The sequence below is a fragment of the Micrasema longulum genome, unplaced genomic scaffold (assembly GCF_059751315.1).
Source record: "Micrasema longulum isolate JH-2025_06_02 unplaced genomic scaffold, ASM5975131v1 h1tg001593l, whole genome shotgun sequence".
NCBI lineage: Eukaryota > Metazoa > Arthropoda > Insecta > Trichoptera > Brachycentridae > Micrasema > Micrasema longulum.
The window spans coordinates 2,413-146,591 of NW_028278775.1; the positions used below are offsets into that span (position 1 = coordinate 2,413).

The 144,179-nt window shown below is 31.3% G+C and overlaps 5 protein-coding genes and 1 long non-coding RNA gene across 11 annotated transcripts; 3 read left to right on the forward strand and 3 right to left on the reverse strand.

Moving 5' to 3' along the window:
* Positions 1-18,890: 18,890 nt before the first annotated feature.
* Positions 18,891-45,766, forward strand: LOC148274754 (dystrophin-like). Its single transcript, XM_088236638.1, has 16 exons — positions 18,891-19,034; positions 24,649-24,905; positions 27,595-27,753; positions 29,922-30,058; positions 31,645-31,933; positions 32,899-33,107; positions 33,729-33,945; positions 34,030-34,141; positions 34,611-34,781; positions 35,441-35,589; positions 36,465-36,629; positions 39,071-39,200; positions 40,462-40,590; positions 42,202-42,328; positions 43,823-43,921; positions 44,537-45,766. Exons 1-16 carry the CDS (start codon positions 18,891-18,893, stop codon positions 44,635-44,637), a joined length of 2,595 nt encoding a protein of 864 aa, XP_088092764.1. The 3' UTR covers positions 44,638-45,766.
* A 3,715-nt stretch (positions 45,767-49,481) lies between these two features.
* Positions 49,482-51,125, reverse strand: Cks85A (Cyclin-dependent kinase subunit 85A). Its single transcript, XM_088236637.1, has 2 exons — positions 50,934-51,125; positions 49,482-50,775 (listed from the first exon to the last, which is right to left on the reverse strand). Exons 1-2 carry the CDS (start codon positions 50,990-50,992, stop codon positions 50,559-50,561), a joined length of 276 nt encoding a protein of 91 aa, XP_088092763.1. The 5' UTR covers positions 50,993-51,125; the 3' UTR covers positions 49,482-50,558.
* Positions 51,126-52,201: 1,076 nt separating this feature from the next.
* LOC148274756 (uncharacterized) lies at positions 52,202-57,234 on the forward strand. 5 transcript variants are annotated; one of them, XR_015824207.1, is made up of 6 exons: positions 52,202-52,409; positions 52,501-52,616; positions 52,701-53,506; positions 54,001-54,090; positions 55,249-55,506; positions 56,994-57,234. XR_015824207.1 is itself a non-coding variant. In XM_088236641.1 (6 exons), the coding sequence occupies exons 1-6, from the start codon at positions 52,367-52,369 to the stop codon at positions 57,137-57,139; spliced, it is 1,338 nt and encodes a 445-aa protein (XP_088092767.1). In that variant the 5' UTR covers positions 52,206-52,366; the 3' UTR covers positions 57,140-57,234. The 5 variants fall into 5 exon arrangements, 3 of the variants coding, with proteins under 3 accessions (XP_088092767.1, XP_088092768.1, XP_088092769.1); XM_088236641.1 differs by having other exon boundaries at positions 52,206-52,409; positions 55,249-55,385; XM_088236642.1 differs by having other exon boundaries at positions 52,208-52,409; positions 55,255-55,385.
* Positions 57,235-57,884: 650 nt separating this feature from the next.
* On the reverse strand, positions 57,885-62,212 carry LOC148274757 (uncharacterized). Its single transcript, XM_088236644.1, has 6 exons — positions 61,999-62,212; positions 61,107-61,641; positions 60,347-60,618; positions 58,860-59,074; positions 58,572-58,683; positions 57,885-58,223 (listed from the first exon to the last, which is right to left on the reverse strand). Exons 1-6 carry the CDS (start codon positions 62,077-62,079, stop codon positions 58,107-58,109), a joined length of 1,332 nt encoding a protein of 443 aa, XP_088092770.1. The 5' UTR covers positions 62,080-62,212; the 3' UTR covers positions 57,885-58,106.
* A 1,047-nt stretch (positions 62,213-63,259) lies between these two features.
* Positions 63,260-66,891, forward strand: LOC148274758 (uncharacterized). 2 transcript variants are annotated; one of them, XR_015824210.1, is made up of 2 exons: positions 63,260-63,359; positions 66,731-66,891. It is a non-coding gene; the product is annotated as an uncharacterized LOC148274758 (long non-coding RNA). The 2 variants fall into 2 exon arrangements; XR_015824209.1 differs by lacking the exon at positions 63,260-63,359 and adding an exon at positions 63,419-63,556.
* Positions 66,892-67,264: 373 nt separating this feature from the next.
* On the reverse strand, positions 67,265-91,369 carry LOC148274759 (hexosaminidase D-like). Its single transcript, XM_088236640.1, has 8 exons — positions 90,452-91,369; positions 77,340-77,626; positions 75,597-75,809; positions 73,230-73,474; positions 71,482-71,568; positions 69,950-70,142; positions 68,618-68,799; positions 67,265-67,698 (listed from the first exon to the last, which is right to left on the reverse strand). Exons 1-7 carry the CDS (start codon positions 91,346-91,348, stop codon positions 68,670-68,672), a joined length of 2,052 nt encoding a protein of 683 aa, XP_088092766.1. The 5' UTR covers positions 91,349-91,369; the 3' UTR covers positions 67,265-67,698; positions 68,618-68,669.
* Between the last annotated feature and the right edge of the window lie 52,810 nt (positions 91,370-144,179).

Below are 144,179 nucleotides of genomic sequence, written 5' to 3' on the forward strand. Positions count from 1 at the left end.
CCTCTACACGTTTGCCAATTCTGGCCAATCTGAATTCTGGCCTGCGTATAGAGCGGCTTTTACCGTTTGACGATAAAATATTGCCTTAAAAGCCCCCCCCCCCCCCCTCTCAGTTACCAGGATCAGTTCTTCAGTTCGTCTTATGGTTTCTTTTCAAATCCGTGAATTGAAAAAAACGAATTTGACATTTTAATTTTAGTTAGTTCTTTTTATTGTTTTTTTTTTATTTGTTTATAAAATATTCGCGTTATTTACGATTAATATTTTTTTATATTCACAAGTAAATCAAACAAAAAGGGGTTCTTTTAATTTAACACTGATTTGAGGTTATGTATTTATTCATTTTTGTTCACAATATAATATATTTAAAAATACTCAAATTTCCGATCATTACCTTGCCTTACACATTACTATTGTATTTCATTTCATAATGATAATCTACTCGTATGTACACGCCAAGCATGGTGCGTTAAATTATTAGGGACTTGTAGCCTACTTAATTTTCACGTTTGTTTTAAAATGCTATAATTAGAGAAAAAACAATTGTCCGATTATGACAAAAATAGACTCATATCAGTGTTTGTTTCACAAAAATTTTATTATATAAAAAAACGCAAATTAATAAATAAATATTTAAAAACTGTGTTCGTTTAAAAATAAAACACTCTTCAGCGTAAATGCAGCTTTTATAATGCATTTGATTACTTAAATGACATACATAAATGAGTGTTTGTAATGCGTCGAATTGCGTCCATTAGCGGGTCAATGCATTTATAGAGTTCAAAAATAATTTTGAACATCAAATTACATAACATTTCCCACGATTTTAGCGTTCCTAGAATGTTTTTAGTGAATTATTTGAAGAGCTGTTAGTGGGAATGTTTTCATTGCTTTTCAATTGCGCATTTAATTAAATATTTCATTATTTACTGAACTTCAGTACTTCTGAATGGCACATAAAATCACTGGTTTTGATTTAATGTGGTGATATAATAATTAGCTTTGATTATTGCATTTCATTTTTATTTTTACCAATATATTAGATTTTAGGGGCATTTTTAAACAATAGATATGAATTAATTCGCCAGAAAATGACATTCAAATTGTGGAAGAACGAAGTTCAAGCCTTGTACCCCTGATGAGGAGTCCAAGGCATTACTACCGGACCACAACCGTCTCATTTATGACCTATTGCGATAGCGAAAAAACTGTGATGCTTAATTTTTATTCACAACTCCATCAAACCGAATTGTCACCACCGACGATTCCACCAATAAATAAAATTTATGCCACTACATAATTGCTTTGTAAAACTTTTTGTGTGAAAGCTTTTATTTAAAAATAATAAGCCTTCTTGAGATTGTTTTTGGTCCAATATTCAAATTTCACTCCGCCGCCATTTTGTTTACTATTTGGTTAGAACATGAATAGGTCTGTCTAAAAGGCGGGAATCGTGTTTCATTCAAAATTGACAGTTCAATTGAAAGACGGATGAGAGGAGAAACAATAGAGGGCGCTGTCAAATGTAGATCAGTTTCGGTAGGGGAGAAAATGTTCTAGAAACACTTTAATAAAATAGTAATCATTTTTTTTTAGGTTTATACATTTACATATTGATATTTTTGAGGTATTTATATTCTCGTATCCTATGTAGGTCGGCCTCGTGGTGTAGTGGTCAGCGCGTTTGCCTACAATGCGAAAGGTCTCTGGGTCGATTCCCGATATGCTTGACATGAAATATATATTTTTTTAAATATACCGTTTTTAGACTAGAATATTTAATGGTCCCTGGACTGGCACCTAAAGCTTAAGACTGATAATTTTACTTTCATTTAACCAAAATGATCCAGATACGCTGCGGTTGGTTTACCAATGCAGTGCCCTATGCACCATTAGGTAGGAATAATGATAATGAACGCCAATATGTATGTATAAATGTATACCGTATGTTCAAATATGACTCGGAATTAGTAAAACAAAATAACTTTGACTCAATTATTCATCAATTATTTATTTTATCCCCTTTAAAGTAATTACCATTAGAAGAAATACACATGCCAACGTTTTTTACAATTTTCGTAGCATTTTACGTAGGCCGATTTCGGAATGGCTTTCAGCTCCCTCTGCGATTTTTCTTTTATCACCTAAATCGAGTCAAAACGCTTTCCGCAAAGTAGTAATTTGAGTTTCAGGGATACGAAAAAGTCACACGAAGCCAAATCAGGTGAATACGGCGCACGGGGAGTGACTTTTACGTTGTTTTTGACCAAATAATCTTGTATAAGGAGAGATGATGTCGTTGCCTTATCGTGATGCAAAAACTAAGAGTTATCATTCCATAAATCTGGCGTTTTTCGACGAACCGTCTGCCTCAAACACTTCAACATGTCTAATAGTATTCCTTATTGACCGTCTGTTCTGTTGGAAGGAACTCCGAGAGTACAACACCATGATAATCGAAGAAAAATCAACATCCTTGATTTTTTAGCGACTTTGGCGTAGTTTTTTCGGAGTTTTGACTCAGTTAACGGTGTTAAGCGTCACTCCAAAAAATTTCGTCTTGTTTTTACGTTATATTCTTACACCCACGTCTTATCCCCCATAATGATGCGCTAAATGGCGATATTTCAATCTTCTTCTTCTTCTTCGGCCTTGTTCTCTCCACTGCTGGATAAAGGCCTCTTCCAAACGTCTCCATTTCTTCCTATCATCCGCTTTCATTGTCCACGTTTTACCGGCAATAGAGGCAATAGAAGCAATAGAAGCAATAGAAGCAATAGAAGCAATAGAAGCAATAGAAGCAATAGAAGCAATGTCGTCGACCAATCTTTTTTGTGGCCTTCCAACACTTATTTTGTTTGCCCATTCCATATTCAATCAGTTTGCTACAATTATGTACTGTACTTTTTTGTATTTAGCATGTCTTCAGCGACAGATTCGCGTTGACCTTTTTGAAGACAATTACAAGGCTTTAAATGAAATAAATAAAAATCTAAAATTTTCACTGGGCCATTAGCAATTAAATATAGCTTTTTTAATTGCGTAACATTTACCGCCTTGTACCATGATTTACTATTAGGTTCTGTTCACTGACGTCGACGTCGCGTCGGTATAATTTTCTATCCATATTATTATTATCTTATCTTTACTTCCTGTTTATCAACTTCTGCGTCTCTGTCGAGATATATAGGTATAACCTTTTGTATCGATGAATATATTATGAAGGATAAAGGACACTTACGAACTATCAGCTGAGTTTTTCTTTTATATTTCGAGACCGTATATCCGTAAGGGCACTTTTATTACGCGACCAAATGTGATGAAATATGACATAAAGCGTGCCATAATATTTTATTGTTTGCCCAGTTTCAAAATAGAACAATATAAATTATGTATCATTTTGATTGCAGGAGATTTTGTCTAAAAGATTGTCACTTTCCCAATATGATGCAAATTAATTATCATGTCTAAAAACAGACTATTACTACTTCTATACAGAAATTTATCAAACAAATTTTAGTAAATATTTGTATGTCATTTACCCGACACTAATTACACTAACATTTACACTTTCACCGTAGTGGTTGCACAAAAATATAAAACCATCTTGCCAATAGGACACATTTTATTAGAAGCTGACACTAACGTGCATTAATTATAATAAAAACACGTTCAATATTGTGAGAACAATAGTTGAAAAACAGGGAGGGGAGGAAGGGAAGGGGTATGGTGCATCTAAAGAAAAGTGGTTATGAATGCACAAAACATAAATACTGTACCATAAAGGATAAACCAAGGCAGTCATATTGAACGAAATTGTCAGGAAACAAGATTTTGTGATTGTGCGATTTCCAAAACATCATAACTTTTTAACCAAATGAAATAATTTCAATCTTTAAAGAACTTTTAATGTAATAATGATTATTTTAATAATAATAGTACATATTAAAATAGCGTATCTGGGACTTCTGATGTTTTTTGCATTAAAACAATGTGTACTTCAGATTTTTATTTCAACTTGAAAAAGGATTTTCATGACTAATATATCATATATTCATTATCATTATCAGCCTTCTCTTGTCGAATGGTGAACGTAGACCTCCCCCTTTAGTCTCCATATCTCCCTATCCTGAGCCAACCGCATCAAACCACTTCCTGCAACTCGCCTTATGTCATCAGACCACCTTGTGAGGCCTGCCGACACTTCTTCTACCCGTTCTGGGTCGCCATTCGAGGACCATCTAGAGTCTATATGACCAGCCCAGCTTCATTTCTGGTTGGCAGCCCTATGGACTACATCGGTGACCTTTGTTCTCGCTCTAATACATGTATTGGTTTTTCTGTCTCTCAACGAAATACCCAGCATTCTCCTTTCTAGGGCTCTCCGTGTCACTGATAATTTGTGTTTTTTTTTTCGTGAACACAAAAATTTCACAGCCATATGTCAGTACAGGGAGAACACAAGCATCAAAAAGTTTCTTCTTTAAGTAATGTGAATACTTCGGAGATTTCAGGATATATGAGAGCTTACCAAAGGCGGCCCATGCTAAACATCGCCTTCTTTCTATTTCTACCTTTTGATTATTTTTGCCGAGCTTTATTTCATGTCCTAAGTATATATAACTATCAATCTTTTCAATTATTTCTCCATTTACTAAGATGTTACATGATTAGTTTGCATCACTCATTACTTTAGTTTTTGAAACATTTATTTTGAAGCCTATTTTTATGGATGCTGTATTAACATTGTTTATCGTGTTTTCAAGTTCTTTCTCATCTTTAGCAAATATTACTATATTATCAGATTTGCAGATGACATTATATATTATGGTGTTTTATTCACTTATAAAATAGTTTATTGCCATAATTTCTGATGAAAAACTGGACTCCCGTGTTTTATCGTAAGCTTCAGAACTAGTTAGTTCAGCATGGAATAAAAATATAATTATTTTGTTCGAATTAAGGTGTGGTGTGTGTGCTCATTAGCTCTTATTTGAATTTGAGATAACTTCTTTCTTCGATAAATTGAAAGTTTAATATAAACCAATCAGGTACCTACGTACATTGCATTATGCTGAACGCGTCCCAAAAACTTTCATTATTATTTGCATTCTGAAAATTTAGTTCAAATCCGCGTTTCGCGCCTTTATTGGGCCAATGATGGCATTGCAAATCAAAATTTCGTATTCAGAACGTGACGAGAGTTTGTCATCTCCGCAATCCGGATTTAAATCGTGTCTATGGATTTCTATTGCAATATTCCACTGGGATTCATTCATTTAGAGCGTGTTTATGGTCGCATTTAGAATTTGAATATGTTCATACATTCGTATATATTGGGCGTTTATTCAATAATTATTATTAAATAATTCATAGTTTGTTTATTTATCAATCTAACGTATTTTCAGTCATGATAGATGTTGTGTTTGGTAATAGTCCCTTTTCAAACTGTTAATGAAAGTTTTTTTACGTTTATGCTCTGTTACAATCATAGAATTAAGAATAGTCCAGAAGGAGCGTAGAATCATATTTGAATACATCGGACTGTGTTGAAAAATCCCCCCACTTTCGCCGCGCTCATTCGTGAAGTCGCCGCGTAATGTTTCCAGATGGGAAAAAATATAATCACAACACAAATCTAAAGTTTTTTTTTTTTAATTTCTCTAAAATTTTATAGTGCACGCGGAAACATTGATTGACACGACAGAGTAGATTAGTAAAGGGTCATTTAATAAGAGCAATTAAAACAAAAGTTGTATTTTACATAAAACTGATATTTTTATATCATATTAAATAACATTTTATGTTTTAAAGATAATGTTGGTCAAATGTCCACCACGGCGTTGTTTAATCCGAGGTCCAGTTTTCATTGGTTTTTTCATTAGATGAGCAAAGTAGGGTAAAAAAATTACTACCCTGGCAACACTAACGAAATTTTCTATTTTGTTTCTTCGACAATCTGACAAATGGAAAAATAATTCAAATTTCAAGCAATGCATTTGCTACTTAAACATTCGTTTGCTAATTACATGAAATGTGATACCATCCTGTTTCTTTAAGATCCTAGCAGTATTTCTACTCTTTAAAGGGACACAACACGCCATAGTAGAATTCAAATCAGGAGTTGCGTACTGAGCGACGTCTACAAAGAAACTAATGGGTCAAAACGTAAACCTACTCATTTATGATTAGTTTAGTCGCCTTCTGTTTGGTGTGCGTATGCGGTTTCTGGGCTATTCTTAATTCTATGTATTTTACTATATTTTTTATTTTATTTATCCCCTTAATTATTTTTTTTAATTGCTACATTGGACATTGGAAACAAACCGACAACTCTTGAAGCATTTCGCGAACCAACGCAGAACTCATTTCTTGATTTTGTCGATAATGCTTATGTCAGCTTTACGTAATGCACAGATCTCGACATTTGGGCACCAATGAGAAAGTTCAGTGTCTTTTTAAAAATATATATTTGTTAATATACTATTAAACGAAGCCATTTAAAAAAAATACATTTCGTATTATCAGCGCTATGATTTTTTAAAGTTTTGTATTTCTGAAATAACTCCGTGTGTGACGTTAGAGGTTCTTCTTCGTGAGTTCTCCCGATTGGTTCGTTTACGGTAAGCAAACCGGATATCCTTCACAGCTCACATATCATTGGTTAGTTTTTTGTATTTCATTTCCCGTAGGGCTGTACGTAAGCCTCATTGTACTAGGCGTTAGTTAGCATGAGTTGTGCTCATTATTTTTTAAATTTAAAAATGATCACCAAGAGTTAAAAAAAATTGTAAAAATAGAAAAAAAAACATGTATCAATTATGTAATTATATTAATCGATAAAAAAAAATAGGTTCGTCTTTCAAAATATTTTTTTCTGCTCCACAAGATATTGCATTTGCTTTTACGTTACGTACATTGTTTTATTTGAAATCAAGTCTTCAAATTGGAATGTCAAGTAGACGCATGTGAGTATTTTGGACACCTCTTTCTGTTCGTTTTCAATCGAGGGAATAAAGCTGCTCGCAATATTTTCGCAGTGTCGCAATATCTTGTAGAGCACAAAAATTTCTTTCGAGTGACGTATTATTTTTACCGTTTTACTTTTGGTGCTCATTTATTAATTTGGAAAATCGGACACAACTAAAGTTAACACCATTGATTATAATTATCATTTATTCATGTTTTTAATAATCTTCAAAATAAGGCAACTGTTTTAAAATTATCCTTATTATTGTGTTAAAATATCAAAATAAATATTCAGGTGAGTTCCAGAACTAACCTTATATTACGTTATATAATAGTGATTTTGTTAAAGCCTCCCGGGCTGGTATTATGAATGCAATTTTAACGGGTTATAACGCGTAATTAGTATGTAAACACGCGTTAAAATTGCGTTCATAATACCCGCCCTCAGGTGCTATTCTGAACCGCTCTCGCGGCACGAGAAAACAGTTTTTCTCACGTATTTTATTTTTTATTTGAACCTTTTCTAGCCACCTTCAAGAAACACCTGAAACATTATTATACATCCCCAGAATCCTGAACTGCTTGAGTTTTTACTGTTTTTTTTTCTCCGATGCATTTTTTTATCCCTTTTTCTTTTCTTGTTTCCTCTTTCTCTTTCCTTCGAAACTCATTATCTGATCCCATATTCCTCATTATTCAATACGTATAACATAACGTATTTAAAAAAAATAAATATTCATGTTAATATGTGCAAGCCTTATCTCCCAATTAAAAAACTGCTGTTATTTTTAATTAATTGGGTTTTTTTTAATTCCATTTTATCATATGTATCTGATAAATATTTATGGTTTTTCAGTACAAAATTTTGACCAATCTCTTCTTTTAACCAGTCTGTTGGCTAGAAGATATTGATTTTGGCAATAATTCCGCCAAAGTACTTATTCTTTGTTCTTGAAGTTGTAAATAAATAAATATTTTGTATGTCAATACGCGAGATAATACGGCCGCAAGAGCGTTTGGAATACCACCCCAGGGGGGGTATTTTAACTCAGCTTACTACTTATCTAATTTTTTCGTATCGTCATAGTATTCTTTTCTCTTTTTTATAAGATCAATGATTTAATTTTGCACGGTACATTATTTGTGCCCGTGTATGAGAGAGAGAGACGTATTTGAAAATAGAACAGTGTTGCAATGGAGGGCGCAGTTCAGTTTAGCGGGAAATTACGTGCACAAAATGCCTTTGTACCATGATTGGGTTAGGACAGTAAAATGTTTCTTGAATTCGTATAAGCTTTGTAGCTGTCTGGGCAACATTCTAACGTAAAGGTTGGGAGGTCAATCACTATACGGTAGCTAGGATTAATGTTCTCGCACTAACACTACCTATTTTCACAGTTTGAAACGCTTCTAAGCGCTTTCTGTGCTCAAAACTTGCATCCAATTATGTAAACGTGATAATGGTATTTAATTTATATTTTTTAAATAGATGTAATTAATTTGCTTCAGGGGTGGTCTTCTGGATCGTCTCTACCCCCTAGAGAGTGATTAATTTGAAGATTTTTATTTTTTTAATGCGACGACATTTTGCTCCATATAATGGCCACACTGATGATTAAACGTCAAATGGTGAATAAAACTGCTTCGAAAACGGAAATAAAACCAATACGGTTCGGTCAATTTGACTTAATAAAGAGTTTTGAGTAATGTTTACGGTCGCAATAATGTTCTAAATTATAATCATCATGTTAGATTTCACGTATTCATATTTTTTGACGTTTAATCATAAGTGTGGCCATATATGAAGCAAAAATTAGTCGCGGAGAAAAATAAATATCCCCAAATTAATCACTTTTTAGGGAATAGAGAAGATTCATAATTGCATCCCAGGGCCTCGATTACAAACGGTTACATCGATACATATCGAGACTGTATAAAGTGAAATCGATATTTATGTATGAAAATGTGTATATTCGTATGAAAATGTGTATATTTGTGTGAAAATGTAAGATATCTTCGGCGGTAAATTGTAATGTATTTATTTATAACTTCAAGAACATGGGATAAGTACTAAGCAATATCTTTCAGACAACCAAAAATCAGACTGGTCAAAAGAAAAGCTAGCCAAATTTTTTTATTAAAAAACGAAAATATATATCAAAAGATACATTCAAGAAAAATAAAAGCGTAATTAAAAAAAAAAACGGCAAAATAACAGCAGTAACTGAACATATTTAGAAAAAAAAATGTAAACCTACGTATTCTATTTTTCATACGAAAACTTATTTTTACTTTATAGAAAGATAAATGTTAACTTTCCATTGTAGAAAGGGCTCAGGAATTTTAGTTTCTGAGTGCGAAACAGAACCAAAACCCTAGACGGACGTTTTTGACTTGATGGCTACTCTCAGGTAAAAATCTGGGAAAAGGTAATCATGTGGAGATAGGTCCTGAGTTCTATTCCTGGCAAAGTGGACGTGAAATGTTGGTTCCAAAGATGGTCGCGCTCTGCAATATTTCAATGTTTCTAGACCGGCGCGTAAAACGTAAGACTGATTACCTTACCTTATATGTAAGAAGAATTTGAGCCAATACAGTGCCCTGTGCACCACTCGGTTCTAATCGGGAAATTATAAAATATAGATATAAATGATATTTAATGAAATTGTACAAAAAGTACTATCAATATTAATTTATTTTGAAACGTCATTTGTATATGAATTTTTCATCAATATTTTGAATTTAATATGTTGCGTTGCGTCCAAACATTTTTCGAAAAGTCAAAATTATTTATTTTTCGATTCGGAAACATATTTTGAGCTGGACCCGCGTCCGTTTAAATTGTAAAATTTTGAATAATGTAAGGTTAGTGTTTGCCGGCTAGTTGAAATTTTAATTGTTTTAATTGAAACATGATTGTGTTGATACATGACTAATATTCTGGTTATCTAGTTAAGCTACTGCACGTTTTCGTCATCGCGTCATGTTCGGCTATCGTTTAGCGTCACCTCTCATACAAGTTGCACAGTCGTGCTGACCGGTGACAGATAAGACCAGAACTCGAGACACGAGTCTGCACGATTAGTTATTGTAACTAAACGCCACCTACCTAGCTGCGAGCTGCGATGCCAACGGCCCAGACAACTCGATACGATAGCTCTGCTGTAATGACCACCAGACAAAATGTCGAGCAAATTTATGTCATTACAAACCCAAGCTTTAGTGATACACTAGAAATATAATTCAAATCGAATAGAAATAGAAACATAGCTGAAATACATTATAAGATATGGTAAGGTACGCACGTTTTATATGAAAAACTTTCTGCTACCCACACATAAGCAAAGGATGTTAAAGATTTAAATGGACTGTAGATATTTGACAAATCCGAAATGTGGTGGAAACAGGTCATGAGTTTCAGATATCTGGAAGTTTTAATCTCAAGTCAAAGCGATTTATACACTGAAGTCAGAAGACAGGTCAATAAAGCGTCAACTATGTCGAGGTGTCTGAGGAACGTAGTATGGAGAAACTAGGATATGCGTTGGTACGCATATCCTAGTTTCATAGTAAGGTCCGAATATACAAGACATGAGTAAGACCCATCAGGACGTATGCTGTAGAAGCGCGGGCTGACACCGTTCGTACCAAAGGGCTACTCAGAACTGCTGAAATGAAGGTGTTAAGGTACTGAAAAAACGCTTCTAGACTGAATCCGTAATATTATTATTAAAGATACGTGTGAACTAGAGGATACCGTACGGTGGATCACATCGTATAAAAAATACTGTAGGGACCATGTGGACAGAATCAGCAGCAACAGACTTGTGTACACTGCAGCCAATGAAATCCTACCTGGACAACATCCGCCTGGGAGACCACCCAAGAGATGTAGGAACAGTTGGACCTCATTATCTCAGGAGAACAACCAGTTTTCTGTAACACAGATCTTAGGATCTTTTAAAAGATAAAGAAGGGAAGAGGAAGAAGAAAGAACTGAAAACGTAGACCAAAGCAGAACTAGTACCAGAATAGAAAAGAACCACAACAAAGATATCGGCCATAAGTTTATTATGTATGTAGGTATCCAATATTATAAAAATGTTGACCGTAAATTTTAAAAGTATTATTTAATATTACACATTTAGTCAAAGCATGAAATGGTCATCTGCAAGGTCTTTATTTACCAGATTCCTTTGTATTATTATAAGTGGTAATATCTAATCGGTGTGATAAACCGTATGTTACACTGGTATTGGCTTATTGATTTGGCGTACCCCAGGGGCCTATTTTTGGACCCATCTTGTTTTACTTGTGTAACCACAAAAAAGGGCTGTTTTATTAATGTTTTTTACGCGGTAAGAATAGGTAAATAGCATATATTCTAATAATAATATTTGTATAAATAAACAATGTAGAACAGTTTTTTCTTGAATTTCCATTCTGTAAATAAATTTTCTTACACGACGATGTGAATGCGTTTTTACAAAAAGTATTAGAAACATACAGTTAACGTAGTGTCAACTCCATATTTGTTTATTTATTTGTGGAAATAATGACCGTCAACTGAAAATACATACATTGATTACATTGCATATCTGACATGTTAATTCTATTTAGTATTTTATACGTATACATTGAACGTTAAATGTCTTTAACCTGATGATTCACCAGGTATGTAAAAAAATATATTTATTTCCAACTTATTTTATCTTGAAGGTATGTTAAGCTTAACATCGATCAATTAAGTGTGATGTTAAGCATAATTAAGTTAATTTAAAATTAATCCATTTTTCTGTCATTTATCAATAAATTTCAAACTTCAGACGAAATTTCGTATTAAATTAATGAAGACAGTAGTCAAAAAAAGCTTGGATGAATTTTTAAACGTCATTATTTTCACATTTCAACATTCCAAATCCTAATGCATTGCTTTAAGAACCTACGACTGAATGTCTTAATCTCAATGTAAATGCGTATTGTAATATATCGTTTTTACAATGCTTTTTCGATTACGAAAGGGGCGGACCCTTCAAAATATACATTCTTCATGACGATTCATATGAGATTTACGGTACTATCGAATGATTATTGTATTAAACCGTTACGATATTGTATGCTTTAATGAAATCTGTCCAAATGCAGTCTCATATCAGTAACCTCTGACTGGTTTTATTCAATCTCTTGTTTTTTGTACCTATGAACAATCTAGAAAGCAGAAACATAATTGATTCCTTTTTTAAATTTTAAAATTCAGTTTAATTAATTTGCAAAAGCCCTTCTCTTTACGTTAATTTTATATTATAATGAGCCTTTAAAGCTATATATTTCAATAAAATTAAAATCACTCTTAATTCTTTCAGGTCTAAATTGAATATATTTGTGAATATAAACAATATTTTATTATGTATTTTGTACTAAACGAATTATTTTATAAAATATGTATTTTTTATTGCTTTAGAAATTATTTGTTGTTTATTTTTAATAAACACTTGGTCTTAAATTCAGAATAAATCATAAAAATTAATTAGACAGGTTTTATTATCTTAAAATGTATATTTATTCCATCAAATAGGTTTAATTTAGGAATTGAAAGACAGAAATTCGCTCCAAAACAAACAAACCTTCCGAAGCCAGCTGTCAAACTAAAAAACGAACTTTTCTGTATTATGCTGACTTTACCGACTACCAACGTAAGCAGAAAAATAGGGACATACTTTGAGATACGTACCGGTAGTCAACAAATAAACTCGCTTCATTTTAACTTCGGTGGGCACATAAATAAATTAATCATAAATTTCGTGTATTTTTTTATATACAAATTAAATATTTAAAGCCATTCATTTGCAGTTAGTTATTTGTAAAAAAAAAACGGTAGTTTAAGCAAAGCAAAAAGCGAACATCGGACCTCTGATTTGGAGTAGATCACACATCTTCGGAACAACAGTGGCGTTTTAATTTATTTTTTGTTGTTTTTTTATTTATTTATTGGGGATATCAACAGTAATACTTGTGAAAAAATATAACAAACAAAATATACAGAGAACAAAACCAATGAAAGATACATGAAATACACATCAATCGTTTTCTTTGCGTGTGTAAAATATGTTTTAGTGGACATATGCGTGTATATTATTACACAAGTGTCAAAAAGATTTAAAATAAGATTTTATTAATATTCTTAAATATAAATCTAACAGACGCCGTGGCCTAGAGAAACCAACAAGCCAACTGTGAAATTGGGGTTTCGGGTTCTATTCCCGCCAGTTGCTAGAAAAAATCCGAGAAAGATTTTTTCACAATTGGTCTGGGTATTGTGTTGTATTTTTCATTACTTCCTTCCATATCCTATTTCCCACCTGCTGACAAGCCTCTAAAGTAGAGGCTTAGTGGGTTATTCTTTTTTTTAAAATTAAAAATGAAATAGGGAAACGACTAAGTATAAGAGAAAAATGAGGAAAAAAAACGTATCCTCTGTCAGAATTTTGGATAGTATTTATCTCTTGTTCAAAGAAATCCCTCAAATCACAAACACTTTACCTATTATTTGTCTTTTAAATAATATACATACTGAAAAGATTCGATTATTATTTCTGTTTGTGTGTGATATATAAAATAAATGGATTTTATTGTTGTATTATGTACGTTTATTTTATTTTTGCAAAATTCAAAGCGTTTAACATCTCGACAGGGGTAAACCTTACATTTCAACTGTCAAAAATATTCGATTGAGAATTAACATTTCTCTTTTACTTTTATTAACAAAATTCGTACATAAGTATGAAGGTTTTCCCTCAATAAACAACATGAATTGCATACGTAATCGTATTTACCATTTTCCTGAAATATGTAGGTGAGAAGAATTATTTTCCTTTTCATAATAACACCCTCATATTTTATGTAACTCCCACTGCGATATAATAACACGTCAGAATTTTTTCCTCCTCTGAATGTATGTTCACGCCACTCTTTGTATCGTTTATCGAGGAAATAATTTATGAACGATACAAATATGTTTTCGTCAAACACACGATGAATAGGATATAGAAAAGGGGATTATAAAACAAACATGTTTTCAAATAAATGAATTTTCGGATTCGGTAGATAACTTATTTAATGACGTAAGATGTTTTTTTTTAACTGTAAATTAATACTTTTTGCCATCTGAAAAGTAATTGATAAACATTACAGCTTTTGTACCAATGCAGTGCCTTATGCAACAATTTGTTCGGATAAATGTCATATGAAGTTCTACGCTTACATTTTCACATCTTGACATTATCGTATATTTTATTTAGTTAAACAAACTATTTAAAATTTCATTAATTTCAAACTTTAAAATTTTACCTTCTCTTAAAAAACATGCACTATCCTGGATTCAAACTAAAGATATGAAATCTTTTTTTCTATGATTTATTTTGTTGCCCTTTAATGATAAGGAATGTTTTTGTGTTTTTTTTATGTTTTTTTTTTACAGAATATTTTTTTTTTTCTTTCTTATGTTACACAAAAATATTATTACTGTCCATTATTTACTATAGGAGCAAAAATTCATTAAAATTTTCTTGTATACCCACGAACAGGCCATGCCTTTGTGGGATTTTTTTGTTTACTATTTTTCTATTAATATGTATTTTATTGCTATGTAATTATGCTTTAATTTTTTAATACTCTGTTTTATTATTATGTTTATTGTAAAAAAACAAAAAAAAAAAAACAAAATTTAAAAAATAGATTTTATTTTTTTATTTAAATACAGATTTCACGTCGACTCGAAAGAAATCCAGAAATCGAACCCGGGATCCCAATCATGGAAGGCAAACGCGTCGAGTATTACACTACAAGGCGGACTTATCTCCACTCGATTTCCTTTTTCAGTATCTTTACTATCGAGTCGAAAACAATCATCCAGGATTCTATTTCTATTTCACGCATATAATTTGGCTGTAATTCTTATTATCATTGTTGTTGATCAGTTTATTTATATTGATAAGCTTTATTTATTTTATGTTTATCAATTAGTATTCTTTTAAGTTCTACATACTGGGCCTTTTAGATATTAAGTATTCCTTACTTACACGAATCATATTGTGGTAGATCAGGATTCGATACTTACACGAATCATATTGTGGTAGATCAGGATTCGATCCTCGGACCTTTGATCTGTAAGTCCGCCTCACTACCACGGAACCGCAATACCCTTTATTTGCATGCGAATTACTACTGAATTTAACTGTTCAATCATTCGTGAAAAATAATTATTCATTTTATTTTAAACTCTTTTATTCCAGTTATTTTTCAATAAAATGTTGAACTTATTTAAAAAACATTTTCAAATATTCGAACATTCTCAAAATACTGCTGGTTTATTTCTCATTTTTAAGCAGGGTGAGTTCAGGGGATGTTTTCACCCTATTGTGTTGTCCATTTATTAGGAATTTACGGGCATCAGGCATCACCTACCCTTTCTTGGACACCGTTAAAGTGCTGTTGTGGATAAAGAAGGGTGGAAATTTTTATTCCAGCGTTAATTTTATTTGAAGGGTTACACGTCTAAATACTTTTCCAAACACATAAATCTTCATAAAAATATTTATTTTTCCATTTTAGCGGCATTCTTCGGACCTGCGTACGTACTAGTAGAATTAGCACCATGAAACTGTAGTAAAATAGCATTAGCAAAAACCTAGGGAAATTGGTAATTTAGCATAATCAAAAAGACCTACAAGCAACGTTGCTGACCCTACTGATTTTTCGTTTTGGGAGTAATTTACTGATCTACTGAGTTTGATTGAAATTCAACCAATTTTTAAACATTTCCTCATATAATAAAATCGTACGAGAAAATGTTGAAATTTTTTACAAGAGAGCGCCTATTTAATCAAATAGTAAATAGATGACGCTGCTGAATATTCACATTTAATTTTACTATTTATAAAAATCTCAAAAACATAGAAATACAGATATATGTTCAGTTCGGGTTGGACTTACTAAAAGTGCGTCAGGCTCTTGTGTTTGACTAACAATGGGGATAAATAAAATTTAACCAACAATGTCATACATATGAAACAATGGATAAAAAAAAGATAAGATTACCAATGAGGAGAAAAACAGAATCTTAAAACTCATTTTACAAGAGATTGAAGCTGTAAAATGAGTTACCTGAAGAAATAAAGGAGATAGAAAAGATTGAAATATTTAAAATCAATTTGAAAAAATATGTTATTGAGAAATTTTGATTAAAAAAATGTAATGTTATTAAAGGTTTATATTAGTTCTTAAGATGTTATGAACTAACTTAATAAAGCATAAATAAATTCGCTAACGTGAACAAATAAATTTATTATGAACAAATAATCAATTACAAAAAAGTATAAGTTAATTACAAGTTTAAGATTTTAAACAATGCAGCATTTTGTATATTGTATTGTATTGTAATATTTTATAATATGTGCTATATCAGGTGTGCATTATTTTTTATAATAATTACAATTCATTAATTACCAAGAATAACTATATTTTGAGTTAGTGGGATCCATATATTATTACCGTGATTTTGTCTTTTTTATTAATAAACACCACTGTGTTGTACCGAGACGAAAAAAAACCTGATTTAAGTTGCTAAGCCAATTTAAATGCTTCGTAATTTTAACTTAAAGATCATGAAACCATAGTTTTCTGATGGCACGATTGTAATGGTAATATGTTTGTATACTTAAAAAAAGTTAAGGTAATCTTTTGATTATAAAACATTAACAAATGAAAGATACATGACATATATTATTCATTTCTAAAACGATGTTTTGAGATAACATAACGTTTTTATGTTTTCAGACTTATAAATATAAAGAAACCTGCTTGATGTAAATACCCTCTACTGTTTTATATATTCTAAATTGGTTTCATAAAATAAAATAAATAAAACAACTTTTTTTTAACCACTAATTTTTTTTTTTTCTCCACCGACCGGTTTCAAAGCAAACAAGCTTCTTCGTCAAGGTTTACGTAACTAATAATTCCTATTTTATTTTTATCATGTTCACTAAATACTACACGTGGACCCAATAAATCAACTCTTTTTTTCCTTACAAGGTAATTTGATATCAATATTTTCGAAGCTAGAAAGGAGAGGACTAAAAGAAATTAGTTTATTTGGTTACTCATTATTTTTTCTTATTATGAATCGCTTTTTTAATTTCTGAATTTCTGAAACCGGTCGGTGGAGAAAAAAAAATTTTGGTTAAAAACAAAGTTGTTTAAAAGTTAGTGCTTCAAATATAAACTTTATAAAATGGTTTCTTTCATATTAAATAATTATCTCTTCATTTCCAGTGTTTACCATATTGACATTCACCCTTTATCCCCTATGCATTTTTTCTTGTTCAATTATCTATGGTAGGCCTTCATATCAAATTTTATTGAACAGATGTGTAGATCATGTGAACTGCCGTCAGAGGTCAAGATTATAACACATAAAAATTGACATCCATCCTTTTTATCCTGTACCCTTCTAATATATTTCGGTTTTAAGCTCTGGAGTTCAATTTTGGCAAGGGAATATTGAAGAAATCTTCCAAAGGAATGGAATTTGTATTTTTTAAGTCTGTATCTTGTGTCTGGTGATATGTAAATTGCGCAGCATGGCTACTCCAATCGCAGAGTACCTCGTTGATTTTTTATTACCTGAAAACATAATGATCCGGCTTATATATATTTCAGTTACAATCCAAGAACTATAAAAAAATTTGGTGTACACATGAATTACTAGCAGCTTTTTCAATAAATATTTTATAATAACCATCTTGGAAATCAAACCCAAGATCAAGCATGATAGGCAAACGTACTAACTAATAGACTACAAGGCGGACAAAATAAAAATGAGTAGAAATACAGAAATCTAGGAATCTTCAGGACTTATAAACTGTCATCGATTTTTATTACGTAAAAAGTACTTTTTAGCGTTAGCAAAAACCAGTTAGCAAATACCGTCAACAACAGTCATTTCGCGATAGCAGTTAGAACGCAACAACTACGACACAAAATCAGTTATGATTAACAAATATCATAAATAAATCTGATTATGATTATTGTGATTATTAAAAATTTGGTTTATGCCTGTAAATTTCGGAATTTTATTGAACATTTAACATGTTGTTCTATTTTGATTCGCATGCTATTGAAATGAAAAAAGAATAGCGTTCAATATCATCACTAGCACGTAGAGTGTTCATATTCCCGAACACCCATAATAATATTATACTAGTCATAAATATGTACTGCCTACGAAAAGCTCCACTTCAGTGGCTAGGCTTTTAAGAGCTTTTTGATGTTTAATCTAAAATCACGAGTAAACATACTCCATTTATAATCGTTTTATCACTTATCCCGTTTTTCGTTTTATAACACTCTTAATCCACTATTTCAGGTCGGCCATTACTCCGCTTAACTCATTTTTTCACATATCCTGCTGTCGGGTACAAATGAAATCACACGACCCTTCTTTTGCGCCCAATTAATTTGGGTTTGTAACTGAGTGACTTACAAATAGTATGTGTCATTTCCAGATCTTTCCACTTAAATATATTGAAAAAGTAAATGAATGTTATTTATTTAACGTTTCTTTACAACTAGCTCATAAAAGATTTTCATTACACAACAGTTAATATACTAAAGTCAGAAATCCACTAGTAGTTTATCGAATACCTACTGATTTGTCTTTAACTTTACCCCCTTCAATTAGTTCTCATTACTTTGTACCTAACTAAGGAAAAATGTACACTTAAAAGTCATCACCTTTTACTTTAAATAGACGAAATAATTCAATTATACATTCATAGAAATGCATGTTTGAAATTGCAGTATTATTGCCATTTTTAAAAGAACCGTCTTCTTCTTGCTTGCCTCTTCCCAGTTCACCTAATATGGCCCTTCCGGTGCGCAGTCTCCAAGTCCCTGTGTCTTGTGTCGTCTCGCTGGTCAGCTGCTCCTCCCTGTGTCTTGTGTCGTCTCGCCGGTCAGCTGCTCCTCCCTCGGGTCCCTCTCAACATTGGTCCACCAGGTGGCTTGTAGACGACCTCGAACTCTCACTTGTGTGGGGATATCTAGCGCAAATGTGACCACGTGATCGTCATTTCGTCTGTTCACGTGTCCGTACCGGAGTTTAGTCTCTTTTGGTTTCTCCGGAATAGGCGCGACCCCAAAGCTACCACGAATAAATTATAATCTTCTTAATCCTGATGATACCTGAATATCTTCATTTCTGCAGTATGTTACATATTTTTCTACTCCTCATGATTTTTATCCATTGTCCAGCATTCTGATACGTAGAGCACAGCTGAACGAACGGCCGTCTTACATATTTTGTCTTTGGTTCTTATTATTTTTGAGAGTAGCATAGTTATTTTTCATTTATTTACGCTTCATTAATAAAAAAACATTTCATAAACATGACACGCAGTATCAAAACTTCTCAATTACTTAATTATTTTGATTGATTTTAAATATTCTAAAGCTTTCTGTTTCTTGTATTTTTCGGTTCTTATTGTACAATTTTAAATCCATGTATAATGAGTTTGAATCGTATTTTTTATCTTCATTGGCAGTCCTTTTTTTATCTCTGGTTTCATAAATATGGCATTGCTGGTTATATTTTATATTTTTATTTACAGTACAAATGTGAAATTAATGATAACCATTGTTTGTGTATTTATTCAAACTTATTACAGTAATCCATTATGAAATGAATGAGCTAAAGCATAGTTTATTTTCTGTTTCAAAGTTTTCAGACACTTTAAGCGTGTCTCTATAAAGAAGAGTCTTTATCTTAAACCCTTAGTTCACTTTATAAACAGCTTGGTTTATGACGTCACCAATTTGTCCTCCCAAACCCCTCCGTCCCCTTTATCTGAGAGACATTCCTTTCAACTCATTAACTGCCGTAATTTTTCGACCGTTTAAACAGAGATTATTTATAAAATATGTGGCAGTTTATCGCCCGCTTCTATTAGAAAATCCGACACTTTCTTTCAGCGTTATTTGCGCATTTTATGATTTTCATCTGGTTGTATTAGACCTCTATTTCAAATATATTATGTTTGTTTTTACTTCTGTAATTTACAATAAATACGGGATTTTGTATATGTATTCTGATATTTTAACAGAGACGAAGGTTTATAAAGAATTGTGGAAGTCTTTGGCACCTATGAGAAATACTATGATTATCTAAAATCATCCATACTTTAACTCTATAGGTATTCACTAAACACCTACTCAAAATTGTGAAAATCACAAACATTAGGCAGAAAAGTGAATGTAATACAGTGTTAAAGCAATTCTTAAACTGACCATAAATACTCTGGATTGATCCAGTGAGTAATTTTGTAAATATTTCAAAGCTATTTGAGAACTTACGGATATTTGAGCACTTTATAGCTGCTATTTAAGAACTTTAAAACATTGATATGTATTAGAGAAGAGATGGAGAATATTTTTAATAAGGACTATGGAAGTCTAGGTATTTACAGAGCTATTTCTACATACAAAACGGTATTATCCATCCGCTCAGACACGGGAAAAATATTATAGGAATTTAAAATCCGTCCTGTTTACGTGAATATTACTGAGATAGAAATATGTATCTATAACAAACTTGCTTATATTTACTAAAACCTATTTATTAAAATATACGACTTTTCATACAAATAAATGTACAAATGTATTTGTTTAATTAGAATAAGACAAATAAATATTAAAAAATCAAATAAATATTTTTCAACGTTTTAAATGTTTGTGTTATAAAAAACATCGTTGAATGTTTGGTTTTTATTTGTATATTTATGTATCTCTATACACTTGTTGATGTTAAAATTATTTATGTAAATACTCGTAACCAAATTAATCCGGTACTATTCATCTACGATCTATATTTAATAAATATCTTATAACAACAGTCATGTTTAATATTTTGAATGAAGCAACACGTTTTATTTATGTTTGTGGGTCATTTTTTGTACTGGTATTTATACTTGTCTTTTGACAAGCGCTTAGAATCAATTTGGTCTGTCAGTTCTTAGGGTTTCATATTAATTTCAAGGAAACGTAGTCATTGAAATACGAAACTAATTTACTTATTTGGCACATATCGTTCCATTATAAATACGTACGATCAAATGCCATAACAGCCCACAAAAAATATTCATAAAATTATGATCACCACATAATATTATTACAATTATATTCACTCTAAGTGCGTGATATAGTGTGTGTGCCTTTTTACTACCTATTTATTGGCTTCCAAATTCTTTTATTGGAAGATTTGATTTTCTTGGAGCAGATTTTAATCTCATTTAGGAATAAAACATCACAAAATTTTATGCTAAAAATCGCAAAAATAGATTGCCATTTTTTTCCGAAATAAATCGTATTAATCTTCGTATTAAAAATGCTACCATTTTATTTTGAAAAAACAACAGCAGTCGCGTATGATAAATATTTTTTTTTTTAAACTATCACAAGAATAAATATTTTTTTTGTGTATTATACTTATGTTTTTTTTTTATTAAACCATTCAACAAAAAAATAAATGCAAATATATAAAATGTTTACAAAATTCACATAATTTTTTATTTATTTTATTTTGATTAACTATTTGTGGATGTAGTCACTTCAATGGTCCATAGTCACGTTCCGGAGTGTTAAGTGTATTATTTTTTATTGCTGTATTTTATAGCTTTCACATCAATTACAATGTGTGTTTAATGTGATATAATTTTAAAAAGAAATACGAAAATAAAATTATAAATATCCATGTAAAGAAAAGAGTTTTTTTTAATAAGAAACATTTCCAAAAAATCATTTTCAATGCCTAGATTTGTTTACATCAATTCGCTTTCCTGGAAAATGCTATTTTTATATTCCGTATAATATATTTTATTTGCGCATTACACGGCAGTCATTCGTACTTCTCCTTTTGTCTTTTTCAATATCAACGACAAACTAAACAACGCAACATTGTCAGATAAAGAAACATGTTTTCGTATTACGATATTTATTGACAAAGGTGTATCCGAAATTCCCGGCAGAACTATTGCGCTCAAATATGCATAAATCGTTGCGAAGAGCAGAATTCCCAAATCCCCGACCAGCGAAGGGTTGAAACATAAAAAAACCTTTTGAGTAATTACCCTTACTTTGCCTCGCTAGTCGGATTCCCGAGTACGTCGATTTGTACTTTAAGAAAATGACTGCTATTTTTCTCTACCATCCTTAAACTTTCCTTTACTTCCTTCTAAGTGGTGATATATTTACGTCACCTAAGACTCGCTACTCGCTACTCGCGCTGCCGAGTCCTGGATGTTGCCAGTTCTCCGGGTATTTTGTGAAGCTGGTCTTGAATATTTAACACGGAAAGTGAAAATGGTGGCATGCATTAATGTTTTACCTGAAAACGCGTGCAGGTATTCAACCGCACGAATCGAATTCATACCTACATATATAGAAGAGTTGAATTCTGAAATGTTTTTTTCTCAAATGTATTTTAAGTCATTTGACATAAAAAAATTCGTACGAAGCCTTGAAGTTACGAGTACCTATACATTATTTAGAAAGCTAAGCGCTAATTCTTACCTACTACCTACATATAATCTCATTTTCAAAATCACGTTTAATAAAACGCCAGGGTGTCTATTTTAATGTTACTAAATTATCAATTAGGTTCATTCAAAAATTTATAAATGATAGATGAAAACGTCAACAATGTTTTGAGTATGTCTGCAAACATTTGGAGATACTCAAAACATTGTTGAATTAACTAGCTGGTAAAAGAAGAAGTATAAATATTGGGAAATTGATTTCAGGCGTTGCGTTGCCTAGTAGGTGAATTGGTTCAGCCGGATAAACCTCACCCACATGATAGGAATATTTCAATTATAAAAATAATCATAAGAAAAAAACAGAAATAAACAATCCAATGAATGTGGGGATGATGATCATGTTAATCAATCATTGTTTTATCGACAATATTAGTTGTAAAATGGTCTTCATCTCTGTTGTTATATGTTAATATAAACAGCTCCCCAGGGAGTTAAATCCAGTCGCTGTCTACAAAAATTTGCATAAACTCAAAATATTGTTGATAAATCCACCTGGTCCATGAAGAAGTATAGAAATTGAAAAAATTAGATTTTCAGACGTTGCCTAGTATGTAGGTAAAATAATTCAATTAGATTAATCTCACCCGCATAAAAAAAGGTTTCAGCTCTTTTACTTCACAAACGTCAACAGAGCAAGAGTTGAGGAAATGTGGATGTTTAAACATAGGCAGAATGGTGAATGTTACAGTGTATCAAGTGGCCACTTAAACTAGCCAATGACAGGTCATAAGCCCTGTAAATGCCTAGACTTATATATTCCCTTCTCAAAAATATTCTCTTCTCTCTGTTGCAACAAATCTAGATTGTTACGTCCTTTCTCATTTCTTTCCGCTCAATTGAAATCATAATTTATCAAATTACAACATGCAACGCAACATATTTACACATTATTTATTTATTTATTTATTTATTAGTGTGTACATGGCAAAAATGCCTTTTATAAACATAAACATAACATTTAACAGGACAGTGTTCTATTACAAAATTATGAAATACTATATTAACAATATATCTATACATACTCGTATTACACAGTTGTTTTATACATTATTAAATATAATAACTTTGGGATTTTAATACTTGAAATACCTACTTAGGTAAAAATATATATATATATATAATAATAAAAATAAAAATGACGCAGTATATTCGAAATAGCAAAAATCATAAATCATTGATTTGATGGGATTGTTGCAATGTATATTCATACATAGATTCCTTGGAAATATTTATTATAAATATATAAATATTTCCAATGAATCTATGTACATTTATGAACTGCACTGCTTCGCTTGTTTGATCTCCTCAGTGCTTAAGTAGTCAATGGGCCTTTTCACACATACCGCGCAAATCCACCCGGCCCGGAAACTTTACAGCGTATATCCTACAAACGCATACACAATGTGTCACCTTTTGTTGGGTGCACCCGGGAAAAATTACCGGGCCGGGTGGATTGGCGTGGCATGTGTGAAAAGGGCCTATTGATTTGTAATTTTGCATACGTCATTTTTTTAATATATACATATACATTGAGCATTTAAACCTTAATAATGCCGTATACTCTGTTTAGGTTAGTCTCCATCTAACATGTCTCAACCTGCTCTAAGATGGAGATTATGTCCCATCTGAGCGATAATAATGGCACATGTCCAAAATTTGCGTTTTTGAGTTGAGTAGCACGAATGTTCCTGAATATTTTTTCTATCCCCACAATTAACGGCATAATTCTTAAAACGCGTTAATGTGGTCTTAAAGCAAAAATGTCAATGTAATTCTGTATAATTTTATTCAAAATCATCATGCCATTTTTATATCTGAAAACATTTCAAACAAGATTGTACTTTTGTTTTTGCCAATTAACGTTAGTTTACTGATCGCGCGGTTGTGCGTGTAACTGCTCTCCTTTCAAAGCGTTTTGTTTTTCAGTTCTGCCACTGTTATTTCCAGGTTGCGATGTTTTTAAAACTTATTTCTCGTGTTATTCAATCAGGTTTCTGTCCACTAATCTAATCATTCATTATCTCCCCAGAAAATCCGCGTGTTCCAGCAGTCCGTGGACGACGCTGCGGTGCGCGTGCAGGCCGCCGAGGCAGCGCGCGCGCGCTGGTCGCCGCCGGGCGACGCTGGCGCGGCGCGCGCGCAGGCCGCCGCGCTGCGGGCCGGCGCGCCCCGCGGCGCGGGCAGCGCGCTGCTGAGGGACGCGCCGCAGCAACTGGCGGCGCTACAGCGTGCTCGGGCGCACGTCGCGCCACACCTAGTGGCGGCAGTGGACGACCTAACATCCAGGTAAGAACATTATTAAAAAAAAAAAACAACAACAGACGTAGAAAGCTCTAGTGATCATCGTCAAGCGGGGGCGATTCGGTCGCTACAATGCAGTGTATATCTTCTTCTTCACGTGTCATGTCGGGTTCCCCCGACGTTGACGATCACTTGGGAGAAAGCTTCCCTATCCTGAGCAGTGCGAAACAGCTCCTCCACAGTTCTAATCCTGCCCCATGCACGGATGTTTCGAAGCCACGAAAGCTGTTTTCTTCCGACCCCTCTAAGTCCCTCGATCTTCCCCTTCGTGAGAAGCTGAAGTATGGCATATTTATCACCTCCAACTCATGGCCAAAATATGAAACCTTACGGAGCTTAACAGTGTTAAATAGTTCTCCATTAGTATTGGCTCTACGTTATACTTCATTGTTGGTTATCATATCGGTCCAAGATATTCTTAACATTCTACGGTGGATCCACATTTCAAATGCTAAAGGTGGTTTATAATATTAACTTTTAGAGTCCACGCCTCTACACCGCACAGTAAGACAGACCATATAAATATAACATTTGACCATTCGTTGTCTCAGCTTAAGGTTTATATTATCATCACAAAGAAGATTTTCATTTTGTTAAATCCTGTTCAAGCTGCTTCTATTCTGCATTTTATCTCAATGTCGGGTCTAGATTTTCTGTGATGATACTGCCTAAGTGCCTTAACTGTTTCATTCTCTCAATATTGACACCTTTAAGTTGGAGATTTACATTTAGATGACTCACTCGGCTAAAAACTATAAGTTTATATGTCGCTGCCAAATAGTACAATCAGCTACTCAACTGAGTGGCCGAGCCGGTTTATTAAATGCTGGTATTTAACTGAATGGCTAGGCCGTTCGTTAAATGCACTAAGTTGACCAAACGTTCAATGTATTGGCTAGTTGAAAGCTAGCCCTTTAGAAACGTCCTAACTAAAAGCCGCCGGGTTAGGTTCGAATATATAGGGTTAAGAATATTTTATTAAAATTAGTTTTTTTACTTAACTTATTAAGTTAAGAATAAATTATCATCTTCAATTAAGGATTAAATGAAGTTAAAAAACATTTTTTTATTAATAAACTTAACTCAACCTATTTTAACTTAACTTAACTTCATGCAACAAAATAAATTAAAAAATAAAACAATTATTATTGTTGTATTAAAATTAAAGAAGCTAAGCGACGTTCAACCCTTTCGTAAACGTTCATTCAACGTACGTACGGCCTAGCCATTCGGTTGAATGCCGGCATATAATAAACAACCTAGCCGCTCAGTTGAGTGGCTGATTTCACTATTTTATTATACACCCCAGTCCTTGAGAGTCGCACCACAAAAAGTTATGTTAAAAAATATTTCAATGTAAATAACTTGTTTTACCATTTCATTTTACTTTATTTTAATTATTTTATTATTTTATATTTAAGTCAGTACAGGTTACAATGCTTATTCTTAGAGAAATAAAATATTTTATAATATATTTTAAAATATATTTTTTTAAATAATACATAACTAGGCCGCCATCCAATTACACACGGATTTTTGGGGCCAAACCGCGAAACTTCAGAGGAACATTATTTTTTATGTACCTTTAAAGATATCATACTGAATTTTTTGGAAAATCGTATTCTTTATTAAAAAAATAAAGATTAAAAACGTATTTGACCAACAAAACGGTATGCACCGGACGCGGAATAGGGAAGGGGCTGGTAAGGGAGGAGTAGAGGTTTGTGGAAGGGATGCTAGACCGAGACATTAAACATTGTCTCCATTTTCAATTGTAAAAAAAACTTTAAAAAATGTTTTTTTGAAAAAAAAATGGATTTTAAAAAAAGTACGCCAAGAAGAATGTTTCTCTGAAGTTTCGCGATCTGGACCTGAAAGTCCGTGTATACTCGTATGTTTACTTAAAATTCACAAAATAAAGTGACAGTCTAAACAATAAAAAAAAAGTAAATAAAACAACATTCTTGGTAAAAATTAATAGAAAAACATATCGACAAAACAAGGAGACAGTGGGAAGGGAAAATAAGGAATGCGACGAAGGGTGGTAGAGGATGAATGAAGGAAAGCATTTGATTTGATGATGAGAAATAAAGAACAAAAAAAGACAAAACGTCTATTCTTTGTTATTCTGAATCGAATTTGTTAGTTATTTTCTGTGACCAGCATTTTTCAACCTTTTTAGCAACCCTTACGAGTAAAAAATCATGCCCTCCTCCCCTTGCCTTGCATGTGGCTGTGACCCATAGGGTCGCGACCCACAGGTTTAAAAAAAGTGATCTAGACTACTAAAATTCTTGTTAAATATTTCACAACTCCTGGGATAGTACAATGTTTCTGATGATTAGTTTTAATGTTAGAAATATAGAAAAGATCCGTCTAGTTGCTCTGGAGGGGACACTGTAAGCATGTAGACTATATAATTCCGACGAATCAAACTTATTGTTTACAATTTTTAAAATATTTTTTTTTCATGCGACTCGCCTTTAACCACTCTGCCTACTTTATAAATCATCCATTATCAAAGTCTGAAAGTTGCAGACAAAATCCCATCCACTCGCGATAGGACTGTGAATGATAGAAAGGAAAAATAAAAACATTGTGAATAATCATCAAACACCTAATTAAATATAGCGAAACTTAGTTTGGAGATTTTTCAATGTTATTTTAATTTCAGGGCGAAGGTATTACAAATCGCTACTGAAGAAAGAATCAAACAGTTGGAGGACTTTGGCAAGGATGGAGGCGCTTCAGCGGCTCAGGGCTTCCTTGCCGGGTCGGTGGAGCCCCCGTGGGAGAGGGCTGTTACCCCCAACAAAGTGCCTTACTATATCAAGTAAGATAATGTTATTTTATGAATCTGTTTATCTGTTATGTTGACACCAAAACAATTATACGCTAAAACAATACTCACTTACAGATTGAAAAACAACTCTTACTTGAATGAAATTACAATACAAATAATATAATCACTAGATCCTCAACACAAAGACAACTTAAACAAATACAAACTAATACCACTTTCGGACAAAGGGGTTTTGAGTATTACTCAATTAAAATCTATAACCTACTTCCACTATATATTAAAACAATTAGTAACGAGAAAATGTTCAAATAGGCCATAAATAAATGGATAGTGGAGCTAGGTAGAAGTAAAATGGATTGTCTCATTCGCCCAAACCAACATTGAATCAACTGCTCCATAAGTGTATAGCTTATGTTAGGTTTTTGTTCTTTCACTGTGCGTTTTGTAATATAAATAATATAGATGTACATAAATTAATTATAAACATAAATTCGTAGTGTTTAAAACTGTCTGAATATTTTGTTAATTATTTCTGTTTATTAAGTTAGTCTTCTTTGTTTATTCTCAAATGTAATTTTTTATTTTTTTTAATATATTGTTAAGTTTCTTCGACACGGGTAACCCCAGTGAGATCACATTATTTTTATTGTAAATTATAATTTGTAAGAGAAAAAATATGAATAAATAAATAAATATTACTTTTTTTAAATAAAAATATTCAGGCGGGGTATAAATTTATAATTGAAAGTATTTGTTTATTTATTCATGTGTATATTATATTGAAGAAACCAAATTGCACAAAAAGCACTCTGACAAAATCTATTTGTTCTAAGAATAGGTCCGGCCCAATATACAAAGGGTTTGGTAAGCCAGAATGATTATGATGCCTGAAGTTCCAATCGGTTCCATTATGGGCAAATACCTGTTATAAAGAACCGATTTGTTGCGGCAAAATACCTTTTAGTTAATCATCGAATATGTGTCGCAAAAAAATAATTTAATACTTTCAGAAAATGTTCAGATCGTTTAAAGCTTCTTTTGTTTAAATGAAATGATTTATTCTTTTGGTACTTTACCCATAAACCCATAAACCCATTTGGTATTTTATTTATACACATACCTTCCTGCAATAAAATCAACCCAATAAATAATTAATAATAAATGAAAATTACTTTTTTTTCCATGTTAGAAATCAAATATGCTTCTTTCAAGTGGATAAAATCATAATTTATTATTAAAATACCACTCGGAAATAATTTAAATCAAAAAGCTTTTACAAAATTACTTTATCAATGAATTCAGATAAATTACCAGTCGGAAATTGTATTGAACTAATATTATTTTATGATCGTATTTCAATTTCGTCCAGTTATTGAAATTAAATTTGTCAATGAATCAATTTTGTTACGCCTTTTTCATTATGAAATTCTTCTTAGCTATTAAATGTTTTATGTTAAAACTTGTAATTCAGATATTTGATAGGAATAAATAAAGACATATTTTACTTCATTGGTGCTAAAATTTAATCAATATGAATAAATATTAAGATAATAAATACAACTTCATTTATCATTTTTACCCTAAGGCCTATTTACACCAGAAAACTCGCCCATTTCTTTTGTCTTGTCTAATCTCATTTCTCGCTTTGAAACTTATTTTTGTGACTTATAAGTATTATTTATTTTATCAAAAGAGCAACATACATTATTGTGACTACATGTTTCCTCCTTAAAAATGTATTTTTTTACTATTAATATATTTATTTAGTTCTATTTTCACAGTCGCATCGTGGTGTAATGGTCAGCGCATTTGCCTACTATGTAAGAGGTCTCGGGTTCGATTCCCGACACTGTAGATATGAAATATTTATTTAAAAGGGTGTTTTTACACTAGCATATTTTATAGTCCCTGGACCGATATCTGAAGCGTAAGACTGATCATCTTGCCTTCATGTAACAAAAGTGATCAAGATAAGGTGCAGAAAGGGAATGAAGATAATGATTTTCATAGTATATTAAAAAAATATATTACTATCAACTCACAATTAATTTATTCTTATCCTAGCATTATTAAGTCTGCAACGTAATATTGTATCTTTTTTAACCTACATTTTTCCACGCGCTGTATAAATACATAACATTAAGTACCTACACTTATCTTAACTAAAATTCAATTCAATACATTATTGTTTTTCACAGCCATGAATTGGAAACCACTCACTGGGATCACCCGAAGATGATCGAGTTAATGAACTCTCTAGCTGATCTCAACGAAGTTAGATTCTCGGCCTACAGAACTGCCATGAAACTTCGAACAGTACAAAAGGCTCTGTGCAGTGAGTATTGCAAACTTAACACTGATCAATAGGATAATAATTATCAACTTAATTGCCTATTCAGTCTAGTTCATATGTTTTACTGTTCTATATTACTTGAATTATTAGACTGTTGAAAGCATTTTGTTTTGAGAGTGGATACTACTGAATTATTAATTAATTATTGATTATAAAGAATGTATATTTCTACTGACATTTCTTAGTGAAACAGCATTTTAATTATACCTAATAATAAAATTGCTGCACTTTAGTTTTATTCCACTTTTATTAATAATTTTCACCAGTGACCGAGTTTTGTTGCACCTGTATCGTCTGACGATGACTCGTGAAAATTATAAATAAAAATACAATAAAACTAATTACAGTATTTTTATTATCTATATTACATATTATATTAAAAATACAACTTCCTACGCTATGAAGCTGAGACATTTAGTGTTTAGTCCACCGCTTTACGAACTGAACTAAGATAGTCTCTTTTTAGCAAAAATTATTATGATCAACATGCTTATTACTTATGTACTTACAATACTGGTAGTTTTTTTTTTTATTCATCTTGAAATGAGATTTGTGGGAAATTCGCCATATAAATTCATTCTACAGCCTAAGTCATTTTTATGCCCTCTTTTTTATTTTGACAGTTATACCTAAACATGAAACACATCGCAGGGTAATTGCTACAACTATAGTCCTTAAAATATAGCTTGATTAGAATGACAGTTGTCAGCAAAAGTGTCGAAATAACTTTGTAGTAACGTCTAAGGAGTGATTTATATTGACATACGAAAAATCATTCGTATCTGGCATGTTAATTTTTTTTTTTTAATACAATGCTTGACATATAAATCAACATAAATATATAAAATCAGCTTTAAAACGAAAAAAAACTCCAAATAAAACTAATTATTAACGATGTTCTTACAAGGTTCCATCATTTTGCAAAAATGTGGAATTATGATGAAAGATGGGACAAATTGATCAATGCAAATTGATCGAATAAGAAAACAATTCATTTGATGTTCATGAAAAAAGTATAAATATCTTATTTTTTGGTGATTCATTGTCTTAAACGCACCATAATAGGCTTGTTTTTGCGTTCCTTTATCAATTTTCGGAAACAGAGTTTCATGTTTGCATGAAAAAACTGATAAAATCGATTTGATCAGTACATGATCAGTGATCAGTAATTTCCCATCACTGTTGACATTAGTTTGGCAGCTATCATTTTAATCAAGCTATATTTTAAGGACTATAGATGACTTCAAAATTAGCATTTGTGAGTTACTCACTAAAAATACATTTTTTTATCCTCATTACAAATAGACAATTCATGCATTCGAATCAACATAAAATGATTTTAATGAATCGCGACTTGCCTATATGTATTGTAGCATTCATGGAGGAAGATACAAATATGTGATTTTAGTGGATAACTCAAAAATGCTGATTTTGAAGTTACCTACTAATTATATCATGTTTTTTTTCTTCTCTTCAGTACATATCACATGTATTCCATATCACCTTATAAAATTACAATAAATGAAATATCCAATGTTATGTCTAAATGTCAATGTTTCTGTTTACAGTGCATATGCTTCAACTTCCGGCTGCTTTAGAAGCCTTCGACGCCCACGGTCTCCGAGCCCAGAACGACAAACTTATTGACATTCCTGACATGATCACCGTACTGACTTCCCTTTACGAAGTTATCGCAGCTGAGAACCCGAGCCTTGTGAACGTTCCCTTGTGTCTGGATCTCGCCATCAACTGGCTTCTGAATGTTTATGACAGTCAACGCACAGGACAAATCAGAGTGCTAAGCTTCAAGGTTGGATTAGTTCTCCTCTGCAAAGGACATCTTGAAGAGAAATATAGGTATGCTAAAATTTTTACTTTCATATTCACTTAGTTATGGTTATGCTTGTTGGAAGGGCTACCGCTATGCTGAACAACATCGCTCTGGATATTGATCTGTTCCATGTATCCAAAGGGGTTTTCCGGAGCAGGATTCTCCTACTACTTTGACATGAGTCTCTTATGTGTATTTTTTTTTCTTTTTTATAATATGTACGTATTGAATATATTTTTGTAATGTATATGTTATATTTATTGAAATTGAAACAATCCTAGCTGACAATTGTATTCAACTCGGCATGCATGCTCTTTAGTGATTTAACTGATCTTGCCACGTCTTTTTAGTCCTCATTATTTTGCCATATATCATTGGTCGGCACGCATTACTGCCAGTCTACGATTTGGCAAAAATTACATTTTCAAATGGGTGGATTTTTATTTTTTATTGGATGTTCCCTCGATAAGCGTGGTACCAATAGTAGGCAGGCTTTCTGAAGAAGAACAGTACCGCGGGTCAGAATTAATAATGTGTTAAATTTTATTTTAAACTAAGTTTTTTCTGTCTCCTGGAAAAGGTTGATTTAGCAGATTGACAATAATGCACGCCGACCGACGATATACTTGTTTTGCCAGAAAAAACACATAATAATTGTCATCAATCATCCAGTCAATGCAGTTAATTATTTAAATGACATAAAATTCTTGTGATTAAGTTTAATAATAAATATAAGTATATTGTTCATATTTTAATCAGAATTTTAGATTAAAAATACATCCATTTCCATTTATTTATATTACTATCCAGTGTTTGTCATCCATTGGTAAAAGTGTACCAAATATTATGACATTAAAAAAAAGTTATCTAATTATTTCAAAGAATCCATACATTCTATGCAATATACAACTGTGTGATTTGATAAATTATTTATGTACCTGTTGTTTTATCTTGTTTTTATTTTTACTTATTTGAAACTTATATTCTACAGATACCTGTTCCGTCTTATTGCTGATCCATCCTGTATGGCAGACCAACGCAAGTTAGGTCTACTGCTCCATGACTGTATCCAGGTACCGAGACAACTAGGAGAGGTGGCTGCTTTCGGAGGGTCAAACATCGAACCATCTGTCAGAAGTTGCTTCGAAAAGGCTTCGTCTGTATACAAAGACAAGAACTCTACTCTTGATCGGGATAGAGGTTAGATCCTTAATTTTTTTCATCTGGAATAACTTGAAAGCTTTTGTCGATCATATATGATATTTCAATGTTATTATATTATGCACATAAATATTTGAGAAGAACTTTATTGTTAAACATTTAACTGAAACATTTAACAATACTTAATAATATATTGTTTAATGATATTTAATTTACTTAAAAATTATTAATGAGTCTCAAATGTCCTGTAAAAGATAGATGTTCAATGGCACCATTTCTCACATTTATTACTTAATCAAAAATAGTGAAATGGTTATACTCATTCAATTTTTATATGCTTCGCTTGTTTTTTTAAAAACTAAACTAACAAAATTTTACTATGTTTTTCTTGTTTATATGCTTATTATAATTTGTAAATGCAGGCTGATTTATCATATTTTGGTCAAAGGCAATAAAAGGGAAAAAAATCCTATGAATTTTACGTTTAACTGAATTTTACATAGGTACCTATGTTTTTTTTAAAGTCACTGATTTTTGAAGTTTTTTTTTAATGTGATAATATTTGAGTCACTTAACAAAAGTAGGTTTTGATTTATGTTTCAGCATGTGAAATTAAATTAAAGATAATTTCAAAAACTATTATTGAACTTAAACTTTCAGAATCCAAAGATGGTAGCAAGGATGGTGACCGATCATTAGACCGTAGCAGTGCTGGTGAAGTGCAGACTATTGAGGCTGTTCATTTCCTCCACTGGCTACAGAGGGAACCCCAGTCTCTCGTATGGCTCCCCGTTCTTCATCGTCTTGCTGCTGCAGAGCATGCAAAGCATCAAGCCAAGTGTAACATATGCAAGGAGTACCCCATTATTGGCTTCAGGTAAATATTTAATTTAATCAATCATAAATCAACCTTATTCCATGTGTGTCATTCTTAAACAACAAACCATTAATGTTCATACAGATATCGCTGTTTGAAGTGTTTTAACTTTGACATGTGCCAGAAATGCTTCTTCAGTGGCCGCAAAGCTAAAAACCATAAATTGACTCACCCCATGCAAGAATACTGTACAGCTGTAAGTACCTTTTTCATGTTTTAGTAGGTCAATACTTACACAACATATTATGTATAAAAATATACACTCAATTAATCTTTTTAATATAGGTATTGAAGCAAAATCAGAAGAATTTATTTATATCTGCAAATTACATAATACTATCATTGAAAAATTCATACCTCGGAGTACCACCACAAAGAACCAAAGGGCTTTTTTGTACCTTCTTCTGAATGTTATTTAGCTTATTCACTTGATGTTTGAAAGCTTTATATTTATAATTTTATATGTATTATTATTAGAACAACACCACAAAAATTGTATTACTTATGTAAAAGATAATAATTTTTAAAACATATGTACTTGAAAAACATTTGTTTTATTTAATGAAAGTGGAATTTGTCCACAGAATCTTTGTCAATCAGTCAATTGATTTACAAAACATTCGCATAATGTAATTACTAGCTTATTAAATTTGACTGTTTTTCAGACAACTTCTGGTGAGGATGTTCGTGACTTTACCCGTGCTCTTCGTAACAAGTTCAAGTCTGCCCGCTACTTCAAGAAGCATCCACGAGTAGGCTACCTTCCCGTGCAAACTGTCCTCGAGGGAGATGCATTGGAGTCTCCGGCACCTTCTCCGCACCATCAATCTGCTCAGGTAACTGAATATTTTCTTACTAATAAGATTGAGGAAGAAAAGGTTAGAGTTAAAATGTAGAAAAAATGAGTGGAAATAGAATTGCACTTTGAGCAACCGCTGATCTAAAATGCATCTATGAATTTAGGTTTAAGAGTACTTAGTGCAAATTCAATGAGTAAGTTCAGTGCTACGGGAAATTGGATACAAAAATGTTTGTGGGTGGTTAATTTCAATGTTTCAGTAAGGATTTTCAAAATCACAAAACTTTTTTAAAATTCATAGCGAATTTTTTTTGTAACTAAGAGCTTTGCAATTGCGCCGTTAGGCATAGTTTGACGTTTACAAAAAATAATATCTCTATTTGAATATGAATTGTTTTAAGCTTTGCTCTACTCATGAGCAAATATTTACCAATGGAAAGTTACTTGATCTTTTTTACAATATTTATCCGTTTTCATGACACAAGTAGGCATTTTTGTTTAGATATCAAACGTCACGCCTAGCTGGCGGTCGAAGAACGACTAAATCTGCGTTGGACATGAGTTAAGTGCCATATTTTTTTAGGGCTTAGGGTATGTCTATGTTTTATATGTCAATGGATGGTCAATGGGTATGATGTAGATTTTTTATCATAAATGAACTGTCAATAACGTGATTAATTATGGATATTATTTCAGGCCCACCACATGTCTGGTCCTGTTGGCGGACAGTTTCCAGCTGGCTCTACATCAACGGATGATATGCACTCCAGGCTAGAGATGTATGCTTCCAGACTTGCACAAGTAGAGTTGGGAGAAAGACAGAGGACTAATTCTACACCAGACAGGTACTTAACATATTAATTTTCTATCATCTATGAAAATAAAAAAACATTAGTAGTAATAGACTTCTATATTAAGTATATTTCATTTTTCTCGAGCATGAATTATGTCATACTCAAACCCCGTACGACTTTTGCTCAGAGACATCTCTCATTTATCGCACCGAGAGTGTTTAATATGTTGGAAGAGCGTTTTAAGCTCTCAAGGACAAAAACTATTTTCAAGAAAGTAGTTAAGGACTGGATTTTCCTTAGTGGGGGGAATTTGAGTAGGAAACTCCTTGATAATTTTCCGAATGTTTGAGTTTACTGTTTTACCATATTGATGTGCCATATATATATGTAATTTTTTTTTAAATTATTTTTTATGTTTCTGATCCTATATTTGTGGTGAAACACTCATGTGTATGTGTCAACTAATTGCTAGTCCCATCTCAACACAGGACTTTTAGTCCCATGGAGTTGGGACTTATGTCTCAAATAATGTACAATAAACTTATGTATGTAAATAAATAAATAAAATTAATTTATAAATGTGAATGATGTGGAAAAACTATATTGTTTGATGATGTCGATTTCGTAATTTATGGTTGGTGATTGTAATTTTATTTTCATAGGTAAAGTTTACCATCTAATGATGTTGTTAAAAATGATAACAAATTGTAAATAATCTCAATTTTTCATGCTGTTTACCATCTAATGCTGTCATTAAAAATGATAACAAATTGTAAATAATCTCAATTTTTCATGCTACATTTAAGTAATTAAATCTATCAGATAAGTAACAGTTTTAATCACTCATCAAATTTCACCATCCAAAATATTGAAATAAGAATAATAATGAGCTACTTGACCTCTAAATATTTTTATTTCTTCAATAGTGATGATGAACACCAGTTGATTGCTGCTTATTGCCAGTCCTTGAATGGCTCTTCTTCTGTTGGGCCTAACTCTTCAGCCGGAGACTTGGAACCCCCACGCAGCCCCGTTCAGGTGATGACAATCATCCATCAAGAGCAGCGAGAGGAACTTGAAGCTGTTATCAGGTACAATTTTTTTTGTTCATATTATTTGTCATTATGAATATATTTTGGAACAAGGTGTTTTCATATTTCCACGATAATATTTCATCCAAAAATAATGCTTTGTTTTTAATTCAGACGTTTTCATGTACCTATAAAATAATGTTTTTAGTGTATAGATCCATAGATTGAACAACCCGCCCCATGAATACTGATCAAAACCAATATTTGAAAATACCTAGGGTGGTATTCTGAATCTACTCTACCCCTGGAGAGTAAATTTGGGAATTTTTTTTTTTTAATGCGACGATACTTTGCTTCATGTAATGGCCACACTGATGATTAAACGTCAAACGATGTATATATATTTTTTTTTAAACTGATAAAAACTAATTTGGTTTGGTCAATTCAACCTAATTAAGTGTTTTGGGTAAAGCTTAAGGTCACAATAATGTTTTAAATGAAAATCATCACATTTGATTTTTTTTTTTTAATTTAATTTATTTAACTTTTTGTACATAATGTTATTTGTACATTGGCGAGCTTATTGCCAAATGGCAATTTCTTCCAACCAACCAATAAAATAAAAGTTTTATTTTTATTATTCAAGTTACAGAACATATTCAATAGAAAAAAAAAAGAATAAAAATTTAAAGATATATAAAAATAGAAATAAACGTATTTGTTTATAAATTACCTTAAATCGAAACTATTACTCAATGGGAAAAAGGAAAAAAGAGGAAAGAGGAAAGAGGAAAGGAGGAGAGATTAAGGAAGAGAAAGGAGATGTTTCTTCAGACGTGATTTAAACAGAGATAATGTAGTAACATCTTTGATGGTGGATGGGAGATGATTCCACAGTCGAGCCGCATGGACACTATATGAGTTAGAGAAGAAAGAGGAATTGTGTATGGGTATTAAGAGAGTGCCTTGAGAATGAGAACGAAGAGGTAAACCATGAACTGATAAGCGTTGAAATTTTTCACACAGGTATATAGGAGCGTTAGGACTATGAAGTACATTGAACAGAAGTGAGAGGGAGTGATAGTCTCTCCGCTGTCTAATTTTGAGCCATTTCAGTTGCCTACGATAATCAGAAATGTGGTCATATTTCCTAAGACCAAAAATGTACCTTATGCATGTATTCTGAAGTCGTTCAAGTTTATCGAGTTGCTCACAGCTTAAATCAGTCATGGAAACATCAGCGTAATCTAGAATGGGTAGTAGTAATGCTTGTACAAGAGTGCATTTAGTACTAATGGGTAAGAATTTTTGCAACCTTCTAAGTGAGTGTAGACTGAAAAATATTTTGCGGCTTAATTCATTAGTATGAGCTCGCCAGCAGAGATGTTCATCCATTAGTACTCCTAGATTTTTTACGGATTTCCTGTACTGAATATTGGTACCATTGACAATAAGAGGATTAAGTGAAGGTATGTCTAGCTTACTAAGCAATCTTTGACTACCTGCAAACATAATTTGTGTTTTAGACGGGTTTATTAGTAAACCATACTCTTTTGTCCATGTTGACACGCAATTTAGTGTTTTAGACATCGATTCTATTGCTTTGCTGATGTTTTCAGGTCTGCAATGAAGGTATAATTGTAAATCATCTGCATAGAGATGATATGAACAATTGAGACAATCTGCAATCGGATTAATAAACAGGGAAAATAGTAATGGTGATAAAACTCCACCTTGAGGTACTCCAGCGGCAATATCGACCCATTCCGATTGATGATCTGGTGTTTTGATGCACTGTTGTCTGATTTCACATATTCATATTTATTTGACTTTTAATAATCAGTGTGGCCAGATATAAAGGAAAGTGTAAACGCATGCATAAAATAAAAATCCCCTCATGAATCACTCTCTAGGGGATAGAGAAGATTCAGAATACCACCCGCAAAAGATATTTGAAAATAGAGAAAATAAATTTTATTATAAAATTGATTTTTTACACTATATAACTAACTAACTAACTAACCATCACGCCATTTCACCGGAGGGGTAGGCAGAGAGGATAGAACGCCACACCACTCTGTCCTGGCACACTTCCTTTGCTTCCTTCACATTCATACATCTTCTCATGCACGCTCGTCGATTATTCCGACTTTTCACATGACCACTTTCAAGAATTTGTTGTACTTGATCATGCCATGTCTTTCTCGGCCTTCCTCGACTTCTACAACCAGACACATTCGCATCATAAATCTTTTTAGCCGTTCTTTCATCATTCATTCGCTCCACATGACCGAACCATCGCAAAAGACCTTTCTTAATTTTGTCGATATAAGTTTTTCTAATTTCGACACTATATTATTGTTAAATTAATAGACATTGACCATACATTGACATAATAATTTTTAATCGGACTTGAATTGAAAGGAATCCTTACTTCAAACCAAATACATTCAATTGATGTTTTCTTTTGTCTTAATGTTTTGTTTTGTACTTTGTTTTAGGGAACTCGAAGAAGAGAATGCTACCCTGCAGGCTGAATATGAACGACTACGTGCCAAATCCACACCAGGCTCTACTCCTGAAGAACAGCATGCTGGGAACGACAACCGTGGGGGACATGCCCCTGATCAGGTTTGAATTTTTTTTTCTTATTCATGGTTGTTTACTCTTGGCAGAGTGGTCAAACATTTAGTCTGATCTCTCGCCAAACAAACGAGCATTCAATTATATTTAACAAAGACAGATTATCCAAATTCAGATTAAATGCCAACATCTGTTACATCTAATACAAAGTGCTTGTTTTGTTGAAATCTTCAGAAAAAAACAGATTTGTTTGCCTGATTAGTTTTAACATATTTAAATCATGAAAAATGTTCAATCAACACATTTTGGTCAAAAAGCAAAAACACCAATTTTATAACACCATATTCCAACAATTTATTTTTTTGGCACTTTATATGTATACACATATAAAATTTATATGCATATAAGGGCGGGCATATTGCCTTAAGGCAATTTCTTCCTACCTACCCAAACCGTTCAGATTGAGAAAATTACTAGTACATGGACATATTCTAGGTTTATACAGAATCTTATATTTTATTCAAAATTGGGATGGGAAGGAAAGAAGAAGGAGAAAGGAAGAACTCAAACATTTAGATAGTGACATTTCAATCTTGATTTAAATGTAAATAAAGAAGGGTCTCTAACATCAGCGGGTAGATTATTCCACAATGGAGCAGCTACTACTGTGAAAGCGGAGGCAAAAAAAATAAAGCGATGAATGGGTATTAAAAGGGTTCTCTCATTACTGGAACGAAGAGATAGTCCATGTTGCGATAGAGGTTGGAAGAGCTCTCTCATATAAACAAGCAAAGTGGGATTATTCCAAATATTGTGAAGAAGTGTTAAAATGTGAATGTTTCTTCTACGCCTGATGCTGAGCCAGTGTAGTTGCACAATGACAATGACCTTGAATATGTACTAGATTCTTAATTATTGCAAAGAGTAATAATTATTAAATGCAGGCTTGTTAATGTATGTTTGGTTTGGAATGTCTTTAATACTTTAAAGGAACCTTTCCAACTTCCCGAGTAGAATCCGCTGATATAATAAACAGACATGTTATAAAAATATGTACTTTAAAATTGTGAAAAATCTACTTAAAAATATAACTTATTTTCTACTTATTTGATAAATTGCGTCGAAAGTTGGTTGTTAAAAAATAAAGACAAGAAAGGCAATTACCCACTAATTAAAATAGCATCATTTGTGCACTTGTAAAATCTTAATTTATTTATAGGTCATTAGTAAAACCAACATAAAATATATTTCTCCTTTTTCTGCTGATACCTGCATAATATTTTTTTATGATCTCATATGTGTTTTCTAGGATATGATGGCTGAAGCCAGACTTCTGCGCCAGCACAAGGGAAGACTTGAAGCCAGAATGCAGATCTTGGAGGACCACAACAGACAGCTGGAGGCACAGTTGCAACGATTGCGCCAATTACTGGACGAGGTTTGTTCTTTAAAATATTTAACTTATCATTTGAAATTGTTGGTCAACACTTTTTTGCATTTAATTTAATCTTCATTTTATCTTGATACTCAATTTTTTTTTCACAAGTATCAAAACTGATAGACGTATTAACGAAGGTAGAATGGTGAATGTTTCGTGGTGTATAAAAAGCCAATGAGAGGTCAAAGACCCTATAAATAATAGAATTATTGAGCTTCCTTCTGTTTGCACTTCCATAATCCCATTTAAAAAAGGTTCTACATCACTATTGAAATATCTATGATCGGATACTTCCGATATTTTTAAGTAAAACAGAGTTAATTATAGAGACAAGTTGATTTATTACTATTGTTTGCTGGGCCCATTGCCAAGGAAAGTTAACAGAGTTATCTTTTATTGTCTATAAAGTAGAATCGAATATCCTGTTATATAAAAAAATATCGCATGTACAACTACAGGTAACCGACAGAGGTACTCCAAATTTTGAAACCAATATATTATTACAAATTTTTAATTTAAAAAATATATATTTTACTTTATAAACAACTAAAGATAACTCTGTTAACTTCCCATTGTAATCAGGGCCTTTATGTTGATTTTGTAATTTGGGATTGTAATTTAGAATAAATAAGTTTACTGTGAGTATTATTGTCAAAATAAAAAACATTCAATATATATAATGTTACACAAATAATAACTAAAAAATAAGTATTCCATAAATAAAGTTTTTTTTTCTCACAAAAAATCTTTCTTAGGGCTGGCCCTAAGGTATTTGGTGCCTGGGCACCACAAAAATTTGAGCTAAAAAAAGCTGAAAGTTAAATTAGTTTTATAGAATTATTTTTGCAAATGTCAAACTCTGCTCATCTCACCAACAGGGGGCACTTTATTTAGGAATGCGGTTTTCAAAAATGTATTGAATGTCGGTTAACCCTTTGTGGACAGAACATTATTTTTTAGTCGGATTAGGTTTTTTAAAATATTTTATTGAAAACAAAGGATAGTAAAGATTATTTCTATTTTTTTTTACATTTATAGTTTTAGAGAAAATTGGCAGTTCCACAGTGGGACCAGTAGGCCACAAGAAATAAAAAATTCAAAAACAATGTAATATAAAAAATAGGAAAAAAGTTATGAATAAACATTATATTTAATGAAATAACATGAAACAATTTCTTTTATCTGTAAGACAAAGTCCAACGTGGCAAGTTGAGCAGTGCCACCTGGTCCGGTGCGGATTTGCCTTGGTGCTACAGTTAGCACAACGTACTTTTTTCCCATTTATCGGCATATGTGCATTTTTATCCATCCATATTACCAAAAATCCAGTAAAATTATTTAAATATATAAAATGGGTAGAAATTATAAGGAAATAATCTGATTGGGATCCATAAAAAACTAATGTTGCCCTGGTGAAAGAAAAGAAAAAAACGTTTTCTACTTAATAAATTAAAGATTTGCTTATGGCGAAAATCTACATTTCGCTGAAAACCGAACGTAAATCAGTCTAGTAGGTAGTTATATTCAGTCTATCGAGGACACACATACGAACATTGCCTTATATATATATATAGATCGAAGCATTTATATGTTTTATTTTTAATTTTACAGCAGCCAGGTCAAGGAGCATCACCAGCTCGTACTGGGACCCTACAAACTAGAGCTGTCACCGCTTCTCAACTGGCTACGGACTCTCCAGCCAAGTTGCATAATGGAGTCTACCACGACAATATGACAAGTTAGTAATTACATATTAACAATAATTAACCTGTGAATTGTGAATTATGAATAACAATTTATGATAAATTGAAAACTCAGTTGCGTAACACATGTTGATGGGAGAAAGGTTCTCCCAAAATTACAGTTTTATTTTTAAATAGAAGAAACATTTTTTTAATGTCATAATCATTTTGTCAAGCTTGTAATATCTCTATAAATAAATTCATTTATGTTTTTCTTGGTGTAAACCATTCAAATTTGGGTTGAAAGAAACAGAGTTGAAGATAATTTTTGAGGAGGTAATATCCAGAGATCCAGGGCTAGATTTCCATATTACATTTTCAGAAATGTCTTAGTTATATCAATCTTGATAACTCCCTAATTTAATACCTGGATAACAAACATTTGGACACACAAAAAATATTATTTGGGTTGACCAACCCATCTTTTTTGACTGGCCAAGTTTTTGGGCATCATAATAATTTTATTATAATTTTAACAAAAGAATTAAGAAAATATTACAATAGGAACTTTGTATGGATGTAAAAGTAGACAAATAAAAAATGAAATTGTTTTGTAGTGTAAATCAATTAATTTAGGTTTCTTTACAATATTAACAATGCTCACATTATATCCTAATGTACATATATATATGTATCCTTCTATCTCTCAATCCACTCACTGGTAACTATTATAGGTACATATTTTAATCACAATAATTCAATGGTAATCCATGGTTTTGAGTTAAAAACATTTTGTTCAGAACTATAGAATTTTTTCGCTTGTTAAATTTAATATGAGAACTCTTAAGGGATTACTTAAAAACAATTTTCCAATTCTGAGTCTGTCCATTTTACTAATGATAAATTATAAATCTGGGTTTGGGAACTAACCAAAATCAACTTCATTTTGCGAAAATAAATGGCACATCTTTCCTTTTCAATATCAACAGAAAAGCATAAACTCGGTTCAAAGTAAAACTACATTAACAATCATAGTGCCCTGTAGTAACAGTATGTTGCAAATAAGGGGAAAAGCTAAAAAAAAAAACTCACTCATACTTCAATTAATTATTTTTAACACATAAAATAGATAGATAGATCTGTCTAGAATTGCCAGCAATAATTAAATGCAAGGGTCTATTATAACAAAAATGGAAAACAGTTTTTTAAAATAATTTTTGTCTTTAAATTTTTAAAAAAAATTGCATTAAAATGAAAATAAAGATTTTCACTTTTGCTATCAAGATCACATGTATACGCAAAAGTTGCATTAATTTGGATGACAAAATTTTATTTATTATTAAAATAAGCCAACTTTGTTATAACTACTGTCTGTACTCCAGCTGAAATTTCATTTTTATAAATTTCACTGCGTTTGTCACAAACATTTTTTTTCAAGTATCTGATGTTAGTTATAACTAAGTTCGATAGTTCTCTGAAGATTCTTCTTATTTTGGCTTTAACACTCGGTGGTTGGGTTATTAACTCGGTTCACAATGTAATGGGTTTAGATGGTCGTTGGTCGGAAGCAGGAAGGGAAGCTTCTCTGGAGAGGCCTCCCCCACCGCCACACGCCCCCCAAGCTGTGGGGGCCCTAATGCACTGCGCAGGTAACTATCACATATCATGCATACTAATGCTTACTAACGCTTTTCAGAAATCGCATCCTTAATTTTACAAATAAAAAGGGTAGTCACTACAATTGTCAATGGTTTGATCCATGCTCTGAATCCTCATAATACAGACAATCAGTAAACTTTGCATACCTGTTTTAATATTTCATATGTTTATAAAATCTTTATTTCAGTAAAATAAAACTTTAGTTCTAAAGAACTTTGCTGGTTTTTTAAATATCTCTATGCCTGTACATTTAACTAGTTACTGTTAACAATGTTACATATTTTCGATAAATCCATAAAATAAACCCAACAATTTTAAAACTTTAACTTATATATTTATAATCATTTCAGATTATGTAGCTAAGACATAATCGTAAAATAAGTGTACACAATTTCGATTATGCAATAAAAAATAATATGCATGTAGATAAGATTTTCAATGTATTCCTAAAGACTAATAATGTATTTAAATTTACAAGCTACTGGGAGGATCCCTTAAGGTAATAAGAATTTCTAAGCTACTCATAAAATGACAGTTTGAGCTTTCCCGGGAGGGATAACTGCTGATCCTCACGTACAAAATGTAATGTAATATTTATTGTCCAGGTGACTTGGGAAGAGCTGTGGAAGAGTTTGTGACCGTTATGACAGAAGAAGGAGGTAATGTCCCGCCGCAGTATACCAATGGCAAATCTATTCCTCAATAGATTCTTCTTCAATGCAAATTGGTGCTTGTTGCAGATCAATCAGAATATACTTATAATATACCCTTTGGGGTAGAGAAAGCAGAAATCAAAGTTATATTCGTAGTATTATTGTGTAGTAACGTCATAAAACTATAACCTCAATATTTGTACATTTCTACTCTTGTTACAAACTAAATTTTTCACCTACTTTTAGTTTTTTATCTGCTTTTTATACACCCCTATCCCGTGACTGGGTAAAGTTATTCCGTTATGAAATGTTAATGGAAATAACTAAAACGAAATTATACGAAGTTGTTTTTACATTCTTATAATAATATATTAAACTTTTAGGTATAAGGCAATTATAATAAACTTTTTATATAATATTTACTGAAATAATTGACTCAGTCTGCATCAAACATAATCAGTCTCGTCATTAGAAAATAATTTACTAGTAGGTATTTGTTTTTTAGTAGAATGAAGATGACAATGTTGTTACAGATTATCCAGTTACAAGATATTGTTTATAGTTAGTAGTGTACTCTCTTTATTAACAAGGTGACATTCTGGAGAACAATGGTATCTTGTCTTGACTAACCCATTTTATACAAATTTTCATTTTAATGACCAAATTTAACAATTAGATTTAAACTTTAACCATTTATTGGGATCGAAAGTAACGTATCTTTGTAAGAGAAAAATTCATCATTCAGAATTATTGACCATATAACAACAGTTCCAAAGTAGCGCAACTGAAATAGATAATTTGTGAAGATTCATCATATCAAAAAGAAAATATTCCATATCATTCGGCATATCCTACAGAATGTGCTACAATATTTATTGTGTATCCTTGTTAAATTAACTTAGTGAAAAATATTACATAGTTAGATTTGACTCATATGAAATGCATTGGCACAAATATGTTTTTAAAGTTGAATTGTAGATTTGATCAGTAAATATTACATATCTATGCTTGATGGAGCTGTGTTCATTTGCCGTTTGAAAGGTATATTGCGTTGTTGTTACGTTTGTACATACAGAATCCATTATTATCACCAAAAAAGTACATGCATGGTTCTTATCATATTGTGTTCACACATGTACATAAAGTGTATTGATTATGAAATAAAATAATGAATCCATTTAACCTTTGTTTTATTTCAATGTAACATTTATAAATTTATAACCACAAATTAAACACGACAGTACCCCATTTGGGGTACTGTCGTGTAAATAATTATGTATTTACATAGTTAAAAAATTTAAAAACTGCGCTATAACAGCTCTGAAAAATATGTATTACATTTAAGTGAATTACATAAATGGGAATCATAAAACTGGATCAGATGTGCGGAGGGAGGTAAGATGATTTTATATCTACAGGTTTTTATAAGAAATTATAAAATTTCTATAAAAATAACATCAAATCAAATTTTAGATGATTTCTAAAACAACTTTCTGAAGAGGTAATACGATTTACTCGTAGTTTGTTCTGCATAACTAAATGAGAACTCAAGATCACAGATTCACCAACAAGAGAGGAAAAATTCACGAATATTAGGATTCACTAATATTAAAATACTCTGGCTGCCCTTGAATTGAAGACAATAACATAATATAACATGCTCTATTTGTATGAATTGTGAAATTCAAATTTACATTGATTTCAAGAAAGGAAAAAGAACATTCCTCAACCAAAATCATTAATGTTTGTATAAAATGCCTGTGCAAAAGGGGCCTAGTTGGCAAATAGTGCGATGAAATGTTTTAGCTGTGATAAAAGAGCTTGCGTAGATAGGGTTCAATTCAGTTATATTATTCTTCTGCTGAGAAATCATCATCATCATTCCCTTTCCGCACCTAATGGTGCATAGGGCACTGCATTGGTACACCAATCGCAGCGTATCTTGATCATTTTTGTTACACGGAGGCAAGTTGATCAGTCTTACGCTTCAGGTACCAGTCTAGGGACTATGAAATATTCTAGTGTAAAAACGCCCTTTTAAATAATATTTCATATCAACCATGTCGGGAATCGAACCAGAGACCTCTTGCATGGTAGGCAAATGCGCTGACCATTACCACCACGAGGCCGATAGAATGAGCCTGACTGGCCGCTGAGAAATATACCTCTAAATCAAATTGTTAGATAGGCATGCTTTATCTTAGGTAATTCTCAAAAACAATAAAAATGTAATGATACATATTTCTTTAAAAACTTATAAAATAAATTTTATACAATATTTTGGTGAAAGAGATCTTTTACGTGATTCTAAACAATACAATTCTCATAACCAATCATTTTTATTTCAACTGTAAGTTGTAAGTGGTAAAATACTTTGTCAAAGTTGTTTGACAATTTCGTTCAGTAAAAACTACAGACTTTCTGATCAACAATTCATACTAATTCAAAACACAGCTTGATTAAAAAATAATAAAGATATATCATATACATATATTTTTACTGTGCAATACAACTTTTAAAATGATTAGATAACTTTGCTTATAATTCTTATTATTAAGAACTGGGGATTTTTTCAACCCAGTATTATTGTGACCTTTGTAAATTAGACTTTTTAAAGTTTAATTAAAAATCTTTTTGCAATTGGTTTTTAACCTTAACTGCCTTCATGTAGTTTAAATAATACTACTCTAGATTAAACTCGCAAACAACAAATAAATCTTTGAATGCAGTAGGTATTATAATATATACGTAAGTTATGAAAATGATCTTGATTTATTTTCTGTATTTACTAATATAATGTACAGTGTGTTTGTACATTTGAATGTTTAATATGCTATGTATGTTAATATATGCCTGTCGGTGAACCAATTACTTGATTACACACACAATTTTGTAAGTACGCAATTTTTTATGTATACTATAATAAATATGAAATGTTCTGTTAACGCAAACATACGCAAAAGGTTATTAAAGATTTGAATGGACTGTACAAACACACAGAAATTGTGATTCTATTTCATCACAAAAATATATTATTATTTACGAGTATATGAAAAAAACATACATTGGCAGCCTCCGTGGCGTAATGGGTAAAAGGCTGACTCATGCACGGAAGGCTCTGGGTTCAAATCACGGTGAGAGCTCAAAAATAACATTTTATTTTTCTCAAGTCTGGGTTTTCTGTTCACTTCTGGCACGTTGTAAAAAAAAAAATTATAAAAACATTTTTTCAACTCGGTTAAAAAAATACATTTCTGATTCAACATCATCCAAAACCAACTCTTGAAATGATGATCAAATCGCATCTTATTAAAGTTTTCCATGTTTGTATTTTCTCCATTATTACATAACCTAATGTTGTGCTTAGCAATATGCCGGCTCTGATTTTTTAAAATCTTATAAAGTAAATAATCTATAAACAAACCATTAATAATTTTTTTGCCTCTTCCTATAAAAACTAGACATATAAATATGGAGATGCATATTGTTGAATAACTGTGTGATTTCAAAGTGTAAGGTTATGATTTTAGGATGCCACATGTTGCTTCTCAAAAAAGCCAGAATAGTTTTTATTAAAACGTAAATTCCACAAACTCTCCATTTTCATGACATTATATACAAGTGTTTGCCGCATAAAATTAGGAGCAGATACATGATCCTACCTACATCCAAGAGGCAAATAAATGATGAAACTTTTATATTGCCTACTAAAAATATTCTCCCTCTCAATAGCAATTTCAAAACACATATTTTGAAATTTATTGCAACGGAAAGGGAAAACACTTTTGAGGAGAAATATAGGAAATATTGTTTTAAATTTTTCAAGTGAAAAAAGAATCCCAAGTGCCATTTTAAAATATTGAATCCAAATAAATATTTCACATTGAATTAATGAGTGCATAAATGTATCTATAAAAATCCAATAGTAATTGATTGAAGCAAAATGGTATGTGTATTTTTATAAACATAATACATGAATAAATTCATTAAAATATAATAAAAGTGGGGCATACACATTTTGATGAAAATGTTGCATACTGGTTTAGAGGGTCAAGCTAGAATGAGTCATGTAAAGATATACTCCACCCACATTTCAAATTATAAATGGGCATAAGCTAGTGACCCCTAGATGGATATGTTTGCATATCAAGAGAATGATGTCAACATACAATTATCCCGAAATAGAAATGACTTATTTCAAAATACGCAATATATTTTAAATAAATGAATTTTCAGAAATAGCAGGATCCCTAAGTGACAGTAGATATTTTCTTTAAAAACTAACCAAACTGTAAAACATCGAAAGAAAACATTATACTAATATAATCGCTGTCTCAAATGTATCTATTACATTTTAGCACGTGGGTGTAATAATTAATGTGATTTTGAATGTTTTTTTTTTTGTAAAAGGAGTTTTGAAAAAAATCAAATCCATTTAGATGAAATTTGCTTGGCGAGAAACTTGTTAATTTTTCTGTGGGAAAAAACTAGTGTTTATACTAAGTGTAGTGCTGAGCAATATTAAAATAAGTAATATTAAAATATAGTCATAGAATACTAAAACAATTCAGTGTTCGGAAAATGTTATGAAGTTACTTAAATTTTTTGATTGGTTTTATATTTATTTTTCAATATGTTTTTTTTTACCACCGAACAATGATTTTTAAGTAATGTCTCTGGAACGTTACTTTGCAGCATCTAAATTAGTGTTAAAGGTATAAGAATAAAATTTAATTTTGAGAATCTTATTTACATTTTCCTTCATATTTGTATTTTCAAATTATATATGAAAAAATCTTTTTTTTTACATAGTTTTATCATTTAAATTCGTCATTCATACAATGTGTGTTATCATGAGGTAAATTATTTATATAAATTTTAGGAATAAAAATAGATATAAAAAATAATATTCTCTCATATATTTTTGCATACAGTAGCACAAAAAAATACAGTACATTTATAACACTAATCTTAAGTCTAAGCTTAAATATTGGAAAGATAAAAGTTTAAATAATTAATACAAAAGAAACACTTACAACAAAAAACAATTGTTTGAAAGATGAATATAAAAAAAAATTCTGTAAATTAAAATAAACAATGTTATAGTACTGTTAAAGTACCATTAATTTAACAATCAAACTACAAGAAGTAACAGAGTACCATATAGGATATCTTATGACAAATAGAAAGATAGAAACTAAGCATGGATACATATGGAGTTGCTCGATCTGACGACATCAGTTTACACAAACTAAATAAGTAACAATTTATGTAATCAAACACTTTTTCGCAATTTTATAAATTTCATGGTGTTTAATTTCCGTTATCGGCACATAAGTTGTATAGGTTTTTTGTGGTCCTTTTATTATTCCTACTAAATCGAGAGTTACCCAATAATTTAAGTTTTTTTTTTGTCTAAAACATCAAGAATATCTGTTATAAAACCCTTTTTGATATTACAGTAGGTACGAAGTAACAATTCATAATTGCAAATTATTTCAATTGCAAATTATTAATAATTGCAAATTATTAATAATTGCAAATTATCCATAATTGCAAATTATTCATATTTGGATAGTATACATTAAATAATATATTTGCTATTTATTCTCAATGCCACTTAATAGAATACAAAACAATATCCAAAATAGACTGGAATGATTTAAAATGAGTTTCTCTGAAAATACAATACAAATAAAATAAAATACTCACAGGCAGATCAGCTTGGAACTCAAACTTTAAAAAAAATACCATATATTAGATACATAAGTGCAAGGCTGCCCATAATCCAAAAACAATAATAAAAGAAACATGATTGAATAAGGTTACAATATCAAAGTTTAAGAGTAGTATCTATGCGGACTCAGCTAACTTTATAGAAAAATACTTATAAAAGATTAAAAAATTATATATAATTTTTAAATATGATAGTTTCTGCAAAATGTTTCATAAATATTTATCACAAAGTTTAGTATCACAGGGAAATAGAGTCTTCGTGGCCATTAGTGATACCGGAATGCGGAATATCGGTTCTTGGCCTTCGGAACAATAAAACATGAGGTTCTGGGGAATGCATCATATAATGGACCCAATCTGGACTCTGCTGTACTCCAACATTCCTCCATTCTGTCTCAGTCATTAAATGTGACTTGGGAACATTGCGTGCTAAATCTGCAGGCAGAATAACATGTCTGAAAAATATATGACCTAATGAAATCATTCCATAGTTGTTACAAATTCGAATAAAATACCGCATACCATACTACAATAATCAAACTTAAAAAACTGCAGAGTGAGTACCAATTAATACTTTGTTTTAATGATTTAGTTTGATGTAATTGCATTTTACCTGTATTCATATTGGTCGTCCACATATTTTTCAGAATATTGTATTTGATCTGCAGGCATTGTAAATATGCAAAACAATATTTATATCACAAAATATAATGTACTTCATCTAAACTGAATACATTTTAGAGTGTAAAAACTTTTAATATCCATTTGCGCACATGACCGGCGAGGCAAGTTATAAATTTTTGACAGTTGTGATTTAGAGATGCGAATGCTTTGAATAGACAAAATCGAATAATCAGATAATGGAAACTATTGGCAATCATTGAAGAAAAATTATTTTTATTACAGGTAATAAATGAATTCCTGACATACGTTATGTATCATAGATGTTCACAAAATAAATAAAAAAATAATCAAGAGTTTTGAAAATAGTGAATGCCTATAAAACAACACTAAACCGGGAAATCGATAAAGGGCAGGTTTACAACTTCCAACTAATATTATTTCTGTAATTTGACAGTAGATGTGACCAATTTTTGAAACCTCCTAGTATTTTTTTTATAGTTTTTTCAAAATAAATCAATTTGAACGTCGTAAACCTTATTGGCAGTAGATGGGAACATTGTGACTCATCGGCACGTTTACAACTTTTCCGAATATTTTTTATAAGTTATAGTGTCCGTTATTTCAAACATTCACCAAAAAGAATAGCAGTTTAAATACAATTTTTAACATAGATTTTCAGTCGTTTTATGTGATCAACGTGTTTATTAACTAATAGAGTATTTTCAAATAACCAAAAAATTATGATGATAAATGGTATCTATATTTTTCTCGAGCGACATCGGATAATTTTTTTTACAAGGGTTTAAAATATGTATAGCTAGAATTACCCGAAAACGAGACGTTTCAGGTAATGTGTGACGTTTTAGCACTGAACTCGCTCACAATGTTTATTAGGTGCAGTCGGCGAAAATTATGAATGAAAACACGTTTTTAATACATCGATAGTTGCATTGCGTTTTGACGTTTTTCTCGACTTGTGAAAATACTTTATTGTAGTGGAGGTGTAAGTGATCCTTGAATTTACAATCCCAAGTTCGCTGCCGGGACCTTTACTTTTCTTTTTTTCTAAATGTACCCAAAATCTTAGATTGTAAAAGGTGAAAGAAGACATATGAAATTGACATAATATTTATTATCTCATGTGGTATTTTAAAAATATTTTTAGCATAAATATATATTTCATTTTAACGTTTTGGAACATAATTAAGAACAATGTGGATAGAAAAAAGAACGCTGATCGCCATAAACTTTTTTGACAAGTATGGAAGGAAAAAGGAAATGAACCTTCAGTTGTTTGCGTTTTCCCGTCAGATTTAAAATTCATTTCTTCTTCGCAAAATTCTGGTTAAGTGAATAAAATTTTATGTAAAATAATGATAATGGAACCGTTAATTTAAAAAAGTGGTTATTTTTTAAATCAAAATGCAATCTGCTTCCGAAAACATATTGTGTTCTTCAGATTTGGGTACCATGCAGTGATATTATTTTAGGATTACCTAAATTTTATAATCACCTCTACGACCTATAATACTGATTAGTGACCATTTATTTTACAGATATCCAAGATACCGACGACAGTATTGAACAGTGCATTACATGCTTAAATAGAGAAAATCTTCTGCCTATTGGAAGTATTATTTCTTCCGAATTTTCATATTTTGCCGATATACAGGTGTTTATTTTGTTATTTGAGTATCATTTTACATTACTTAAGATGTTTTTAATATAAATTTCATGATATATTCTACCTTTGCAGGTTAACAGTGATGATTTCATTTGTAATAAATGTGTATGTCAATTATCATCAGCTTGTCATTTTAAAAGACAGTGCCTCAATTCTCTCAAGAAGATAAGATCTGAAACCAAACTTAAGGAGAATAATAGTAAATCTCTAACCATCTGCGAAAACAATGAATCGGAACTGACTGTTAGCAAAACTTCACAACGTGTTAGTCAAAAGAAATTGAATCCAGCTAGTAATAAAAGTCTAATTCCTTCAAATAAATCAGAAAATGTAAAAAAATCTTTAGTATCTACAAAAAGTATTGAACAAATTAATTTCATAAGAAAGGGTCGTCTTCCAAACATGAATAAAAATCGCATCATAATTTCAAGTAAACAAAGGTCTTTGAATTTTCCATCAAATAATTCTCTGGCAAGAATGAAAAATGAATCGGATGTAAAAAGTAAATCTATGGATAATGTAGCAAATTACTGTGGGCAAGTTTGCAGAGAAATATATTCTAAAATGGATGCTTACAAACAGTACAAAAAAAAACATTTTAGTCAACTTACTAATCTCTTTATCAACGAGATGGACCCTGTCATAAAACCAAAGGCAATTGCCTATCACGAGACATCGGGAGTATGTTCTTCGTGTGGAAAAGTATTCAAACAGTTGAACAAGCATATTTTAGTTTGTCCGTGCATTAAAAGAAAGGGCAGGAAAAAACTTTGCGATAAATGTGGAAAAGTTCTAACTGACTTATCGAAACATAAATGCTCCCATGAAAACTCTACTTTGGCAAATAAATCTCATACATGCGACAAATGTTTAAAAACGTAAGTTTTCCCTGATATACGAATAAGTTAGTGAAATATTTTGATTGAACTTTATTGTAATTTATAAAGATAAAATAGCAAGAGCAACATTGTTTCTAATACATAATATTAGTTTAAGATGCTTAAAAAGCAATTAGTAGCAGAACAAGGATTGTTAAAATGTAGTAAATACTTCATTTTTACTACTGTATAACAAAGACCCAGTTCTCTTTCTAAAGGCATGATTAACATAATTTACAGCACTGGATCTAACGGGATCTAGCCCTCGTGTCACATACTGAAAAGGGACGGGAATATACACTTTTGTAAATTAATTAAATACGAGCATCTTATTCTCCTCTCCCTTGTAAGTAAGTGTCTGGTTCTTTATGCCGACTGGTAGGTCCGGCTCTGTTAGTATGTAGTAAAATTTGGAGTCAATATTACTCGTACATTATGTCTGATCTGTATAACAAAACTTATGTCACCATTTTCACAAACCACATTTTTCCTAGATTTAATGGGTATAAATCATTATGGAGTCACAAAAAATATGTTCATCAAGGCAATAAAACTAAATTTAACTGCCCGATTTGCTCAAAGAGGTAAAAGTAATTCCGCTCTTTTATTTGCATGTTTTTATTGTACTTGTGTTTTTTAAACCCTTTTTTTATATTCACCTAACATTTTATGCTATCATCTTTTGCTTAACTTTACATGATGAGACGGGTTGTGTCCCATGGGTAGTGATGCGGACTCCAGATCAGAAGGTCCAAGGTTCGAATGCCGCACTACTGCAACTCTGTTCCCAGTTTTCCAGCACAAGTTATTTTCGACTTTCGGGAAATAGTCTTAAAATTGAAATATTATGGGTTTTTAATAATATCAGCTTAAAATTTAGTTATTTTAAAGTAGGTATTATATATCTACTATATACATATTATGATAATAAATGCAGCTTTCATTTTTTACAACATACAGATTGTTGTCTTGATGCATGGTTTAGTTGTTAAAATGAAATGCTTGCCCTAGTCCCATGGACTACCATGGTCGTAAATTGCGACTCGCGAGCCACACGCGGCTTTTAGCTACTTGAGTGTGGCTCGTCGTCAAATGACATGTTTAAAATAAATTTTATTTTTAAATAATTTTCTTTTATTTCAATTTTTGTTTTAAATCAGTCTTACAATAAAATACCGAGAAAAATCAGTATGAACTTAGTTCACGACACAAGTGGTTTAGTGGTCAACTTTAAAAGACCTAGAGAATGATAAATTATGATTTTTAACGCCCGCAAGATTATTTCTGACTCATGATCAGTTAAATAAAAACTAACCTTTACTGTTCTTTCACTATTCGGCTCTACACATTCATGTAATTTTACAATTAATTTTACATTCATGACTTATTATGTTCCACCATTCAGTCACTATTGTATCAGGGAGAAATCACTTAACTGACAATACTACAAAAAATAAATGCTAACTGTTTCATACGTCCATCCCAATATGTCCTATTTTTCAATGTCGATGCAAAATTTATTTTGGATGTTTAGTTTCATAAATATTATTATGCATTTTATTAATAGAAAACTAGCTTGTCCATCTAGGTCAATGATACTAATTATTTATTTTTGTTAGTTTGTACAATTATATTTATACATCGGTGGGCTTTTTGGCAAATGGCATTTTTTCCAATCAACCAATAACATAAAATGCGTTGTTTATTTGTATTTTTTGGCGTTGATATTTTGTGGCTTCTAGTTACAGTAATGCAAGTTCCAAGAGAGAGCACGTAATAACAAAACACAAGAATGGACCGATGCCACATAGTTGCAAGACATGCAATAAAGGTTTTCCGACTACCACCAAACTAAAAAGGCACATCAAAATACATAGCAGTATGAAATCCACTTAATCATAATAATAGTATCTACTTAACCTGAAACCCATAGTTACAATCCTGTGTCGCTTTCCTTAGTAGATACTGCCACCATAAATGAAAAAATCCGACAAAATAAAGTATATAATTTTCTATGTAATTATTATTAATGCTTCCCTACTAAAACATTTGTGCCGCAACTATAGTCTAAGATAGTAAAAATGTGCTGTGCCCGGTGACAATTTATTTCCACACAATGTACAATATTACAGTAGTATTTTTTCTCGACTTCAACATTTCAACTTCTAATCTGTCTGCAATAGTACAATAGGCAAGTAGACTACTAATTGGAGTGATAGATAATCTATTTGATTTTCACCTTCTGGACAAAAATAGATAAAACAACGGACATATTTTTTAAACAAATAAAATAGGGGATTAGTAAAAAAAAAATATGTATGTTATGGAGCATAAAAAGTTACATCTGAATAAACTGAGGCAACTGTATTATCCATGATATTATCTGATAAAACCGTTTGCTTTTCTACTACCATCTATTCTTTGGTCTGTGTTCTAATGTAATACAAGCCTATTCTCGATCCAACATAAGAACGACCTGCGTTCGCGCATGTCCCGCCTTTTCCCCCACTACTAATTTAACATATTTAATCAATTAAATTAAATTAATTCATTCATTTGATTTTAATTACATACTCACAATATATTTTTTATAGAAATTTAGTAATTAAATGATGGTGATAATAAAGATGGTTGTAGTATTAGTATATAAATATTGCATTATGTGGCATCAGATTTATCAAATCGGTTTTGGAATTGATCCATAATTGAAAATATCATCATTGCCATTAAAAAAAAACTAACCTTCCTCAAATGACCCACTTGAAACATCGAAATCCAATGAATCATCATTATTGTCCTCGAGTTATATGATTGACATTCCAAAAATTTTGCTCAATGCCAATAATATATCCAACTAAATTATTCCAATAGTCTGGTGAAACTCTTTCAATACCTTTTCGCATAAGTGTTCTCACACCACTTATATTGAAAGTGGTATTGCCATGAGCACCGCGGGTGAAGCTAAAGTAGCGGGGGAAGAGGTATACGCGGGATGAACCTAATTTCGTACTGTAGTAGGTTGATCTTAATTTGGATCAAAAATATATGTATGTATATTATTACTGGTACTTTTTACTTGAGAATCGAGTTTTATTCTAACTAGATGCATGTAAAATTCTTCTATTATTTATTGTTAACAAGAAAAGGTTCGAATAAAACTTCAACAAAATAACTTTTAAGTTATTTTGATTTGCATCTCCTACTCGATGCATCTTTTATTTCAGTTGTTTTTGTGTATTCATTACAAAATACACAAATACAATCAATAAACAAAAATAAATAAAGACACAGTTTTTAAAAAAGCTATCAAATTCACCTGAAGAACTGATCCTAATTCTGAGTGACAATAAGTATCTCTTTTTGTAATGAGTACCTGTGTAAACATAAATATAATGTTAATTATTTTCTTAGTTGCAGTATTTTTCCTGCATTTACACAATTATGTATTCAATAGTTTCATCTATAAAATACCCCTTTTCCGTTTCAGATCCCTTAGCCTTTGAATGCTTTATTTGCTTTGCAAGTTTTACTAAAACAACTGATCTAGCACAACATATGAAAAATAAACATGAAGACATTTTTCTCCCACCAAATTGTCAAAAGAAATTGTTACCAATTAAATATGCAAATTAACACACCCACACTGCAGCAATTATCGAGCTTATTTCGATAGTATTTTTTTTTTTATTTAGGCTCAAAATAAATCTGTGGTATTCAATATCAATAAAGTTTTTATTTATTTATAACCAACTATAAAATCTGGAAAATATATTGATGTATCCTCCATCCATTTTCTTGGGAACTATTTACTACAATTTTGTTTCCATAATCAATAAATTAATAGACTAAAAATAAACCTGTATTTATTTCAGCTATAATGATAATTTTACTAAGGAGTATTTAATTGGTCCCTAATATTTGTACTCTGAATACAGATCGCTGCTTAAATTCGAAACTGCCACAAATCGAAAACTCCGAAATTTCATTTATTCCAAAAATGAGATTTAAATCGGTCATATTTTTCTTTAAGAAATATACTCCCATGGAATTTGCATTATAAATGAGCCAATTTGCACAACAGCCCTTTCAACATTTTTCGTTTTGGTAGCTAACTTCAGAGTGTTATGGACGATAGTTGGCACAAAGCTCCATAGTTAGACAGATACAGCTTTAAAAAACGCATCTAATGATATTAAAAACATACATATTTAAAAAAAGCAAAAACTCATGTTAAAAACTTTGATTGGCTCTACTGAAAAAAGCCAAATTTCGATTTATGCCCCTTTTGAATTTAATCAGCAAGATGTTAAGTAATATAAATTTTGTTATAAATGATATATTCTCTACAGATAAAGGTTAAAAATTGAAACATATTGCATTGTACATTTTGATATTTATACAAACAATAAATATGAGAAATTACAAAGCTAAAAGATGATGTGAATCTAAGTTAAAAATTATAATTTAAAATATTTTACAAACCGAATAACTTTATATTGAATGCTTAAGAGAATGGGTAAACGATTTTTCAAAATGGGTCTACAAAACTAAATCTAGTCGCTACGAATAGTTTTATTATCCATTTTTATTTTAGGTATTTTTAGAGAGCTCCATTATCTACTAATTCTTGAACAAGTTCAGCCATTTTTTGACGACATAGTTCATTCGAAGTCCACACTGGAATGTTTTCAGCAACAATATTGCAAGCTTCTGAATCCTGTTGAAACAAATTAAATATAATTGGATTCATTATAGGTTCCCTCTTTCCTGGAATATTCATATGAATCAAGATGTATATTTGAAGTAATGTAAAATTGTATTGCAATGTTTTTTTAAAATTGTTTTTAGAGGGAAACAAAAAATATTGGCATAAATTCAAACTAAACCTACAGGAACTAAGTTATGGGACAAGAAATTTTCATTGTGAAACATATTATGGTATTTTTTTAATTTGATGTAGCCTGATTATTTTTTTACTCCTCAATTTATTAAGAGCTTGTGCCTTTAAATTTTGTGTCCATCTAATTCTACGGAGACAAAATTAATTTTAATAACACTATTTTACCTTATCCTGATACAAATCTGGTGCTTGATCACTGTCACATGTTGATATTGGAATCATATCCAAAGCTAACCCAAGGCCAAACTTTCCACATCTGTGGAATTCTTCATTTATCCTAAAAACATGAAATTATTATGCACAATACATATAACTGATTTATATGTATAGAAGAAACATATAAAACACGTTTGATTAATTATTTGGCTAACCTTTTAACTGAGTTTAAAATAGTAGTATGTAAATAACTTTAATTAGAATTGATAGAACATCAAGATACTTAGTTATACTTACATTTCCCATAGCTTATCTTTATCCATTATACTGCTGATCGGACAATCTTCAGGAGTGAGTTCGACCAATCTGGAATATAGTGTTTCGTGGTAAGTGCTCAACAGAGATGTCAGATTATCCGTTCTCTGATCTCTTGATGTACAGCAATATATTAAGTTAGCAAGATCTAACGCTGGTGATCCATATCTTACCAGCTGGAAGTCAACAAGGCAAACCTGAAATGTAAGAGTTTAATATGTATTCAATGTAAATAGAAAGCTGCATCAGCAATGCATTAAGCTCAGAGAAATTTCTCTTTGATGGCCCCAAGACTGTTCAATGTCGTGTATGAACATTTAATTTATTTTTATTTATTTATTATTTACATTGAGAACATTACAGAGTATCCAATTCAATATCAATACATTACAAAATATACATATCAGATTTATTAAGTAGGAAAGACAAAAAAAAGTCATGTTTAATGGACATACGAGTACATATTACAATTTGGAAATTGCCTTCTTAAGAGAAATCCCACTGTCATGAAATTTATCAACATCCGAGGCGATACGATCAAATAACATGATTTCTCTACCCACCGGCATAACCATTGGCAGGTTGGTTCTGCATCATGGTAGGTAGAACAACCTGTGTTGCCTTTGTCGAAGATAATTATCAGGGACAAATAGACCTAATTAATTCAGAATATCGGAATTATGTCTGCGATCACCAATAAATTGAAAAAAGTGAACACTCAAATGAATATCCCTTCTCCCCAACAATGATTGGTAGAAAGCATATTAAGTTCTCCAAAACTAATGACATTTTCAGGGGAAGTGTACAAGTTTGAATTTTATCTAAGGGAAGAGACCATTACAGGACACTGCTGCCAGACATTGCACAGATTTACATAGTATTAAGGGTGTTGTCCAGATGTTTATGTAATAACTTTTATTTTGAGTATTCTTTAATAATATGCATGCTTCCATATGCTTGCATATTGCTTCCTTATGTGAATAAATAAATTACAAAAACAGTGATGAGTACTACTGCTTCAGCATTACAATGTTGAAAATCAACCTTACTAATGAATTCGGACCGCCTATCTACTTTTTTCTAATTAATGTTCACTCATTATTCATTACTAGTTATCCCAAAACAAGTTACCGTAGTAAGATTGTTAGCAATTAGACTTACTACTTTTAAAATTACTAATTTTAAAATTATAGCAAGAAAAAACATTGTCTGCACTAAAATTTAAATTGTTGCTTTTACAGTGTATATTATCTAAATGTTCAGGAAATAATGGTATACATTTACTGAAGCGAAAATTTTTGAGGTTTTACGAGTTCGACCATCCATCAATACATCTCTTATTATTTTTATTTCACAATATGAAAAATAACTTACTAAACTAATTAAAACTAACCATGTTTTAAACTTTGTTTAGTTGAAGGTAAATTAAGTTGGTGAAAATTATTAATCAAATATAAAAACAATCTCACCTCTTCTATGTCTCCCTCTTCAGAATTCTTAAAAAGAATGTTGTTTGTCCAACAATCTCCGTGACAAAAAACAGCCAATGGTTCTTGGGGAGAGACTAAAGATACCATTTTAGTGAAGAATGTACCATCACCTACAAACTCACTGAATTTTTTCAAGTATTTGGAACTGTCTTGGTCAGAAGGAAGAGCTTCCTTCACCATTGCTAAAGCATTTCTTGCGGCAACTCTGTAATAGCCTCTATACCACTCTTCATTTTCCGTATCAAATAACCCTGTGGAAATGTCAGTAAACTTTATATCAGTCATGAAATATGTACAATACTTACATACATTTCAATATAAAAAGGGAAGTTATTCACAATAATTACATCTAACTTTTATAATATATAAGTACAACTGCAATCTTTCTTCAACATTTTGTGATTAGAACATTATCTAGGTTACTACTTGTTACTTGGCAATAAAATTAATTTAAAACAAAGATATTTTACTAAACTAAAATACATTATTTTAGATTTCATTTCTTCATGCTTTTATTAAACAATTCAAAGTGTTAGCAGCTGATCGAGAAGCAAAAATAAATTCATCAGTGACCCTGAACTTAATTGCCTACTTAACCTCACCAATAAAATATTTCCATAGAGCCAAAGGTTAAATTCTTTTACCTTCACAATAGAAAATATATATATTGTATAAAACAAATATTTTTCGTGTACGTCAGCAAGAAATTTGACTTAATAATGAATTAATCTAAACATACCTTCTGATATACCATCTTGAAGGTTTAGAAGTTCATAAAACTCTTCCGGTTGTTGCTGTTTCATTGCCAATGACAAAGCGTGAAGTTTTGCTAACTCAATAAGAACTGCTCGGCATTGTTCTGTACTTAGCCCGAGTTTCCTGTCAGCCATGCTGAATCCTCTGCATTGTAAATCCTCTAATAAGAGCACATCGTTACGCGCCAGATAACAGATTGGTATAGCATTGAATGGCTCCGCACTGCTTTCCAAATGTTGATCTTGAAAGTTGAAGAGTGCGGGAACTATTTTAGTGTAAAACGCTACTTCGTTACAAAAGAGCGCATCACTTTTGTATGCTTCCCTTCTTGCAATACTGTCAGGAAGGCATTTATAGATGACAGATCTTTCCCATGGTTCACAAATATCTTGAGAAACAGTATCTTCTATGTTTTCTACATTCAGAGATGTCCTCATTTGCTTAATCTTTTTCCCTTCAACATAAATCCTATAAAGCATTGCTGTATAATTATCTCCCCTACCCGAGCCAGGTGCTATCTGGAAAAAGTATTTTTAAAAAACCTTTTATTTCTTGAACTCACTAATTTGATTTTCAGACATAAGCTTTTATATTTGTGATGGTAATTCAAGGAAATGTTTTTTCTTTTATGGATCACAAAAATTTTGTTCACATTATACTATCGATTATTTTTGCAACAATATTATCTTTCATTTCGCATTATTGATTCATTTTAAATAGCTTAAACTCACGAAACTTCCAGAATCAGTTTATGTCAAACAAATAATAACTCAAATATACAAAAATGAATGACGTATTTTTTAATGGTCATTTCAGCTTTTTTTTTCTAAAACAAATACCAATTTCAAACAAAAATTGTAATGCAACGGACTTGCCTGGAATGACTCCAAAGTGACATCCGGATCTTCTTCATTCATAAGTTCTTGTAAAAATTCCAACGTCACTTTGCTATTCATTTTGACACACTTAAAAGTTCTGTACTTGTAAAAATGTAACACAGCCCAATTGAGCTGCAGTCACCATTCTAAACACAACAGATTGTGAACAGTATGCACTGCTTGACATTATGATAAATGGAGAACAGGACTTGGGTCTACTTAAACAATGATGCTTAAACCAATGGGACGTTAAGTGGCTTATTGGATCTGTAATAGGGCAGAGTAGTTAAGTGTTGGATATTTGCTGTAATCAGTCTCCCCTGAAAATGTAAATGCAATTCGAATCGTCCGTAATAGGTATAGAGTGATCTTCATCTCACTTATAAAAAATAAAAACGATTCAAGTAATAAAAAACAAAGCTTTAATTTTACATTCATACAATTTTTTCAATGTTATATAAAAAGACAAATGATACTTTAATCCAAAACAACCAATTATTGCTCCAATTGTTTCTAAGACATATTTTATACAGAATATAAACCTCTATTAATTTATGAAAAATTAGTAAAAACCACATTTAAAAAAATTATGTTTAGCTCTTTCTATCCCAAAATTGCAAATTTGAATCATCTGTGTTTTGAACAAAAACAAAAGTTAAAATGTGATTTTTCTCAAGCCTGGGCGTTATTCTGTAATTGTAACTGTAATTGGGCCTCCTGGCCTGTTGTGGTGCATAAACAAAGTACATTCAAATCACTATATTCAAGTTATTCTCTATATATGAGATTAGAATGTACTTTCTGTGGGAAATAGTTATGAATACATACAACATCAGTTTATGTTTAAACTCGCTCGCAACTGGTATATACCAGTTGCGAGCCTAATGTACATTGGACATGACACCTGCATGGGTACATGAGTAAAAAGGGTCAACATATAGTGAAAAAAAATTAACGGCTTTTGAACTTATATATTTGTGTTTTTTTTATATACATATATTCTTAATGACGATAAAATACCAAGTAAGAAAACGCCTCGAATCAGCAGATAAGAGTTGAATGAGAAGATACTGTAAGAAATCATACAAAAAATGGACCTTTCGCTAACAAACATTATAAATATTCACTAACAAACTTTATTATTCGATTCCCCACTAGTTACAGATCTGTCAATAAACAGATATGTGTATTTTTTATTGATAGTTCTTGGTGGAATTCCATTTTAATCAGTTTATTATTGTACGCAAACCTATATTTTTAAATGAGTTATAAATGAAAATGTTATCAATCCCTTTCTGTTCACAATTTTACTTGTCATCATAAATAATTATTGCGCTGATATGAATAAATTATTTAAGGTTAGTATAATTTTAAAACAAAATATTTATAAATGTATTTTGTAAAGCAAAAAGTGTTATGATTTTTTGTAAAGTCAGTAGCAGGTCGAGCATTGATATCAATTTATGATACAAACCATTTAAATTAGTGATGTACATAGCATATACAATCAGAGGATTGAGTTCATACATAGCATATTACATGCCACAAACACACTGTAAGTTCAATACAAATACATTATTGATTTCCACCAGTTTTTATCATTTCCAATCCTTCCAACTGTTGACTTTTGTGAAGTAAAAGACTTGAAACCTTTATTGAAGTAGTCGGGATTCTTTTTAATTATTTTACCTACTAGGCAACTGAACACAAATTGTATATGTTTATCTAAATGTATTGTAGACAAATACTGGAAATAGCCCTCTTGGGATTTTACAAGATTGACTGATATTTCAACAAAGGTGGAGAATATTTTTAGAATATAGAACCTTATAAATGAACAAAATTACATAACTGTTATTATAAACATATTTTAACAATTTTTTTTCTTATTTGTTTTTGTTTGATCATCCTACTTGCGCATTATATTTTCTAAGTTCCTTGTGTTGCTAACTCTTGTGTGGCTATGATGTCAAATGTGTGTACAAAGGACCACAACAATTGATATAGGAATCTCTCTTATTTTTTTAAATAGTAATGAAGTCATATTTTTTGTGGGTATAATAATGAAACAGCATTTTATATATTGTGTTTATTTTTTTAATGTTGGATTTAAATCAATATGAAATTTCCTTAAACTCAATTAAATTAATATTAAATCATTGCTATAATGTAAGTACTAAGGTTTTACATAGAAAATACTGTACTGAAAAGATGCATTTCACTGAGCTTAAAAAAAAATGTTTACTTTAAAATAAACCATGTATGTATTTAAATTGTCAATTTTGAGAATTGGTATTTAAGTAATTGATTCATGTATTCAATGGAGAAGTCAGCCCTATGGGAAATTGGATACAAAAAAATGTATTTTTACGCGCGGTGAAAATTAAAGCATTAAATTGTACAGCGAAGTTTCTTGAAAACGTATTAAAAAAAGAATATAAATTACTTTAATAAAAAAGAATTACTTTGCATGACGTCACTAGTTCTTCCGAATCAAACAATGACAAGAAAGTTGTAATAGATTTCCGTTTACGGTAGGTCAACTGACCAATCAGCAGAACTCATCAAGAAGAAGGGAAGAGAACTTGAGATGTCACACGCAAAGTAATTTCAAAAACACAAAATTTAAAAAAATCATAATGCTGATAATACGATACGATACATACAAATTTTTAAAAAAAAATTGGGTTACTTTAATAGTCTATTAAAAAATGTATTTTTTTATTTAAACTGCTGAACTTCCTCAGTGTATTATGTAGTGAAAATTAAAGTAGGTATTAATGTTTATCCGGTAAAATGATCGATTCAGTATAATATTATAATTTTAATAAATTATCATAGCGGAATAATTAAAATTAGGCATACCAGTCTTAAATGTTACTTCATTCAACTCAATAATATTGTTCTAGTTAAGAAATAAATATGTAATCACCTAAAAATCACAGAGTTGTAATGTTATAGACACAATCATATTATAAGAACTAAAAAGGAACAAAAAAGGAGGGCATAATAAAATATGGTATCAAACCATTACATTACAACACAAAATTATGAAATAAAGTATGAAACATAATGTTCTAAGAGATATTATAATATACTTTTTAAAAAGTAAATAAAATTCTATATGTACAAATATAATTTTACCTTGTGAGTGTAGTGGAATCTGTTTCGTGTGGTTATGATAATTGTATAGAATTATTATTTACCAAATGTTCTGTTGTAAGGTAGCGTGTATAAAATAAAAGATTTCAACTGAAATATTTTATCTGGATAAATATTATAAGAGAAAGAATGTCATTTTAAAGGCAATCGGAATCAATGGTCATCGGAGGGGTCTGTCTTAGGTTTCCGGTCGTTAGCGTGTTGCGTCTCTGTGTTGGCAGGCCTGTCACCTGGAGTTTGATGTGGTCAGTGTTGCAAGTGCCCATATGAGGATCATTTTAATAATAATCAAGAAATTTATTTACTCTTGAAAATTATTACAATTTTGCTACAAAACATATGGATCATCAAGCCACTACCAAAATTGCAAATCTGCATTTTGGTCACTTTTGAGATATACCACAAAAGAAATTTCATATACATATCAAACCGTCCGCCTCGTGGTTACGCATTTTCTTTCCATGCATAAGGTCACAGGTTCAATTCCCGACAAAGACATGAAATATTGATTTATAATGATATTACACTGCTCAAACTATGTTGCCGTTATGTAACAAAGACATAATTTTTTTTTTTTTTTTTAGTAAAAGAAATATTTGCGTTCTTATGATTTACCCAAATATTTAATTTTGAGGGCCATTCTCAACGAGTTGTAAATAACTCACTATTAGAATAATGATCAATATACGCTGAGATTGGTGTACCGATGCAGTGCCTCATGCACTATTAGATGCGGGTAAGAGAATTGGGATGATGATAGACATAGAGAAAGTAAATGTTTATGCACTATCAGGGCCGTAGCCAGAGGACACCAGGGCAGACTCTGCCTGCCCTAAACTTTACCCGGAACTTGCTCCTTAGCGAAATATTCTTGCCAAATATTATTATTTTGAACATTAGAGATAAAAAAAACTAAGTAATGGAAATGATTTAGATAAAATTATCAATAAAACTTTGTGGTTCAGTTTCACTTTAATTTAATTTGACCAACGAGTGCTTTCGCCTTAGAAGCATCTTCAGGACTCCGGAGATCTATTTATGAAATATCTACAAAAAACATCAATGTGTATAACTAATGAACGGATATTACATAAAGTCAGTTGCGCAATTTATTCAATTTTTGACTGTTAACAGATTATCATTTCGCGGAACATCACAAAATGATTAATTTGACAGTTGTTTTTTCATATGAATCGCTTACATACAATCAAACTTGCAGAACGCTCTCAATGCATATCAGCTGATGATTTATCTCCGAAAATGCCATTGCAATGTTGATTATAAACGTGATTCTTCAATGCAATATTTCATATTCCTGGACTAAAAGAAGACCCGAAGCATAAGGCTGATCACCTTACCTTCATATAACAGATGGTGGATATACACTGCATTTAGTGAGCCTATGCATAAGTATATTATGTATGTTAAAAAAATTAGCCTACCACAGCAACATTTTTTGAGCCTGCCTTGATTATGGCTATGTGTATTATGAAGTAGATTTTATGCAATTTAAATGTATTTGTTATCAATTTTAATTATATCTCATTTTCACAAAATTTATTTGCAGATTTGGGATTTTGGCACTACCCTGACAATTCCTCCAGCCAAATGACTTACTTCTTTAGACTGTAATTCTTTGTTGAATTGACTAAAGACAGGGTAACGGTTTAGAAATACACTCATGTATTAAATAATGAAAAATAGAAATACAGATCCACTATTTATACCACAGTTGAAACAGGATCCTAAAGTACTAAACATTTTTTAAAGGAATCACAGGATTATCATTAAGGAGTTTCTGGTCCAAATCTCTCCCCTAATGAAAATTTATTCTTGGACACTTTTAAACATGCTTTTGTATTTATAAGTTTCATTTAATTTGAAATTGTAATATGAATATGCATACATATTTCCAAAAAGTTATCCACTACTAGCAATACATTTAAAAATCTAAGCTATGCTTGATAGAAAAGTTTTATAAAGATTAAAATTCATTTCACTACATCCAAAAATGATTAATATATAATATTATTTAAACGCCATTATAAAACTTTTATAAATAAATGTTTTTTAATTGTTAACATGTATTTTTTTCAATATATTTTTGTTTATTCAAACCTCAGGTATACAAATAAAATCAAGTGTAAATATAATTTGACAGATGTCCCGGTTTTAATTTCCAGGTATTTTAATTGAAACTTACCTGCGCTATCAATATGTAAGAAGTAAATAATGAAAGAATGCTTTTTATCATTTATAGTATCTCTACCTACAATATCTAGAGAAAAATATTTACAATGAGTATGTACAAAATACAATTATTATAATTGACAAAAATGATACATTTTCATCAATCAATCACAAATTTTTATCTCTTTAAGTCTATGTACATTGTGCAATATTCATTTTCCATGAATAATTATTTCACACTGATGAAAAACTCATTCATATGTAGAAAAAAAAATATGTCGGCGGCCTCCGTGGTGTAGTGGTCAAGACGCTTGACTCGCGCACGGAAGGTTCGGATTCGATTCCCTGTGAGAACACAAAAATTTTATGTGATTTTTCTTAAGACTGGGTGTTCTATATTCACCACTGTGATTAGGCCTCCTGGCCTGTTATGGTGCAAAATAAAAATATAAAAAAATATTTTTTTAATACTTGTTAACCGTTAGTGCGCCTAATATACAGTGAAATTTCCATTAATATGTATCATTTCAAAACACTGATTTTTTATAAATGCATAAAAAAAAATGAACAGGAGAAAACTAACAAATTAATTAGAAGAAATCAAATTACGCCAGAACCTCTTTTTACACAGTTTTGAAATAACACAAACACAATACAAAGATGATTTTTTTTAAATTTGAACAATGCGTAATAGTAATATTATTAGTTTTTGGAATTCCCTAAATCGTTTTTACTAGTGCAGAGAGGTATGCGCAAGGGAAAGGCGATAGTGAATAATCTTTGTTAATATTTTTGTTGTCATATTATATTTTTTTACAACTAAATAATTTTTTATCAAGAAACCTATCCATCATTGTTCTTTTTTGTATATTACACGGTAATGAGTGGAATGTATCCTACATGCAAAATGAGGTTCCAATGTAATCATGCATTATAATTCAATCTACAATATTTTTTATTTGTCAAAGCAAAGGAAAATATTTATTAAAGATGAGTTTTATAATATTTAATATTCATTGTGAGATGAAACACATTACAAATAAAAGCTTTTTTGGGCTTTTAAACTCAAAACAAAAAATTAAAACAGTTTTGATTTGGTTTTCAATAAATCAATATGCATCTACATTTGGATTAGTTTCTACGAAATTAACCAATGTAGGATTCAATCAACCGTTAATTAATCCTCAAATTCAAATTGATTGTATAATTAAAAACCTTTTGATGCATTTAATAAAAATGAAAGCAGTCAAAGCAAAATACATACATGAAATAAATACGCAAATGTAAGTCTTTATTGTTGCATTATGTAGTCAGAACTAATGTCGTTCAGCTTCGGCAACAAGTAGACCAAATCTCTTGAGATCATCCAGCGGGCGTAGTGGTCTTCTTTCCCAAATTTTTCTATGAAGTAGGGTTTGAGATTCTGCCTGAAGCTTTTCCAGGGCTCTGCAATAGTAGTATTAGTAAAAATGATTATTTCCATAATTCTAGTCAAACGATGCATAAATTCATGCAAATTAAAAGCTTATGGTGATGTTACAAAGTGGGTAAATCAGTCAATGGCAGGTCGTAAATGTCCCATCCATTAAAAAAATGACCCTATTTCCTGTATATTTTCAGTAACTAGTCTTACATCAAATAGTGGATTGTAATAACAAATGTTCAAAATATGTACATACATATTTGAGTAATATTTTGTACAGTGTACTTGACAGGTTTATTTAGATATTTCTTCCAACCAACCAAAATAACAATAACCATATTGTTATACGAGTAATCTATATTTAATCACGTTATGTTTGTGTTTGTAAATATTCATGGCAGGTTTACATCTGCGTTTAAAATTTAACTAATTAAGATGGATATTTTCTAATCATCACTGCCACTATGGATGCATCATCTGCGTGGCATGCGATGTTAACGACCTTATCTCCCTTAGTAGATTTACCACTTCCTTCATTCTTAAAAGTGTCTTTATATATTTATTCTGTTTGTGTAAGAAAAGGTATTTGACTTATATATTGTTGTTATATTTAGATATAAAGATGCTAAACTTGCTTTGTTTCTTTGTTGTTATCAAATGTGTTTTTTTTTATGTTCATATTATTTAAGTCCCGAATTGAGTTGTTGTAACTCCTGGGAATGTAATCATGAAAAATTCAATCTATTAAAATGAAAACATTATTGGCTACACATCATAAAGAAAGATCATCATCTACCAACGGGGTTTTTTTTTGTAAAACATGATGAATTATTAAAAAGCCAGCAAAAGTGGTGACCATCACAGCATACTAGGATTGTGTCGGCTCACACTTGATACGCGTATTGGCTCATGTTGAAAATTTGCCACGACTACACATACTAGTTTACATGCGAGCTCTACACGCATATTTGGGATGTACAGTCCGTATCTGGCTTAAGAATTTCTTTAGTTATGCCAGGATCTTTTTTGTTACAGTATATATATGAATGTCACAGATTTGCCTATTGAGGTATTCATCAGCAAAAATGTAATGTTATTGTAATATTTAAAAAAAAAGTAGTAATTTTATGTTTTTGATCACCATGTAGAACTAAAAAAATAAATAAATCTTACATTATGTCAGGATATATTCTCTGCTCGACCCACTCAGCAATGGTATAGATGTCGCAGTAGTCAGCAAGAGCATCAGAAGCTGATCGGGCCAGGGATGAGAGGGATCGAAGCAAACGAGGGAGATCAGCTGACAACTCCAGGATGCGGAGAGGGGCGGAATAGTTATGACGGACATTGTAAGGGGTCAACCATCCTGAAAGTAAAATAACAAAATTCTTTTTTCAAATAAATTTTTGGTTGCAAAATCCTCAATTTCAAAAAAGAAGCCGCATCTTTGGGGGACCACTGGTTAATCCTGAGGATGTAAGAGCACTCCCTGGGATAGGATAATAGCCAGAGTCTTCAAATATTAAGGCTTGGAGGGCGAAAATGAATTTGTGAGGACTCATCACAATAGATCTACACAGGTCGTAGTCCATTTGGAGTGAGAATTAGTTAACGGGGCCCTATCTACAGGCCGCAGTGACGTCAGAAGCTTATTCAACACTGAGTCCCATAAAATCACGATTTGTGAAATTAAGAATTTTCAAAGAGTAAATCGTTAATTTACAAAAAAACATTGCTTTATGGTATGAGCGAAACCGGTAGGAAGACATATGGTCTTTAAAATGGTTTTCGGGTATGTTAAGTCTGTTAATTCTATGTGAATCCCTTCTTCAAAAATACAGAATAGTTGTAAAAATAACTGTTAGAAAATGGAAAACATGTTAAAATTTATAAACTGAACAAGACGATTTAAAAACTGTAGTTTTTAATTCATTTAACCTTTAATGAATAAATATGGATGTTACGATACAGTAGCAAAGTAATAACTTTACCCAAAAAAGTGTATTATAATGAAGTTCAGTGGTTTTCTTATTTTTTTTTATTTGTTAATTATTATCAATGTATTGTATTATCATCACTCTGATTTTTAAAATTTTTGTAATTTTTAAATTACTCCGCCCTTTACGTCACAAGTTCTGTCGGTGAGTTTAAAAAGAGAACCCCGTACGTATGAAATAGCTTCCTGGAAACCGGAAATCTATCACAACACATAATTGATTGGCTATTTTGAACAGCTGCTGACCAGAACCTATGCGTTTTAAAGTAGTTCATTTTAATAAAAACATATTTATATTGGTTCCCTCGATTCACAAAAGTTTACCTCGCTCGATACAGAAATGTCTGAGCTTGGTCCGCTGAATACAGAAATAACCATCCCACTCATTTTTTAAAAACTTCGTCGTACAATTAAATGCTCTGATTTTTATTGCATATAGGAAAACATTTTTTGTACATTATTTCCTGTAGCACTGAACTTCCTCATTAATTTGATTTATCTACAGTTGATCAGAAAAAATACAAAATACCTTTGTATACCTGACATTTTATCTTTATAAAAGCATGAAAGAAAATATGCCTTGTCGTGTGTTTGACAGTGAAATGTAAAATTTTCAGGTAAATTGTAAATGAAATTTAACAGCAAACCTTATTTTAAATTTACAAACATAATTTTCATTGACTACAAATGAATTAAACTTTGAATTTACCTTTAAGTCTGGTTGTTTGTTCTAAATATTCTTTTACTTCTGACTCTGCAACATGAAGCCTGTAGGTCAACTTGAAAAAGGAATTTCCTGCAATAAAAACAAATAATATAATAAAAACTATTTTTTTATTTGCTATTATATAAATACTATTTAATTAGGTTGAACATATTTTAGCTCTTTGGGTAAAAACCTGTGTTGAGCGTAAATGTTTAATATAAGAATAATTCAATAATACTAAACTTGTTCATCACATATTCTAAATAACAATGGCAAATAATAATAATAATATAAATTACGGCTGGTTTATACTGAATATTATGAACCCTTTGATTTTTTTTTTTTATACGCCTCCACTCGTTTGCGGGTGATTTTGAACCCTTTGATTAATAGAATTATCTATTTATATTTGTTTCCTAAACTATCAGACTAATGAAACAGACATCTTACGCTTAGATCAAAGTGGTTAAGAAACCAGCGCACTAGAATGAGCATTAGCAGTCGCAGTCCTAATTTCCTGAAATGCTCTCCCGGCAGAAGTGCGAAGCTGTAAGAGTGAAGTGATGTTCTGTAAAAAGCTGAAAACCTATCTATCTTATATTATGAAAATTGTGCTTTATAAGTTATCCATAATAAAAACAACAATTTATAGCAATATTGATGTTATCTTTAAAATATTACTGAAAAAATTGACGCTTCAATAGATGTTAAAGTTTTATGCAAATCAGAGGGTAATAAAAAGATAAGGCCACTTGGGCGATTTGGTAATGGTTATAGTAAAAATGACAAATTCTTATTATATTTGACTGTTTTGTTACCAACATTACCTATTTTTTTTAGTATTATGAAATAATTTGTATATGAAATAATTTGAAATAACATGAAATAATTTTTATAATTAAAAAAAAAAAAAAGAATAACCCGCTAAGCCTCTATTTAAAGGCTTGTCAGCAGGTGGGAAAGAGAGGATATAGAAAGAGGAAATGAAAAATATACCACAACACCCAGAGGAATTGAGATTTTTTTTTTCTTGAATTCCTTGATTGCAACTGGCAGAAATTGAACCCGTTTCACAGTTAGTCGTCTAACCAACTGTGCCACGGTCCCTGTAAAATTCATTTAATAGTCATTCTTACTAAGAAAACCTTTATACTAAGAAGGACTGTACAGTGTTAAAATGTTTTTTTTACATATTTCAGGCACTAATTTTTTAATTTTATTTCTTCTATTTTAATTTTCTTCAGCCAGATTTTGATTTCTCTATTGAAATATTGTTTGTTATCAGTTTACTTAATTATGTTTATTTTATTTGGAAATCCCACAGTCCTACATATTTAGTTTAACACACTTACGAAATATTGCATGGGCTTAAAACCTATAAAAGGTTTTTGCAGATTATACAATTTAAGTAAAGCAACATACTACATACATATAAAAAAAAACAGAAATACGCATGTCGTAAATGGGGCAGGATTAGGACGGGGATACGTAGTGAGGATGGGGAACGGAAGGGAGAGTTAAAAAACTTACACATGTTGTATTACAATTAGTATTATGATTCAGTTTTTAATTTTGTGTAAATTCAGATTTTTTAAACCACAGTAGGCCAGAAGTCCCGATAGCAATTCACGAAGAACCCGGAACCTTCAGTATGTGGGTCAAACGTTTTACCAGCGCACCAAGGAGGGCAGCATTGATTGAAATTATTTCCAAAGTACGTTGCTCGAGAAAAAATAAGAGAAAATAATGACCTGGAAATAAACATCTCCCGAATCTGTCCCACATGTGAGGATCCGTGTTGAGCGCCAGGGATGGCTGTTCCGCTCCCGCTGTCCTGCCTGCAGTTCCCCCTCCAGCCCCTGGACAGCCCAGGGCAGTAGCCACAGTGTCCGCCCCCACACTGTCAAAATGGCCCCGAGATACAGCTGATAGGGACACGGCGAGCGATGGTATAGAGGCAGGAAGGAGTTCACAGAGGACTGCGAAATGATCGTATCTAAAAAAAATAATGTGTAGATGGTATTTAGAAATAAATCCGTTTAAGAAAGTTACGAAGAACTAGTTACAACAAGAATTGACCAATCAATTTAATCCCAGTCAGTGAAGAATTTACTTTCATCTTTTCCTCGATCTGTACTTCCGGATTACCAAGGCTACCAGATTACAGAGAGGTCCTTGAGGCAGCTTTTCTTTTTCGGCAAGGAGCGATTTTTCCTAGTATGTGGGCAACGCAGAGGAGACTTGAGTCCTCGAATGCGATGCAGTATGTGGTGAGCAAGCTGTCCCAAAGCCTCTTCAGATTTCAAACTCGAATTTAGATTTCACAAGCATCTAATCAGAATTAGAAACGATTCCAAGCTTCCTAGAGTGAACGGACTGGAAGACAAAATCACCTGTTTTATAAAGGTTTATGTAAAAGTATTCAATGAATTCCCAGGAAGTCTCAAGGAAGCTAGAAACATCTCTACATTCAGAAAATAATGCTTATATTGGATGAAAAATTAATAAGAATTTTTAATATGTGTAATGTTAGTTTGTAAAAATAATGATTAGTTTTACAAGTTAATAAAGACACAACATAATACATCACAACATTTGAATCTCCCATTCCAAATATTTTTTTTACTTAAAACAAATAAAAAATATCACTACATGCAAATAGTGGTTAAAATCAAGGAAAGCGATGAAAGGAAAAATAAATAAAATTGAGGACTCTAATACAATTTACAGTATTAGGAACAAACTTAGAAATCTCCACTAAAAGCAGAAAATTAGTTATTGATGCCAAAATAAACTATACATAAAAACCTACCTACCTAAATAATAGTGTAATTCAAAACAGTCTCTAAATCTTGCAAAAAGAGATTTCTATTATACTACTTGACATCGCAAACTTAGCATTCTCCATTGAGTTAGTGAAGCATAATTAGAAATCTCACAATTATTTTTCCAAAGTTTTTCGGTAACTCCTTCAATGGAGATTTCGAGGTTTGCTTCAAATACCCTCAATCATCCCATGAATTTACATTCCAACACAATAATATTGAAATCAAACATTGTTTTGGACCGTATCGTAAAGCATGATTTGAACTCTCAAAGCCACTTTTTGGTAAACCAGGGTGTTTTTTAAATTTTTTTATTAATCAATATATTTCATAAATGGTATATGTTTTTTTTTATTCTATCCAAATCTACTTTCATACATCCTAGTAAATGATATAACTGTAACTCTTCAAAAAAAGAAACTAACCCTTGTGCTTGGAGAGTGACTTACACTGTTATTGTTATTTATTTATTAGAATTTATATAATTTTGAATAGGTATACGAGTACATAAGAAGAAAAAAACTTATACGATGAAAAAAGAAAAACAGAAAATAATAATACATTCATACTTATTAAAATTAAATGCAGTTTTTACGCTTATTCAAAAAATTTCTTTATATTTACTTTGAATTTATTTATTGATATGTTAGTTTTAATAGTTTTTAGATCATTGGGGAGATTATTGTAATTTTTGACACCTTTGAAGACAAAGCTATTTTGACCATGACTTGTGTGGAATTTAGGGATTTTAATATTATTTGATATCTGAGTGACTTATTCATCTTTAATTCTTTTATTTTTTCTTCTTTATAAATTTGTAAAGTGGAATTTATTTTATAAATAGTGTCTACTGTATGAACTTTAAATAATGCATATAGAATTTCCGTATTGATTGCTGGGGGTTTCTTATATAACCCATGCAAAATGCCTAAAAGTATTATAATAATAAAAATATGTATATGGTTTTATTCCACTTTTATTTATAATTTTTAACCAGAGATTGGGTCACGACAAAACCCGGTCACTGGTAAAACATAATTAATTTAATTATTATAATTAAAATGCAGTTCCACCAAGAAATGTCAGTAGAAAAACTCAACCTAAAAAAAGTATTGATAAAAAAACATTCACAGCATGAACAAAAAAAAATATTGTGAATAAAAAAAACCCCCTAGTCATCAGTATTAATTTTTAGTTTATTGAAGTTTAAGAAGAGTATGTATTCCTCTTATCAATTTTGGTAATAATCAAAAATACAATATAATATTCAGGATGTAAAAGTTTTAAAAATACCTTTGCCAGCCTGTTATAGCGATCCCAGTGAATCCATTGCGGAATTTGACTCCTTCCTGATGCATCAGCTCCAACCAGCGAAGATTATTCTCCAAGTGTCTCCTGGCATTCGGAACATATTCTGTTTCTCCAAAGGCACCCTTGAAGGCTGACGCGGACCAGACAGTAGGAAAAACAGTCGCGTATTTATCCCAGATATGAGTCGGAACGAATCTGAAAAAAATAAATCCATTTTTAATAATTTATCAAAATGTGATGCAATCAGCATATTTGTGTATTTATTTAGTTGTGTTTTATTAAGTTAGTTTATAACATCTTAAGAACTGATATAAACTTTTAATAACATGACAATTTTTTATCAAAATATTTATGTATTCCAAACGCTCTTGCGCCCGTAGAAAACACTTGTAAATCACTATGTAAATACACGAGATAAAAGTGTTTTCTGCGGGCGTGAGAGCGGTTCATAATAGCACCGCAGGTTCAGATAGGGGAAAGCAGAAAGTAATTTTCATAGATCAATTCTCATCTAAAATTACATTTTGCCCTCAAAGTAGAAACCTGTTTTAGAGGTATAAAACTTGGACTAAAGTATCTCAAAATAATAAAAGATGATTTAAAATCGCATTTCATTTTTATCACTTGGAAATTTAGCCGTGACACTATGGGGTCAGCTGGTTTTCTTCATTAAAAAATATTTACATTTAAGAGAACTCGCAAACCATTTTTTATAATTGTTATTTTACGATTCACATGGGGTGTTTTCAGGTTATTATTTTTTTTTTTAATATGCAAATATTAAGATGTTAATGACTTTTTTTTCCCACGCAGCGTCGGATAAATAATTTTAATTTACCGAAAACGAGACGTTTCGCGCCCTATGCGACAAAAACATTGGACATTGTGTATTTTTAGGTACCATCTGCACACTTTTTATTTGGTAAGATTTTAAATATTGAGTGTTAGTTTATTTTAAAGTCTTAAAAAGGAACAATCATATTCTTCGTTAATTCGTCGTTCGGCAAATAAAATTTCTTTTCGTAGTTTTACACAAATTAAATGCGTACCTAGAGGTAGCTATATTATGTAACATAGAAAATCGTAAAGTTCGTGCTTTAAAAAATATTTTTATAGTAGTGCACATGGATGAATGTTTACATGTGCATTCTAATTAAAACTCTAAAAATATCTCATTCTCAAAGTATAATTCCCTTACGGCACCCAGTGGTCCAAGGGCCACTGCATTAGTAAACCAAAAACTGCGGCGTATTTCGAACATCTGTTACATGAAAGTACGGTGATCAATAATACGCTTCAGAGTCCAGGAACAAAGAAATATTGCAGATTAAACAACCTTCAATATAAATATTTCTGTGGCTTGGATCTAAAAGGGCCGATGTCTATTTTAAACTATTTTATATACAAATACATATGCACTGATGTTTTTGTATTAATATTTGCTATCAAACGCGTCAAACAGTTCATTATAACGCCACAAAAATGCTAAAATATTACTCTCCTGTAATATTCCTATTTGCGACATTGGCCTCTATAGATCCAAGACACAGATTTCATGTTGACCCACCAGGAATCGAATCCAGGCCCTCAAAAATGGTAGACGAACGCGTAAACCACTATACAACGAGGCAAACTTATCTCTACTCGATTTCGTTATTCAGGATTGTTACCTGAGAGCAGCCATCGAGTCTAATAATTCTAATAAAAAGAAATTGTAAAATATACCTGTAAACATCTTCAGCATATACCCAAACCATGGGCTCCACCCGCGTCCCGATCCCGGAGTCAAGCAGGTCGCGGAGCGGCACGTGCCGCAGCATGTCGTCCCACAGCAGTGCGCGCACGGCCGGCCGGCGGCGCGCCAGCAGCGCCGCCACGGCGCGCACGTGCCGCAGGAACAGCGCGTCGCGCCCGCCCGCGGCGCGCCGGCACCGCGCGCACTCGCCCATCTGAAACACCTCGTCGCAGCCGATGTGGAGGTATTTTACGCGGTCGCCGTGCAAATCCATTACCTGAAAAAATATATATATATTAAAAAATAAATAAAAACAAATTTTGTTTTTGACAACTTATTTTTTATTTTTTCTACTGACCGATTTTAAAGCTATAAAAGCTTTTTTATCAACGTATACTTAACTATTCTACAGTCAAATTAAGAAGAGACTTTTGACGTTTTCACACTCATGAGGTTCTGTAAATATTGTCAGTTTAGTGTAGGAAACAAATGCCATACTTTATTGAGTCGCCGCAATAGTGACGTACCACCAGAAAACTTTACTATCAATCGATAATATCGACTTTTATTGAGTATTGAATTAAATTGTGCGTGTTCATTTTAAGGAGTTCGCAATATAATTAATTAAAATTGATCGACGATAATTTTGCCGTTGAACTATTAAGTATTAGACTATTTAGTCATGAAAACCCGTTTCTAGTTTCCATTTACCCCACCTGACAGAAAATGATTTAAAATCGATATCGAAAATCGAAAGAAAAAAGACTGCTACAACGCTATTGTAATCTGTCAAAAGTACCTTACTATATTGTCTGAACTGTAATGAATTCTATTCTATTTTATTTTATCAATGTTTGCTAAATATTACATATGGAGCTAATAAATCAAGTCTTTTTGTCTTGTTAGGAAGGGAAGCGTAATGTGAGATGGATACGATCTTTACAACTAGACAGGAGTGGGCTAAAGGAAATATTGTTTATTTATTATTTTCTATAATTCGTTGAAAATGACCCTAAAATTAAAATGTTTGGGGAAATCATAAGAACGCATTTTTTTTTATTAAAAAAAAACATACAGGGTGTTCTTTAAACCCTGTCACATCCGAAACCACGATGATCAGTATATGCAAGAAGACATATTGGCATATTTCAAAAATATTTAGAACGCAGAAAATTTGTAAAAATTAAATATTAAAAATAACAAATGGTTGCAGGGGAGAAGCGAGGGGGGCGCGGCGGCGCGGTTAACGGTGTATCAGACTCCCCCTCCCCCCTCCTCGTTTCTCCCCCGCAGAAGTAAGCAACCATGTGTTTTTTCAAATATTTTATTTTTTAAATTTTATTCGTTCTAAAAATGTATTTTAATTTGCCAAAATGTCTTCTTGCTCATACTGATCATCGTGGTTTCGGATGTGACAGGGTTTAAAGAACACCATGTATACTGAATGTAGTATTATAGCGCCTGCATGCTTTAATTTATTGGTATAATATTTAAAACGGAAAATCGTTAAACCATAAACTCAACTCCATAACAATATTAATAATAATAATATGCGTCGGAAAAACGTTTGTCATCGCGATATTGATGGAAAATTCAGATAAACCATCACTCAACGTATTATAAGTTTAATATAATGTCCCCATACATGGATCGCGTGTTAATGTAGGCGATAAAATAATATAATATAGAATAATTAATAGAGCAGAGAGCGGATATACGAGTAATATTCGCAATATAATCTAGTATAAAGGAAATGCCGGAACCGAAAATCATTCGCACCATTATAGCTGACGTTATAATTTGCACAAAATGATTACGAAATAAGCCGTGAATTACGAAGCACAGAATAACAATGATTTAAAACTCCGCTATACTGCCGTCCGTGCGATGAATGCAGTATCGAGCATTTTTTTACATTTTGTTAAATACAGATTCGAAATCACGAAGAAAATATATTTATTTTAGTCTTACTCACGTATCAATATGCCTTCAGGAACCATGTAATCCAGGAAGCAAAACTGCAGTAACTAGATTTTCAGTTTATAATTATCTTTAATTTATATTTTAAATTTAAATATCAGCCTTAATTCTTGTGTGGCTGTGATGCCACACTAGTCGACATATGACACAAGACTTTATATATCTCTCTTATTTTTTTGAATGATGAACTCGTATTTTTTTAAATCTTCAAATGGACATTTTCACACCGGATTTGGAAAGTAAAATTTGTATAACTATGCTGGATGTTAATACAAAAAATATTTATCCTTGCTACGCGAAGAATGAATGTCCGCTAATCCAGCAACGCGTCTGTATAAGAGAGAGCACGAAGATCGAAGATAGAACTCATACATAACAAGGAAGACAGCTTTTTTTCCATCTATTGGATATATTTAACACGCCCCTTAATTTATTCAAAAATAAATTAAGACTGATTCTTTCTGGCTGCGATACGATCCCACTTGCTATTTAATGATGCTCACACTTGCACATACCTGAACACTCACTCCCACATACACACAAACACACATATACACTTACTCTCATACAAATACTCATAAACACACCCTTTTGTTGTAGCACAATTTAATATGTATGATTTTTATTTAGAAACTTCGCTGGTCTGTCCTTAAACCGTATCTTTTTTATGTTATTATATCATTGTCGACTGTTTGTTTCTGTAAAAATAAATAAATTAGGAAATTCGTGTATAATTCGTGTAAAATAATCTAATAATGAACAGACTTTTAAATGAGATACCGCACTCTTAATACGGAGGACAGTAAAATACTTTTTGGCTTATATCAGTTCTAAAATATCTTAATATTTTGTGACGCTTTACTCAGTTTGACGAACGGTGGAGATAGCCACGTTTGTTTTTTAGCGTCACATTTATATAAATGTCAAAATATTAGATATAAAAAATTTCCAAAGATGATATTTATTTTAAATGAATATTACTAAGGGGAAATGGACGACTTTGCTGTTGTAATATTGATTAAAAATGGAAAACAGAAGTCATTATTTTATCAAGTTAACTTTTGAAATATCATCAAACGACAAGGAATCTTCATTATCATATTATATGACCAATGCTACGGGAAATTGGGTATACAAAAATAAGAGCATTTAATTGTACGGCGAATTTTTTCTAAAATGCAAGAAAAAATAATAAAAATTAACTACTTTAAATGACGCCACAAGTTCTTCTCAATCAACCAATGATTGAGTGTTATGATAGATTAATTAGTGTTATAATTCAAATAGATCAAGTCAAAGAAGGAATCGTGTGTTAGAAATAACACATTGTAAAACGAGGCTCGCACAGATTCATGGATATTTTATAGGCCCAAAAATGTTTAATTCCATTTTTACTGATAATATTTCATTGATTCCAAACTTTCAAAATTTTCCTTCTTTTAAAACACACGCACTATACAGGATTCAAACTAAAGATATGAACTCTTTTTTTTCTATGATATATTTTGTTGCCCTTTAATAATAAGGAATATTTTTATGTTTTTTTTTTATTTTCCTTTTTTAATTACTATAAAAAAATACCATATAATCTTTTACAGAATATTTTATTTTCTCATTCTTATGTTACACAAAAATATTATAACTGTCCATTATTTATTATAGGAGCAAAAATTCATTAACATTTGCTTGTATACGCACAAACAGACCATGCCTTTGTGGATTTTTTTTGTTTACTATTTTTACTATTAATATGTAGTTCATTGCTTTGTAATTCTGCTTTATTATTTTTAATACTCTGTTTTACTTCTTATGTGTATTGTAAAAGAAAAAATAATCTGTTTCAGGGAAGCCAACCCCCCAATCAGGACAACTCACCGAAGAGAACTAGTGACGTCACGCGCGGAGCAATTGAAAAATTACAAAGCTTTAGAAAATTATAGCGATAATAATACTTTACATAATATTTAAAACACATTTTTTCGGCTTAGTTTGAAAGTAAATTAGAAAATAAAAAACAAAAAAAAACTACTGAACTTCCTCAGTCAAATCAGTATGTCTTGCTTCAAGTGTTGATTAAAATATTGAAAGAGGAATACTAGTTTCGACGGCCTTTTTATTACCCAGCCTATCTCTAAGTTTGGACTGAACAAAACCAAAGGATAATAATTATCTCTAGAGCTGCTGTTGCTGCATATTATTCTCCTTGCTCCGGGTGAATGTCCATTCCACAACACGCAACAAACGTGACTTTATGGCGCCCGGGGAATCTCGACACAGTTAAACGCGTAGCGTTAATGCGGGAATGTCTCGTAAAAACAAAGACACCCACTAAATTATAAACATCATTGATATTTATTAGCAATCGATCATGATGTATACATATCCTTCGAACCCTGGCTAAAATTCAGTTTTAGAAAAAGGAAGTTCCTTGTTTATTTTGTTCCACTTTTAAATTATATGTAACAATATTTTTTTTGAAAATGACAGAATTTTCTCGACAATCAATTTCTAAGACTGATGTTCTAAAATTTACATAGTAAAAGTAAAATATGAATCCCTGATAATGAGGAAGTTCGGTGCAACGGGAAATTGGATATATTTTTTTTTTCTTACGAGTGGTAAAAATTCATCATTATCATGTAACTGAACTGTTTAAACTAGAATCCTTAAAATTTATTCATAAATTAGCCACTGATGTAATTGTAGACGAAGAATTAAAACTTGAAAAAAAAATGTAGTAAACATGAACACATGAACAACCGTTCAATTTAAGAAAATCAGTGGTATATTGGTATATTCATAATTTCATTATAGAAAAAAATGTTGATAAACATAAAACCTATATTGTTTAAGAAGAAAAAATACTAAATATCTACACTTTACTATGAAGAGAGGAGGCGGTAAAGAGGTAAGGAAAGAGGGAGGAGAAAGGAAAAACTTAAATATTCAGAAAGTGACATTTCATACGTGATTTGAATGTAAATAAAGGATGTCTCTGACATTAGTGGGTAGATTATTCCATAATCGAGCAGCTACTACCGTGAAAAGGGAGGAAAAGAAATAGCGGTGAATGGGTATTAAGAGGGTTCTCTCGTTACTAGAACGAAGAGATAGCCCATGCTGTGATAGAGCTCGGAACAGCTCTCTCAGATAAACAGGCGAAGTGAGATTATTTAAAATATTGTGAAGAAGTGATAGAATGTGAATGTTTCTTCTATGCCTGATACTGAGCCAGTGTAGTCGCGTGCGATATTCGGTTATGTGATCGAATTTGCGAAGATTGAAGATAAAACGTGTACAAACATTCTGCAATCTTTCTAACTTATCAAGCAATATAGAATTAGCATCTGGATAACATACATTTGCATAATCAAGGAGTGGAAGAAGTAAGCTCTGGACTAATGTTTTCTTAACATTGATTGGCAATTTAAATAGTCAATTAATAAATTCAAAAAATATAAAAAGCGTTAAACTTCCGCGTTGTACTTTCACATAAATTATAATGTAATTATAGTTTAACTACAGGACAACTCACATCTCGAATGCTCCGTTGGCGATTTTTCTTTTAAATCGCGTAATGTTTTAAAACTCACCTCTCCATTTAAAATAACGTTTTAGAAAAATTCCGGGTCTAATGAGACTAAAAATTATGGTAATGTGAATTACAAACAACAGAATTGTAAGTAATTATTAATGACGGCAATAATTCAGCCTTATATAGGATTTCAAATTGCCTAAATGTTTCGTTATTATTTCATTATTTTTCTTGAAATATATAATTTTTAGTTGCGCGGGCATACCAGGCAAACATTGATTTCAAGAAATTAAACAGTAGCGGTTTTCAAAAAAAAGGCTTACCTTTCTCATAATATCTAGTTTAAAGATTCAGGTAATCAGAGACAATCAGGCATAATTTTCAAATAAAATAGTGGAACCTGCACCAATTTAAAATGTTTACAACTAAAAATTCGAAATGGCAGTTATTCCATAAATAATCTTGGATAACTAAGCTTGTAAGATTACCTAAATTTCGCTGTATACATTTGGCCGTTTTTATTATTTTCTTTGGTTTATATTTCTGTACTTTAATTGCTATTTAAAAAATACGTTTGCGGCTTTGCGTGCTGTTGATATCGTAAAGGAGAATTAGCTGATTATAATTTGTATTGTGTGCATTTTTTAATTTTAAATAAAAAAAGATAATTTTGTTTACATACATTAAAAAGCAATGATAAATGCTGGACAGTGAAAAATAATAAACAATGTACTTGAAAAAATACATTGGAGACAAATTTCAAAACAGCATTAAAAAGCACACGAAGACTATGTCGCCGCCAAATAGTTCAATCGGCCACTCCACTGTGCGCGGTTAGGCTGTTTATCAAATGCCGGCATTCAACTGAATGATTAAGCCGTTTGTTAAATGAACGTTTAACGAAAGGGTTGAACGTCACTTAGCCTATTTAATTTTAACACGACGATAATAATTGTTTTACTTTTTATTTATTTTATGTGAAGTTAAAGTTAGGATAGGTTGGTTTAAGTTTAATAACAATAAGTAAAAATCGTTTATTTGCTTAACTTAATCTTTCATTTAACATATTAATTAGTACTTAACTTAACGTAACAAGTTAAGTAATAATAAAAAGTTTTTGTATTATTACTTAACCCAACCTAACCTATCCCGGTGGCTTTTAGATCGACCATTTCCAAAGGGCTAGCTTTCAATCAGCCAACACGTTGAACGATGAGTTATATTAATTAATTCATCGAATGGCCTACCCATTCAGTTGAATGCCGGCATTTAATGAACAGCCTAACCTCTCTGTTGAGGGGCTGATTTAACTATTTGGCGACGACAATTACACTTACTAGACGAAATATAACATGACTTGACCTTCTATCTTTATTTGCCTATTGTTACCCTAACGGGATATTAAAATTATAAATAAATCAAATACATTTTTACATTTGGGATGCAAACGAACTTATATTAAAACGAATTATACATTCGCATTTGTCGTTTTCTGACTGAGGGTAATTTATTCGAAAGCGATAAATGCCTTAACGAATATTAATCTTTATTATTAGAACAGAGATGAAGAATATTTCAAGAAAGAAAAATGGAAGTCTAGGCATTCACAGGGCTTATGACCAGTCATTAACTGGTTTATGTGGCAATTTACAATTTATATTCACCATTCTGCCTATGTTTGAACCTTTTTGTTTATTTAATGCTTCCACCTGTTGATTTTTGTGAAATTTTTATTGATGTTGTTGAAACTTTTATGGATGTGGGTGAAATTCGTCTGACTGAATTGTTTCACCTTCAAGGCAATGCCTGAAAACATTTTTTAATTTTTATACTTCTTTTTGAATCGGTTGGTTTAATCAAAAATATTTTGAGTTTGTCCAAATGTTTGAAGACAAAGACTGGATTTCTCTATAATATGTTAATATTGAATATTCCCTATGGGGTTAAAACAAGTATTCGTCAACCAACATTTGGACAAGCCTAAAATATAATTAATTAATATTTATGTATACTGAGTAATCACCCATTCTGATAGCATATCTTACGAATATTCATCCGTTTAGCAAACTCTTTTTTAACTAAGTATATCGTCGGGTTTCTGGCACAAGTTGGTAACTACATTTTACTAGTTGTAAGATATTGCACCTTTAATGTTAAAAGCTCGGCGCAAATCAACAGTAGGGAAATATCACATACTACGAATACCGATAAAAATATATTAAATGGATTTAGAATAATTAATTGTATTTTCAAAATCAATCTGGATATTGTGGAGAAATGTTTTTCATAAATATAAAAAAGAACTTCGCTAGAAAAACGCAACATGTTTGGCCTTGACAGTTGTGACGTCAAGATTCGTGATAAAGTTCTAAACAAATTTGAATGGTCAGGAACAAATAAAAATGAATCGTGACGTATTAGGGGCGTGGCCAATGAAATAACCGTTTTTGCGTGAATTCAAAATTACAAATTTAAAAGTATTTTTTATGCTACTTATAAGTAGCATATTTTTTCAAACTTTAAAAATGTTTAAAAAAACATATTTCCCTAATCAAATAAAACCTATTATGCTTAGTTCTCTCTTCGTTGGCGCGATTTCATCTAAATGCCAATTAATGTTACGATATTTTTTTAATATTTAATACTTCGCCTGCTTTAATTAAATCAAAAATTATGTCAAGTACAATATAATAAGTTATCAGTAAAAACAATGTTTGAATTAGTCACTCCTTTGCTACTTAATTATTTTATAGATGAAATAACCTTTCCATATTTGTTTTTATAAATAAATACGCGTGTGTGTTTTTAATTTCTTTATTTTCGGTATTATTCTTTCAGATATTAAATTACACTTAAAAAGTAAATTACGTACTTTTTAATGACTTCTACTGTATCTTTTTAAGCATGTTTTATTGACTTTACTTTTTAAATTTTGTATAACTGCTATCTATTATTGTTTATAAACTGTATTATTTATTAAATAAACAAATTTTTATTGTAAAGTCCTATGGGCGTTTAATGTTTTTTTTAAAATACATTAAAAAAACTGTAATTTGAACATTATAAAACATTATTTTTTGTATTCATTAAATATGAAATATTTTTACTAACTTTTAAAACACAGATTATTTAATTCCATTTTTAGAAAAATTGTAGTTACCAACTTGCGCCAGAAATCCGACGATATGAAGATATGTCTAAGAACAATCATTTAGAATCCAGTTCAAAAAACAGCTGATCAAATATATTCGAGTGTTGGATATTGATGAGGTAAAAGAGCAAAGTTCAAATCTACCCCTATTTAGATTCAGTTCGGATTCCTCAAAGAGATTTGTTTTCGAGAAAAATCACTCTGACAACAATCGTTACGTTTTTCAAATAAAATAACGAGATGGTATAAGTAACTAAGTCGTGTATTTTTTTCCCTCAAAATCAATAAAATACACCATCGTCAGGGGTTCGCTCTTCACTCTACCACAACTTCATTTCCCAGCACAGTTATTTCTGTTATTTGTGACTATATTTAATATAATATTTGGATATTATGTAAAAACGTAAATATTCATCTTTCTGATAACAAAAAACCGAGGGCCTTACTTATAAATCGGGTATAAAGTTAAGCTTGAGAATAGTGGTAGAATAATGATGATATAGCAAAAAGGAATTACTTATAAACCTTGCATAGAGTTAAACTCGGTTTACAGATTCCAGAAGAAGTTCCAGATTTACTTGAGGATCGTCGTTTGGTATTAGATATGGGAATTTTACATGACATTCTTAATGGACGTCTTGATAGTCCTGTTCTGGTTTCTGAGTCGGCCCTTAATGTACCTGTCTAATCTATCTGAATCTATCTCTTTTCCATGTACCTACTGTTCGCACTAACTATGCACAGAGCTCTCCTCTGATTCGCTTGACGCGTAATTATAATGTATTTTTCAATAACATAGATATATTCAACCGCAGTAAACTCACTTTTAAAACAAGAAATAAAAATATATTATATGAAAAAAGTTTCTTTATAAAAAAATAATATTTTTACATTATTATTTTCAGTTGTTTCTATTCTCTCATATCAAACACACACTTACCCTGTCCATAAACCCACCCTTACACCCATATACACTCACACACATATTCACATACCTACCAAAACCACACTCCACTCTCTTACCCACACATCCTCACACACAAAAACTAACTGAACTGGAATTTTTTAATTATATTTAAGTGGAAAACTGATTTGGCTTTATTTTATGTTTTTTTTTAATGTTGTATATGTTCTTTTGTATTGCGTTGTTTTTCTGAATAAATAAAAATTAAATTAAATCTGAGATAGCGACCATAGTAACTTATACCTGCACATTATGTGGTATAACGCTGGAATAAGCACGCGAACTTTCAAAAGTCATATTTTTCGGTAATCAAAATAAATAGTTTATCAGATTTTTTTTCAATTTTAAACAATTTCGAAGTCCTCCGATCTTCTCAATGCGATTCAAGTGATTTTTAATTATTTGTTTAAATAATATCTGAAATGTTATATGTTTGTATGCGTTTCAATTAATTGTGATAAAAAAAGAAACACGAATAAACTATAGAATTTGTTTTTAACTTCTCCTCTTATTCCTAATTTTGATTTATTTTTCCAACGGTTTTCTCCGTGTTCTCGATTACACTGTTGTGTTGTTATAAAAGTTACTGCGCACGCGCACACATCAGTGTTGACTGTTTGAAAAAATCAAGCATGAAATAACCTGTAAATTGTTATTCTAGGTAATAAATATTTTTATAAGTAAGCTTTTTTTATATCGGTTATAAATAGTGAAACTGGGTATAGTTATTTCTTAATATAAAACTGGTATAAAGAAATCTAATAAGTTAGGCCCCAAATGTGCTCAGTTAAAGTAATTTAAGGACGAGTAGACCATTCGTGGGAAAATAAATTTCGTCAAAATAGTTCTAAAATACTAACGCACAATCGTAATTTTTAAACACATACTGAGGGTCACATCACTTCAAAGATTATACCTATAAAATATATTGTTATTTTAAATTTGGAACGACATTGGTTTATCCTGATAATATACATGCATTTTTAAAATATAAAAAAAAGGAATTCTTGAGTTCTTATTTACTCAATAATAATTTACTCAAATATTTAAATTTTCAGACTATTTCCTAAAATTCGTAAATAACTTGTGCTGGAAAAATGGAAATCGAGTTGTGGTAGAGTGGAATTTGAACCTCGGACCTTTGGCCCGTGAGTCCACGGGACTACAACCCGGCTCAATACATACTCAGAGTAATAATTCAAATAAATTCAGAAGCAGATGTCGTTTATGCATAGGTAATATATTATTATTATTAATATTATTATTGTCGTTTATGCATAGGTAAGTATTTATATGTAGGTATACTTGATCTGTGCAAATAATAGGTCTCATCATCATCAAACACTTATCCGCACGGGCATGGCAATAAACCAAATTCGGCGTACTTCGATCATCTGTTACACGAAGGTAAAATGATCAGTCCAACACTTCAGGCGCTAGTCCAGGAACAACGGAATATCGCAGTTATTTTTTTTATTTTTTTATTTGGGAAAACAACAGTTCTACATAACATAGGGGGGACCGAGGAGAGTTGTAACAGAGAAGGGTTGAAAAAATGGCGAATTCGAGAAATATATGATTGATGGCGAACTGGGAACATCACGCATTTATTGTTTTTTTGACGTGCCACTTGATAAGTCAACAAAAGCAGTCTACAGGGAGTGGTTGTGTGTCTACGACATCTGGACGGAAAAAATACCAAAAGTAAGTTTTTGGCCAGTATTTTGATAGCCTGTTATTCGATACGCATTACGTAAACGCTGAAGTGATATTATTTCCAATATGCACCGACTATTCAAGTTTTAAAGCGTGATATTGTTTTTTATAGCTCGCCTCTAGTTAGGAGGTTTAAAACCATTATTCTGAACAAGGCCTGATTTTTTGAGCCTTCTTTTTTTATTTATTTTATTACTATAATGTTCTGTGTTGTGAATTTAGACATAAAAAAATCATTGAGGTTCTAACAACTTTTGTTTATTAAACAACTTATTAACGTAATACTAAATTAAACTAAAATATATTTCTCTGTAAAAGATATGAAGAGGCGATGTAATTTGTTTTACAATAAAGGTAATTTAAAAGCACTGCGCTATGTACGCGTTCTATTCAGTTCAAAAATACAAGTACATTCTCGAATAACGTATTATTTGGATTTCAATAAAGTTTCGCGAACGTAACGTTGTGTTGTTCACAGTCATTCGAGAGAACCAAATTGGACACGTTTTATTTTTAACAAATAATAACAACAAAGGGAATTCGGAAAAGAACCAAATATCCTAAAATACCTTTCAATATTCAATAGAACAAAACGTGTTTATATTTTTTCGATGTTTTATAGGAATTTTCAGTTGAAATTCAAAAATACAAAGGAGCTATAAACAAAATGTTTCGGTAAGAAAATAATAGGTATCATTTTTAAATTTACAATTATTAATATTTTTTCTAGTAAAACTTTTTCGGTTTTTCTTTTTTAGAAAACATAATATACGGGGAGGTACTATATCTAATTTTATATTGTTTTTTTTATTCAAACGTCCTGATCTTATATTTCGAAATCGTTACTCTAAATCCTTGTGACAATGGGGAAATACCACATACTACAAATACCGATAAAAAATATATTAGAAATGGATTTAGAATAATGAATTGTATTTTTAAAATCAATATGGATATTGTGGAGAAATGTTTTCATATATAACTTTAAAAAAGAAATGTGCCACTAGAAAAACGCGACATGTTTGGCATTGATAGTTGAGACGTCAAGATTCGTGACGATGTTATAAAAAAATGTGAACGGTCAGGAACAATGTTGAAAATAAACATGAATCGTGACGTATTAGGGGAGTGGCCAATGCAATGACCGTTTTTGCAGTAATATGATTGAGAGTAATATGGCGCCCGTGTCATAAGATTATTAGTGAATTCTAGGTACATTTAGCAAACAACCAAATGTATCGAATGAAAATTGTTTCGATCCGCAAGTGTAACCAAAACATCTCACGCTTCTAAAAAAAATACATAGATAAATTCGGATCGATTTTAGAATGATTTTCAGGCGAATCCAAACTGACAAATTAATGTCAATTGATTTTAATGGGGAATTTCCTAAGTCAGTTCTGATGTTACGACCCGTATGTTTGGAAAATGAGTTCAGTTATAAAGATATTATATGCCTCTGTCCTGTGGATATTATATACGAGTACCTATATTTTTTGCCTTAGAGGTGAATCTCCCAATGCTAATAAAACATTTGAAGTTTTATTGATTGAATCGGCAATTACTTCGTAACACTTCATGATAAATTATTATAAACTAAAAACTTTTTTATATTAGTATTACACATACAATACAAATATGTGTAAATGCATTTTAAGTTTAATCGAAAATTTCACGTAAATGCTTCCCCGAATAAAGTGACCGTCAATATATCCGATCTAAATGTAATAAAATATGTAATGTCATTGTTGCATACCTGATTGATCATGGTTTCAATGAAGTCCATGCTCGTGTTGAGGCTGGGACAGAGAGCCTGAGGGGAGTCGGGAACTTCCCTCAAGTGGGAGAAACTCTCCCTCTTCAGCGCGAACTCCAGGTGGCCAAATGTCTGGATTAGGGGAATTACTTCCAAGTCGTTATCCTTAGCCGCCTGAAGGATTTCTTGCACTTGCTCTTTACTATACGCATTTTTCGCCGAAATATCTTCCAAAATACCGTAGAAAGGAAACATGTCCTCATATTCCAAAAGAAGGCCGGTCGCTCCGAGAGTCTTTAGAAGGGGAAAAAGTCTTTTAAGATAGGTTACTTTAGGCGGAGCACCCTTAAGATCTAAGTGAATCACGCGTTTTCCAGGTATGTATGGATTTTTAGTATCCACATTTACAAATGGAACTCCCATTAAACTTTGAGGCTGAATAGCGTAGTTTTCAAAATTTATCTGATCATTGTTAATGCTCGCGATTCCATCACCAGCTGCTTCTCTTCGCCGAGCGATTTCATCTCTAGAAGGCTGTTCCAAATTCTGAATATCTTTTTCAGGTACATAAGGCTCTGTTTTAATACTGTCCCTATGATCCAAAAGCTTCGGCTCTCCATTTTGTACAAAGTGGACACTGTTGCTATCAATATCGGCTAAGTTCTTTCTCCTAGATACTTGCGCGATGATCGGAATCGATCTCAAACCGTCTGGATTTCCTTGATCAGATATGAATGCTTCTTTTTGTGGTACGTCTACGTTGCTTCCATAGCCTATGTTATAATGTACTCCGAAGATGATGAGGGCCAGTAGAAGAATGGCAATGAGGATTGTGGATTTTTTTCTCCAGGCTGTGAGCCCCATCCGCCCCGCGTAAATGCAGGGCGCGAAAATCATACTGCAAGAGGTACTGTGACTTAACCTGAAACAAAATAAAAACAAAATTTAGGCGTCGTCAAAAACAATTTGAAACCAAATAAATGAATATCACTGAAAAATATTAATAGCTGATACACGGCAACGTTACTGATTAATCAGCCCATGAAAAGTGGCAAATCGTACAGAGAAGTGGGATGTGGTAAAAAGGATTAGTCGATTAAAGTGACACATAGGTTTACAAAGCTTGTTCTTAATTAAAGATGATACGAAGACCCAAAGCTGTGCGCGATTGAACGATAATCTTCAAAGAATAGTGTATGTAATGTCTGTTAAATTTATGAAACTAAAACTCTTTGATCCAACAGTCCAGCTCTTTACATATATTTGAACATACTCAAAATATTCTCGATGAACATGAGTGTTGAAATTTAAAACAAATATTTTGTTGGGTTGAAAACGAAGTTACAGTTAGAGGGTGGGTTATCCTTCAAGTCACGTATGGTGTAATAAATAATGCATTTAATGGCATAATTACGCGCCAATCGTTTTATCGCTGGCGAGAAACACTTTGAATACATAAGAAACACGTAACCATTACACAAGGGTTGCATGATATATTGCCATTAATTTGTTCAGCGTTTGTTAATAGTGGATACTTGGAAATGGATTGAATATTGCGGCCACTCTCAAGGTGACAAATGAAATGAATTAATAATAGGAACTTTCGACAATTGTTTGATGAATATGTTATATAACATACAAATAGTATAATCACTGAAAATTGTATTTTTCATCGTAATCATTACTGGCTCGTTCACACCTAATGATGCGTGTTTAACCTTTATAGGACACCTCGAACAAAGTGGCACATAAAAATAATCCCATTTTAGAGAAGGTAGTATAGAAGTCTAGGCATCTACAGAGCTTATGACCTGTCATTTATTTATTTATTAATATACACGGCACGCAGTGCCTTTTACCTTAAAAAGATACATATTTAAAATAATTTAAACTTTTCAATATAATGTGAAAAACTAAAAAAATAAATTGAAAAGTATTATTTGACATAAATACTATATATATTACAGCAGTTTTGTATAAAGAACATATTTAGATATAAGAAAATGGTTAAACAATGCGTGCAGATAAAATTTGAAAAGGAAAATAATTTATGTATATTTTTCTTTAAAAGGTACAAAATATAATATTCTTTTGTCTCAATTTAAAAAAAAATAAAAATAGTTGTAATAATGACAATTAAAGTAATTTAAAAAATAGGTATACACGTAAATATGGTACACAATAGTACCCATACAAAAGTAAACATAGAAAGCACAATAATCTAAAAAATGTAAATTACCGTTCATCATCTTTGAAATGATTAAATAGAGTTGATTCATATAAGCTATACTTTATGTGAAAAATATCAGCAACGTCGGAATAGTTATTGCCGATTGTTGTCGTTATTGCCGTCATTGGCTGGTTTAAGTGGTCACTTTACACCATGTGTAACATTCACCACTCTTCCCATATTTGAACATCTATATTCTTTTAATTCTTTCATCTGTTGATGTTTGTGAAGTTAAAGAGCTGAAACCTTTATTTATGCGGGTGAGATTCATCTAATTCAATTACTTTACCGAAGCAAACTCAGAAATCTCCACCAAAAACGGAAAATTGGTTGTTGATGCCAAAATAAGCTGTACATAAAAACCTACCTACCTAAATAATAGCGTAATTCAAAACCGTTTCTAAATCTTGCATAAACAGATTTCAATTATACTACTTGACACCGCAAACTTAGCGTTCTCCATTGAGTTGGTGAAGCATAATTAAAAATCTCACAATTCTTTTTTCCGAGTTTTTCACAAATCGGTAGTCAGATGGCAGAAGGGACCATCTGTAATTTTCAAAAATGTTCAGGAGAGCTGAAATACGACTCAATTTCAAGACTTCAATCCCCATATTATTACTGAAATATTGATGAAAACTTTTGAAAACTAAAAAACAGAAAAAAATACAGATGGTCCCTTCTGCCATCTGACTACCGAAATATCTCAGTAACTCCTTCAATGGAGATTTCAAAGTTTGCTTTTAATACCCTCAATTGTATTCTGCACTACTTAACGGGTTGTTTAACCCATCACGTAATGCAGACTAAATATAAGGTAGAAGTTTATGAATAGGAAGCAGATAGCTGCTAAACTGCCGATATGCCTAACAAAATAGGTCCATATTATCCATTATTATTAAATATTATATACGTAAGGTGTTTTTGGCTGGTAAAATATTTTTTTTTTTCTAAATTTGTTGCAACGGAGGAAAACAATTTTTAAGAAGGGAATATGGAAGTCTGGGCATTTGGGCTGTCATTGACTGGTTTAAGTGGTCACTTTACACACTTGGATAACATTTACCATTCTGCCCATGTTTAAACATCGACATTTCTTCAAATTGTCCTTTCGTTGACTTTTGTGACGTAAAATCCAACCTGTTCAGAAACATTTGGACATACTCAGCATATTGATGTTTAATGTATTTTTGATTGTCTTAGACAGTGTTACTTATTAATTAATATTTTTTTGATTTCATGAAAATATTTTATAAACAGATACATTTTTTAAATTAAATAAAACATATAAGGCGAAAAAGAATAATGAAAAAAAGGAATTGAAATATGTGTATATAATGGAATAATATAAAAAAAATATCTAGGAAAGAAAATTAAATACCTTCTTCGTCTAATTTTGTATTTAATGAACCTCAGCATCTTTCATTATTTCTATTACACATGAACTTAAAATGAATTAATCACATTTCAAATCACAAAACAACTGATCAAAACAATGTTTGTCAGCTTTTATCAAGGTAACATGCTGTAGAGAACCAATTAATCGGCACTGTTTAACTGTTTGTAGAACACGATTTGGCGATTGAAGGCAGTTACTCGTATATGTAATTACAAAATTTCTACAACGAATTTCCCGAAAAACTAGTTAGCCGGCAAAGAACGCCCCGACACGCGACCGCCCACCCCGAACTTTGTCAACTCACTGAAAACGGGCGAAAGAAAAATGTGGAAAGCGCTATACGGAGAGTGGGAGGGAACGAGAGGGAAATATCGACTGGAGCGCGGGAAAAGGGTTCCGCTAATAGAAAAGGCGGGAAAACGCAAGTCGTAGGAAAAATAAGAAAACTGTACTCACTGCGACAAAAAAAGCCTATTCTTTATTTCAAATAAATTTAATGTAATGTGCCACGTGGTGTAATGGTCAGCGCGTTTGCCTTCCATGCAAGGGGTCTCGGGTTCGATTCATTACATGGTTGATACAAAATATAAAATTTTAAAAAAAACATTTTATTTTGTTTAATACAAAAAATAAATATTTGTGATTTACCCAAATATTTCATTTTAAGGTCCATTTTCAACGAGTTGTAAATAACTCACTATTAGAAAATGGGTATCAAGTTGGGGTAGAGTGGGATTCGAACCACGGATCTTTAAGCCGCGAGTCCGAGACACTAGCCACGGGACCACAACCCGATTCATAGAATGACACCTGAAGCATAGGACTGATCATCTTCACATTTTTTATTACCCTTTCCGGACCCAATGGTGCATAGGGCAGTGCAATTGCAAACCAAATGCAGCGTATTTCGACCATTTGCTACAAGAAGGTAAGGTTATCACTCCTACACTTTGGGTGCTAGTCTGGTGTTCTAGCGGGATTTTTTATAGACTTTGCTTTTCACATTATATAAAGATTTTCATAAAATCAATCAATATTTTATTAATTTCAGTAGTCCACATCACGTTTGCACTCATTTTGACAGCTGTGACAGGCAAAAATGTCCACCGCTGTATGAGAAAAATCCAATGGATATCCAGTCATAGTTTTAGATATTCTGTAATCCTTATAGTTTTTGCATTCGGGCCCCTCGAAAGTACACAAATATTGGTCACGGCAAATTCTTACACGACACCGAAAACGAAATATATTCGCATTCACAGCCAAACGTAAAAATTTAATTTTAAAAAATTGACACCACTAGTTTAGTGTCACCGTGTAATTAAAATTACCCCTTTTTTGTATACCGTGTCAAAGACGATGTATTTTTTATTGCCTACCGTCTGCCGCCTTAAAACACATCGATTTCAGAATATACGATGAAGAGTTTGCCTTGTTTGAGAATTAATTATCTGATAAAGATTCAATGACCCTATGCCTACTGATAAATATCTTAAACATAAACATACTGATAAATATCTTATAATCAATGACGCTTTATGCCAATGACACAATGAATGTGAAAGTAGGACATATTGAGCTTTAAAATCTTTTCCCGATGAGTAAAGTTTTGACGGTACAGAATATGATATACTATCGCCTGGTAACAGAGGACTTCATGGATTTCTACAAAACGCCGATATCACATAATCATGAAACGCGCCAAAAAGTAAAGGAAATTTCATAAAAAAAAGAGCTCTAAATGCGTATGGAGATATATACTCCCACGCATAGTGGATGGACGAAATAAAGAATAGTGATATAAATAAAAATAAAGTAAAATTTGTTATAAAAAATCTTTTTCTTAAATTCTAAGTTTAGTGAGTAAAAAAAGGGGGAAATCAAACAATTCAAAACAGTTAAAAAAGTGTTTGTTTACAATTTTTCATATATTTCAATATCAAAAAAGACTTGATTTACTTGTATTTATTGATATATTTAAGATTTTTTAAATTTGTATGTAAAAAATATTATATTGTGTTACCAAAATGTTTAAAGAGAGAAATCCCTGCAAAAAAACGGCTTTTGCAGTTTGGGGGGAATTAAAAAAATGTTTAGAAGAATGCTTATGTAAAAAAAAAAAAAAAAAAATTATTGGCCGTTCCCTATTTAATAAACTACTGCCCGAAGAATCTAAAAACGTAAACCAAATAGTAAACCTAAAAAAAGTGTGGTAATTTAAAAATATTACTTAAATTTTTTTATAGTGATAGTTGTTAAAATAATTTCATATTATTTTAGATGTATTGTAAAAAAAATAAAAAAAAATATATACCGTCCCAAATGAGTTATTTTTTTTGTAACTCCTGGGAGTAAAATATCTTGTTCATGTATTATAATCTTTTGTAAATAATAAAAAATAAAAATATATTCATTTTTTTATAAATGTTACACAGTGATAAAAGCAATCAGTAAAATCAGCCAACGACATGTCATAAGCCTAAACATCTATAATTCCTTCTCAATTATGTTCTGATTCGGGCATACTCAAAATACTCTTAATTTTAATACAGCTTGTCCACCACATACCGCACACCGCATCCGAGGATATAAGTCTCCTTGGCGGTGCCCACATATACACGGAAAATTTGCTCGTTGTCAAACGAGAAAAGCTGCCCGAAGGAGCTCTCTGAAATCTGGTAGCCTTAGCATCTTTATGCTGAAAGAAAGTAATCCAGAAGTACATAATATGTACTTCATTGGATTGAGAAGAGAGGGAAGTGAATCCTACACTGACTGGGATTAAATTGATTGGACATGATCAATTCGCCGAAATGATTACAAAACTTTTTAAAAGCCTTGAAATTCTTTTTAGAAGCCACCAGCCATCTTAATTTTAATACAGTAAATTATTAACACATTAAAAACAGAGATGAAGAACATTTTAGAGAAGGGAATATAGAAGTCTAGGCATCCACGGAGCTTATGACCTGTCATTGGCTGGTTAAGTGTCCACTTTACACACTGTGTTATATTCACAATTCTGCCTATATTTGGACATCTATATTCTTTAGATTCTCCCATCTGTTGACGTTTATGAAGTTGCAGTAAATTGTTACTTATTTTGATGTTCAAATTTAACTTGTTTGAATAATCTAGCTTATAAAATGAAACTAAGTGAAGGCATGTGTGTATGTGTATGTGTTTGTATAAGTACGTACAACATGCTTCTTATTGTTGGCGATGTGTGTTATGTGCCAAGTCAATTTATAATACAGGAATAAAGGAAAATTGATAGCAAAGCAAAGTCGACAAAGCTTGCTTAGCGTAAATCCAGCTTTTGTACAATCACGTTTAGCTTCAACCGTGTGCTTACACCGCACATATTCATATATTACCTATGTAATGATGTAACCTCAGACAAGTACATATTAGAGATGTAACTGACAAAGATTTACGAAATTAATCGATTACAGTAAAAATACGCAGAAAACTGATACCGAATATTAGGTATAAAAGGAGACGATTCATAACCAATCAAACATCTTGCTTTAGTTTTACAACTTTATTTACTGACCAACGAGTGCTTTTTCCTAAGTAAGCGCCTCTTAATCATTTTACAGGTTAATCTTTTACTACATGTGAAACTAAAATTGAATTGATATGAATAATTTATAAAGTGTCATTTTTGTGAAGATTACGTCACGAGCGGTGCACAGTAAATATCCCTTTGTAATTTGGTGTAATTTGAAGCTCCAGAGCGCATGGATGGTAAGAAATCTAGCTCATGTTTGCATTATAAATTTTATATTTGAAGCACTAACTTCGCGGTTATGAATTATAAGAAGATAAAAAAGACAACTTTGTTTTTAACCACTTAAAATAATAAGAAATGAGAGGTTAAAAATAAATTTGTTTTAAATTTAATATAAAGTAAAAATAATAAAACGAAATTATTTTTAACCACTCATTTTTTTTACAGACCAGTTTCAAAGCGACACAAGCTTCTTCATCAAGGTATAGTTGACTAATTAGTATTATTCTTGTTGACTAATTAATTTTAAAAGTGTCTACTAAATATTAAATCTAAACATATAGAGCTATATAAGTCAAGTCTATTTTGAAAAAAAAAACTGAATTGAATTTTTCTTATGTTTTTCTTGTAAAGATATAGATCATCTAAAAATATGAGTAACAACACGTCCTGCAGCTACAGAGCGCATGGACAGTTGGAATTAAAGATCATATTTACCAAACTAAAGCATTAAATAATTTAATAGTTGTTTGCATTGGCATACCTTTTTTTTTTTTTTTTAATTTTCGTATTTATTTTTTTACATTAGAGATAATGTTCCTTCACTGGGCTGTCCCGCGCCGAGGAAAAGATTTTACATTATTTTACACACTGTGTAACATTCACCATAAGCCTTTTGGATACCTAGACTTCTACATTCCCTTCTCTAAAATATCCTTCACCTCCGTTGTAATATGTTAATATTAACAGCTCCCTAGGGGGTTCAATCCAACTCTTAGCTACAAAAATTTTGACAATCTCAAAACATTGTTGATAAATCCACCTGGTCCAAGAAGACGCATAAATTTTTTAAAATATTTTCAGGCGTTGCCTAGTATGTGGGTAAATAATTCAATCATTTGAATCTCACCCGCAATAAAGGTTTCAGCTATTAACCTTCACAAACGTCAACAGATGAGAGAATCGAAGGAATATAGATGTTCAAATATAGGCAGAATGGTGAATGTTACACAGTGTGTAAAGTGGCCACTTAAACCAGCCAATGACAGGTCATAAGCCCTGTGGATGCCTAGACTTCTACATTATCTTCTCTAGAATATTTTCTATATCTGTTGTAATTGTTAATAAAATACTAAATAAATGTATATGAAATACTCATACAATTAAAATACTGTATTTGTTGATTTATGGTGATGTGTAAGCTTGGATCAGACGACAGAAAAACTAAACATTTTTTCAAATTATTAATTTACATTTAGCAAAATGAACATTTAGCAGTAACTTTTAATACAACAAAGTCGCAAAACTTTAATTTTTCGCCAAGATTAGGAACTATTTGTACCATCTCTAGTTCATTAACTCGTACAAATGTGTGTGATGTACATCTAAGTCGTAATATATTGGTGGTCGAAATTCTACACAGAAATTTTCCCCGATACGAATCGATACCTGTCATAAGCATGCTTTTTTATTTCGATGCCCTTATTCTTGAAGTAAAGAAAAACTTATTTTGGGTACTTTTAGTCCTTTGAAAGTGATTTTTCTAAAGAAATAAAAACATTTACCGAAGAAACTAACTAAAGACTTATTTATTTTAGTTTAATCAAGTTTTCGTCCATGTAGATTTTTTTAGTATTAACGTGTACCGACACACTGCTACGACAACCATTATTGAAATTTGCAATGATAAGCGAAGTGTTACTCTTACATTTACTCATTCCTGAAATATTACTCGTATTATTTTTTTGCATTGATTTATTTTTTATATATATATATTTTTTGGTGTTTATTTACATGTTTACGTTTACTTCCTTATTTACCTAAGAGAAGTTCACTAGAATACCTTATATAGTGTTATTTTAAATTTGTTTATGACATGTTCGTAAAAAATGTTTCCATAAAAAAAAAACTGTGAAAGGCGATAAAAATTTATAGTTTAATTGTATCTACGGCCTAGAAGCTGTTTTATTCTATAATATATTCTATACTTCGAATAAAATTCGTAATTATTGGAAGTAAGGTATCTAAATCCAATTAAGTCGAATTCCGTTAAAATCGCGATATGTGAAATTGAAAAATTTAAAAGAGTAACTCGTTTATTAAACATTGCTCTTTCGTATAAGTAAAACCAATAGGAAGACCCACGGACTTTAAAACGGTTTTCAGGCGTGTGTAGAAAGTCCTTTCTACTCAATCAAATAAGGCGATAGATTAACTAAAAAACAATACCATTTTAAAAAGCAATATACAGCCTGTAACTGGGAGGACGGATCATCGGTGGCAGAGCGATGGAGGACCTTAATGCCTATCGACTTAACCCCCATGTATGTTCAGCGATATTTAGTCGTTTAAAACTTATTAAGATTTTTAAGAATTTTCAGTAATAATCCGATTTATGCTGGATTTACCAAGTGTAGCCAAACTATTAAGTCTACGATAGTAATTTTTTTTACAAGTAGCTCAATAGTTGGCCTTTTATCCTACAATACAGTTTTGAGTCGTTATTTGATTTAATTCCAAATAAAAAATAATATTTTCCAAAAAATATCAAACTTGATTTTTGAACTAACTTATAAGGGCTATAAAAAAAAATTACATGAATTTTTTTATGATGACCACCGATGATCCGTCCTCCCAATTACAGGCAACGCATCACACAGGAATGAGAACTAGATTTATCGATTTATTTAAAAATAATGTTTGTGTAGAAAACATTAAACACATTTTGCTTCTCTAGTTTTAATTTTTTGTGTGAAAATGGTCGGATAAAATGTTTGTAGACAAAAATACTGAATTTCACCTCTTCGAGACTTCCACAAGATTGATACATACAAAATGGAATGGAAACCTTTATTGCCTACGCTTGAGGAGAAGAGGTTTAACAAATTCGAGGTAGAAGATTTAATTGGTTCTATATAACGGCTCTAGAGTTAGAAATATTCTGCATCTCCATCCCTGTCATCATAAATACCTAGACGTTCAGCACCACCACCGCAGAGTCAAGTTTCTTAATTTATTTTTTATAGATAAAATAAGAAAATACTAGAATGGCTGGTTCAAATGATCACTTAAAACTCTGTAACAGTCATCAATCTGCTTGTTTGAACATCCACATTTTCTCAGCCCTCCATTTGTTGACTTTTGTGACGTAAAAGAGCTGAAACCTTTATTGATGTGTTATTTTACCTACCAGGCAACGCCTGAAATAAGATTATATTTTTATACTTCTTATACCAGTAAGCTTGATCAACAGTACGAATATTATATAGACCACCCTTGTCTACTTCGATATACTTAAAATATAGTGGTTTTAAGTGGGGTTTTAATCGTACATATCCTTGTATTCTCTATTTTCGCGACGTAGCAATAATACAGCGTAGCTTGCATGGGAACATCTTTTACGCTGAAAATCTTTTCAACAAAAGTGGGAAAATCTGGGTGGGGGCGGAACTCCCTAGAGACACGTAAGGAAACACTCGCCCTGTATGAATATCAAAGGGACACCGCCACCGCCCTCGAGAAATCGCAATTAACAAACCCTTTGGGCCAGAAATGGCCAACCTGGAAAATAGGACCTGAACACATTCCATATAAATAATATTAAGGAATTAACTCATTTAGCAATTTGCCTCGCGAACTAAAAAGTATCAAGAACCGCAGTAAATTTAAGGTGAAGTTGAAAATATTTATCTATCAACCACTTTAATTTGTTCTTATTTAGAATAATATTAAAATATTTCTTTTATTTTAAACTTTTTATTGCAATATTTTATGTGAATGCCTTTTGGTTAGCCTTTAGGTTTATTGATATAATTTTAAGTTGCTAGAATTCCACTCTCCATGCGCTTTGTAGCTGCAAGACGATTGATAATATTGCTTCAATATGGAAATGTTAACAACCATAAAACTGAAAAATCCATGCGCTCAATTGCTGTAAGACTAATTATCTAACTCTTATTTTTGAAAATGAGTTTTTTTATATTTTAATATCATTCAAACACTAAACTTAATTATCAAATGAAAACATAATGTAAATGGGGGCTAGATTACTTACCGTCCATGCGCTCTGTAGCTGCAAGACGTGATGTAATCTAGCTCCTGTCTGTTATAATTGAAATAAATCATAATTGGAAACGACCTTGAGGCGATTTTCACAAAAATGGCACTATACAAATCGTTCAACAATAATAATAATAATAATGTAGTATTGTAAAAATTAGTATATGGATATTAAAATATTTGTAAATATTCGTAATACACATGTAATATTAACTAACTTAAGGAAATAGATAAATAAAATAAACATAACCTATAATTATATATTTCGATTGTGCTTTAGTTAACATGACTATTGTAATCCCACACCAAGCACAAGAGGTTGTCTCGTTTTTGATGACGTATTTCATTTTGTTTTTTTCATTTGTACTTTTGACCTTATATGTATTATTTATATTTAAGGAATGCATCTGTTTAAAAAACATTTTCAATAAATAAAAAATATATGTTATTAAATAATAATGTTTATGGCTACAAGAAAAAAGTTTCAGCATTCAATTAAAATCGTTTCCCTCTTTCTCTCTTTCTCTCTTCCTCTTCATTTCCTAATCCTCAAATTCCTTGCAGCGCACTCTTTTCTTTTTTTGTATAATATTTTGTATTTTCTCCTCGGTGGTCTCTACTATTGTGTTAATATTTGTGAAAAACTTTCAACTGGATTTACAGTACCCGGCAATAAAGTAAAAAAGTACATCGGGCTTAAGAAAGAGACTGCCGACTCTGTAAAGCATCGTCTCTGCCGCACGAGTCCGGTATCTATATTAACGTATAAATGACAAAGACGACGCTCTACAAAGCCGATTAGGCCGGCCGTCTTTATCCGATTTAGGCCGATGTCCTTTATTTAATGCCGACTACCTTATGTACTTTTTAAATATAATTTGTTGTGAAAATTCAATAAAAATAAAATACAATTAGATATATGTACGTAAACATAGGGGGTTAAGGGATTTAATCAAATAAAAAATGTAACCATGTTAAAACCGCGATTTACAAAATTCAAATTTTTGAAGAGTAACTCGTTAATTGAAAAAAAAATAGCATAATGGAAACCGATGGGAAGACCCACGGTCTTTAAAACGGTTTTCGAGTATACGGAGGAAGGGAGTGTCTTCACTGCATTGACTTGCATGCTAAAATCACGAGTTTAAGTGTTTATGATTGTTTTACTCTATATTTGCCACTTAAATTTTTCGTTCATGTTGTTTATATACACAACTGTTTTCAATTTGGTTTTTATAAATATATTATTTTTATTTTGGGTCGTAACATAAGTTGTGTCCTTTTTCAAAATTATATAATGAGCACCAATAGTCAAAATAAAGTTTATAAGTTATTCGAACGAAAAATGTTATGTTTTACAAGATATTGTGTTTGCTTTTAAGTTATATAGATACATTATTTTATTTGTGAAAGTGAGCATTTTCGACACCTCTTTCTGTTCGAGTTCAATCGAGGGAATTAAGCTGGCAAAGCTTCGGTAATACCGGTACCGATAAGGGCGGGTATGAAGGTCATAAAACCGTTAATAAGATATTGTTATAAATTGAATATTACAACCGGAATTATCTTCTTTTTTTTTAAATAAAAAAATTTATTCTATAAAAAAAAAGTTTCAACTAAAATATTACAATAAATATATTTTAGTATTACCGAAGTCATAATTTTACGGAGAAATAAAGGAAAATGTCACAAAAATGTACGTGATTCAAAATGCTTGTATTTCTTTTATTTATTACTTATTTATTTATTTTCAGTTCACAAACGGTAAAATATATCACAATATAAATACAACTATAAAATAAAAAATAATAACACTAAACATCTTTCACCAATTATATGTGAACACCAATAGTCACAAAAGAAAAATTAAAAATTGTATATGGACCAAAATTTTGTTTTCATTTTATGTTATTAAAGCAGTTTATTAGAATTTATATAAGATTTATTTTAATAAAATTTAATTAAAGATAGATGCAATTTATACAATCGAACATAATTTTACTAGATTATTAATAAGTCTCGTAGTAGTAATAAGTCAAATAAACAAAAAAAAAATTTTATTATCTTCAAATTACAACAAATTTAATTTTACAACAAATTTTAGTTCAATTTAGTCTTTATTGAGATCCCAGATACCTAAGTTTAGTCTAAATTTGAAATGGTGTAATCTGCCGAACTAAAAGTAATTATATTTTAGTTACATAAAACTTTTAGTTTTATTTTTGAACAGAAATACCTTGAATTTTTTTTAAATTTAATTTATGTTTTTTTATTATTGCGAGATTAAAAAAAAAATCGTTTTAAAATGGCAAAATCGTATAATTTCCTCATTTTGCGTGCGTTTTACCAGACTACAGCCTTAACTTTTCAACTATTATTCACATCCTTTAATCATTTCCGCAAATATCGGTCACCATATCAGGCATCCCTAAGAGTCTCCCATTTCTCAACCCAAGACCTAAATAACCTATCTTTGTATTATTTTAAATACATATACCCACTCCACAGTCGATTTGTTACCGACCTCTCACACGCTTTATGCTTAAACATATTACACGCCGAAGTGGAAGGGCGTCGAGTCGCGACAAATCTCTGCCGGCTTCCTGATTAACGAATGATAAAGAGACATTCAGAAAATAAAACTTTTACAATTCTGTGTATTTTCCTAATTATAACGGTCTCGACCGTCCCTTTAGATTTAGACGGATGTTTGAAAGTTTAGGGATCTGCGAAAGGACCCTCCGTAATCTCTGGCAAATTTACAAAACCGCTTTTACTCGTACATTTAGAGCGGTGATTAATTTTGAAATCAAATTTTAAACATTAAAAATTCAAATTTTTATGATGCCTCTCGGAGTATCAAAAGTTTATTAATAATAAGCTTATCAAATGCTGGAACGCTTCATAATCGTTTAATCCGAAAATTTATTATGAATAAAAGTAGTACGTGTCCGAGTGGAATGAAAAAGCTAAGATGAGTCTTTTAGACTAGATGCCTACTCTCAGGTGTAAAACGAGTAGAGATTGTTCCCCTTCGTGGCCAAGTGATTACTGCCCTACCTTGATTGAGCCCCCCCCAGTTTGATTTCCGGCTAGATCTACGTGAACTATTTCTTTAATAGGTGTTTTTTTCACTACAACAGCCCTCGTCTTTATCTCTTGGTAATCTTCAAATAGGCTATACTTATTTGTGAAATTTTGTTTACTTTCATTTTTCATTGTATGTTAATTTGTTTTTTTTTGTATACATCTACGCTTTGTATAATCATGGTATATTTATACATATAGAGTTTTAAAATAATAAATGTGATTTAAGATACAAATAAATCAATCAGAACGGAGGCATTGAGAGTGACGAGTGAAGCTAGTTTTACCTATTTTTTATACAAAATAAAAGCGGGGATTTTCTTGTACCCACGCTTAGGAGCGGAATTTCCAAAAGCTTTTACTCTCTATAGAAACATATTGCTTTTAAGTCCAAATTTTGTATAAGGATATCAACAATAAAAATACCTAAAACCAATAACAGATATGTTTTCACGAATTACGTTTGGTATTTAAACTTATTTATTTATTTGAAACTAAAATTTATTTATTTATTTGGTAATTACGGTAGGTATACTGTTTTTTTTCTTTTGTTTATATTCATTACATGGTCTTCCTGTCCTTCATTTTGCTTTTATTTATTTCTTGCTTTGAGTGCTACAAAACAGCGTTTATTCATTATTCATTACTCACCAAGTCCAGGGACTTTTCGATAGAACACATTTTTTTTAATAGAAAAAAAAATGGAATGACCGTATTTGTGGGAATTCAAAATTACAAATTTAAAAATATTTTTTGTACTACTAATAAGTAACAAAAAATATTGTTTTTACTAGACAGTATTTCATAGACCTTTATTACTTTCAAAATGTTAAAAAGGGTGATATTTCTCTTTGTTGACAAGCTTCCTGACTCCTTGATTCTTTTTCTATAAGGACATTTCCTATTTCAGTTTCAGTGATGAAGAGCAGCGTTTATTTGCTATTTTAAAATACATATTACAATTTGTCTATATATTACTATTTGTCAACATATTACACTAAGTCTAAAGACTTTTCAGTGGGACACATTTTTGTATTTTTATGACAGATTTATTTAACATTATTTTATTTATATTTAACAAATTTATTTATTAACAGGCACTATAAAATAATTAGAAGTTAATTCTTCAGTTCTTTTTTTTTAATTTGAAGATCTTTCATGTTAATCAAGTCAAAAGTCGGAATAATCGGCGCGCGTGCATGAGAAGATGTATGAATGTAGAGGAAGCGAGATCTGTATGCAAAGATAGAGTTTTGTGGCGTTCTATCCTCTCAGCCTACCCTTACGGGGAAACGGCGTGATGGTTTGTTGTTGTTGTTGTTGTTTAATGATGGTTTGTGGGAGATCATAGAACAACCTTGGAATAACGCAATTGAATGTTCGTTTTTTTTATTTTTTAAAGGTATAACACCATCGCCCATGTGTTTCGCCTCACAGATTATGCTATCTGGTACAATCCCCTTTAACAGTCTCACCTGAATATCGTAATTTTACCAAGATGAGACTAAAAGGTTCCCATTTCCATGATATAAATATTTATCATCGTTGTTTAATAACTCGGTGCAAGTCTCGCAAATAACGCATTTTAACCGCGTTCACTCTGTTTTCATCCTTCATCTGCCAGTTCCATGTTTCACTTCGATACATAAGGATTGGGACTAAAACTTCGCTGTGCACTGCCAGTCTAGGTTTGATTGACATATTTTTATTAACGACTAGCGGACCCGACAGACGTTGTCCTGCCCGAACGTTAGCTTGCCTGCTATTAGCTGGTTGAACAAACATTTTTTTCGTAATTAATTACACACGTTATTTATTTTGGACCTTTTTAAGCTATTTATATATTTGTAATAGGGGTTTGTTTTTTTGTTTTATCTCCACGTATGATTGGCTAAGAGGCCTCATCGTGCTCAAATCAAAATCGTACAAAAATCGCTACTCTAGTGCCACAATCATTGGAGAAAATACTTGAGTGCGTGTTGATGAAGAAAAGTCAGACAGCGTTTTACACTGAACCTTCTTAAATTATGACACTAAACTCGTGCCCAACGCGAATTTAGTCATTCTTTAACCGCCAGCCGTATTTTTACGTGAGTTTGACATTTAAATCGGAATTGGATTGGAATATGCATGTCAGTCGAATGCAACCTTGGAAAATCGATGAAAACACATATTTGCTTCTAACTTTTTTCTACTCAATATATTGAAGATGTTATTATTTGTAAACCCTGAGTACGTAAATTGGAAATTTTTTCAAAAAACCGCACGTAAACCTGTCAAGCCGTTTTCGAGTTTTTGCGAGACACAACAAGGCGATTCATTTTTATATATATAGATTACTGCGCTTAATGCGCCGTTCATTTTGTTGCCTGCATTCACCCGCCTTTGATTCATCTTTTTCTACACTCCATCTCTTAAAAACATTTACGCTATAAATTAAATTATTCATGTTTTTTAAATTGTAATAATCGTCGGAAAAAAACTACGTATAGACGCAAAGGATAAAAATCAGGTAGAACAACGTTAGAAGTTTGAAGAATCGTTTTCAAATATTTCAGTCATTACATATAAAATTTCTGTCAACGATACATATTATTAAAGGTTAAATAAACAGTGCTAGGTTGACAAATTTAATATAAAAATAAATTACATATAATATTACAGTTGAAATACTTTCATGAATATATGAATACGTATTGTTGCTTCCACATTTACCCTTCTTTGTTATTCGACGAAAATGATTGGACCATCAGTATTTTATATTTAAAGAAATGGAAATCTCCAATATTTTACAATATCGTTATTAGTTCTCTAAATTCACGTAAAAACCCCCATTTCGTTTTGAATATATACTGATAAGCAATTTACGAAATGAATAGAAAATTATGTACACATTTTCATAGCTGAAAACTCATTTCTCCCATTTAGATATTTACAACATTATACACTATTGTATATATTTAAAAATAAAAGTAGAATTTAATTCAATAAGGATATTTTACTTTGGATACTAAACCAAATTTTAACATTCTTTGTGTTGGATTCACTGCATAGCCTGAAGCTCAATCACAAATAACTATCGACGTGCTAATAAGCAACGTGATAACAATTTCTCACCATGGTTGTTTATTGTATTTTTTTATTATTTTTTATTTAACTTTTTGTACATAATGTTATTTGTACATTGGCGGGCTTATTGCCAAATGGCAATTTCTTCCAACGAACCAATAAAATAAAAGTTTTATTTTTATAATTCATGTTTTTTTTCTAATAATGAATTATTTACAACTCATTGAAAATGGCACTCGAAATGAAATATTTGGGTAAATCATAAGAACGCAAATATTTATTTTTAAAAAAAAAGTAACAGAACATATTCAATAAAAAAAAATATTAAAAAGCTAAAGATATATTAAAATAGAAATAAACGTAATAAATTACCTTAAATCAAAACTATTACTCAATAGGAAAAAGGAAAAAAAGAGGAAAGAGGAAAGGAGGAAAGATTAAGGAAGAGAAAGGAGATGTTTCTTCAGACGTGATTTAAACAGTGATAATGTAATAACATCTTTGATGGTGGATGGAAGATGATTCCATAGTCGAGCCGCATGGACACTATATGAGTTAGAGAAGAAAGAGGAATTGTGGATGGGTATTAAGAGAGTGCCTTGAGAATTAGAACGAAGAGGTAAACCATGCACTGATAAGTGTTGAAATTTTTCACGCAGGTATATAGGAGCGTTAGGACTATGAAGTACATTGAACAGAAGTGAGGGGGATATTATTCGCGTGTTCGCGATCACAATGGAACATCCGTAAACACCTAATATTACATGTCAAAATATGTATGTTTCGCGACGTATAATCCTGCTACGCAATCACATATTTAAATTTCACCGATGTAAATATGGAAAATATTCAAAAATTGCTATTTTTATTTACTTGTTTATTACTTATCATGCTATTTATCGCATTTAGCCGGCGGTTGGCAAGCCAAATGTCAAGAAAAGCAGTCGCCATAGAAATTGTTATTTAATTTTTACTTTTTTGTATTAGATACTCCTTACTATTTTGTAAATGCAAAATATTGTATTATTTTTTATAGTAAACGCCGATTTTTCGCCAATGAACTGTATTTATTTACGAGGAAAACAAACCGACACCAGCGTTGACTCAGAGATTACACACGCGTTGACTTATGACGCGATAACTTAAGCATGTTCATTACTGTTCATTGTGATCGCTCAAATGCTTAGCATGTTTTTAAGCACGTCGATAGTTATTTGTGATTGAGCTACTGGAGTATAATATTAGTATGGATAATTAATTCATGTACAATTTAAAACAAATTTGTGTATCTGAGAAGCATGTTTTCAAGAGATGGAATAGTAGAAAAAGATGTTGAAAGAAGAGTGAATGCGGGCAACAAAATGAATGGCGCACTAAGCACAGTAATTGCTAATAAAAATATCTCAATCGAAACTAAACTGGCAGTGCACAACGAAGTTTTAGTTTCAACACTTATGTATAGATGTGAAACTGGCAGAGGAAGGATGAAAGCCGAGTGAACGCAGAATTATCTTAGAATTAGACAAATGTGTGGGAAATCAATGTATGACAGGGTTACGAGTGACGAAATAGGGCGAGAGTGTAAATCTGAGTCAGGTATAATTGATAAGATGCAGAAAGGGTCTCTGAGATGGTTTGGTCATGTAGAACGAATGGATGACGAAAGAATGGTAGGACGACCAAGGAAGACGTGGCATGATCAGATAAACCAAAATCTTAAATCTGGTCATGTCAAAAGCAGACAGAACTGAAGGGCATGTATGACAAGATGTATGCATGTGGAAGAAGCTAGAAATGTATGCCAGGATAGACATGTGTGGCGGTCCATTCTCTCTACCTAAATGGCGTGATGGTAGTAGTAGTACAATTTAATACATTCATGTTATTTAACATTACAAGTTTACTCTGAGTACAGGTGGATAAAAAATACAGTTTTGTGTGTGAAATAGAAACAGAAACAGAACGCTGCAGAATGCCTCAGGAAATAAATCCTGAATAAGGTCATCGAATATAAGTACGCCTCGTTGTGTAGATTTTTTTAACTGCATCATTTTATTGTTTCGAAGTGTAATACTGATCACTTTACCTAAATGTAACAGATGATCAAACTATGTATACGTATATGGTTTAACAGTGCAGTTCCCTATGCACTACTGGGTGCGGAAAGAGGGATGATGATTATGAAGTAAGTCAATCTATTTTAAAAAAAAAATTCTACCAAAACATTTATTTTCCATAAATATTTTTATATTTGAAACAATAATTTTGAGGTTACTTATTTTATAATTTTTTTTTAGTAAGAACACTTTGCTATTATTTTAATTTTATTTTGATTTTTTTTTTCAATTTATTTGAACGACAATTTTATTTGTTTTGTAAATATTTGAATTCAACTACTAAAAAAACTTTCGGTATTATTTTGCTAAAACGGTAACATACAAGTCTACGAAATACTGTCCACTGGCACTGTAGCAAAAAGCACAAAAGCTCTCCGTCATTTTGAATAAATAAATAAATTGAAGCTACATAAGCCTAGCTAAGGTAGCAGCCTCGAGACAATCTGTGGAGGGTTTCGAATGAGAACATTCCTTCCAAAAAAACAATTTACAAACAATTCATAGTAATAAAAAGGGACACATCTGTCTAAGGTGTTTTTATCTTAATACAAGGTGTCCAGCGGCAGATTTCCGATTTTGAACATTTATTTTTTTTAAAAAGTAAACATTTAGATGAAAACTGTTTATTCCTATAAATAGAGGACAAAGGCTAATTTTATTTTTTAAAGATTATATTTTCAAAATGTCTACCATTGTTTTGCACACACTCCTCCAACCTATTCCACATATTTTCAAAAACACGCCTACACAGTGCACTGGAAATTACGTTTATTCCAGATCGAATATTGTCTTGCGCGATACTGGCAGGCAGATAGTTGAAGGCGAGACTTTTGAGATAGCCCCACAAAAAAGTCACATGGACTGAGATCGGGAGATCTTGCGGGCCAGGCGATGTCGCCGAATCTGGAGATCATTTTTCCTGAGAATAATACACTAACTGCATTAATTGATGGCAGGATTGAGTGGGCAGTTGAACCATATTGTTAAAACCGTGTATTTTGATTGAAGAAAGAACCACTCACATTCAATGGTTGTCTAAAAAACGTGTCAATAATTTTGCAGTATCTTTCAGAATTGACGGTAACGGCTAAGCCTCGCTCGTTTTAAAAAAGTAAGGCCCTATAATGCATCTCGCTGAAACAGCCACCAAACAGTGACTTTTTGACTGTGCAGTGGTATCTCATGCATTTCTCTCAGATTGTCTGGACCCCAGTAGCGACAGTTTTGTTTATTGACATAACCGTCGAGATGAAAATGTGCTTCATCGCTAAAGAAGATGTTCCCCATTCGATAATTAGTCGAAAATATCTCCAATATCTGTTCGGCATACGATTTTCTTGATTCATAATCATTATCTTGTAACTTCTCCACAATTTTAAAATTACAGAGGTGGAAGTTTAATTTCGCTTTTAGAATCGTTCGCAAAGTCGACCAGGGCTGGTATTTCGAACGCGTTTACAGCGCGCTATAATCCGTATTTAGTACGTAAAAACGCGCTATACCGCGCTATAATTTCGTTTGGAATACCAGCCCTGGGGATGCCCAAAACCGTAGAGCTATTGAAGATCGGAAGTCGCGGATTTTTGAGTACAGAATCACTGACGCCGTGCACGTTTTCTTCGGTAGATGCCGTCAGTCTTGGATCAGGCCCCGATTTGTTTATTGCTGAGACTAAAACTCTAAACCGAGCTACCCAGTTCTCAATTAATTTAGTCGATGGCGTATGTTGAAGCTAGCACAAAACTTACGCCGCGCGTTTTAATACAAATTTTAAAAACGTAATTTCCATATGATAAAATAAATTTTAAAAAAACTTTGCTTTTAAGCACTTTTTTTTCCTACTGGCCCGTTTCAAAGCTACACAAGCTTCTTTATCAAGGTATACACAACATTCAACTATTAGCTATTAGCTATTAACTATTCATTAGTTAAGCTTGTGTAACTTAGAAACCGGTATGTAGAAAAATGAATAAAAATAAATGGTTAAAAACAAAGTTTTTTTATATTTATTTTATTGTAATTTATAACAACAAAATAATTGCTTCAAATATAAATTTTATTTTAAAAGTCACGTAAAAAAATATTTTTCAGTGTCATTTACATTCGAAAGGGAACCGAAAAATTTTCAAAAGGGTTTTTTCTGAATATATTTTCCATCTGCACAATACTGCCGCCACAAAAAAGAATGACGTTTCTACACAAAACAAAAAACGGAAAAAATAAATATTTTGTAATTCAGAAATTGAAAAATTCGCTGTGTGAAAAATGCTACAAAAATTAAGTACTTATATTATTATGCGACAATATGTATTATGGTTTGCCCTAAAGAAATATATATATTTATTTTAATAAATTTTACGTTATATATTTAAAAATCAATATTTTCTTTTTAGTAAAAAAAAATACAAGAAAATATGTTATACTGCAACGAAAAGACGTTTCTGGCTAGAAACGCCTTTTTTATTTAGTAATTAAGTAATTGTCTTCACCTTCGGGTTATTCTCTGCATTTGAAATTAGAATGTACTTTTCTTACCTTAAGTTTTGTCTCTGCATACAGGTATTAGTATGCCAATAAATTCTACTCAACTAAATAAAATAGACGTTACTGGCCATTTACTGCTTTTTAAACCAGTAATGCCGACCTAATAATAAATTAAATTCGAAATTACCAGCAGATCTTAAATTAAATTTAATACGAGTAGGTACATTTATTTCAGATGTTTTTAAAAACGGAATAGAAGAAAAATTAAGTATTTTTATTAGTCTTTTATAATTATACAAGTCAGAACCGCCTTTTATATTTAGTAATGTTCAAGACTTTTTATTAGTGAAAAAAATAGGGTTGTAGTTATTTTGGGAAGATAATTTAAGTACAAGTATATGTGTATTTTTTTCCTGATTACGAATATGTATTTAACTCATTTTTGAAAAAAAATGTTAGATGCGTCCTTCTTTCTTATGACGGCAGAATAAACGGCTTTATTGTTTAAAAGATTTATGTGTCAATGTTAATTTAAAAAATAGATTTGTATTTATCATACAAATCTTTTAATTTTTTGCTCCCTATAAAACACCTACTGATGTGCAATGCCGTGTGAACTAATATTAAAAAAATATTGATACGAAGTACACGCTCTAAAATAAAACTATAATCAAAATAAAACATTTTGTCAAGAGAAGTCTTAACAAACTGTTACATTTTGAAGCTAATTTGAAATTGGACCACCAGCAAACTTTTCAAATAAATTTTCAGGCAAACAAATACATTTCATAACTTATTCTCGTGCTCAGCACTCATAAAATTTAACCAGACAAGACATTCGTATTATTTATTTTTCAGTATGAATTTAGCTGGTATAAAAATATTTGATAAAAGGATCAGGTAAGGACTGACATAAATATTCCGCATAAGCTTTTAAAACGTAAATCAACTCATTTTTGTCTGACGTAACATTTCAAAATAAAACATTATGTAGTGTAGATAACGAATGTCTGAATATTTTGAAGCTTAACAAAAAAAAGAATACTTACACCAACAAAAACGGAAAATATTCTTGAGAATAAAATATGAAAGTCTCTCGAAACTGTCAATTACTGGTTGAAAAAATCGCGTTAAAAACTGTATAATATTCATCGTTCTGCCAACATTTCAATAAATTCTCGAATGTTTTTTTTTTTTTAATTTAAGAACTTTGTTGATATGGGTGAGATTCTAGCGGTTTGTTTTGCTCACTAATCTACGCCTGCAAATAAATGTTAATCGCATGAGGAAATAATAGCAGTTTACAGTGAAGTGCGAATTGGAAAAACTAGGATGAAATTAGGCGGAATGGAGTCAAAATGCCATCTCTTAGGCGAATGTGTGGTAAATCTATCTACTTTGGGTATACAAACCTGTCAATGGTTATGCCAATTAGAAGGTCTATCTCTATGTTGAACAATATTACTTCGGACATTGACATTTTTCACGACTCTGGGGGAGTTTTTCGTCACAAGAATCTTACCTTTTTAACATATTATTCTCGAGATATTATGTATCTCTACGTGTTATTTTTATATATACCTAATTTGACTGACTTTATATTTTCATTATTTTACTATGTTTTGTAATGTACATAATATCTCGTAAATGAATAAATAAAATTGAATTGAGAAATGTCGAGATCCGTGCCTAATGTAAAGTTGAGACAAGCGTTATTGACAAAATCAAGAAAGGGGTGTTGCGTCAGTTTAAACGTGTAGAGCGAATGGATAGCGAAAGAACGGCTAAAAAAATTAACGATGCGGATGTTGATGTATGCAGAAAACGAGAAAAACATGGCATGACCAAATTCAACAGCTACTTGCATTAGAAGATGTATGTATGCGAAGGAAGCGAGGTATGTGAGAAAAGACAGAGTGTTGTGAGGTTCCATCCTCTCTACCTACCCCTGCGAGAAAACGGCGTGATGTAGTGGTTTATTTTATTCTGCAGAATTATGGATTTTATGTGTGTTAAATGATGACTTAATTTTGTCAATGAAAAGCCATCATAAATTCTTTAAAAGGAAACGCGGTCTCACTTTTCTTCATGGAATATTTTCGTATTTTCTCCCTGGATCATGGCAATGATTTTTTTCCACAAAAAAGATATTTACTATCGACGTATCGTTTCGTTTTTTTAATTTTTTTATTGTTTATTAAGGGAAATAAAACCATCAAAATCCTTAAAAGCGCCCCGTTTTCTCAGCTGTCTTCAGACGCACGGAATACAAATACGTATGATAACTATTAAAAAAAAATTAAAACGTACTGAGACATAAAATTTAATTCTAATACTTTTTCTAAAAAAAAAACAAGAAAATCGGTTATGTTTTAAGGCGCGGAAAACGGGACAACTAAACGTCGATTTGTCGATTTTAGGTAGGCATAATCAGACCGACGCGCAACGCGCAGTTCTCTTTTTTGCACAGTATACGGGAGCCATCTGCGAGAAAGAAACATAAGAACAATGTTTAAATATCTTATTAAATTGAGAGTCGAACCACAAGCCTCAGATCTTAAGTTTTCTCGTGAAATCTGTATTTCTTTATTATTTAGGGGAGATTATTGCTTCAATATATTTTAACCAGCCCAAAAATAAACTGATGTATGTTGTTAATGGTTTTTTCTGTCAAATGTCGTCCAACAACAACCAAACTTTCCTAAATCGGATTTTCGTACCTCATTTCAGAAGAAAACCATTAATCCAACAGGTGATAAATAACGGTCTAATTTAATTAAGTAATCCATCATTCGCCAGAGCCATAAATTATAAAACAATTACTTTTCAGAAATATGATATTAAAATTCAAAGGACCAAGGGTCAGGTTGGAGATCCGTCCGCTTGGCTAGTAGTACTAATAAAATGAGGACGAGCTATGAATATTTTAAAATAAATTAATTACTTTGAAAAATAATGTAAATTTATGTACATAAAAATAGCTATTTTTATATCTATTTTGTTTTACTATTTTATTTTCACAAATAATATAAGTAAATAACACCTTCTATTTGCCATAAGAAATTGCCACGCCCGCCAATGTACAATTATGTATATCCAAGAAGTAAAATAATTTTTCATTTAAATAATGTAGTGTAATTTATCGTAATTTACCCAAATTTTAAGGGAGCCATTTAAAAAAGTATATTTGTGAATAACCGTTCCACGGGGGGTCATAAATTAAGAGGTAATGCAGGATTTCAACGTCAAACCAAGGATTTGTGTCTCCACGACATTACCACATTTTCAATAATTTCTCAATATATATTATACAACTTTATTTTAGTTCTTAACCAGCAACATACCTACGTTTTTATCCTTGCAAAAAGGATAGCTTATAAAAACAAATATCCTCAATCTTCGTTCTATCTATCGTTCTTCTGTTTTTGTTCGCCGCCTCGTTCTCTACATTTAGACGAGAGAAAAAGAGGTGGATTGTTTGGAGAAATTCGTATTTATTTGTTACATGATATGTGTTTATATCCTGAAATGATAAAAAATACAATTGAAGACAAATAAAACGGAATGCCAGTATCCAATTAATTATTTTCAGTACTTTTATGTATCCTGAAGATGGGTAGTTCAATTCGTTAATCTTAATAACTCCCTAGGGGGTGAAATTCAGTATTTTGTCTACAAACATTTGGACAAACTCAAATTAATGTATTTAAACCACCTGGTCTAAGAAGTATGAAAATTGCTAAATTGTTTTCAGGCCTTGCCTATTAAGTATGTAAAATAGTTCAACTACATTAATGTCTTTGCAACAATAATGGCATTGGTTTTTTAACTTCACCAAAATCAACAGATAGAAGAATTATATAATTTGCCAAACTAGCGGTAGAAGAAGTAGAGTTTAATTCAATGAAAATCGCGATACATGAAAATTTTAAACGAGTATATCGTTTGTTGACCAAAAAACATTGCTTTTCTGTATGAGTGAAACCGATAAGAAGACTCACGGTCTTTAAAACTGTTTCCGGTATGTGGAGGAATTCATTTATTTATTTTTAGTTACATTGAGAACATTACAGAGTATCCAATTAATTCTCAACAAATTACAAAATATACATATAATATTTATTAAATAGAAAAGAGAGAAAAAAAGTCGTGTAAAATTAACATACACATTACAATTTGGAAATTGCCCTCCTAAGAGAAATTCCACTGTCATGAAATATATCGACATCCGAGGCGATAGGATTGAATAACACGGTATGTAATGTAATTTCAGATGGAATAATTGAAGAAATGTGGATGTTCAAACACAGGCAAAACGGTGAATGTTACACATTAAGTGCCCACATAAACTAGTTAATGACAGATCACAAGTCGTGTAAATGCCTAGACCAGGGGTGCTCAAACGGTCGATCGCGAGTGCTTTTTGAGTTGATCTAGAGAATATCCGTGCATATTGTGCGGAAAACTAATATTTATGCCACGATACACCCTACCTAGACGACAATCCTGCATCACACATACTTGCAGCCTCTCAGAGTCGATCGATCGTTGTCTAACAATATTGAGATAGATCGCCAGCAGTTCAAGTTTGAGCACCCCTGCAGGCCTTCCATATTTCCCTCTTTAAAATGTTTTCTGTCTCTCTTGTTTGTTAGTTTTAATTTTATTTAAAAAAAGGTCGGCCAATCTCATCAGAATAAATTGATTATATTTAGGTTAATTTTCTCGCGTAGGCTTAAATCAGTTTAAACCCTACTCGGGAGGGTTAAATAATAAGCGGGCAAAATCGCAATTAGCTGGGGTTCGTATATTAAATAATCTTAACCCGTTACCAACAATACCGACAAGTGTTCGGGTTTAATTCCTTTATTTTTATTAAAAAATCAGGATTCAGTGCAAATTTGTAACCTAACTAAGGGATACGAATAGATATAAAAAATAATCCAAACCGAACAAGTTAATTTGACGTCATTGTTAGCGTTAAGCATGAATTGTTTACGGGTTAACTTTACTGCATTGGTAAAAAAATCACAGCGTGCGGTAACATTAAGGTAAACTATTTTAAGCTTTGGATACCAGTCCAGGGACATCTATTGAAATGTTTAAATAAATATTTCATAAGTTATACAATAAAATATTCCTCTAAAAAATCACGTTTGAATTAATATTTTACGTGGATGGTGTCGGGATTTGAACTCGAGACCACACATTTGTTTCAGTTTTTTATTTTTTTATTCATTTGATTATATTTTACGATTTCTATTTTGCCCGGCTTACAAGAGTACATACCCAGTTCTAAGTCAGGCAATAACATTTGAATATTAATTTATTTACATATACATATATAAACATAAACAAATACGCGAATTACACAATTATGGAAAATAAGCCACTCAACACATATTTTTAAATCTGGTGATAAGTGTTGCGTATTAAATTATAGACCCATTTGTATATTATCTGCCATTTCCAAACTATTTGAAAGTATAGTATTAGATAAAATCATTGTAAATTTTAAGTATATAATTACACCTGCTCAACATGGATTTATGTCAGGAAGATCAACTATAACCAATCTTTTATTATATTAAGACTATACATGTCGAGCCTTTAAGACTTACGCACAAGTTGATTCAATATTTACGGCACAAGTTGATTCAATATACATATTAAAAGACTTCGGTTAAAAGGCTTTCGACATAAGTTAATCAAAAGATGTTTATCTGCAAAGTTAAAATGCTTGGAATCGAACTTAACTTTTTTGAATTGGATAAACAGTTATTATACAATCGGTAAACTTTGTACAAAAAGTTGTTCTTCATAGATTTAGAACATGTGTACACAAGGATCTCACTAGGTTAATTCCGTTTTTGTACTGTACATAAATGATTTATCGTAATTTTTTCAATGATGTCAATATGTTATTGCATGACTTAGAACTTTTAGAATTATTAAGCGGGCAAAAAGAAACGTTAAAAATACTGCAAAAAAAATATGGACAAGTAAACTGAATGGTAAACTGTTTTTAAATGTTCAAAAATGCTACCAGATCTCCTTTAATCGATCTAGAAAACCTGTTGTGTCAAAATATTTTATTAATAATGTAGCCATTGAACAAGTCCATTCTATTAAAGACTTGGGTGTTACTTTTGATACTAAGTTAACTTCCTCACATCAAGACCACGCAAATGTTTGATTTTATTATACGTAACACTCAGCATTTTCAAAATATTAAAACAATCGTCATTTTATTTTGTTCTATTGTAAGATCACAGTTATGCATCTGTAATTTGGAGTCCTGCTTATTACTGCAACTTATATGATCTTGAACGAGTACAAATTTATTTTTAAAGATATATTCAATTTAAATTAGGTCTACACGGGTCATAAATAAATAATAAACCATTGATGACTAATCTAAATTTACTGTTACTGTCAAGCAGGACAGCAAATGACCTCTTGTTAATTTATAAATTATTAAATAATAAAATGGATTGCCCAGAACTGTTAACTTTAATAAACTTTCGTATTCCACACAACCAACAAGACTATTTTTTTGTTTTACAGTCATCATCATGGTACTAATTATTCATTGAATTTACCAATAGTTATTCGCATGCAACGACTTGCAAATCAATACAGTGATGGTTTAGATTTATTTTATTCCACGCCGCTGGTGTTTTAAAAAAGGATTGATGATTAAAAATTCAAGGAATGATTAGTTCTTTACTTTTGTTTTAATTCTTCACTCTTGTATTTTTAATTATTTTTAAATTTTATTATTGTTTAGTATTAATATTTACATATATACATATACATACCATGATGTAAACTTTGAAAGTTTCTTTTTAAAACACTTTTCTTTTATTTCTTCTTCTTCTTCTTGTTTAAAAAACTGCTATTTTATGAATTTAGTCTTTCTTTTATTGAATTTAAGTTTATGAGTTTCTTTTTTAAACACTTTTGTTTATTTCTTCTACTTCTTTTTAAAAAAAACGGCTATTTTATTTAATTTGCCTTTCTTTTATATGAATATTTGTGTTTGTTATAGATGTAATATATATATTTTTTAATAAATACTGTTTCCTACTATATATATTTTTTTCGATATTTTTGTTCATTTTAATATTATGGTATTTTTTTAAACTGGTTTTATTGTAATTATGTAAAAGGTTCCAAAAACCGTAAATAAACAAATAACATCGTCGGATTTCTGGCACAAGTTGGTAACTCACATTTTAATAGTTGTTAGATATTACTTTTAAAGTTTGAAGCTCATTCGAAGCGATCAGCAGTTAAAATAAAACCATAAATTTTAAAATTTTAATATGAAATTCCAATTCACGGCATGCATCAACCTCTCGTCCTCCCACGACCAATGTCATAAAATAGCGAAGTCGAAACTTTCTAGTTCTTTTACATATTAAAATAAAACTGAAAGCTTTTTAATAAGGAATTGCAAAAAATATACAAAAAAAATTGAAGCAAAATCAAACAAGATTCTGATGATTGAGCTTTCAAAATAAATTTTACGTAGGTACCTACCATTAAAACAAATTTTATTTGAAATAAAAACAATATTGATGAAAAATATACACAAATCACAAAGCTACTGATTTAAATATTAATTATACAGCAATGAAGTTAAAATTATTCTCAGTCTCACAACTACGGTTAGCCTTGATACCCACCCGCGAGGAAACACAATTCTCTCATAATCTTATTTAAATTGGAAATTCTAAATATTCCCATTGTATACCTCAGAACGCGAATTTCAGACGAGGGCGCCTAACAGATGGTCTACGAGTACACAGAACTCCTAAAAGGACTCTGAATTATTTAAATATTTCGTGAAAAGGCAGACGGCGCGGCGCGGCGAAATCGACTAGGGAATAATTTGCGATTTAAACGATAGGACTTTTTGCTCGTGAGCTTTCTACCGTGAAATGAATAAGTTTGACGGAATATTGAAACCGTATCTGGAAACTTTTGACTAACAAAAAACATATTGATCAATTAAAAACTAACTAAATTCTAAAACGAGTAGCATTACGGGAAAAATTACGAATATAGATAACTCCCTGAGTGATCATAATATTCTCATTCTTGAATACACAAATGGTTTGAAACATGTTTAAACAAATAGACATACCCTACGTGATAATTATGAAATTAACTATTTATTTATTTTTTTATTTATTTTATTTGGGAAATCAACAGTTCTACATACATATTTATAGTAAACAAACATATAGTTTATAAACTCAGAACTAATAACAGATTCCCACATAGTATACAAAGTTAGTAAAGAAAATATATTACATATCAAATAAATACATGTAATTTATACATATAAAAATGTTATTTTCATGTACTCGTAAATATTTTTCAATAATCAAAGATTTTTTAAATATTTATTTTAAGAACATTAAGTTACTGTGAATTGGGGGGGATTAGGACAAGAATGCTTGAAGAGAGGATAAGGAGGGGGAGGAAGATGTACATATTTATTATTATAATGTCTACTAAGTTACATAATGCATTTTTAGTGTAAATTTTAAATCTGACAGAGTGATGTTTGTGTAATCTATATTTTTAAATTGTGTATTGTACACTGAAAAAGTCCTACGAAAAAAAGCATTTTTAACATACGACGTTTTACTTATTGGTACATGAAACAGGTGGTACCGTCTACAAATCCTGGCTGGCACATGTGTTGTTATTAAACTAAGTAGTTCTGTACAGTCAACTATTCCTGTCATAATTTTGTAAAGCAGTAGTTGGTCCGCACACACTCTGCGGTATTGTAGAGAAATGATTCCATGAAAAATTAAAGAAAAATATTTTGAAGATAACCCTTTTGTAGGCGATATCAATGATGTAAATAAAGGGTATTATATGTAAATGTTGTAATTACATTAACAAAGCAAAGAAAGATTTGTGCAAATATAAACTCAAGTTGAAAATAGGAAATAGTCAACGAAGGAATACACCTTGGTTTGATGCCAAACTAGACGATCTAATTAAAGAACAAAATACTATTTTTTTTAAGGGAAAAAAGACCCTCAAAATACGTCTCTAACTTTGCTCAAAAGCAGTTTGAGAAACAAAATTACTAATTAGAGAAGATTTATCAAAACTAAATACTATGCAAATGAATTTTAACAAAACCTGAATGACGCTAGAAAAATATGGATAGCGATAAATAAAATTACAACAAATTGTCAGGTCTCCAAAAAAAACATTGACTGTCTCATTGTGAATAATGTTGAAATTAAAGAGCCCAAACAAATATGTAAAGAGTTTAATTCTTTCTTTGTTTTGGTGGGAGAATATTTAGCATCAACAATTAAATCCGATCAAAATGATTGTAATACAATATATAAACAACCCAAATCACAACAATCTATGTATTTGGCCAAAACAAATAAAAAAGGAGATTTAATGCTTATATCAAAGCTTAAGCTCAAAGCATGGAGTCACACCCAGAATACTTTCTGCAGAAATCAATTAGCAGAGCACACGGTTTCTCTTATCAACGTTCTTTGTCAAGTGGTGTCTTTCCGGATAAACTAAAACTAGCGAAAATTGTCCCTGTACATAAAAGTGACTGTCGTAAAAACATCTCTAACTATCGCCCAAAATCAGTTCTCTCTGTATTTTCTAAAATTTTTGAACAGGTCTTTAAAGATAGAGTAATAAAATATCTTTTATCTAATAATCTCCTCTCTTTCAAACAATACGGATTTAGAAAATTGTCCAATACGAAATGTGCTGTTTTTTATTTAGTCTTAGCAACTCTACAACGATATCTGGACCAGGGTGAATGTACTGCTGGTATATTTGTTGATCTTAAGAAGGCGTTCGATAATGTAGATCATAAGGTTTTACTAGAAGAACGAGAACACTTAGGTGTTACTGGAATAAGAACTTTTAAGTTATTTTAAAGCTACTTGCGTGACAGATTCTGCCTGTTCCAGATTGACGATGAATCTAGTGACCTAAGAAAGATCACATGTGGTGTACCACAGGGCTTTGTTCTTGGACCCTAGTGTTCTTAATCTACAGAAATCATTTAACGGGATGGGGTATAAAAGGTAAACTTCAATTATATGCGGACGATACTATTATCTATTACCACAATCTTAATACGAAAGACCTTGAAAATTAAATGCAATTTGATATACAATATCTTGCAAATTGGTTACGTATTAACAAGTTGAGTCTTAACGTTAAAAAGTCAAATTGTAAAATGTTGCTACTATCGGTTGCGATGTTTTGGTGACCATGGCTCGATATATAAACTACAAATATATAGATATGTAAACTACAAATTAAACATTCCAATACAAAATGTGAATTATGACTATTTATTAACACTGCTCAACCTAACAACACTTTCTGAAGGAAGAACTATTAATGATCTTATTGTACTTTATAAAATTGTAAACTCTCTTTTTGACGTACCAAAAATACTTGAATCGATTAATTTTAAAGTACCTACTGTCAACATTAAGAGTGTTTTATTATTTCATTGCTCCAGTACTTCTTCCAACCATCAAAACAATTCATTGATACCGAGACTGCATAGGTAACACTTATGGAACAGCTGCAGACATTCTGTCTAATACTTTATTATCTTTTAAGTCCACAATATCAAGTTTATTTGTAGCTGCTCGTCAAGTATTATTGACACTCAATTCCATAAATTTAAAAAATACTGACTAGTTTTTTTTTTTTTTTTCCATACACATATTATTTACAAAGATATAAAATTACAAAAGTAAATATCTTAAAATTAAGCTATAACATGAATTATTACCTTATACTTGTTTTTTTTTATTTTTTACTATTATATCAAATTGCATTGTAGTATTGGCGAATAAGCATTTCATACATACATATTTTCATTTCTTCTTTTTTCGCGATAATATATGCTTGCTTGATTATTAATTTAACTTAAATTTTTCTTTCTCGCTTACCGTAACACTTTATTTACTTTGTTTGCTTTACATAATTTATTTCATAAGCTTATATCTTTGCATTTTTTATTTATATGGTTACTGTTTTATCTTGTATACCTTTGTTTTTATTGTTTTTTTTTAACTTTGGATAACTTTTTATTTTATCCTTTCTAACTAATTTCACATATTTTTTCTGTATATTCTGTTTTTACTCTTTAGTATGTTAGCATGTATTTTTTATATATTTTTTGTGAATGCCCTTTGGGCGTTAATAAATAAAAATAAAAAAAATAATATATCGAGCCATAGTTTTACCTTTCGTGTCCTCACCGGGAATCGAACCCAGAACCTTCCGTGCGAGAATTAAACGTCTTAGCCACTGCACAATGGGGGATATATATGTATGTAATAATTTAACTCACCAAATGCCTGATATCAAAAAGATTTGCGATTCAAGAACTCAAAATCATCTGGGTCATGGAGAGTTTTAGTAAAGAAATGTTTTAATAACATTTTATTATTTTTGCTATTATTGATTTCCTAATCTAAAGAATAAGTTAAATGTTGCGTTAAAATTTTTGGACTTGCGAAGTGTTCCGTAGCTGAAAAACTTTGGGAAACCCTGGACTAGACCATATAATGGCACCCTCGGTATGACGCTTGACTCACGCGGTTACGGGGATATGTGGGGTAGATGCGGTTAAAGGGGATGATGATGTAGTAGGAATTTTCTCCTTTAAAATTATGCCAGTGTACTTATAAAGGTGAATAATTGAAAAAGCTAATTTTTAATATTGATTAAAAATAGTAAACCGATAGACAGGAGTAATTTTAATTAATAGTAGTTTATAGTGAGGTTTGAGACGTACATATTTAATGAAATTAAGCAGAATTATTATTGCGCATGCAAATTTTCCTATCGCATCGCTCCGCTACGCTGTGACAGTTTGAAAGAGGAAAAACAATTAATGTTTCATGTTTCTATTTGAATTAAATTGAAAATAATAATTTGTTTAATTTTTTATGTGTCGTGTTATATTTATTATTTTATAAAAAATAAACATAACACGTCACGCAAAAATGTAACATTAAATATTTTGAGTTATATAATTTTTTTAAATATAGATATACATTTTATAGTGAATAAAGATTGATAGATATTTCAACAAAAACTTATGACAGAGAATAGACGTTTTGTCTTTTTTTGCTATTTCATGTTCTCTCGTCATCAAATAAAATCCAATTTTTCACTTCTACTTTTCTTCATTCATCCCCCACCACTTCTCGTCACTTTCCTTCCCACTGTCTTCTTGTTTTGTCCCTTTTTATTTTATTTTAATTTATATTAAGAGCAGTGCAGTATTTAATTACTTTTTCATTATTTCCTTTCCATAGGGCACTGGATTGGTTACACCAACCTCAGCTTATCTTGATCATTTCTGTTACATGAAGTTAAAATGACCAGTCTAAGGCTTTAGGTCCCAGTCTAGGAAATTTGAAATATTCTAGTTTAAAAAGACCCTTTTCAAATAAATTGTTCATGTCAACCATGTCGAGAATCGAACCTGAGAACTCTTGCGTGATAGGCAAACGCGCTGACCACTCCTCCGCGAGGCTGACGAGTAGTTTTAATTTTATTTAAGATTACCTATCATTTTATTTTTTAAAACTGTCGGATTATTTCATTAAAATGAATTGAAAACATGTAATTGGATGGCAGGCCCTACTATTTAATAGTTTATTTTTTTTAATAGTCAATAATTATACACGTTTAACCTGTACTGTTTGTATTCGAAATAAATAAAATAAAATTTGTATTTGAAGCACTAACATTGTGCTTGTTCATTATATATATATATATATTTTAAAAATTTGTTGTTATCTACTTATCATTTATTTCATTATCGACCGGTTTTGGAGCTACACGTGCTCCTCTATCAAGGTACAATTGAGATTTAAATATAAATCCAATTTTATAATTTTAACAATGTTTACATAAACCTAATATAATATGGAGGTAATAAGTCAAGTATTAGGGTTATTTGTTGTGTGTAAAGTGGTGTTTGTGGTGGAGTGAGGGGTGAAAGTGGTTTTAATTTGATCATCAAATAATCAAGTAAACAATAGTTTATATAGTCCGCTCATGTCTAATTGCTGAAAACAAGCAAACGATCAAATCTCAACCCCCCTCACCTCTCACCTCTCACCTATACCTTCATAAACACCATTTGACATAAATACTTGATTTATTACCTCCATATGTATTAGTTTGAGTATTTAGTAGACACTGATGAAATTATAAAATAGTGTAATATTAATTTATACATTATTATGCCTTGATAAAGGAGCACGTTGTAGCTCAGAAACTGGTCGGTGATTAAATACATAAAGAATGGTTAAAAATAAAACGTTTCTGTTTTTTCAATGAAATAGTTATTATTCTCTCGAAACGTCTTTTGCCTGAATAATTTATGTATATTAGAAGGCTGACAGTATTTTTTTTTTGATATTATTCATAATTCATGGCGGCACGCGATGGTCAGGAATATAAACAAAAATTCAGAAGTTTGTGTACAGTTATCGGAGGAATCTAACAGTAAGTTTATATTGCCATCATTACGTTAACCACTGATCTAGATTATTTGACGATTTTCAGATTATCAAAATGACTAATGACCATAAAAACTAACTTCTAAAAATGTTACAGTTTAAGTACAAACTACCTACCTAATACATAATCGATATTGTCATGTTTTGTTTGGTTGCAAGATATCGTTTTGTAGCAAAAAACCAGCCTACTTCTTACATTATCTGTGTCCAGGCAGATGAACAATACAGTTCTGTAAAAAAAAGAACCAGAACCCTGGACTAATGTTTTTGACTCGACGGCAACGAGGTAAAAATCCTAAGAAATACAAAATTTTAAGTACAAGTGCAGTGCCCTATGCACCATTATATGCGATTATTACCTAGACTGGCACCTGAATCGTAAGAGTTATCATCTTACTTTCATATAACATAAAATGAAATGTAATTGCGTAAGCTTGGTATTAAGTAAATTAATATATTTTTAGTCATTTGTTTAGTCTTTAAAATTATTTCCATAATTTTGAAAGAAAATATTAACTTATTATTTGCACGTTTGTACATTCCAATGTCACTTTATTCGAGTTTGTGGCTCGATTGGCGATAATAATGTACTAGATAGCTACTGCAAAATAAGACCTTTGGCAACGTGCATGATATTAGCAGACGGGTGGATTCTAGCGTAACGGGGTTTTATTATGAAGGTAACAATGTGCCCCGAACAAGCGGATGAAAACTTATACAGGTGGATACAGGAAAAAAATCTTACAAAAAATTGACTTTTCCCATTATTTCATTTTATGCCTCTGACTGAAATAATAATTATATTAATATTGATAACATAATAAATAAATAAATATCAATCTTTGTTGTTTTATCGTACCGAGTGAATTTTTGCCATGGTGTAAAATGGGTCAAGTAATATGATTATACGGGATTTTCAAAAAATAGTCCACGTGTTTTTACGCCCATGTTCCTATTATCTATATTACGTATATGTTATTACTATCACTTTTTTTCTTGCTTTCGGCAATTAGGCATCTAACCCTCATCTTGTACATGTGTGCATGTACAATGTACACCTACCAACACCTACAGATCGGTAATTATTTTCTTGCCTTACTACGTCGCGTCGCACTATGGAAAATGGTAGAACAACGGCATATCATAAGTGATTTTTAACAATGTTGCTACTGACACATTTAAATATATGTTTTAAATAGTTTTAGAGTCAAACTATAAAATAATGTTAAAATTTTAAATTAAGTAAATATAATACTCTTCTTTTTAATGCCACAAACTGTATTTTTTTTATGGATGCCATTTTCAATCTGCATTATTAAACTTTGGAGGATTAGATATAAAGTATTAAATATATCAGAAAACTTCATCATTTAAACATCATAAAACAACTAAAACATTGTTTTTCTTTATGTATACATTGAAATAATTATACAATAAAATATTATTTAAAAAATAAATAAATTAAGTTCATCATAACTTTTGGCAATTACCCGTGCTTTACATTTAATGATGTTTTGTAGTCTAGGCATTCATAAAAAACATTTATAAAAATTAGCTGCCAAAATTTGCCTATCGCGACGTTATTATGGAAAATGTGATAAAAATCAGAAAAGCGAAAACCTATCTATGGCGATTTTAAATGTAGACTATTTCTGAAAAATACTTTCGTATTAGTTTGTTATTCATTATTCAATCATTTATTGATATTATTTATAGGTATTTGTCATTTTGTAATAATAATAATAACCCATAGATATTTTAATAATAAGTTTGTATACATATTGTAATCAAATGAACACCATATTTAATGTTTTCAATATTTTACTGTATGAAAATAAAAATATCATAATAAAATTTATTTCATTTGAAGCTTTTGAAACTATTTTATACTAGCGTATTTTTTTTAATATACCTCTTAAAATAAAAGAGCTGTTGATTTTTGATCCGAAACCAACCTTTATTTTCCATAGTGCGTCCTAGGAGGTAATCTAGCCGGAAAATCTGGATTAAATTAACCATAACACCTAATTGAGTTACGACTAACGACAAGCAATTTACACCCATGATGATATACGACTCTTATCCAAAATACAATACATTTCCCGCTAATTGATTGACACGGCATCAAAAAGTCGGCTGAGATATTTAAATGTTGAATCAATAACGAAGGTGCAGTTCAAATGTTTTTATTAAAAAAACAACAAGATCTGGAGCACGTGTATCGTCAATTTGCCCAATTTCCATTTTTCAGACGAATGTTAATGAAACTGCAATTCAACAATAAACGCAACCGTTTGTATTCGTTCGTTCGGCAGATTTTAGAATTTTGAAATGGTTTTAAAGAATATGGTAAAAATTTTGTAGAAAAAAATATTTTTCCTACTACTTTGTAAATACAGTAGAGCCTCGACAATCCAAACAGCCAAAAAATAGGACGTTGGCGGGTTACCAAGGCGTCTGCAATATTTAAATGGTAATAAAACATGCATGTTTAACTTTAGAAATTCGTTTTTTTTTTTAGTGTGCCGGGTTTTAAATATTTTATAAGTCCAACTGTATAACATTTCTTTGTTTGTGTGCTGGCCAAGCACCGTTGGAATAAACTCGGTAAGGGCTGGTCTTAATTTATTTTGAGATTTTCATTTTCTGAAGGACGTTGGCTGCGGCTAACGATCCTTCATTATATGCACCGCATACCAAACAGATTCTCCGTTGCACTTTTAGTTGCATTGAGGATGAACGAACTTAAGAGATAATCCTATTATAACGGCCCCTGTGGCTTTTCTCATATTCACAGAGAATCTTCTTTTGCATAAAAACGTGCTCTTTTTGATAGTAAACGGTTATATTTATTTATTTATACTTTAGGAACGTACGGTTACAAAATGTACGTGGGAAAACATGATCTAATTCAAACTAGTGAAGGATTTTTTTATTTAACTTTGTGTGCATAATGTAAACTGTACATCGTACAGAGTGAAGGGATGTTTCGGAAAAATCTTAAAACCCACTTGTTCTCTAAACCATTTGAATAAATCCGTAGCTATAAATTACAAATTCAAAAAGTTGAAATTAAATTTATTTATTTATATAATCACTCACTCACTTAAAGCTAGCTCAAAGGAACTTTACCTTCCTGGCTCTGAAATGTTTTAATCAACTTCCGGCAGCCATAAAGAACTCCACGAGTGCCAATGTATTTAAGAAAAATGTTTGCAATTTGTTGCTGCACATCGATAGGGACGAGGTTGTCAATTTTTTAAAGTTCGAAATAAGCAATTAGCAAAAATTTACAAATCTGCTTTCCTTCCATACTTTTACTTTTATTTGCTTTTTATATATCTTGATAATTTTATGTTTTTTCATTGTGCATTTTTGTATTATTTAATTTAGTACGTACTATTATTTGGCATATTATTTATTACTCCTATTTGTTACTATAGTATCGAGTGAGTTTCTAGAAAACATATCTCAATTATCATTTCAATTATGTTTTTATATATACATTCATTTTCTGTTGATTTCAATAATACTATTATTTAGTTTTTTTTAATACTACTATATTTTACTATTATTTTGTTGATTTTAATGATACCATTATTTTGTATATTTGATTATGTGTGGATCTTAATTTGTAAAATTTGTATTTTTAAAATTATTTCTGATTTTCTTTTTTGCATTGTGTTCTTTGGAATTTTATTATTTATTATTTATACATTTTTTTCTAGATTGTTATGTTGTTGTTAATTTAATCAAATTAATTTTACTACGTATTTTTATTGTTAATTGTGGCTTGACACGGACATAGCCTAAAAAGCCTTAATAAGTTCATTGATATTTAAACTAGTGTAATTTTGAATGAATAAATAAAAAAAAACACTTTGAAAAGCGTCTTTGAGGTATTACATTCCGAAAATGGCGCTGTATAAGTTATCCATAATAATAACAACGGAGATGAAGAACATTTTACAGAAGAGAATATTATAGTCAATGTATCAGTTCTGTATTCTAGGTTAAATACAGTTTTTGCCTACAAAAGTTTGAACAAAATCAAAGTATCGTTGACAAAATATTATTGTTTATTCTATGTTGTCCACCTTAAAATGTAGTGGTTAGTGTATTTCGTTACTTTTGTATTTCCTTTCTCTCGCCTCTGTCGTCTTTCTGTCTTGACTCGATAATTTGTTAACAACGATTCGTGCTGCGTGCGAATTTTCTATCCAAATATCAGGAAATTAAGTAGTCAAGTGATATTAGCTTAAAAGAGAAGTGTGTTTACATTACGGTTTTACGAGAAGTGATTTTATTATAAAATACAAGATGACTATCTTTAGGGTATTTCCAAATGGAAAATTGTTATTATTTATTTTACTATTTTTGCAATATACAGAGCGTTTTTGTTACAAGTCCCGACTAGCTAGGAATTTCCTGTGTTTGTGCAGGACCTTTTTTGTAACATGACTGGATCGAGATCCGTGAACTATGTAAGACTGAGAGTTGCATTATCGACAGAATCAAGAAAGGGGTGCTGCGTTGGTTTGGACACGTAGAGCGAATGGACAGCGAAAGAGCGGCTAAAAGGATCTGCGATGCGAATGTTGATATGCAGAAAACGAGGAAGACTTAGAAAGACTGAGAAAGACATGGCACGATCAAGTCCATCAAATATTTGAAGATGGACATGTCAAGAGTGGGAATAATCGGCGTGCGTGCATGAGAAGATGTATGAATGTAGAGGAAGCGAGATATGTACGCAAAGACAGTGTGATATGGCGTTCTATTCTCTCTGTCTAACCCTACGGGGAAACGGCGTGATGGTTTGTTTGTTTATTTGGTTTTTTTTTACTGTGTTTTTGTCATTGGATGATGTTAAACTAATTAAAATCAATACTTTTGTTAATAGACTATCAAACTAAGCCAAAAAAATATTTATTTTTATGTATTGTATTATCAGCGCCATAAATTTTTCTAGTTTTGTAGTTTGTAGTAGTGAAGTTTTGTACTTCTGAAATTACTCCGCGTGTGACGTCAGAGGTTCTCTTCCGCTTATTCTGTCAGTTCTGCCGATTGATCCGTTTACGGTAATAAAGCCGGATATCTTCCACAGCTGTCTTTTCATCGGTTGATTTATATGAACCAGTGACGTCGTTCAAAGTAGTTCGTTTTCATTAAAATATTTTTTCGTACATTTTTAAGAAATTTTGCCGTTCAAATTAATGCTTTAATTTTTACCGCGCGCAAGAAAACATTTTTTGTATCCAATTTCCCGTAGGACTGAAGTTCCTCATTACAAAATAATAGACTTTATTTGGCGGAATTAAGGGGCGCTGGATTAACATGGGAAGAAGCGAGAGTCCTGGCGATAGGGTCTCCTGAAGGCAACTAGTGATGTCCACATGCTCCACTTAGGAGCGGATGTGGAAAAAGAAGAAGAAAAAAAAATACAAAATATTATGACGAAGAAACAATTGACGGGATATTAAAAGGTCTACTTTTTTTGTCGGCCTCGAGGTGTAATGGTCAGCGCGTTTGGCTACCACGCAAGAGCTCTCGAGCTCTATTCCCGACATGGTTGATGTGATTTATTTTTAAATGTGTTCTTACACTAGAATATTTCATAGTCCTTAGACTAGTACTTGAAGCTTAATACTGATCATATTACCTTTATGAAGCAAAAAATGATCAAGATACGCTGAGATTGATGTACCAATTCAATGCCCTATGCGCCATTAGGTGTGGAAGTGGAATGATGATGATGACTTCTATTTTATCCACCTGTTCACCATCTTATACGCATTACAACTGACAGACGTCTTTATGTCAAGGTTCAACATGTTAAAAAAAATGGGGCCTAATATCGTAAAATGTCTCCAAAAAGGGCAGTCCTATACGCAATTAATCGTTTAGTTATAAATAATTTTTATAATTTTTTTTAATGACTTTTGTTACAAACTGAATTTAGACACAGATTATATTGTTTTATGTGAAACGGCGTTATTTGTCGGTGTCACGTACTTGGAATTAAGTGGATTTTGTTTAAATGGGAAAGACGCGCTTTTATGAATATTTAATTTTCAGGTTGGTTTTTGGATTTAACTCAAATTAAGGAATATTGTGAATTATAACATATTCTACTTTAATGCTGAAGCCGTACATTTTAAAAAAAAAAAATCCTCAACCAAAACATGCTGACTTGGTAATTTTTACCAACATAAATACAACATTTTTATTTGACCACGAAGTTAATGTTTTAAATATTAATAATATTTTTTTTTATATTTGCGTTTAGAAGCGTGTTTAATTTTTATTTTAAATTCTCTCTCCTTTAAGTTTAGTTAGCAGTTCTAAGTATTTACAATATTTGAGTTTGTCCAAATGTTTGTAGACAAAATACTGGATTTCACACCCTCGTTAGTCATTGAGATTAATAAATTACAACAGTAATGTAGAATACCTTAAAGGAAATATGGAAGTCTAGGCATTTACAGGGCTTATGACCTGTTATTGGCTATTTGAAGTGGCCACTTTACACACAGTGTAACATTCACCATTTTGCCTATGTTTAAACATCCATACTTCTGCAATTCGTCCATTTGTTGATTTTAGTGAAGTTAAAGAGCTGAAACCTTTATTGCTGTGAAGGGATTCATCTGACTGAATTATTTCACATACTAGGCAACGCCTGAAAACAATTTTCCAATTTTTAAACTTCTTCTTGGACCAGTTGGTTTTATTACAATATTTGAGTTTATCCAAATGTGAGTAGACGAAAGACTAGATTTCACCCTCTCGTAGTCATTAAGATTTATAATCACCATTTTGCCTATGGTTGAACATCCATATTTCACAACAATAAAGGTTTCTGATTGTGAGTTATTTACAACTCATTGAAAATGGCCCTAAAAATGAAATATTTGGGTAAATCATAAGAACGCAAATATTTATTTTCTAGAAAAAAAATAATCAACAAATGGAAGAATTGAAGAAATAGGGATGTTCAAACATAGGCAAAATGGTGAATGTTACACAGTGCGTAAATTGGCCACTTAAACCAGCTAATGACAGGTCATAAACCCTGTAAATGCCTAGACTTCCATATTCCCTTCTTTAAGGTATTTTTTATCCCCGTTGTAATTCGTTAATATTAAGTATTTATTAATTTATTATATAAACGGCATAAACCAATAACAACAGTTATATGAAGAGACATGTTTATTTATTTATTTTTCGCATATGCATATGTTCAAGAAACTAAACAAAAATAACATAAAACTAAGTATCAAAGACGAACAAGGGCAATAAAATAATAATATACCCAGGAGGTCACATTATTCTTATTATTAATTATAGTTTGTAAGAGAAAAATATGAATAAATAAATAAAATATTCCAGAGCACGATCAACAGATTACATAAATAGTGTATACATATAAATTTTCTTGTAACTAATAATATTTCCTATTTGCCTTTTATTTTGAGTACCTTAACCTTACTGCATTGTAACATCATCGGCCTGACTTGTAAAACTCGTAAATTTAGGAGTTTAACTTACTTTTGTTCAGGAGTAAAAAAAGTTTTTTTTCGATACACATTTATCTTTTTTCAATAATTCAATACTACGAACATACTAGTTTAACAAACAAAAATATTCATATTTAAAGTCTGAACTAAAACAAACTCGACTCGAGGAAAGTGATTAAGGCGTATTAGATATAAACGATTGAAAACGACGGACAAAATAAATGGTTAACTAAGACCATCAAATCAAATATTATGAAATAATTTTCATGCCATACAGCCATGACCTTATCTATTTTTCGATGCTTTTAATACGAAATCACGAAATTCATTGCTATCTTAGGAGGGGAGGTGAATGTTTCAGACTTCCAAAAACAAGAATCACGGTAACTCAGAACCATCTGTACCGTAAAGGACACTAATGAGTTGCCGAAAGAGATAAGGAATGCTGGGTCATAGCATTGTTTCGTGGGATGACGATGGGTTTTGTTAAAAATAAACATCCATAAATCAGCTAGAGAGTCATCAGAAAGCGTTAGAATAAATCAAATAAAATAATTGAAACTATCTTTGTATAAAACATTACATTTATTAGTTAAAGTATAACAAGTAAAAGTTTAAATTTATTGCAACAGAGAGGGAAAACATTTTTGACAAGGGAATATCGTGGGTATACTGGCAAAAAGCTTTTACTTTTAAATCCCTGTTTTGAGAAATCAAGCATTTAAGTTTTGTTCCAATTTTACTCTTTTATATCTTATTTAAATATAGTAAGATGTTAAGTGCTCATTAAGAAACATGTTTTTGATTTACCCGTTTCTTAATTTTATATTAAGTAAATTTGCTTTTAATTAACAAATTTCATAAAAAGTACATGTTTTTGTAAAATTCTAAACATATCTAGTAAATTTTATCACTGTTACTCTCCAAAAAAAGAGACTCACTCTTGTGCTTGGAGAGTGACTTACTCTGTTTTAGTTGTTTATTTATAGGAGTTTATATAATTTTAAATACGAGTACATGAAAAAGAAAAATAAAAACATAGGATATACAAATAAAAAAACATAAAACAATAATACATTCATACTAATTCAAATTTTATGTTTTTTTTACACGTGTTCAAAAAATTTTATTAGATTAACTTAAAATTTATTTATTGATATATTATTTTTAATAGTTTTTAGTTCATTGGGAAAATTATTATAATTTTTTACACCTTTGAAGACAAAGCTATTTTGACCAGGACTTGTATGGAATTTAGGAATTTTAATATTATGTTGGTATCTGAGTGACTTTTTTATCTCGGATTCTTTTATCTTTTCTTCTTTATAAATTTGTATAATAGAATTTATTTTATAAAGTTAAATATTTAGCTATTTAAAGCTTTTAGCCTGAATAATATACCAGTGTACGACATAACCTTAAATTTATTTTTAAAACTACAGATATATGAAATTTAATATGACTTAGTGTATTTTGCCTGATTGTAGAGCGTTAAAAACTTTACAAAACTGCATCATTAAGTCAAATCCGCATATTTTCGAGTTAACGTTTTTTGCCAGTATACCCACGATATGTTTAAGCTCTTTTACTTAAAAAAAGTGAACATGAAGTTGAGAAAATATGGATTTTTAAACAACGGCAGAATGGTAAATTTTACACAGAGTGTAAAATTCCAGCCAATGATAGGTCATAAGCCTAGTAAATGTCTAGACTTCCATATTCCCTTCTCAAAAATGTTTTCTCTCTCTGTTGCAATAAATTTCGATCTATATAACTCCCGAAGGTGGAAATCCAGCCTGTCTACAAACATTTGGACATACTTAAAACGTTCAGTGTAAGTTTATTTTGAAAACTTTATATTTAAAATACATTACATTACAATTACGCGACACTTCGTAAGAAATAAAATTGCTTTAAATCAACATTATGGATAGCATGTTTTCTGTACAATACGTAATTCAAAACTTACGCATGTGCTTGCGTTTAAAACTTTGTTTGAATGTTTCGTGAGATGTTTTAAATTGCTTCAATAAAAGGAAACAGATGGTACTACCATAACCTCTAACGACAACAGCATTAAATAAATTGAACAATTTTCAAAACTTGAGTTTTCCCAAATCCGAGAACAATGGCTCACCCTTTTCTAGTACGGGTACATAGAGGGTACACAATATTCTATATTACAGTTTCTGATTGATTACCGTAAGGGCAACACACCTGTTCAATTACCAACTGGAAGTAGATGGATAACGGAATATGATAAAGAAAATTATATAACACATAATAAAGACGAAGAAAATAAGGTAAGGTGGGGTAAGAGTAAAATACTTTTTGTAAATTAAAATTAAACGCTCTCGCGTCCAGAATTTTGCTATTTTTCTTTTTTAATTTACCACAGGATAAAAGTATGTTTATTATTATTTAACATAAAGCTACTTTTTGCACCAAAAACATAGTGTTTTTAATAATAATCTAAAAATCTGCACGACTGTTCCTCTTGCCACGTTATAGGTACGGGGTAAGAGTATCGGAGCATGTTTATTTATTTTATTTTCGCACCACAACAGGCCAGGAGGCCCAATTGCAGTGGTGAATTACATCACAAAACACCCAGGCTTGAGAAAAATCACATTAAATTTTTGTGTTCTCACCGGGAATCGAACTCGGAACCGTGAGTGAGTCAAGTGTCCTGACCACTACACCACGGAGGCCGCCTTACGCCACATGATCTTACGGAGCGAGAGCCAAGGCGTGCCCTAGTACCAGCACTGAGTAGGTGTCTTTACCATAGATAACCAAGAAGATAGGTAAGCAAAATGGTAGAAGACGACCCGGATTACTCTGAATTTTGGAGCTAAGAATCTGCCTTATAAAGGCCAAAATTAAGGGGGGATGACAAATTTAAGGGCCTCGAGGGGCATAGAGCAAACGCGAGTGGATGTCAGAAGGGCATCGCGTTGGAATGCGAGAGTATTCAAATCTACTGCACATGTAGAGTCTTTAATACGTAACTATGTTGTAAGAGTAGGGTAGCAATATGCGAAAAAATGTATTGGGATTAAAGCGTGTGCTATTGTCCTTAATTTCATGGATTTTGATGGATGAGCTTTTGTTCCTCTTGTCCCGTAGTTACTCTCGCCCCCCCTGACCTTAATTTGGTGGAAACTACTTCGTGAATAATATATCAGTATACGTAAAGAAACTATTGTGTACTGTGAAGGCAAATAAAAAGTGTTTGCTTTCACTCGTATATCGTACATCGGCCCAGCGCTGCTACTACTACTGTAGTGGAATGAAATTACTTTCATCAATAAGGGATATAAAACCACTTCAGAGGTTTTCAAGAGCTGTGGCGATGTGGCTCTTGGACACGGTACAACGCCCTTGAAAACGTAATAATATTTCAAATAAATATTAAACAACTTTGTTTTTAACAACTTCTTTTTTATTTTTTCTACCGATCGGTTTCAAAGCTACACAAACTTATTTATCGAGGTATACTTAACTAATGAATTCTATCCTATTTTATTTTTACAGTGATAACTAAATATTTCATTATTGATACATATTACGTAGCTAGTAAGCCAAGTATTTTGTCGTATTGTTCTTTTTATGACTGGAAGTGTGAAGTAAAATGGATACGATTTTTATAACTAGACAGGAGTGGACTAAAGGAAATATTGTTTATTTGATTATTTATTAGTTTTTTCTTATTATGAACAGCATTTCTAATTTTTGAAATTTCCAAGTTGTCTTATTTAAATATCATAAATATTATATATCTTTTTTTTTACTACTAATATATATGTTTTTTGTACCAGTGGGAAATATGGTGATAGCGGGGTGGTCCACTGTCATTCGAGAGAATAAAAAAAAAGCCAGTGATCGTGGATCGCCTTGCTGACGCTTCTTGCTGTGTTGCCTACGGGTGCGATAACCTATTGATACCACACACATACAACTTGTACCTATCTTGGTAAGGGTTTAACTACATAGATAGATGCAACAAAAACAAACATGTGAAAATATACATAGTACATTGCATACACTATTTAGGAAAAAATTGGTTTTTTTATTGTACACATTGCATATCATGATATTATGTGCTATGTGAATGTTTTTTTTTTTTTAATTTCAAATAAAAAATAAAGAATTTATGAAAATGAAATGAAATAAAATCAAAGTAGAGTGAACTTATTTGGATTTTCCAAAAACGAAGCGCTTTATCATCAAATATGAAATTAAAAATATGCATGTACGAGTTCATATTATGTAACAATGATTAGGTTTATATTATTTGTAGACAATTCTTGAAGAAAGTCAATTGTTCTTAAGTAATAACTTGGTGTATTATTTGGATATGTGCATCTTTAGGTGGTCGATAGAGGGTGAAAGAAAGAGTTAATTGGTGAAATAAACTAATTGGAGTTTTACAATTTATTATGCAATTAGTATACAATCTTAGTTTTTATCTCATAACGAAAATATTTATTTTAAAAATAGGACCTTGGTAAAACTCAATATATTTTTCATTTAAAAATGGAAGACCTCATAAAACAATATTTTAATTACTTTGGAAAGACGCACAATTCATTACTTTTTATATAAAGTATTTAACGATATAAAATGCGATAAATCTTTCCGCGGATAGAGAAAAAATAAGGCGGGATTTAGATTTCTTTTTTCTTTAATCCGGAAATTCTTTTCATGACGGCGTGAAAGGAAATTAATTCTGTTTCCAGAATGTACTCAGGAAGTGAATTGTTAGGCGATTTACCTGATAAAACTTTACTAAATAGAAAAATTAACATAGCGTTTACATTTCGACCATTTTTGTTGCTATTTTTGCGAAATGAAAAAAAATGTATCATTAACTAGACAATACAAAATTCAATTACTCCAAAGATAAAATGAGACAAAAGAATCAAACGAGCTAAGAACCGATTTTAATTTACTTTTATTAAACATCCGAAAATAAAGGAGAAAAAAGATTATCGATTGATTATTGTTCGCAAGAACATGTGGCATTTCAATCATCATCATTATTCCATGTCCGTTCCCTAGTTAGAGCAAATGGTGTCCACGAAGAGCCTCCATGCAGCTCTTGTGCGTCCTTCCAAGTCAGGTTCGCGTTCCGAAGTTCTGACATAAACTACCGACGAACAGTCAGCAGTAGACGTCCAGGACATCGAGAATCTGATGCCTTTTAAAGTGGGTACGCGTGGTTAAGGCTCTCAGGAGGCATCCGCAGAATATAACCCAGCCAACCGTATAGCCTCTGCTTGATGACAGTTGTCACCGGAGTTTGCTGCATCCGTTCTCTTATTACTTCATTCCTCACGAAGTCAGAGTACCGCACACCCAAGATTCTACTGAGATACTTGTTCTCAAAACTCGGTATTTTGCTGTTTTGGGCTCTAGTGAGGTGCCACGATTCGCATCCATAGAGGAGAATAGATGTTATGCAGGCGTTTCAAAGTGGTTAATTTTTATATTTTCATATATTTTCGAGAAACTTCGCCGCACAATAAAATGCTCTAATTTTTACCGCGTATGAGGAAACAATTTTTGTATCCATTTTCCCGTAGCGCTGAACTTCCGCATTGATTATGTGTCAAAAGCAATTTATGATCGCACGGCTAATCTACGTAGGTCCAGCTGTGCTCCAATCCAAACCCTTAAATACAAATAATCGGGAGAAATTAAAGACAATGATCTATATAGTCAACCGGATCATTCTTTACGAACATTAGAATATTTGCGTGAAATTTTGACCACATCCTTAAATACATAAATATTTACCGACAAAATTGTATACAAATATTGAAAGTTTCGCACGAAAAATTTAGTTAAGTTCATCGTTAAACATAGATAAATCTCTTAACGTACGACACCGTTCAAGTTTCCATGCAGATTAAATTAGTTTTAGAAGTTAGACCATCGATTTTTATCGACTTTCACACCATGTCTTCGTTGGTAGAGAAGAAAGCCTTAATACTCGTGAACCTATCGTTTTTCTCATTTTTTGAGATATAGTACCCTTCCGGGCCTGAGCATATTTTTAAAATATTTTTTTGTCATTCATTATATTGATTTCATTTTTTGCATAATCCTATCCCATAATGTTAAAATTATTAAATATATTTCTCCCTACAATAATATACACATTTGGCTTTCCCCGCGTGCAAACAGTACCAGATTTAAAACTGAGGGTAAATTAAATAGTCCCTATATGAAAACTTATTCATCTCAAAGGCACCTAATTTTTATAGACACCCGTGTATACAATATGCTCCCACAAGAAATATTATGCTTAACTGGAAACAAATTTAAAATTGGTACAAAAGAGTGGATTTTAAAAATGGGAAGGAGCCGGTTGGAGCAGCTATTGAGAGTTTTTGTGTGATATAATTTGTTTGTTTTCATTTTTAATTTACTAATCTATTACTTTCTGCCAGTTTATACTTTTTCGTGGGTACCATTTTTTTACAATTTTTTTTTCAGTTTCATATATTTTTTCAGTTTCATATACACTGACAGTTTAGATTTTAGTTAGTTCCATAATTTTTGTAAAATAATCATATTTTTATATATTACTCAATTTTGTTTTAATTATCTTTAGACGTCTCTAACAAATATGCTGCATTTTACATTTAAATAAAAAGAAAATACTGTCTACATCAGATCAGGTATTTATTTTATCTAGTGAGAATAGAACGTGCCTAATTATGTTTGCTTATATTTTAATTTTGCTTATTTGTATATTTTTTACCTTCTTCACAGTTTTGCAAATAGATCATAATAATAATATGCTTTACTTATAATAAACGCAGATTTTTTTGGCATTATACTGAGTTACAGTTTAATTATCTTTGATATGTTAGTCAGTTTACAGGCGTTCTTTACCACAAAAAAACGGATTTCGTGCTTTACATTTTACGTGCATTCCCCTTCCTAACTCTCCGCTAACGGGTGACACGACATTAGATCAGTGTTCTTCAAGATGTCACAGTGTGAGCAGCGCGATGTCATACAGCATCTTCTCGCAACAGCAATTTAATTATATTTAAGTAATTCTTTTTTTTGGGAGTTGAATCCAGGTCCTTGTCTACAAAAATTTGGACAAACTCAAAATATTGTTGATAAATCCACCTGGTCCATGAAGAAGTATAATAATTAAATGAAAACAATTTTCAGGCGTTGCCTAGTATAAAGTGTAATAATTCAATTACAAGAATCTCACCCGCATAAATAAGGGTTTTAGCTCTTTAACTTCACAAACATCAACAGATGAAAGAATTGAAGAGATACAGATGTTCAAATATGGGCAGAATTGTGAATGTTACACAGTGTGTAAAGTGACCACTTAAAACCAGCCAATGACAGGTCATAAGCTCTGTAGGTGCCTAGACTTCTATATTACATGCTCTAAAATGTTCTTCATCTCTGTTGTAATGTGTTATATTTAAGTAGTTTTGCAAACATTACCGTGACAATCAGAACGACATTATGTATGGCATTTTAGCTTATTCAGGCTCTAAAAGGTTAAGCAGTCAAATTGATACACAAAAAGAGTAAATCAGTTTTAAAAGGTTAAGTATATTTCTGTAGTTGTTAAACTTACGATTTGTTTTCCGCTTATTGCTCTGAAATCTTCCATGTAATCATTTGGGGTAAAAAACTAACCTGAAACAATCAAAATACAAAAATTAGATTTATCAATTTAAAAAAAATATGTACACTACCGTAAGTTATAAAGGAGTAACAATTAATATAAGGTCAATTAATATTTATTTTTAATCTGAATTTATTGCAATTACAAATTAAAATATTTTTTTTATTATAGAAATAAAAGACGAGAGATACTTAATAAAGATACCACTCTCGAAGATGTCGCGAATGCGAGGAAACCGGTCACTGGATGTTCAAAATTTGTGGATTAAAGTATCACTCGTCTTTTATTTCTATAATATTGAACTTTTATCAAGCATTTTCACTTACAAATTTAAATGTTCTCAATTAATATATTTGTCTAGCACTGACAACCTTTCGCGTATTCAAAGACAAAACTCAAGATGAGGAAAATTGTCCTCAACATCAATTTATCATTTGCATATTATGAGATGAGAGTGTAATTTCGACGCCTTATTAAATAATTACCAAAACACATTCCAAAAGTTTACACCTAACTAGAAGAGCCTCAAATAAACATAACTTAACATCACACCATCAAAATTTACTACTAAATCGGTGTACTTTTGTGTATTATTATATCAAAGCCAAATAAAATAACTTTATCCAATCCGGCAAACTATTTTAGAGTATTTTAATATCCTATTTCCTACAGCACTTAAATTCTTCATTAAGATGATCGGTCCTGATATTTAGAAACCGGTGCAAGTACTATGAAATATTGTGGTGAATCAATATTTCACGTCAATCTTTCCAACGCAATGATAAAAGAACGCGTCAGAATTAATTTCTTCAAATTGTTTCAATAGATGTTCCCATAAAAATTATCTGGTATATGGAATTAATGGCTTTCACTAGAAAACGTTTTTTTAAAGTACTTTTAGTGAATTTAAATTGGTTGAGGGAAAATATTTTTGAGAAGGGAATGTGGAAGTCTAGGCATGTACAGTCGATCTCGTGGTGCAGTGGTCAGCGCGTTTGCCTGCCATGCAAGAGGTCTCGGGTTCGATTCCCGACATGTTTGATGCGAAATATTTATTTAAAGTGTTTTAACACTAAAATATTTCATAGTCCCTGGACTGACACCTGAAGAGTAAGACTGATAATCTTTCCCTCGTGTAACAAAAATGATTAAGATACGGTGCGATTGTTTAAGTGTCCATTTTTAAACTTCCATATTCTCTTCTCAAAAATGTTTTTCCTCTCTGTTGCAACCAATTTTTATCTAAATAACTCCCAAGAGAGGAAATCCAGCATGTCTATAAACATTTGAACACACGCAAATCATTGTTACTTTTAGTGAGTTTTTGTGCATGTTAGCTTTGAAACTAAACCTCGGAGGCTTTGGAGGATTTTATCAGTTGATAAAGCTCAGAAAAATGACATACAACTGCATTTTTACTTATTTTTTCAAACTTTGTCATTTGGAGGGCTTTATCAGTATACCATCAATACAACATATTTTAATATTTATATTACAAACTAGATTAATTTAAATTATAACAGCTTAGCAAATAAAAAACTAAAACCAAACAAACATGTCTTGGTGGTTAGATACTGGTTAGGGTTTATTGTTTGGTCGATAAATCGATCAAAGACGATATTTTTTGTCACGGAATGAACGTTCACTGTCTGCCGAACGGTGAAGCTTAAATAGATTATTTCTGGAATATCTACCGATGGTTGTGAGTTGTGACAGAGCGGGTCGGGAATAAGCTTAAGCGGAATTGAATTCTGAAAATATTGCCAACCGTAGAATTTACTTTAGGTATACGGTGTAACACAAATTCGATAGCAAACTGTAAATAAATACTCGTATCTACGTATCTACATAAATATTTTATTTTCACACCTGTAGCTAAATCACAAATAACTATCGACGTGCTAATAAGCGATGTGATAACAATTTCTCACCATGGTTGTTTATCGTATTCGCGATCACAATGGAACATCCGTGAACACCTAATATTAAATGTCAAAATATTAACGTTTCGCGACGTATAATCCCACAGCGCAATCACATATTTAAATTTCACCGGTGTAAATATGGAAAATATAAAAAAATGCTATTTCGATTTATTTATTTATTATTTATCATGCTATTTATTGCATTGAGCCGGCGGTTGGCAAGCCAAATGTCAAGAAAAGCAGTCGCCATAGTAATTGTAATTTAATTTGAAATTTTTTGTATTAAATACTCCTTACCATTTTGCAAATACAATATATTGTTTAGTAAACGCCGATTTTTCGCCAATGAACTATATTTATTTACGAGGAAAACAAAAAACAAACCGACACGAGCGTTGTCACAAAGATTACACACGCGTTGACTTATGACTGCGATAACTTAAGCATGTTCATTATTGTTCATTGTGATCGCTCAAATGCTTAGCATGTTTTTAAGCACGTCGATAGTTATTTGTGATTGAACTACTGATGATGGGGAGTTTGTGACTCCAGAAATAATACGCGGATACTTGGATACAAATGTCAAATAATGAATTTTTACACCATTTCAATGGTGAATATTAAACAGTGTGTAAAGTGGCCACCTAAACCAGCCAATGACAGGACATACGCCCTGTGAATCCAGAGTTGCTAACTCAATCCACCGAAATCCGGGAGGTAAAATTAAAAACAACTCAAATGAAATATTAGTCAGTAGAATGGGATTAATGGATAAATGCAAAATTTTTAATCATTTCCACATTCATTTTCACGAGAAAAGGCAGATGGAAAACACGGTTCTATGCGTGAAATAGAA

Excerpts from the sequence above, each read along its gene's own strand:
- Cks85A (XM_088236637.1), bottom strand. The coding sequence starts at position 50,992 with ATGCCTGCAGATCAAATACAATATTCTGAAAAATATGTGGACGACCAA. Across the intron at positions 50,776-50,933 it reads GACGACCAATATGAATACAG|ACATGTTATTCTGCCTGCAG; the intron begins GTAAAATGCAAT and ends TATATTTTTCAG.
- LOC148274757 (XM_088236644.1), bottom strand. The coding sequence starts at position 62,079 with ATGAATAGCAAAGTGACGTTGGAATTTTTACAAGAACTTATGAATGAA. Across the intron at positions 61,642-61,998 it reads TCACTTTGGAGTCATTCCAG|ATAGCACCTGGCTCGGGTAG; the intron begins GCAAGTCCGTTG and ends TACTTTTTCCAG. Across the intron at positions 60,619-61,106 it reads TCAAGATGGTATATCAGAAG|GGTTATTTGATACGGAAAAT; the intron begins GTATGTTTAGAT and ends ACATTTCCACAG.
- LOC148274759 (XM_088236640.1), bottom strand. The coding sequence starts at position 91,348 with ATGATTTTCGCGCCCTGCATTTACGCGGGGCGGATGGGGCTCACAGCC. Across the intron at positions 73,475-75,596 it reads GCTATAACAGGCTGGCAAAG|ATACGATCATTTCGCAGTCC; the intron begins GTATTTTTAAAA and ends TATTTTTTTTAG. Across the intron at positions 68,800-69,949 it reads AGAATATATCCTGACATAAT|AGCCCTGGAAAAGCTTCAGG; the intron begins GTAAGATTTATT and ends CTACTATTGCAG.
- LOC148274754 (XM_088236638.1), top strand. The coding sequence starts at position 18,891 with ATGGCCCTTCCGGTGCGCAGTCTCCAAGTCCCTGTGTCTTGTGTCGTC. Across the intron at positions 33,108-33,728 it reads TACTCTTGATCGGGATAGAG|AATCCAAAGATGGTAGCAAG; the intron begins GTTAGATCCTTA and ends TTAAACTTTCAG. Across the intron at positions 34,142-34,610 it reads TGCAAGAATACTGTACAGCT|ACAACTTCTGGTGAGGATGT; the intron begins GTAAGTACCTTT and ends ACTGTTTTTCAG.
- LOC148274756 (XM_088236641.1), top strand. The coding sequence starts at position 52,367 with ATGCAATCTGCTTCCGAAAACATATTGTGTTCTTCAGATTTGG. Across the intron at positions 52,410-52,500 it reads ATTGTGTTCTTCAGATTTGG|ATATCCAAGATACCGACGAC; the intron begins GTACCATGCAGT and ends TTTATTTTACAG. Across the intron at positions 54,091-55,248 it reads TGCCCGATTTGCTCAAAGAG|TTACAGTAATGCAAGTTCCA; the intron begins GTAAAAGTAATT and ends TGTGGCTTCTAG.